This window comes from Coffea arabica, chromosome 11e (genome assembly GCF_036785885.1).
Source record: "Coffea arabica cultivar ET-39 chromosome 11e, Coffea Arabica ET-39 HiFi, whole genome shotgun sequence".
NCBI classification, from domain to species: domain Eukaryota; kingdom Viridiplantae; phylum Streptophyta; class Magnoliopsida; order Gentianales; family Rubiaceae; genus Coffea; species Coffea arabica.
This window is the reverse complement of record NC_092331.1, coordinates 42,218,442-42,362,620: the sequence shown is the minus strand read 5'-3', so window position 1 is coordinate 42,362,620 and position 144,179 is coordinate 42,218,442. Positions and strand designations below refer to the sequence as shown.

At 35.0% G+C, this 144,179-nt stretch overlaps 3 protein-coding genes, 3 long non-coding RNA genes and 1 other non-coding gene across 7 annotated transcripts; 3 read left to right on the top strand and 4 right to left on the bottom strand.

Annotated features, from left to right (window-relative positions):
• Positions 1–10,444: 10,444 nt before the first annotated feature.
• LOC113718809 (uncharacterized) lies at positions 10,445–12,163 on the bottom strand. Its single transcript, XM_027243725.2, has 2 exons — positions 11,665–12,163; positions 10,445–11,040 (listed from the first exon to the last, which is right to left on the bottom strand). Exons 1-2 carry the CDS (start codon positions 12,049–12,051, stop codon positions 10,486–10,488), a joined length of 942 nt encoding a protein of 313 aa, XP_027099526.1. The 5' UTR covers positions 12,052–12,163; the 3' UTR covers positions 10,445–10,485.
• An 18,187-nt stretch (positions 12,164–30,350) lies between these two features.
• Positions 30,351–32,803, bottom strand: LOC113718727 (uncharacterized). Its single transcript, XR_003454616.2, has 2 exons — positions 32,569–32,803; positions 30,351–31,213 (listed from the first exon to the last, which is right to left on the bottom strand). It is a non-coding gene; the product is annotated as an uncharacterized lncRNA (long non-coding RNA).
• Positions 32,804–71,259: 38,456 nt separating this feature from the next.
• On the top strand, positions 71,260–71,370 carry LOC113719745 (small nucleolar RNA R71). Its single transcript, XR_003455003.1, has one exon. It is a non-coding gene; the product is annotated as a small nucleolar RNA R71 (small nucleolar RNA).
• Positions 71,371–76,333: 4,963 nt separating this feature from the next.
• LOC113718267 (uncharacterized) lies at positions 76,334–78,235 on the top strand. Its single transcript, XM_027243182.1, has one exon. The coding sequence runs from the start codon at positions 76,334–76,336 to the stop codon at positions 78,233–78,235; it is 1,902 nt and encodes a 633-aa protein (XP_027098983.1).
• Positions 78,236–85,075: 6,840 nt separating this feature from the next.
• Positions 85,076–88,092, bottom strand: LOC140021447 (uncharacterized). Its single transcript, XR_011825184.1, has 3 exons — positions 87,882–88,092; positions 85,910–85,988; positions 85,076–85,205 (listed from the first exon to the last, which is right to left on the bottom strand). It is a non-coding gene; the product is annotated as an uncharacterized lncRNA (long non-coding RNA).
• Positions 88,093–90,302: 2,210 nt separating this feature from the next.
• On the bottom strand, positions 90,303–142,101 carry LOC113719095 (uncharacterized). Its single transcript, XM_027244125.2, has 14 exons — positions 142,006–142,101; positions 141,265–141,904; positions 136,789–137,515; positions 130,131–136,123; positions 127,435–128,939; positions 126,358–126,621; positions 123,369–123,589; positions 120,415–120,686; positions 113,741–116,780; positions 112,891–113,023; positions 102,066–102,580; positions 101,034–101,930; positions 99,356–99,535; positions 90,303–90,784 (listed from the first exon to the last, which is right to left on the bottom strand). The coding sequence occupies exons 2-14, from the start codon at positions 141,636–141,638 to the stop codon at positions 90,587–90,589; spliced, it is 14,319 nt and encodes a 4,772-aa protein (XP_027099926.1). The 5' UTR covers positions 141,639–141,904; positions 142,006–142,101; the 3' UTR covers positions 90,303–90,586.
• Positions 91,805–93,574, top strand: LOC140021086 (uncharacterized). Its single transcript, XR_011825061.1, has 2 exons — positions 91,805–92,981; positions 93,317–93,574. It is a non-coding gene; the product is annotated as an uncharacterized lncRNA (long non-coding RNA).
• Positions 142,102–144,179: the final 2,078 nt, after the last annotated feature.

The window sequence follows — 144,179 nt, the reverse complement described above, 5'->3', positions numbered from 1 at the left end:
TCCTTGTTTTAGGTTGAGGGAAAGGTGATAAACCAATACCATGGTTGATATGGTCATTTTAACACGTGTCATATGTTGATGTATATAGTACGAAAAGGTACAAAAACATGCAACACAAGGTTAATACGAGCAAATAGGGAAGAATAATGAACTTGAGGTGAAATATGCTATCTTTAAAGATTTTGTTGTCTACATCATATTTAATAGTTTGCTTCAGTATTATAATAATATATGTCTATGACATAGAAATGTTTGATAGCAAAATCAAGTTTTCTCACTAACAAATTATCAAATACAAAGTTGATTCAATTGCTATGAGATTAGTTTTTCTATAGAAAAAGGAGTTCCCACACTTGTCATTAATATCTAGTTTCTAGGATAAATGGCCAATTTTGTTCCTAAATTTTTTATTAGTGTCGATTTAGTTCCTAACTTTTATTTCTGACTAATTTGATACTTGAACTTATTTCACAGTTCCAATTAAGGACCTTCATGGTGGTACCACTACCTAAAATTGATCTGACTTCTAATTGACTAAATAATCAGGGGTATTATCACGAGACCATAATAAAATAAGTAAATCTTATAAAAAATCACCAAATAATACTTTTAAATGGTGTAAAAAATCACCAGGTAAAATTTTTTTAAAGTTTAATGTTGTGATTTTTTACACAATTTACTTGATTTAGTATAGCCCCATAAGTGATGTTCCTAAAATACCTTTGTTTAATTTGTCAATTAAGAGCCAAATTAGTTTTAGGTGGTGAAGCCGCCATGGAAGTTCTTAATTGGAACTGCAAAATAAGTTCACATATCAAATTGGTTAGGAATAAAAGTTAGGGACTAAATCAACACTAGTGAAAAGTTTAGGGATGAAATTGGCTATTTTCCCTAATTTCCACTAGAAAACACCTTTTAGTACTAAAATAACTATTGTTTGAATGTGACAAGGCACCAATAATTTCGAACCGTTAGTAAAGTCCGGCCCCAAGTCCACTTGAGCATAGAACTAGATCTGGAGTGCAATCAAGTTCATCATCAATAGACAACATATGATTCGGCATCAAATCCTTACTTGGTCCAAGCCCAATCTGAAATCGTTTGGTGTCAAGAAATAAGCACTTAGACTATCACAGAACTTGAAATTCAGCATCAATCCTATAAGAACCCAAGTTGGATCCATTACCAATGATTAGTCCAAATTTCAAAGTGTCACATTTCATTTTTTTCATTTAGAAACTCTGACTAACAATCCTACACTTATTTTGTAAATGAAATTAGCAAACTAACACCATGAATACTGTGTAAAAAAGGTATGTTTAGATTCAAACTTTCTTCTTGGTGTATATATATCACTAAAATCTAATGAAATTAGGGTAACTTATAGTTTTAAACCATGATTTACAAATTATATTAAATACATCATACATATAGTTTTATAAACATTGATCAATTCACAAAAAATTTTACAAATTTCCATGTGCTCTATATTAGTGCCATGCACATATACAAAAGCAAATCCAAGATTTTGTCTAGAAGAAGGTACCACTTCTACAATCATATTAGTGAAGTTAGTTTCTAACTTTATAATATAACTCATCATGAAACACTTTACATGTCATTAAGAGAGCATATATTTGGCATATATTCATCCTCTTAATATCATTATGCACTAGTGGTGCACTAGTGGGGTAGAATGGTATACATAAGTAGTAGTGCTAATAACCACTTATTAAAAACTTGTTAACCCTTAAAAGTTTTAATCTAGTGCTAGAGAAATGTAAGGTTCCATTGCTAGTAATTCTAGAGGAAGTCAATCCCACTCCCAATGAGGTCAAATTCACTATTTCCATTGATAACGGTTTAGCCAAAGGATCCACAAAGTTGTTGTATGTTCAACATATACAATAGTAATGATGTGTCTCTCAATATTTATCTAAGATACTTATGTTTTAAACTAATATATTTACATTTACTATTATATACCTTGTTTAAGGCTTTAGACATAGTGGTTTGTCTTTCATAATATAAAGAGATTAAAGGCAAAGGTTATGACCATAATTTCATATCGAGTAATAAATCTTTGAGCCACTCCACTCTGTTACAAGTAGTAGCCAAAGTTATAACTTCTATAGTAGAATGAGCAATTACCGTTTATTTCTTAGAAACCCATAATATTGCACCTCCTGAAGTAAATATCCACCTGATTGTAGAACCCGTGTCACTCACATTAGTAAACCAACTAGTATTAGAGAAATTTTCTAGTGCAGTTGGAAATTTATCATAAAAGAATCCTAAATTCTTAGTCCTTTTGAGATAAACAAGAAATCTCCCAATAGACTTCCAATTATTCACACCAGAATTCTTGATATATCTTGCAACAATCTATATATGAAATATCTAGTTTTGTGCAATGCATTTCATACATTAACCTCCCAATCAACACTTGCATACTCTAGTCATTCAAGTTTCTCAAGCAACTATATAGGTGGTTGCTTTAAACCATTTAATGACTTCACTAACTTGCTAATTTTCTTCTCATTTTCAAGCAAAACAAAACCTTTGGATTATTCCATAGGCACTTTCTCATCTAAATCACCATTTAAGAATGCTTTTTGCATTCATTTGATGTACAAAAAGAAATTCTACATTGAAACTAATGACAATGCACTCCTATGGATGTTTATTAACTAATGCACGCTATCAAAATTGTTTATTCCTTCCTTTTGTTTAAAAGTTATAGCAACTATTACACTTCAAAATTAAAATGGATCCATCGATGGCATATTTTCTTCTAACTGTCTACTTGCAACTAGTTAGTTATGAACCTTATAGGATATCAACTAAAACCAAGTAATGTAAGACAACTTTGAGTCTACTTTAAAATTTAATGCTTCTCTCTAAAACATAGCATCTTTTGATATCAGGCGCGGGGCCACCTTAGCTTGAGGGTAGGCAATTGCCCTCTCTCAAGTTCATTAATTACCCTTAGAGTTGGGTAATCCTTCACTTAAGTTTTAGTAGTTGCCCTTGAAATAAAGAAATGGGGGACAAACGTATAAAGCATAATCACTTACACAAGTAAAAAACTAATTCGCAATCATTAACTTGCTACTTTTTAGGAAATTAATGAAATCATTTTACTTATTTCTACGAGAAAATCAAGGAATAATTAAAAGAACAAAGGCAATGTCTTCACTATAGTCTGATCTTCTAATTCAAACGTTAACTCTAAATTACCAAGAATAGATAAAGTTATTGTAATTCAAACTCAAACCAAAGACTTCTTGGCTGAAACAAAAAAAGATTCAACGGAAGCATAGAATAGATCTTGAACAGAAGTTTGAGAAAAAAATCAACAAAAATTTATTTAATTAAGAAACTCTTTCACAATTCACCAATATAATGTAAACTAACTTAATCTTTTCATATTCATTATGAATATTATTCTTCTTAGTTTCATAATATTTTTATAATTTTAATTTTAGACCTTTCATTTTATTTGTTGATTTAAAAATGAAGAAACTGTACTTTAATTACATGTAATTTAGTATATACAATAAATTAAAAGATTAATCTTTCCTACACTGACAGTGTATATACTATTAACGTTGGATGAATAACAACTATACAAAATTTGAATTTGAATTTGAAATTTAACTTTTGTACACATGTCATGAATCAAACGGTGATAGTGTATATACTGTCAGTGTATATAAGATTTACTCTAAATTAAAATATACATATTTTTTATGATTACTTTGGTAGAATTTAATTTTCATAACAATTTATTCTTTTTAAAACCTGATTATTCATCGAGGAAAATTGTGAACCTTTTATGTATTAAAGTAAAAATAGTTTTATTTTGTTTTAGGTTTGGTTTTAATTTCACTTAGTGGCACCATTTTTGTTTGGTGCATACCTTTTTCTTCTTGGGTGCATAACATATGCCCTTCATCTAAATTGTAATTTATTTTTTTATTTAATTTAATTATCAATATATGTAAAAATATTTAACAAAGTACAAATTATGCACCCATGACCCAAGGTTCTTAGTTTTGCCACTGCTTGATGCTATAGTTTCACTAAATGTCTTGAGATCATCTTCTGGATTCAATGAGGTTTGTACTTATTTTGTAGAGACTGGTTATTGCTTCAACCAAGAAAACAATTACTTGTAAAAATATGAAATGAACATTAATTCTTAACCTGTTTGGTTTTGCTCAAGAAATGAGCATTTTGACCAAATTCCGACTTGGATTCCAGCATCGGATCCTACAAGCATCCAAGCCGGATCCACTGCCAATCATCAGTTCAAGTTTCAAAGTCACATTTTATTTTCCTTCGTTTACAAACTATAACCAAAATCGAACTGGTGTAAAATGTATCCCTGTATTGTGAGACATGTCAAGGAAGGGAAATAAGGTACAAGTAAACAAGAAGTTTCTCGTGCCAAGAAGTAAATAAGCTACACAATAGACATAGTGGTACAGTTTGAGTAATTACAAGTATATCCTTTAATTTTAACAAGAAGCTTTCATACCACCAAAAGGTTAGTTTCTTAGTATTATAATAATTGATCTCGAATTAACTTGAGGTATCCATCAAAGTTTCCAGGTCTAAGCATAAAAAACATTGCTAGAAAGAAAAAATATATATATGCTAAGGGTTTTGTACCTTAACATACTTGCCTTGTCTCTCTAATGTTCTCTCCAATTGATCCACACTGACTCACTTTTTATTTATTTAGTGTTTATCAGACAACGGAAAAAAGAAACGTGAAATTTAGTTTGGCAATATAGATAGTGTACACTAATCAACAAACTCCAAGTTTTCCTGTCCTGTTAACATTAGGTTGGAAGTCATAGACTAGTTGATAAAGTCCTAGTTAGCCTGTAGTGTGAATATTGGGGTGGAAGTTTAGTCTAGCTTTAAAAGTACAGTTTAGTAGATAATACTCTACTAATTGATAATTTAGATAATTATTTATGAGATACACTTTTTGTTATTTTCATTATTTTTTTGGGAAAAAAATCCGGGTAATTGTACCTTTTTTGCTTCTTTACACTATGTTTTTTTATTTTAGATATAAAGTTCACCATAATGGAGACTTTTGTCAAGGAGCAAGTATTAAAGTTGCCTTTGATTTATAGAAACCAATTGTCGAAATAATAGCACTAACTACAGCTTGGAAGAAAGATTGGAGGACGTTGAAATTTGTAGTTAGTAAATATAGTAAGCTCTGAGAGAATATAGCTAAATGCAGTGTGAAAATTCTGGGAACCAGGGAGAGCCGCAGGGGCTAACTGCAGCAGCCGCTTCCCAAGTTTTGACTAATCCCCTTTGAACCCCTAGAAATTTTGATAATTTTTATTTACATTTATTGTTTTGCCCCACTTGAACTTTAGAACAATTTCATTGCCCCGCCCTCTTCACTTGAGTTACCTCAGGAAATATAGTAGCTTCTCTAAATATTTTGATACGCTTATTAAATTGGTTGTCCTACACAATTTAGTTTCCCAGTAAATTCCTTTTTAACACATGTAATCTTCTTAGAATTTCATGTATTGTCTCTAAAAATATCTCATTTTTTATTAGCAAGGGAAGAGTGAATATGGAAAGTAGGGAAGGGGAAAGGGAATTTGAATTCAACACTTCTAATTTTGATGTCTCAACCTTAACCACTAGACAAAGTTTTATTAGCTTCCAAAATAGCTCATCATAAACATGTATTGCAATTAACACTTGTTACTAGCTAACAATCCCATTCGGTACTTTAAAATAAAACTTAGCGCTATATTTATATACATAGATTTTTTTTTCTTTTTTTTTTCTTGTGTAGGATGGTGAGAAAGAGAAGATAGATGCAAGGGTTATTATATAATTTTGACATACTAATGCATATTTTAATTTACTATTGGGTAGGTGAGTTCCTTATTATGTTTTCTAGACTTGATTTTAATGGTGTTTTGTGGAAACGATATTGGTAATAAAGAACTTGTTGTTAGAGAATGTTGGTTTCTAGTATTTTGCAAAAAATTGCAAGCAGATATCAAGTCTGATTATTAAGCCAAAGAAATGGAAAAAATTAACACAAAATTCATAATTTTAGAATTACACTTGTTAAAAAAATTTCTACCTTTATTATATCGCTCCCTTTATTAAAAATCCTAAGTCTGCATGTGTACTAGCAATGGGAAAAAATTGAGAGAGCGTTGTCAACACAAGAATGCATAAATTTTTGACGAAACAATTGGCACAATCTTACATACCATTTTCTGGTTTAAAACATCTCATGTCTAAATGGCAATGTCATTAGGATGATAAATTGAAAGTCATTTGCAGTTATACCGACAGCCCGTCTCGGCTAGTTAGTCTTCGTTCTCATTGACCAGCCCTTGGGCTGTGGACGAATATTCCAACCATGGCACCAATAAAAGTCGCACCAAAATAAATGCAACTTCTTATTACGTATACATTCATCTAATTTATGTGTTTTACTGTCATATATCATAAGGGATAATTTCAGAAGGTTTCTAGTAATTTCAGACAGCTTCCCTCATGTTTTAAAAATTACATATACCTCCCCTAAAACATAGGTTTGGATTTCACCTTAATGATGTAAGACCAAAAAAACATATTAATACCCAAAATTTCCCTCATTTAAATTTCCTTAATATGAATAATCATTAAAATTTTAAAAAAGTGAAGAATACACTTGTATACTACCAAAATTATGAGTTTTATTGTTTAACTAATGTCTTGATATTTTTCCATCCCTATGGTTTTCTACATCTACCCAAACTTTCAAACTCTTATGATTTCTTCTTCTCCCAAACAAACTCTTTGTCTTAGATGCCAAAATCTACTGTCGTAATTCTTGCCTTCACAATCTTACCTCTCTATAGGTTTCTTCCATATATGCCTACCAAGCCATTAGTCATAAAACTCACAATCCCTACCTTTTCCTCACCCAAACAGCCAAGCCCTTAGTTACCAGAATTCTTCTAACCTTTGCTCTCAACATTTGGGTTGATCATCCTAAATCAGTCCACGCTTTTTTCTCTAAATTGACACAATTTTATCGAGAACAAATTTAATTTCTATTAAGAGGAACCGGGTAAAATATCAACAAAGTGCAAGTTTGGGATAGTAGTTTTAGTACAGTCTATCAAATTATACTTTTTCGCAATCCACTAGCTTTTTGTGTTTAATAATATGAACAATTGGGTTGTTCAGTAATGATTGCTTCCATTACCATCAAAAGCAGTAGCATATTTGAGTGATAGAATAAAGGAGATATCTACCTTGATTAGTATATTTGAGTGATAGAATGTTACAATTTTAATGGCCACGACTGAAATAGTTTGGCCACAATATATGGCTTGGTCAAGAAGAATTGTTTTCCTTTTTTTTTATTTTCCTTTTTTCTGTTATCTTTTCCCTTTTTTAATCAATGGCTTATCTTTTGAAAAATTATGAAAGTTATTATGGTCATTGTCTATCATCAAGGGAGGTAAGTGTAATATTGAAAATTTTAAGGGAACTCAGTGAAATTGTCAGAAACCTCAAGGGAGGTTTCTGAAATTATCCCATATCATAATTAGCATTTATGCTTCTTTTGTAGATAGACCACCGTTAAAATGGTTATAAATCTTTAAGCTCCAAATGTCCCAAAACTAGAGGTGGCAATTTGTCCCAAGTCCCAATGAGTTACCCATGCCCATGGGGACTTTGGGCGAGATGGGTACTGGAATTTGATATTGGGTTTAAAATGGGACAAATCCCAATTGTACCCATTAATTGATGGAAAATTTTGGGAAATACTTGGGTACCCATTGGACTCAAATAGTAAGGGCTCCGTTTGGATTAGCTATTTTTGGGGGGTATTTTTGAAATATTTTATTGTAGCAGTGTATATGAAAAATTTTTACTATAAATTTTTTTTGGAATATTTGATATACTAATATGGATGGGATGTTTTTTGAGTTATTGTATATTACTGTAACATTGTATTTGAAAAACTTATTTTTTGAAAAAATAGCCAATCCAAACGGAGTCTTAGATTCAAAAATTATCTTTAACAATTTTTATAGTCATACTAGCGAATATAATCTAGTCGTCTTCCTAGTCATTATCCACAAGAATTTTCAGTATTTCAGTTAGTTTAGACCTGTCATCTTTGGACAATGATGAGAATAAATATTCAACACCGTACCTTGGCCATCTTGATATTTGTTGGAATATGGCTGTATATCTATCTTTTCCTTTATTTGTTAATCCAATTTTTTGTGGGAATCTTGAGTATAAAGCACTTGCATGTTTATTTAATAAAACTAAAAGAAATTTAATAAATCAAAAATATTAAAATTATATAAAAAATAAAAAATGAATTAAAGGAAAAAAAATATGTAGAAAATAGATTTGGGTATTGGGCGGGATCAATCTAAACTCATGCCAAAGTGATCCCGCCCAAGTTAGTCCCAAAACACATATGGGTAAGATTGGGCCTAAACCCATATAACTCGGTTCCATCTCAAACCCAAACAAATTCCGCCCATTTTGCCACCTCTACCCAAAACCATAGATATATGAGTTCTCACTTATCCATAGGACTAAACTAGAAAGTGATAACCAGAACAGATGCCGAAAGAATAAGAAAAAGAGTAGTTGATTCAGTCTTTTTCTTTTAATTAATCGCCGCAAGTGGTTAGCTAGGTAGCCAGGAAGCAGACAGCAGGACTGGACCTAGAAATTGAACCAGAAGATGGTTCTTCAATTTCTGGCTTTTTCAACAAATGCCTTCCCATATATCAACATCACGTGAAACCTCCAAATGGCAGTTATAAAGGATAAGCACCAGAACCAATCAAATAGAGCTAATGGATTTGGTGGAGCTAATATTATACTCCTTCTATCCCATTTTGATAATTTTATTTTTCTTTTTCATTTTTTACCTCAAATTATAGTCTACTTTTAAATTGAAAATATAGTTAATTTTTAATTTCTCTAAAATATCCTTATTTAACATACTTTCTTTATTTTCAGTGAGTATAATTACCTTATTTAATAATTATTTTTTATTCATGCTTGAATGGTGCAATCTTCAGTATTATTGCTGTAATTAATGTAAAGGTATAATGATTATTCATACTTCTAATATTAACATAAGGGTAATTTAGAAAAACATTAAGTTAGATTTATTCTTTTAATAAAGTTAACTAATTTTTTTAAACTATGTGAAAAAAAAACCAAGACAAAGTGGGACAAAGGAAGTACAACATTAACACAATTTTAATAAGAAAAAATGGAGTACAAATAAATGCTTAGTTTGGTTAAGGATAAAAAGAAAATTGTATAATAGATAATGAAATATTTGGACTGATTGGAATTCAAATACTGACGTGATTAATGGAACAAAAACGTGTTAAGAAATTATTTTGCCTTCCTATAGTTTTGTCCACGCGGAAAAGGTTGCCTTTTCAAATAGGGTGGGTGTAAGTGGTCCCAATGTCATATTTTTGAAAAAATGTAATGTAGAAAATTTTGATGTACATGACAAAATGTCATATTTTTTATGTACGTTTGAATTGCTATTTTTAGAAGTTTTTGTAGAAAAATACACTGTAGCGATTTGATATACATGAGGCAAAAGGATGACTAGAAAATGTGTTAACGGAAAATATAATTTTTTTTTTTTGCAGAAAATCACAATCCAAACAAGTAGAAAATTCTTGTAGAAAAATATTGTAATTCAAGAAATGGGTGATAATTTTGACAAAAGGATAAATTTCTTGTAGAAAAGTATTGTAATTCACGAGGTGGGTGACAATTATAAAACATTAATAGTTGATCTACTCTTCTTTTTTAATACGTCTAGGCACCAAATAAGAAAACCTTTCGAATATTCGCCCACCATCCTACTATACTTTGGGTTTAGGTTAACCCAATGATTCGCGAATATTAATTATTATTTTAAAATGTCTAATTCAAGTGAATACGGCCTCTTTTCGATAACCCATCTGGGACAGGCATGACAATTAGTCGATTTCATGTTAGATTGCCTTAACATAATTCATCTGTGCAAGCATAACATCTCTTTTTGGAGTCGTTATATAAGCTAACCTTTATATTTCTGAGTTTTAATTTCTTATTTCTTTTTTTTTCGTTTTTTTTTTTTTGGCCTTTCAGAGTTCTAGTTACTTTTGAATGGCTAAACAAATTAATAAACAAGTGGACAAATCAATAGAATGGATCAAGATATCTATTTCCTTTCACAAAATTTAGGAGATCTTCCTATAAAGTATACAAACAAATGTGCCACTTTTAGTTGGAAAACAGCATTACATAAATGAGCAACATCAATGCACCATTTTGCCAACCCTTAATCAACACCACACCCCCCCCCCCCCTAAAAAAAAACAAAAACCCAAGAAAAGAAAAGTTCAACTGAAATTTGTTCCAGACTAAAAAAATCCAACACCATTATGCATTATTCCTACGGTTTCTTTCCAGAAGTCCCTCTAAAACAACCTTCTTCTTATATTCTTCTGAGTTTATATCTAGATCAAAGGATTTTGAACCATTTCTTGTTGTAACTTTTGGTTCAACCTTTTGGGCTTTGATGAGAGGGAAGCAATATAACCATGCAGAAGTGAACAAAATTGCACATAACTTACCCCAAACTACCATAATTGTTAGGGTCACCAATATAATTGACATCCCAACAAACCGGTCAAATTTGCCACCTTGCTTGTCGTTTTCTCCTTGAGATTTGTCTTTCTTCACGAGAAAACTTTGCTCGCCACCGTTGCCCACCGCGGGTTTCTTCTGTATTGACGGTGGCGGCATAGAGGTTGAGTGCGAGATCACCGCCACGGCCCGCTGGCTAGCCGCTTGCTTGTCCTCCGGTGAACGATGACTTGAAGAGTGTTTTTTAGATGACCCTTTTTTATACGTTGTCTCCTCCACAATGGACTCCAAACGATTTAAGCTTTTGCTATTCTCGAGGATGATCTTTTGAGCATTTTCGTACTTTGACTGACAAAAAAAAAGAAAAGAAATGTTACATTAAAAATTCAATCATGATAGAAAGGTATTGTGTAGCTGTATATATTTGAATTTTGTATCGTATTGATTTTACAATTGTGAGCTATATTTGACCTTCTGTTAAAAGGCCAAGCAGTCAAACCAACATCCAGACTCCAAAAAGCTTGAACAACCACATGATTTGCCAAAATTTTTTTTAAAAAAATATTATTCAATTTGTATTATAAACACAATTTTCAATCATCTTTTTACTTCAAATACACTATATCACAAAACATGCTACAATATTATTTTAAATAAATTTTTTTCCAAATTATCTCCTATATCCAAACACATTATTTGCTAGTAAAACCAACATCTGGCCAATTTAAGAATTGAAATTAGTCCCTTCACCTATCATGGCATTAAAATATATCTCATCATTCAAGTTATCCACTAATTTGCTATTTCTGTTTTTTTCCTCAGAAGTTTTGAATAAAAAGTTAGAATGAGAATCTAACTCAATCTTGAGTAAAATAACGTCCCTTCTTTTTTGTAATTTGGATTGGGACTCTTAAGTAATTTTCTCAACATAATTGGAAATAATACATACTAATAACTGCACGTATATCATACCTTAGCAAATTTTTTCCCTTGGACAATCACATCACCAATCGGACCACCCGGAGCTTGACCAGCGACGGCGCCGTCTGCTGGAAGATTTGGAGGTTTAGCTAACACTTTCTTGATAGATTTGGCCATTAAAAAACCATCTTTTCTTTGATGGAGCTTTTCACTGGTGGCAGCATCAACTGGAACAGTTCTCTTAGGGGATTTCTTGGACCAAGAAAACCACGAAACTGTAGTTCTTGTAGTTGTAGTAGGACTAGTGCTGCTTTTCTTGCTCTTTTCTTTGACCTTATGGGGAGGAATAGATGATCCAAAACAGCCCAGGAAACAACTGCTGGTTCTTTTAGGCTGATGGTTTTCCTTTTTGCAGCTGCTATCTGGGATTTGAGCCATAGAAGAGGAAAACAAGAGTGGCCGGCATGTAAGAGGAAAGATATAGCTGCTGTTTTTTCCTGTTTGGTTTTGGAGTTGAAGTCATGGCTACTTTTCTATTGGGAGACCAGAGAATTCATTTATTCAAGTATATATAATGGAAGAAGCTTCTTCTCAATTTTTTGGCATTGGCTGAATTAAACACTTGAACTCCCTAGGTTTACATTTTTGTCTCACTTTACCCCCTATAATTTTATTTGTCAGGACTTAACCCCCCTTCTTTGAATTTGAATTTCTTTTTTTAGAGTAGAGAATGGGTGGAATTTAAGAATCAGAGAAGAGACAAAGCAAATCAGAATTCAGGACCTATAATTCTTGGAATTTCAACCTTTGCTACTAGACTAAGGAATTTGAAGTGTTATTAGATAAAAAAAAAATGCCACTATTATTATGCTTTTTTTTCTTATGCTCCTTTTTTCTTTCTTTTTCTTATACACTTTCATTGTCATTTCTTTTTCTCAAGTTTTCTTCTTTTCCTTGTTTCCTCTTTCTGTTTCCTTTTTCTTTTTCATAATTTTCCCCTTCTTCCTTCTTTTGCTTCTTGTTTCCTTATTACTATTTTCTTACGTGTTAGCTCTCCTTTCTGTACTTAGAGTGAAATCTTTTAGTTGTTTAGTCCCATTGCAATCTTTTTATTGTAATTTTTCCACTGTAAATATTGATTAATCATGAAATATAGCATATTACACATCAATAGTTGATCAATCAATCAATAATTTTGCATTTCACTAAATTGTTGATTATCAACTTAACTATAAAGTTATTAACCTATGTTATTATTCTTATCTACAGTCATTAAACATTTATCGTTTGAATACGTTTTATTTTTAATGAATGAAAAGAAAAGTGACAGCAAAAGAAAAGGATGAAGGTAAAAAAAGAAGAAATTAAGGGGAGCTTTTCTCTTTAGGGGTTTAAAAATGGTTAAAGTAATAATAAATGCAATTCAAACGGGCAAAGAAAGACAAGGGTATATAAACCTTGGGTGTAAACTGTAATTTTCCCTTTTTCATTGGAAGTTTCTTTTGTACGTCAAAATTTTCAATATTTCTAGCTTTTGTATTTTTGCTTTCCCTGTCTACAGAATAGAATTCTAATTGGAGGGATGACTTGGACCTCGTGGCCGAGTCGTTCTATTTACACGTTTTCACCTTCTACACGTTTTCACCAATCCCTACAATGTCTTGCTTGGCAATTCAATAAGCTACGTCACATCATTTACGTATACTATGTTCTTGGTCTATACAAATATTCAAAGAATTGCATCTTTCCATTGTCAATTATCCAGCAATATAACGGTCATCTTTAGGTATCCAAACCCATTAAACATCTACTTAGATAATCAACGAGTAACTTCATGAAATTCAGTAGAAGATCTCTAAATACTTAATATGTATGTATTGATACATAACATAATTTATTTAATAAAAAATCTACCACTTGACATTTTTACTAAAATCAATTCAAGGATTTCAAAATTTATTGGACGAAAACTGCTGTTTTGAATTTCAATGGCTGAAAGCTCAAAGTTTCTAACTCGACTTTCTAGTCTATTAGTTTAACATCAATAATTTTAAAGGCCCTCTAGGAAATTAAAATCTATAAATAAAAGTATTACATATTTGTCTAACACAATAATAGTGAGTCTTTTGAATGACACTCAAAACAAAAACTTGTGGTATTCTTTGGTTGGATGTCATTGGCTTGCCTATGGTATCCATTTCGATGCAGTTCAGTTTGATACACAGATTTCAATGCCGGACAGGTAACGGATTTAGGTAAACACATTTAAAAAATTCGGCTGGTTATTGAATTTGGTGTGCTGGTAATAAATACTCCTAAACCAAGGGAAGAAGCAAGAAAACGTTGACTTTTTTTTTTATTTTTAAGAAAAGGAAACAAAACTTTGAGCTCTTGTTACTAAAATGTTTCGTTAATTATAGTCTTCTTAGTATGTGGGTAATTAATCTCATTAAAATGTAGTTTTTCATATAGAGGGTAAGCAAATTATGCAGTAATACTTAATTCTTAATACAAAAATGAAATAGCATGAGAAATTACATTGTTTTCGAAATACTGCATTTTTTTCGAAGATAAAACTTGACACTAGACTTGTTGAGATCAAATTGAGGTTGCACCAAAAAAAAAAAAATGAAGAGCAACACATTACGCTTTATATTTACATGTTTTCTCCAATCAACTTTATGTTTCCAAAATATTAACACTCAGGGCTCTTTCAACCCCAGGTATAACAAACATACCATATAGTCAATAAAGAAATGTAGACAACAAAAATATAAAGGTATCACAAATTGGTTGGAATGGCTAGGCCAATAAGCTACGGCAAAGAGATTTCATCAACAATACTTGCTTGTCAAATGTAATCTTAAAATTCTGATCTGCGTTTTGGTGTCAATTCATACAATCAACAGGATTAAAGAGTTGAACTACGTAAATCACAATTTGCCAAAATTGTTTTCCAAGCAAGTTGATTGGTGACATGGTATCTGCGTATATGCCATTTTCTTTTGCAAAATCTAGATTTTTATCCTTCTGAAATATTCAAATGTGGATATCTAAGTATATATGCTGTTTTGATTTGTTCAATGTGCTTAGCTGAAATTGCAAATCTTTATTTATTTGTCATTACATTTGGCATTTATTTTAAAGATGCAAAAGGGAAAGTGTAGAAGTTGGACTCCATGAATTCTCAAGCTACGATTGTGACTCGCAATGCTTTCTAGCTCTGAAGGAGTTCACATTTTATATCATCATTAGGTCAGAAGTTCTACAATTGAAGAAACTAAAAGAACAGTCTTAAGACAATTTATTTGTATCCTTTATTTTTTATTTTGGATACTACTGAAAACAGAATTTTAGGTTAAATCAAAAAGAAAATTCTTATGATGGTGGTTTGGCATAAACACCAAATGAGGCACAAATAGGGAATTAGAGCTCCAGCGGACTAAAGACTTGGTATAAAATTATAATGAGGGAGACTAGGTCAATAGGTCTTGCCTCTTAAAAAAATGCTTCCTTTTCAGTATGCTATCGTTTCATTGGGGCTTTTTTTTTTCTCCTTTTGATAATAAAGAGTTGAATACTCCAAAAAAAAAAAGGAAGGTAAAGTGCTAAATTGTAGTTGTAAACTAGATTTTGTTAACTTATGCACAAAAAACATAACCAACACATCAAATTTTTTCTTTCTTTTGTTTTCCTTTCCCAGTCCAAACAGTAGATTCACCTTTTTTTTTTCTTTTTCTTGTGTACTTAATGAAAGCAAGATGTATGGAAATTACTTTCTTCAACTTTTTTTTCGTCAAACACGATAGATTATATACTATATCTACACTTATTCTATACTAGAGGGAGGAAGGACCCAAATGGGTCAAAGGGAACCCGACGAGAACTGAACCACTGTCGATTCAGACGAGTGCCTACGCACTCGCTGGCGGAACATTTTAGGAAATTTTGGATATTAAAATGTAGGCCAAGAGATTTAATTCCTTAACCTACATCCAAATAGAGTCTTAAGACTCTTTTGGTGGCCAACTACGTCTATTTCCTTTTTTTTTTTTAAACTAGAGTCCTTTCTTTTCTTTTCCTTTCCTATTGTTCCACATCGTTCAATCCAAATGGTTTTATACCCCGCAACCAAAAGTGGATGCAAAGACATCTCAATAAGTTTCTACCAAAGTACCAAAGTATTATCATAATATTAGGCATATATTTTACACTGTAGTCCCTTTCCTTCCTGCAATGTTTTGAAAACCGGACCGGACCGGCCGGTTCGACCGGTTGAACCGCGAACCGGTCATGGCACCGGTCCGGTTCAATGCCATAGTTGACTTTGACAGAAAATCGGTCAAGAACCGGTCGAACCATGAAACCCGCCATTGAACCGGTTTTCAACCTTCCTTTTTTTTTTTTTTTTTGGCAAAATGCAACTATCAAGATTTGAACTCAAAACCTTTGTAATAGAAGACCAATGTATTAACCGTTGCACCATCACATCTTATTAGTTTTTTTGATAACTTATTTATATAAAGCAAACACTCATATTTCTTTTTTCCATTTTTCTTACAAAATCTCATCCTCGCATGGCTCTTTCTTTTTAATTTTCAACTCTCTCTCTCTCTCTATCCTCTTTTCTTTTGTCACTCCCTTTTTAATCAAACCTCTTTATTTATAATTTATTGATGTTTTCTTCCATCTTTTAATTTTGTTTTTGTCCATTAAATTGAAAAAAGTTAAAAAAGAATTATTTTTTTAACCCAAATTATTTAATGCCACAACCACTCACTTTTATCTCATTTTTTATTTCTTATCAAGTTTACATTTCTATTTTCGATTTTCTTGACTTCCTTCGAACTCCAAACTTCCTTTTTTAAATTGCAATCTCTAAATCTCAAAACATAAATTAAAATTTAAGTTCACAATATCTAAATTCTCATAGACGTGAATTTTGTAATATTTCAAAATATTGTGATATTTTTGGGTTGGATTTAGATATAATTGAAATTGAGATGAAATTTATTTGTTTTAACTTATAATTTAAAAAATTTATTTTTAAAAATCAAAGTTATTAAAAAATAGTAAACTTTTCATCATATAAAGTATTAAATTAGTCCATTACATGTCTTATTTTGTACATATATATATTTATATAAATTATTTTTAAAAAAATTCATTGAACCGAGGTTGAACCGGTCCGACCGATTGAACCTCGACCCTTTCACTTCACCGGTTCAATTAACGGTCCGATTTTTAAAACATTGCCTTCCTGCCCTTACGTCGTCACAAAACCTGTTAGATTTTTCTTTCTTTTCCTTTCTTATCTAATTGAATTGGAAAGTCTAATAGAAGTACTCTTATGTTACTCAACTATCAAACATTAATTAGTGAGATGGAAAAAAATTGCTTTATCTTTCAAGGAAAGATGAAAAAAAAAAAATTTTGGAACCCGAGTTCCAAATTCTACAGACCAGTAAAATCAAAGTGGTTAAAAACTATTTTCCTTTTTTCTGTTTCTTTTTGGTTGTGGAACGACATGCAAGACCATTTATATTTCTAGAAATGATACTTTTAGTCACCATAAAAAAAATATCTGATTAAAAAGGAAATAAAAATAAAAGATCTTAAAGATTTTTAAATGTAAATTACTTGTTGCGGCATCAAAACTAATATTTAAATCGTTAACGTGAATAGCATTCGCATTGGGACGGTTAGATGCATCCATCAATTAGTGCTGTCTTGCCTCTTGCGGTCTTAATTTAATTGGGATCCATGGAAGGGTTCGGGCATTGCTTTGATTGGTCAAAATGAGAGCTGATCCCCACTGGCCTATCGTTTTTGGTCCCTCCTTTCAATATCCAGAACTATAATAAATTGGTTTCCAGGCAATTTGTGAAACACATTTACCAGAAAAGTCATTTTTTTGTTTTTTTGTTTTTGTTTTTGTTTTTTTTGGTGTATGAGGGCTCAGGCTTAATATCGACCACATATCTATTTAGGTTTGACCCTATTTTTCGATGAAAATAGGTAGGATTTCCATTAAATTGTAACACTTGGAATATTTAACGTTCAATTTGAGTTTTTGCATACAGTTTATACTGATTTTGAAATATGCTTATTGAAACTTTTGGGGTTCGAAATTTTTTTTTAATTTCATTTTGATTAGGTAAATAAGGCATCTTCATTTACTCCTTAATTGAGAGATCCTACATGTCACGCCCAAACCCGCCATGACTAGAGTTGTAAAACGCCACGAATTTGATAATACATTTTGATAACCATATAAACATGCCATAATTTTTGAATTTTACATAACAAACCATCCATACTAAATAAATTGTCATTGGAAGCATAAAGTAAACTTTGTTTATCAGGGCACATTCTCATCACTTATTACATTAAAATTAATTCGAAATTTCAATTTGACAATCTTCTAATTAACTAGTAGAATTTTCTACCACTAGATTTTGTGACGCCCCGAAAAGTATGAGTGTGAGAACCCGTAAATTCCCTAATAATTTTCCTAGGGTTTTTCCCCTTTAATTGCATGTTTTCTGCATTTTCTGGCTTAGGAAATTTATCCTGGTGAATTTTATGAGTAAATATAATTTTTAGATAATTTTTCTAGTATTGGATAGTTTTTGAAAAATTACGGATATATAACGGACGTGGGACCCACTAGTGCGAAAAGTTCGGAAAAATTCGGCCAATAAGGTTAAGTTTCGGATACTGGTTGAAATTTATCGGGTATTAAGAGATAAGTAGAGGTTGTGATGTGTTTGATGTGAGAGGAAAAAAGAAGGATAGGAATGCATTAATGAAGTGACATGTGTCACCTTAAGAGTGGTTGTAACTTATTTGACTTTTTGACCTTTCTTACCAATTGATTAAATATCTCAAAATTTACCAAAAATTCACTCTTTCTTTCACCTTTGTGGCCGGCCCTCTCTAGCCAAGAAGAAAGAAAAACTCTCCAAGATTCTTTCTTCCATTTTGCTTGAGTGTAACCATCCAACCATTTGATCTTGTTTCTACTCCATAAAACCTTTCCATTTGGTGCTAGTAAGTGGTTTGGTGAAGTGTTTTGGGAAGCTAAGGTGTCCAACAACTCTCCCTCTCTTGTTTACTAGGTGAGTGGTGATTGAACTTCCTCCTACACTTAATGAAGCTTAAGTTGTGCTTAGTGGTAGCTAAAGTGCTGAAATTTGTGGTTTATTTCTTGGTTTGAGATGAATTGGTGAAGTTTTCAATTTATTGATGAATTTTCTGGTTTAATATGAATGTGATGTTGTGGCTATCTTTGATGATGGGAATTGATGTTTAAGGACTCTAGTAGGTGTCTATGATAGATAATTGTAATCAATTTTGGGTTTGGAAGGAATTTGAGAAAGTTAGGGTTTTATATCCCCCAATTCTGTCCGGTTTTGTATCTTCTGGTTAGAGGCCGAATTGGCCTTGGCTTAAAACATGAAAGTTGTAGGTATTGATGTTTTAAAGGTTCCTGTAAAATTTCAGGGCAATTGGAGTAGTGTAGAATGAGATAAGCCGAATTTACTGTTGCTGTTCTGGGTTCATCAGGATGTAAGAACTGCGTCTGAAATTGGTTGTTTTGACTGGAATTTTTTTGGATTTGGTTGTTGAGGTTTTCTGATGAAATGTAGCTTGATGTCTTAGCTACCGTATGCCTTTGGAATTTCTGCATTTGGACCTGTATAGACTGAGTTGGACTAATTACAGCATAGTGTAATTTGTAAACCTGCAATTACGGTTCTGGTTTGGTATTTTGCATATTTGACCTAGTTGTGCTGGGAATTGGACTGAGTGACCTTCTACATTGTTGTAGCCCTGTTCCTTAGCTTCGAAACGGTGGGTCTTGTACCTTCATCCGACCATCGTAGTGCCTTTGGTACCATTACCGCAAAATGACGTCAAAACTGTTTTTCTGGTTTTGAGCTTAACTTTCATTTCCGGACTTTTCCCTAGCTTGACTTGTACTAGTACTACTTGGAGCTTGCTGAATGGCTATTGGATGAACTTGTTGTTGTGTGTGTACCTTTGGGTTGGAATGAGGAAATAATGAAGCCTTGACGGCTGGAAAAGTAAGCAAATTTAGTGGAAGTGCTGTCCGAACTTTGAAAGGACTTGATTGCATTGAGTTTGTGATCTAAGACTTGGATTTGAGCAAGACAATGATATATGATGGTTGGTTCCTGAGCCGTGGAGGTGAGTGACCCCAAACTATTTCCAAAGCTACTTATGAACTGTTTTCTTGCATTATTTACTCGATTGCATATTATTTACTCGATTGCATTAGTTCCTTGTTGGTTGTATTTTCTTGACTTCATGACTTGTATTATTATTTGATAACGTGTTAAGTGTTTTCAATGATTTCCAAAACGAGTTTTCAAAGCGAGTGTGTACTTTATCACACTCGGTCTAAATGATTGTGAAATTTTCAATGATTGAACGATTGAAATGTTATTTGCGCATGAATGTAAGCCTTTTGGCTGAACTGGTCACTGCCCCTTGTTACCGGTCGTCTCGAGCCAGAAGCGGACTCGGTCGGGCGACTAGGGACTTGGGTGAACGTTTCGGTATACTCGAGTATTACCTTGTAGGTTGGTGGAGGTTGGTGGAGCCTGGTCAATGTCCAGGAAAGGTTGAATGAACGAACGAACGAACGAGGGTTTTATTGATAAATGAAAAATGCATTTTCAAATGAATGAAGGAAAGGGGAATGACAGGAGAACGAACGAAGGAACGAATGAACGAACGAACGAACGAACGTATCCTTTTCATGTATGGTTTCTTGTAAATGTTGTAATTGTTTCTTGACTTATCGTTTGATTTATGACATCATTGAAATGAACTATTGTGAAACCGATTTGATTACTGATTTTACTGGTTACTCGCTGAGCTTTTAGCTCACCCCAAAACTATTTTTTTTCCCCTCCACAGGGCTCAAGGCGAAGGAAGGACTTATAGTACTTATTCACGTGACTGAATAGCTGATATCTTGTATAGTTTGGATTTGGAATCATTTGATGTATAGTTGGGAATCGTTTCCGCTTCGCTCGTGACATGTAATTATTGGAGAATTTGATGTAATATTTGAGGTTTATTCTTGTAATTCATTTGAGGATTGTGGTGAACGACTGAGTCCCGGCGAGAGCTGGGCAGGCGGCCCGCCGAACCCTCTGGTTCGCCTTAGGGGGAGGTGGGGCTGTCACAGATTTTATCATCACCCTACTCCTCGTTGGGACCATAAATCACTAACTCATACTAATTGAAATTTGCAAACTCAATTACTAAAAGAAAAAATATTATTTGTTCAAATAAAATAAATTAACCAAAAAATATTTCAAAATCTCGTCAACTCATTTAGTGGCAATAAACTGAAACATTTAGTCTTCAATCTTATTTGTTATTGTTAAATTAGAATGCACATAGCATAAAGCTTAAACATGTACAATTAAAGATAAAAGGCTTTCTTAAGTTTGAAAATTTTAATTTTGAAATTTACTTTATAAGCAAAATTTTGCATGATGCACATGAAACTTTAGTTTTATCAATATCTACTGAATACCCACTCCAAAAAAAAAAAAAAATCCAATATCTACTGAATACCCACTCCATATTCTATAAATGTAGGACCCCTATATTACCTTTCCAATAGATTTGAACATTCTTTTGCTTTACCTTTTCAACTAATATAACTTTTGGTTGGATAAAAAGTTTAAGGAAAATCTAGTCAAGGAAGAAATTAACTAACAGTTGAGGACTTAAAAAGCTAGAATACTTTTAGGGATAATTTCAGAAACCGCCCCTGAGATTTTCGATAATTTCACTCGATTTCCTTGAAATTTATGTAATTACAGAGACCTCTCTTAGTGGGATAAAAAGATAACAATGCCCTTTATTAATTGTCAACTCATTGAAAAACTCTATCAAATAAGAAACCTTTCTCATCTATTATCAACCAATAATTCAAACCATAATCTTTCCCATTTAACTGTCCATCATCTTCCTCCTACATCTATTTTCCTTTAAATTCATTTATTTATTATTATCAACCAAATATGTACTGTCATTACTAATAAAATCACCATACACACCAAACCACCAATACTTACATATTTTGGTATCTATTTCCAATTCTTGATTTTCCATTATCATTAAATAGTTTCCTTCCGCCCATTTTTGTTTCCAATTTTTTATAGGCATTAGCAAATTGAAATTGTCAAATGACAAATTGATTGCTAATTTTATTATCAAACTAGATGAGGAAGAAGATACTGTTATGGTTGTCATGAAAAAAAGTGTTCTTCGTATATATTTATAATTGCATTGTGTTTCTATTTTTGATTTACAATTATTAATGTTATTCTTATAGAGCGAATTTGATTAATTTTGAACTCTGTGCCAATGAAGTATATTGGATATTGTTATTAGTAGTGATGGTTTAGATTATCTTGTATTAAAAAGGTGACAACCTTAGAATTGATATTTAAGGATATTGATGAATATTGTTGTATATTAAATAAAATCTGATATTCATATGAAATTGTAGGTTAGCTTTTGGGTATCTGATGTAGCATTTATAGTTAATACAATGATTTGCATCAGAAATTTTTAGATAAAATAGGAACATTGGAACAAAGATAAGTATTTATTTAATGGTGATTTGGATGTTGATTGGTAAGTAATAGTGATAGCAAGTAAAGATAAATAAAATAGAGACTGTAATCATTTTTTTCTTTACATTTTTGTTGTAAACTATAACTCAAGGACATTATAGGAATTTTGGAAAAAAAGTATAGCCTTTTGGGTTTAAAGTGTTACTTAAATAGTGAAAATAGGGGAGGTAGGTGTAAGTTTTAGAACTTGAGAAGAGCTTTTTGTAATTGTCAAAAACCTCGGGGGAGGTATGTGAAATTAACCCATACTTTTTGGTTTAGTATTAACACTTCATGTGTTAGTTAGGAACATAATCTGGACATCAAATGTCAATAGGACTACGATCCATGCCTTGACACATTCCTTTCACGATGTTAGAAACGTGATAGAATGCCTGCCGATGTTTTTAAATTCGGAATGGATAGTGAACCGGATGACTTACCCAGTTTAACCGGTACCAGATAATTTGCGCTTCAAAATTTTATATTTTTCAATTTATAACTAGTGTTATTTATTTGTTTTTAATTAGGAATTCTGAAACTGCTCAAAATTTCTTAGACCTTATTGCTTGCAGGGAATGACAAAATTAAGTTTGGATTCAAAACACGAAAGAGGCTTACTTTTCCAAATAAGCAATTAACAAAGAATAAGATTATATTTGACAATGATCTTTCTTTTCTTTTCTTTTTTTGAAGAAAATATGTCAACTATCAGTTTGGGTAATTATACTAGGTATATTAAATATAGTAATTTTAAGAAATGCCCTAAATTTAATGGATATTTTTTGAGGGGGTCCAAAATATTATGCATGTTGTATTGAACATCAAAGTTGTACACTCCATGAAGACCTAGCCCTATGGATGAAAATATGGATAAATAGGGAACAAACTAAAGTAGGCTAGAGTTACATTGGATAAGTTTAAGATGCGTCATGCATCATTAGGGAGTAGATCTTGGATTATTCAAGTTGGTTGGAAACTGGAATGGGATAAGTTCTTTGTTACATCATATCCTGACAGTTTTTGCAGGACGAAAGGCTCTTTAATTGCATTTTTTTTTTTTTTTTTTTGCATTTCGATGACATAGCCGAATTTCAACATTTAAGATCGGTTGGATCATTCCAAGAGTGACAGAATTTAAGATAATTTGTAGCTTTGTGTTACACTCCATGTTGCACAATATATCAAAGCAAATCTTGTCCTTTTTAATTGATCGCTAATCTTTTAATATTAAAAAAAATGTCACTTTAGTACATAGTGTAACAGAAATATAACACCAAAACATGTAATAATATATCCAAAATCCTCGTTTGCTAAGTACATCGTGCATTAGTTAAACTAGGACATTAAATTTGGAATATCCCAAATTAACTTGTGACATCAATAGCTCTGCTATTTATTTAGCCTATTAACTTTCTTTAGACGTGTCAAAGTTCCATTTTTAGTAAACCCGTCACTCCTTTTGGGCAAGCACTCAGATAGTTATCCGATCATCCAAGTATGAGAATAGGGCCCCAAGCCCCTCTAAATCAATTTCAACCTTTCGCCCGGTCGCTAACCTATCTTTTGAGTCCCTTTCTCGACTGAGTTGGAGAGGTATGAAATGCTTTATTATTATGTTCCATGAATTCAACATCGGGGAGTGCTTGAACATCATTAGATGCCTCTGAATCTCTATGTTTGTATTCTCTTTCTGCACACCAACTATGAGATATCTTATACGGGATAATTTCAAAAACCTCCATTGAGATTTTTCATAATATCACTTGGCTCTTATGAAGTTTTTGAAATTTTACTTACCTCCCTTAAATTGACATTTCTTGTAACACTTTAGCCCCTTTAGAGTAAAAACAGGAAAGATAAAACTTTTATTTCAATACTACCCTTGTGTTATTTTACTTATGAAGTTTACAACAACAATAAACAATAAAATGAGGTTAAATTTTTATAAGGTGTAAATTTCTTGACTTGAACTATTTATTTTGTATTAAAAAAAAGCAAATTTTACACATTAAAAAGTTCACACGTACGAAGAGATTATTTTATTTTTCAGTATAACTTAAACTACATAATGTATTAAAATATAGGGAAATAGTTCAAAACATCCCTCATATTTTACAAAATAATTTTTTTGTCCCTCACTTTTAAAAGTGTAATTTTAGGTCCCTTACAAATTCACATTGGTCAAATTTGGTTCCTACCTAGATTTCCGACTAGTTTTTGACCGGAATTCACCACGTGCCTAGCATGTGATTATTTTTTAGGGGCAAAATTATTAAATCAAATTTTACATAATCCGATTTATAGTTCCTTACATTTCACAAAATGAATTATTTCATCTTTCACATTTCACAAATTAAATTTTTTCATCCCTCATATTTCACAAAATGAATTTTTTCATCCTCATTGACCATGTGTATGAATAGTTTTTTTTTTAAACTCATGTATATATATGTTTAAGTTCACCTGAACAGTACAAATAGCATGTAACATATCTTTATTTGATTTCACCTAAACAGACTATATGCGATTTAATAGATATATACAAGGGTTTAAAACTAACAATTTTGTTTTAAACCCATGTATATATCTATTTGATTTCACCATGTGAATCTATTCAATATTTGTGATCTTTTCTCTTTTAGTAATAATTCATTTATTGAATTGTATAATAAGATCATCTAATTAATGAGTTCTAGCTCGAATTCTATAGTCATACTAACAAATTACAGTTTAAATCTAAAGTTTCTATTCACCACCTTTAAGACCAATAGTTGAATTACTTGCCTTGTGATTGTCTTAAAATTTGAAAGTGCCAATCACTTGGTCTTTTTGTCATGCTTTTCCTTTGTTTATTTTTTGTCTAAATTTAATTTGATATAAACAGCAGGCAAAATCAAATAGAGAAATATTACATGTTATTCGTACTATTAAGGTGAAATTAAATAGATATATATATATATATATGGGTTAAAAAAAACTATTCATACACATAATCAATTAGGAATACAAAAATTCATTTTATAAAATGTGAGGGACGAAAAAAATTCATTTTGTGAAACGTGAGGGACTATAGATCAGATTATATAAAATTTGATTTAACAATTTTGCCCTTAAAAAATGATCACGTGCAAGTCACATAGTAGAATCTGACCAAACACTAGTCGGAAACCTAGGTAGAAACAAAATCTGATCAATGTAAATTTATAAGGGATGTAAAATTATATTTTTTAAAGTGAGGGATGGAAAAAGTTATTTTACAAATGTGAAGGGCGTTTTAATGAATTTTCCTTATAATATATTTCCTAAAAAAATTTCCTGACTTATAACTGCCCATGAAATTTTTTAAAGTGTTAATTACTCACCAAAATCCTTCTAAGCGATTGACTTTGATTAGATTTAATTTACCCACATTCTTTATTGTCCCACCACAATCTTAATATAGACAAATATGAACCATTATTAGATTTCAATTTTTTTTATCTACATACTTTGGTTCAAATTTTATTTTATTCTTTTTTTGGTTAAATAATTATTAAGAGAAGGATAATGTTGTCAATTTATGACCTTTGATACAAATATTTAGTCTTGTCAAGCTGAATAGCAGAGGTAATTGAAATTTTAAAAACTTGAGGGGACCTGAGTGATATTATAAGAAACCTTAGGGGAGGTTTCTGAAATTATCCCATCTTATATTGTCTCCCAAATTTTTAAAGACGAATGATATTAGTACTTGAAAAAAATGCTCCTATCACTCCACCCTTTTTCATTGCTTAATGAAATGACAAAAAAACCAACAAAAAATTTTAAGAGACAAAATTCCCCTCTACGTATTTACTAGTTACTTTCTCTACTTTATTTCTTGAATTTACTTAGTTTTTCTTACATTTAAATTAGTCTTTAATTGTTAACCAACTAATGATGGATGAAATTGCTAATAATGATGATGAATTGTTTAGTAGTCCTTGAGTCAAGAACGATTCATGTTGTTTACGAGTTTTGTATTACTTTGGGCTTATTCATTACTTTTTTAGCTGAATTTTTACAAGTTTAAATATTATTGGAGTTTATTCTCTTTTTTTTTAAAAAAAAACAATTAAGACTTCATAGTCAATAGTGTAGTGACTTTAATCAAAGTAATGCAAAATGATTATTAAACTATACCTTGAGAGTAATGTTGATATTCATAGAGAGTCTAAGATATGAGTTTTAATGTCATTTTGAACAATAATAAGAAAGAGTAGAATGATTGAAGTTTTTTTTTTGAAGTAATATCATTTGCCATCTATCTGCTTAATAATTAACGTTAAGCGAATTTTCAACAGCAAGCTTCTTCTACTCCCACCAACTGTACCTGCCGCCATTCCCCACTTCTGACTATTGTTAAACGATGGTTGACCACCTCCCCCTTAGTGTCAAATTATAGCAAAATTTCGCCTGCACCTCATCTTTCCATGTAGATTCGGAATATGTACTCATTTTCCTTTGTATTTGGCCAAATAAGGCTAGATATAAAGTCGAAGATGGCAATTCCACCAGAGTTAATCCTTTTAATCTTATAGTTAAAATTCTTTGAAGTAAGAGAGTTCAAATCAGTGATGAACTTGGCACGAATCCTTCAAATTTTTACAGCAAAATGATGTACTCTAATAGCCTTTTTCTAGCTATTTTGAAAGCCTAATTAGTTATATATCTATGAACTCCTTGTCTCATAGTATTTGCTTGGTCCAATTCATGTTGAACGAAATCCTATGGCGCTTTGCCGTAATGAGAATAATGCCCTAAAATTTTAATCCACTCATCATGCAAGTGACTAGTTCTATTGTGATTCCAAAAAATTAGAAATTAGAAATTTTAATTCCTCTGTCCCCTCCTCATTTCTTAAATCTCACCTCTTTCCTGTTAGGAAAAGAAAATATTTCCCAAAAAAGCAGCTAGTTCTGTTAGCTTTGGCTACCGAAACCAGATGGAACGGCCATAGTTATACAAGAGGCTTAACTATTGAAAAGCCAAAAATATCCAAACGTGAAAGTTTGCAACCAATTCAGATGTCGTCGACACCTTCAATATTGGTGTTAGCTATCATCATCATGTCGCTATTGTACTAGTTATCTAATCTACTTTAATTAAGAAAGTCCAAATTGCACTACAAAATATGTTTGGTTCACAATTTGGGTTACCTATTCCGAATCCAAATGTGAAGAACATTTGTTTAATGGATTTGGTAATTAGCTTATATTTTAATATCATTTATTGGACTTATCTTTTGGATAACAAATTTTTCCAAATAATATTTGACTTACATCATAAACACATTTTCCAACACACCTTTTTATATATTCAACCTCTTTATCTTACATCTATTATATTACAAAAAGTGCTACAGTTATTATTTCAAATAACACTCTATCCAAACACAAGAAGCAAGTTATAATGAAAGTATCACATCAAGATAACTTTTGATATGAAATCATTCGAATTTGTTTAAAAATTACGCAATATAAGTTCAAAATATGAAGAATATTTGTCTTATACTTTGTTTAACAAATATATTCATCCAAAACTTTTAACTTCATTTTTTTGGTTTTCGAAAATCTTGTTACATATCTAATATTTTTCAGGCCTTCAAGTTTAGTCAATAATTGCGTTAGTAAACTTAGGAAATCAGAAAAATAATTTTTTATATTTTGTAACTATGTTAAATCTAATGATTTTTCAGATCAGACATATCTGTGACATTTTCTATATATTTACTTCCATTAGTGCAGATTGCTTTGTCAAACAAATCGTGCTGGACAATTTTCAACTAATTTATTAATAACATTGACTTTTGTTTTATCAAAAAAAGCTAGGAAATCACAAAAATGATTTAGTATACTGTGTGGATAAATTTTAAAGTGGAGAACTATTGTAAATTCTATGATGAGTCTTCATATATACTCCATTAGCGTTAATTGCAAGTGGTAAACTACTGTTAGTTAATTCTACGTCGAATAAATTATCTAGGGTTGTACTAGAATTAGAAGCAACACGCAATCCATGCATTCTCAAGATTAATATAATATCACAGTATTAGTTCTTTATATACACATGTATCATAGTAAGGACAAAATTGTGGGACTAACAGGGAAAAGGATTTTGATCGTAATCAGTGACGATTCAATCCTTCTGTTTAGTTTAGAAGAATAAAATTTATCTAGTGGTAATTGTCATTATTAATTTATTAGGGATTAGTTTCAAATATCTCCAATAAGGTTTATGATAATTTCAGGTATTACCCTCACGTTTTAAATATTATGCTATCTCCGTTATTTTGAGGTTTTAATAACACATTTTGTCCATGTTAATTAAATAATATTAATTTCCACGGCGCAAGCTCAATTTGATTTCCAAATGTACGCTTGCCATGCTCGAAAGAATTTACAACCGCTCTTCGTATCCAACTGCCACTGTCTTTATTATCTTCGTATAGATTCTAATAATCAAAGGATTATTAAAATTCAATAATAATCCTCAATAGTAGCACAATTTGGCTAAGGTCTCCAATGAGTATTCGTCAAAAGGAGTCTTAGGTGTTAGAGTATAGTTAATTTGGGAAAGTATCACAATTTAGGAGAATGTAATAAATCTAAGTGTGCATATTTACATGGTAACTTAGGTATGATTTACAGATTTAGGTGTTTTAATGGATGCTCACCCATTAGAAAAATCTATAGTAATATAGTAATGTTGACATGTTGACGTACTCCAAACACAAATATTAAGATTTGAGTATGCCTTTAATGAGTCCCCCTAATTTTATACTTAGCCAAATCCACAACTAGTTAATATACTTATTCATAATGGTCATGAGGCCTTCTTTTATTCCAAAGGTATGAAACCAGAATTATTTTTCAAAAGATTCAGAAAATCTTTATTTGTAGTTCTGGATCAAACATTTTCAGATTAAAAATATTTCACAATCTAGGAATTTCTTTGCCATCCATGTTGAGACTTATAATATCCTACTCAATAATAAGGGCGTGAATGAATCTAACTAAGCCGAAAGTTTAGTGTTTAAATTTGTTTGATTATTTTAACGAATTTTAAATCATGTTCAAATTTGGTTTGTTTATTGATTGAGCCTAACTCAATGATCTTTTATCAAATTGAACTTAAATCAAGATTGAGTAGTTTGAAATTTTTATCTATAAATTTCAATTTTATACTAATCGAGCCAAATTTGAGCCGAATTTGAAAGTTTATTGAGCACAAAATGCTGTTCAATTGATTAGTTGATGAACCCAGTTTGGACAAGCTTTTACCGAAGAAAACATTTTACCTGGAAAACTATTTCCTTTCCATAATTTTCAGGTGTTTGGTTAGCCTATTAAAAATATTATCCAATTTCTCTTTTTGGTGTTTGTTGATATGTTGCAAATGTTTTTCTAATATGTTTCTCTTTACTAACCATTTTTACTTTTTATCTACTATACTATATACTCATTTCCATTAAGCGATCCGGAATTTAGCATTTTTAAAAAGTTTGCTTGGATTACATATTTGCTATCAAAAAGTTGCCCTTTATTTTTTCCTCGCCTTCTTCTTTTTATTCTTTTGTGTACTGTGTGTAAGCTTTTTTTTTTTTGGTCTATATACTTCTCATGCTAATTTGTCAACGGCCAAAATTCCTGTTTGACAACCAAAAGATGGTTATGAAAATAAAAAAAAAAAGTGGGTGGCAAAATCAATCACTAAGATACTAGTGCGTTTGATAAAAACTGAAGTATGAAAACTTAATAATTTAATAATTTAATAAATTCAAACTTTAGAGGTCATATCTCAGATTTTAGTTATCAGTGACAAATGAGTAGTTTATTACTTATTTTTTAGAGCAAGTTTTAGTTGGAAAATTCAATGTCACTTAATTAATTCATATATTCAATTTTTTATTATCAAATGCGTCTAAATATGTCAAGAACTAAATCCATTAAGTTTAAATGCTGAATTGAGTTATTAAACATAGTCTCATAAAAAGGCATTAATTTTGTCACTTGTCATAAAATCATAAAATTCATAAATACTCAGAAATGGCTAAACATTCAACTTCCAATGCATTAACGGTAAATTTAAGGGAACACCCAAAAAAAAAAAAGGAAAAGGTATTAGACAAGATATAGAGCCCCTTACAGAGCTAGTTCACTGGTCACACACTACAGGGTTTTGTTTTAACTAGTTAACAATTGAAGAAAGACCAAGTTGCCGAAAAGGAATGGCAAGGAAGCTTCTCTGGCAGCACATCTTCCCACAACAACAACAAAACATCTGATTGAACTAGGCGGTCATTTGGTCGTTCTTACACAATTTAAAGGCTTTAATGCATCTACTTAATCCTAATTAAAGGTTGTTTCGTCTACCATTGCACATGGAATTCGTGCAACCATCAGAAAACTGGAGCCACCCTTAATGTCATATCCTTCTCATTCTACAAATTGGCATCAACTTCTTGAACTTAATATAGAAGCATCCAAGACAAAGCACCAGTTGATCCAATGGCTGAATCATGAAAAGTACAACAAAGAACTTGGAAAGCATTAATAGCAAGGGAGCAGCAGCATAATCAACTCCTAAGGACAGCCAGGCCAATTAAGACCATTGCACAACACCATGAACCTCCCGAGGATGAACCAAAGTCGAATCCACTTTTGAGAATAAGCAACATGTTCAATGACCAAAGCCACCATAGAAATGGCTAGAAAGGCCTTTGCGAAACTTGTACAACCTCTCTTTGTGATTGTAATCTTCATTTGTTGCATCTGAATGGCTAATGCATTTTGACTAAAACTAACATTATCAACAAACCCATGGCTTCATGAAATACATCCCAGAGCTGTTTGTGCTTTGAGAAACAAATGCCATGTAAGCTGCTTAGAACCTGAAACTTTCTGCTGGTCCTGCAATAAAGATCAATTGGAATTCATTTCTACAAGGGCTAGCCCAAACCATTCAAAATATATACTAATGCATTTAAGTTATCAACCATAATCCACTAGTACTTTTCATGATGTACAAGTTCTTGGATTATATTATCAGCACTTATAGTTAAAAAAAAAAATCTGAATCAATTAAATCACTAATTTTCAAAGTTAGATTAATAATCAAGAAAGAAACATCTATAACAACAATAAAAAATACAAGTCTTACTCAGAATTTTATGGTAATAATAAAATGAAGAATGAATGAGGTGATCAAACACATTTAACTAAAATGAGCAGTTAAATGTCTTGCTCTTGCATGCCCCATTCAGTCAAACACCAAAAATTACACCCCAACAATTACGACTCTGGAAGCACGCATATACAAAATCAAATACTAACTAATGAACAGTCAATACCGAAAGACCATTGTATTACAGCAAGAACCATCACTATAAAATAGATATACCTTACAGATCCAACAGATTCGTAAGCTGAATAATTCAGCTTACGGAGCAAAATAGTCAAATAATTCTATTAGTTCCAAAAAATGAAGCACCCAACAACCTCCTAATGTATTGATGACTATGTACTGAAAACTTATATTTCAACATTGTCAAGATTAATGCAAGTGTAGAGCTCAACATAAGTGCTCCCACAACTTAAAGGTATACTTCAAGTTCCAAGCATAAATGTGCACACAGCAAATTGTCAAAGATTAATACGAGAAAACAAAGAATTAAACCACACAAAGGTCCACCAACCAAACGAAATACAAAGCTACTGTGTGAACCCTTTGTCCCTTTAAGCAATCAAAATATCTTATTCTTGGAAACATCATGAAGCATAGGTTGTTAGACTGCAGATCAGGTTACTAGTCTAACAATTACTCTATGAAACTGAACAGAAAAAGGGTGAAATATGAAGAATGGTCTGCACAAAATTATGGAGAGACAGCCCAATTCCATGGCAAGCCACCACTAAAATGGGAATTCGAGTGGATAGTCTGCAGAAATTCATGGAGAAATAGCACAATGCCAGTATAAGCCACCACTAGGATAGGAATTTCGCATAAAATCATTAAAATTCTAAAAATATCAACTTAGAACATGAGCTGAGAACTATGGTAATCCAAGCTCGGAGAAACCAAACCCGTCAAATTCCAATAAAATTGTAAAAAGAAAATTGGAAAAACTGCAAAGGTTTTTTGAATTCATCATCTAAAATTCTCAAAATCTCAATGTAAAAGGTTTTGAAATCATCATCTTAAATTGGCAAAATCTCAAAACTAGCTAGAGAAAATTGTTGGAGATTTTTGAAACAGAAAAGGAAACCTAATAAGTTACGTGTAATCTCGCCTTGCAGCGGTCCATTGCCGGCGCCATTGATGAAGACTGCTCTCACTTGAATCACAATCGCTCAGCCTCTCTTCTTCTCTCTCCTCTTGAGTCCCGGTGCCTCTGTTTTTTTGGAGCGACTCTGCCTCTTCTGTTTCAATTTGTTAATTAAAAGTGAGAGACACGTCCTTTCTAAATAAGCTAGTTTGGGAGTTTATAATAAAAAATAGAAAAAAAGAAGGAGAAAGGAGAAGTTAGCAAATAAAAGAAAGGATGGGAAAGGATCCAAATTTTTATTTAAATTGTTTGAGAGTTCTAAGAAAGAAAGAAGGTAAGTGGTTTTTTTTTTTTTTTTATTTGAAAGTTGAAGACAAATGAAAAAACAATTATACTCAAATAAGTTACTTTACAAATTTGTCCTTTTTATAAACAAATGTGAATTAAGTAAGTTGAGGGATACTTTTCAAAAAAAAAAAAGTAAGTTGAGGGATTTATCGAAAATTAAAATTTTTTGTATCACGATTTTAAGGGCAATATTATCATATTCAAAAATTCACTTAAAGCTCGTGTCTTCCATCCTTTTCCGCCAAACTTTGGGTGGAAAGTTTTCCAAAACATAGAGGGAGTGAAATTTTTTCAAAATTTTTCTTTTCCTTCTCATTTTTGCTTTTCAAACGATGGAAAAAGTTTATTATTCTTTCAAAACTTTTCTTTTCTATTTATTTTCTTCCTCCCAAACTAGGTAAAAAAGAAAATAACTTCAGCAGCACATAAAGGTAAGTTGTTTTCCTCCATTTTTAAGGAAAATATTTTATTACTAGAGAAGACAAAATTTTACCTTTTTTTTAAGTGACCAAGCATAGGAAAATCCAGAAAATGCATTTTGTAATATATTTTCGCTCAAAACAAACAAACCCTCAATTTGAGTATCAAGAAACTTGATTATTCCTTTAATCCACTCATCGAGTTTCAATTACCCTGGGTCCTTCCCAATTTGGTTTGAGTTTCCTAGAGCTACTTTCCCCACTAACTTCACTTCTTCTCAACATTAAATCCTTGAGTTGGAAATATTTTTCCTCTACATGTTTCTTATAATATTTGGCCATTTGTTGCTTATATTGAGCTTCCCTTATGGCCACATTTTCATTTGTTCCTCCAGCAAATCCAAAGATTGTTCTAATTTCAATTCTTTGTTGATCCTCTTTGTTAGGAAATTGGTTTAATTTCTTTTAGACAGGTTCCTTGTTTTGTATGGAAGTAACTAGTTTTCTAATTAGTTTTAATTACTTGAAGTAGTAGTCAAGAAATTTTCTATATTATTTAGGATTTAGAAGTTATTTTCTATTCTATATAAGTCCAGGAATTAGCATTGGTTTCCTATTGTTATTTGGTTGTTATTTGATTTTTTGGCCAAATAATATTCTCTATAAATAGATGTATTGGCATACTACACAAGAGACACACAAGAACACACAAGGGCAACATGTAACCTTATATATGGGGTGTAAGAGAGGGTTCTTGGAAGATGAGAGATGATATACAATGATTGGTTTTGAGTTGAAATGTATTCTTCTATAGGATTTTTTTTCCTCTCATAATAAAGAACATGTTTCTCTCTATAAACGTTGGTTCAATGGTGGAGTCGAACCATATTAAATATTGTATGTTATTTATCTTTCATATTTGTGACTTGTTAATCATTAAATTGTTATGTACTTGATGTCTCAATAATTGTTTGTTCTGCGCTTGGATCCTAACAAGTGGTATCAGAGTTTTAGGTTGCGACACTAGACTATTCATAGGCAAGTGGATCCTTGTCGGAATTGGACCAGTGAAAATTCTCTTCTTAGTAGTGGACTAAGTGTCAAAGAGTTTGGTTGGTGTTAGACTAAGGAGCCAAACTTGGTAGGGGTTCAAAATTCAGTTTGGATGTTGAAAAAAAAGTGAGCCTATGATTGGAAGAAAATGTGATCTTAAGTGTTAAGGTGGGTTTACATTGAATATTAAAGTGGGTTCGGAGAAAAACTTGTAAATTTGGATTTAATGTGAGTTATTCATGAAGGGAGAGATTTGTTAGGTTCAAGAGTAAAAGATTATTTACTATATTGTTTGGAGAGATGGAAAAAGAGTACTTAATATATAAGTAAGGGCTCGAGACCTAATAACTTATGTTTTTGGATCAGAATTGGATTTCTAACTTACATATTAGTCTCTTTAGTGGGCTCTCGAGGTGTTTCTCCCTAACAAGTGGTATCAGAGTTTATTTGCGAGACTGGACTGCTCACAGACACTTGAATCCCAACAAACTAGTATCAAAGTGGGGTTCATGGTTGGATCCTGGTTAACTACTGAGATCAAGTGGATAGGTGGCTGTTACCAATTAAACAATTTGATGGATGGTATTCTTGTTTCAAGAAATTGGTAAGAAACATTGAAGGCGAAGGATGAAAAGTTGAAAAACATGAAGATATTTGACGGTGAATATAGGCAGGTAATTCAAAGGTCAAGAAAAAAGGTGGAGTTCAATGTTAATTTTAGATGTAAATTGGTGAAGACTTTCTTAGAACTCCATTAGTTGATACTTCATCCCGGTGACTTTTAGATTTCAGTTATGTTCTTTAGGTGGTGTGACATATGTTCTAAAAACAAAGGAATCTAATTTTCAAATGCCAGAAAACTCTAATGGCAACGAGTTTTACATTGTAGATGGAGTTTTGAAAACCACTCATGACGAGACAGTCTTGAGGATGGAAAGAAGTATGGTGATTTAACCACTTGGTTGCCTCAATGGTTAGAAATAAAACTCACAGAAGGGGATCTCAAATTATAAGTGGTGGTGAAAAGAAATCCTACAAAGGGAGATGATGAATTAAGGCACTTTCTCGCGAGTCAACTGGAGGTTGGATTCAGAGTAACTACACATGTTCATTTACCGATTGAATCAATTTGGTATCAGAACTATATTGATTTGGATGTGTAGTTCGGTTACATATTATTTGGTAGTTGAAGACAAATGGTTGCTAAAAGAAATATTTGCCAAGGTGAAGATTTGTTAGAAAATTGGCTTAATTTCTTTTAAACAGGTTTCTTGTTTTGTGTGAAAGTAACTAGTTTTCTAATTAGTTTTAATTACTTGAAGTAGTAGCCAAGAATTTTCTATTTTGTTTAGAATTTAGAAATTATTTCCTATTCTGTATAACTCTAAAAATTAGCATTGGTTTCCTATTGTTATTTGGTTTTTGGTCAAATAATATTCTCTATAAATATGTGGGTTGACATACTATACAAGAGGCATACAAGTGCATACAAGGGTGACATGTAATCTTATACATAGGGTGTGAGAGAGGGTTTATGGGAGATGAGAGATGATATACAAGGATTGGCTTTGCGTTGAAATTGTATTCTTGTATAGGTTCTTTTTCCTCTCATAATAAAAACAGGTTTCTCTCCGTGGATGTAGACTCAATGGTGGAGTCGAACCACGTTAAATATTGTGTGTCGTTTATCTTTTATTTTTGTGGCTTGTTAATCATTAAATTGTTGTGTACTTGATATTTCAATAGCCATGTGTTCCTGCTTGGATCCTAACACCCTTGACAAGCTGATGTACCATCCTCGTACTTGATATTCCTATTTTAGAGAGAGGAATTACTATTTTATCCTATAAAGCAAACTAAACGGTGTATGACTATTATTAATTCTAGTTTTATGGTGTGATCTGTTGTTTAAAGGTGAATAAAAAAGGGTGTCAAGTACCACAAGATATTAGGTAGTTGTTTGATACATAAGATTTTGTTGAGTTTTGTTCGCCATCTCATAAGGACCGTTCAATTTGACACTTTTGTATGGGTTTCAATGCTTTAGCCAGTGGATGACCTACAAAATTTGTACAGAACCTTCATAAATTCCTAAAAAGCTTTTCCTCAAATTTTCTTCTATTATTAGGTATTAATCCCTAAGGGATCACATATTGGCATATACTGTTTTTCTAAAAGAATTTTGAATAATTTTTTTAGATATAGGTATTAGAGACTTTACTTTAATCAATGTAGTGAAATAACTTATCACCACTATTATGGAGTCAAATCCTCTATTTTGTGGTGGAAAGTATTAGATAAAAATAGCAACATAGTGTGCCTGGCACTTTGTTCTTATTTTATTTATTTATTTATTTTTCTAAGGTTCAAGGCAAGATTTAAACTTTAAAATAAGGAAGGGTAAAAAGAGAAGATTTGAGAATCAAATCATAAAGTTCGAAATTACCTAGATATGTTACAGCTTGTTGAGTTGGGTTTTGGGTACATACCTTGCTCCTCACTTTGGAAGAAGTTAGTTATTGGAGCGCTACGTTAGCCCATCATATTTGGATAATCAATACGTAGCTGACAAAAATATTTTTGAATGTTGGGCCGATTTTGAGTCAAATATGGGCCATGTTTGGTCCTTATCACAAAATTCTTTTGCGAACATGAAGCTAAAGTGCCTTTCCATTGAATGCAGGTTCTCATATGGATAAAAATTTGGTCTGCACCAATCACAAATACATGGACTTCGCATTTGACTAGTATAAACTTGTTGTTAAATATTCCATAAAACTTTAACTCATTAGATATCCAAGAGAATCAGAAAACTAAAACTATTTACGCTAAGTATTTCTTTATCTCCAACGGAAAATAAACATACTTTCTGACATTTTGTAGTGCTTTGAAAATTGAATGGAGCTGGATGGTTCGACCGATCAAATCGTGAATAGGCAGTGGCACTAGTCCAATTCATAGTAAATCTGAAAATTCAATTAAATCAATCAAACTTAATCAAGAACCGTTGAGTCGATCAAAATAGGACCTTTGAACTAGTTCATACCAAATTTCTTCTTCTTCTTTTTTTTTTAAATTTCAATTTCATCCAAGTTATTTAATATTAAAATAAATAAAAAGAAAATCTTTGAATCGAAGTTGAATCAGTTTGAAACGTGAACTGGAAGGTCATCCAACTCACTTACCAGTCCAAATTTAAAAACATTGATTTTTTGGTCATTTCTCCCAATCCACAAAATTGCGATAACATAACCATGAAACCAAGTCTGTTTGATATTTAAAGGTGTTTTTATTAAACTTAAATTATAGATGTATCTGTTTTAATTCCTTATTCCTCTCCCCCTTTCCTACCACCCCCATCCTATCTCCCCTTTAACATATTTTTCCCTTCTCTCCTTCTTCCCTCTTCTCTTCTCACTCTTTCCTCCATCCCTCTCTTTCCAACCCTGATTTGGTCAACAGATTGAGGCTAGGGGAGAGGGATTGGGGTAGGAGGAAGGCTGAAGAGGAAAGAGATGAGGGGCTAAGAATGAGAGAGGAGAGAAAGGAGAAGGGGGATTCGATGGCAGATACTGGGGAAGGAAGAGGGAGAATGGAACAATAGAGATTGGAGAGAGGGTTGAGGGAGGCATAGTTGTTGATGGGGTGTTTTGGATGTTATACATGTTTTTGTATATTTTTGTTGAGTGTTTTTAGGTATTTTTTTGAATGCATTCGAGAAAGTTACTTTAAATATATGTTTTGACTACTTTGCCAAAATAGGTCATTGAACTCTTTTCAAGACTAAATGGTGAAAGTAACAATGAGGGAAAATTGAGACAAAGAAACAATGGTAAAAATAAGTTTAAAATGACATTAACAAGATTATTTTTCTCATTTTTAATAAAAAGCAAAGGATGTTAATAGTCCCCAATCTATTCAAAATTCCTAAAGTTGGCAAAGAAAACTGTTCTTTTAGCCAAATCAGTTTATCAACTAACTAAAATATACATCTTTAGACAAACTAGTGCATTTTTATGCAAATTGGGTGATAAAAAAATGTATGCTTTTATTAGTTAAGCAACGAAAAAAATATGTTATTTCTAATTGAGTGACAATTTTGATTAAAGAAAACCTATAGTGAAACAAGAGATTTTAAATAATAAAATGATGAACATTGTCCCTATTTGTTTATTATGAAGAAAATGATTGGAATTTCAAGATGTGACATAACACTCTAACGTATTATGCTTGAACTTAAAAAAAGTAGCATGTTAGACTTCAATTAAAAATGTTAATTAAATCTAATAATGTTTTTTACTTAAAATATATACTTTCATTGATATAGAGAAAAAAATGTTACAAGCACTATAAGCTGTCCACAGAAAAAAAAAAAAACACTTAACTAGTCCTATACATCAATAGCTACTCACAACAAGTATATCTAATGTTTACAAAATATTTGCTATGAAAAGTTCAATTCTAAACTAATCTCCCAATTGAATTGTGTATTGGGGATCCTTCTCTAGCCAGCCACAATCCACATAAGTTTCATTTTAACGTTATTTACCAAAACATCATAAGCAATGCCTTCTCTTGAAAAACTCTACCATTCCTTTATCTCCAAACAAAGTAGTTTATAGCTACAAATGCCATCTTACACAAGCTATGAAGCAAGCTGTCTGGCTTATAATTCTACACTAACCATCTTAATTCCACATCACAATAAGAAAGGATAAGCTATATATAAACATATTACCCTGAAAATCAATACACCATGAATGGTTTCGTAAAACTCCTCACAATATATTGTTAGGAGAATAGGACAGATTACCATAGCCACTTGTATTGGTATCAGATGCCTATTGGACTCGGCGTATGGGATATCGATGAGAAGTTATTTCTAAGAGCAAAGAGGAAGAAAGAAGAATGGATTGTAGTAGCAATAGCAAGTTTAGCATTAGGGCACCCTTGTTGAGCTAGTCTTTTCTTTTGGCACCATCTTTTTGGAAGGTGCAAAGTGCTCTCCTTAAACCATCTATAAAGGGTAAAAGGAGTAAAAGTTAATATTTAGGAACAAGGCTAGCACAAGTTCATCTCTAAGACCCAATATTCAACATAGATGTTATATGTTATGCCAAGGTTTCTTGCATAACCCTTTACCAACTATCAGAATTATTTTGAATGACTTCACCAGCTACAACTTTTTCAGGGTTGCCATTTATTGAACCATTAGAATTTAATTTTCACCAACTTTCTTGTGGTGGTTCCCAACAAATGAGTTTCTAGGCTTTAGTAGGAAGGTATGTCTTTAGCTCTGAGTTAAGAAAAAAGAACTCATCTGCAAGATTGAGAGTTGCTTTATGGGCCAAGGGATGTGATTTTTCAAATGAAGAAGGTTTTATTCCTAAAATTTCAAAGACTTTAGCAAGTAAAAAGGAAAAGAATATTTCAAAGAATAGAAAGAATAGAAGAAGAGTCAACCAAGGAACACCCAATTTTTAGCCAATTCTTAAGGGATTGATTAGGTGAGATTGGTATATTCAAATAATTCTAACAAATTTTGAACAATATGGTAGCTTCTAAAACATGCTTAACATCTTCTAATACATGAGAGCAAATTTGGCAACTAAAGTCGTGAGAAACCTTTCTTCCAAAGAGCACAGATTTAGTAGGTAACCTCTCAAGGAAAGTAACTGTAGAAGATGCATTTAAGGACCAAATTCATTTAATGCTAAGAAAGCCTCCAAGATTTTGAGGATCAGTAACTTCCTGATCTACACTTGCAAGCTTATAGGTAGATTTAGAATCAAAAGTACCATTACTAGAATGTGCTCATTTGGGTATATCATGCATTGGCACAATATTTTGCCTAGGGATAACCAAAATAGCTTAGCTAATGCAATTAGGGAAATTAAAGAAAATTTTATCAAATTGCCAAGTTCTTTGTGACCCAAATAAATTCTTGACTAATGAGTCAGAGGTTATAATGACCCTTCATTAAGGGATCTTAAGGATATGTTGGAGAACCACTTGTCATGCCATATTCTAGTCGATTCTCCATCCCTGATTTGTTACATAGTCTCTTTATTAATAAGGTCCAAACCTTTTCTTAAACCAAATTGATTTGCAGACCTTTTGCTGGCTTTTAATTCAAGCTTGCGAGAGAGAATTGTTTTATCCTTAACCATATGTATTTTTTGGATAGGACTTGAATCCAAGGCTTGTGCTAGTCAACAGTAAGTTGCCAGCAAAGGTTAATAAGGGATATTTGGTTAAATCATTTGTCTAAGCCTTAACCCACCTTAATCTCTGGAGTTGGTGACGAAATTCTAGTTAACAAGCTGTAATTTTCTTTTTTTATTTAAGGATCTACCATGGAAATTTCTCTATTCATTGTCTATTGCTTTACATAATTTCTTAGATAAAGTAGCACAGAGAGTAATAGACAGGAATAGAGGTGGTAGTGTGTTGGATAATTACTTTGTATCTAGGCAGGGACAATATATTTGCTTTCCATCCTATAAGCTTATTCTAAACTTTCTCCAAAATGAGTTTGAATTTCATATAGGGGCTTGTAGAGAAGGGAAAACCTAAGTAAAAGTCCAAACTTTTAGTTTCAAAGATATTTAGAAAGGAGGAAATAGAGGATCTTGTGGGGTGGGAAGTGTTTGGAGAATAAAAAATTTTAATTTTTCTTGACTAATTTTAAGACTGGATCTACAGCCAAATGAGTCTAGAATCTCTTTAACAGAGGTTATAGAGAAGCTGTCAATTCTACAAAGTAAAATGATATCATTAGCAAAAGGACAATCAGACAGAAGAGGCACTTATGACCAAAAGAGAGGTTTCCAGTCTTTATTATGGACAAATTCAATAATTATTTGAGATAAGAATTCGATGCATAAAGGGAAATATAAGGAGAAATGGGATCTTCTTGTCTTATTCTGCTTGAAGGGTAAATCCAATCCGAGGAGGATCCACTAATAAGGATGGCTATTCTGGAGGAGAATATACATTAAAATATAAGCTTTATGAAAGGCTAATAAAATTCCACTCCAATTTGTTGTAGGCCTTTTCAATGTCTAGTTTAATAGCACAAAGGCCATTATTGTCCGACTTTTTTCTAACTATATGCATAACTTTCGAAACTAGAATGACATTATCTGTACCAGTCTAGGAATGAAGCTTGATTGAAAAGGGGAGATAGGATCAGCCATCAAATGTCTAAACCTATTGACTAAGACTTTGAAGAGAATTTTATAAATGGATTTTGACAAGACAATAGGTCTAAAACTTTTATGGTCACAGGTTATCCACCTTTGGATCAAACAGACAAAGGTATTGTTGACTCTAGGAGGGAAGGGTTTTAACCTAAAGGAGCTTGAAACACAATTCAAAACAAAATCAGTGGTATAGTCCCAAAATATTTGAAAAATGATAGGGTGGTAGCCATCACGTCCTAGGAATTTGTAAAGTTTGAAGTTAAAAGTTGTTTTCTTAACTTCCTAGAGGGTTGGTTTTATAGTTAGAATATCTAGAGTATATTGAAGATTACCTTGACAAGACAGTGAAAAATCTCTAGAACATACAAAAGTAACTTTAGAGGTAAGCACCTTGTTCAAGAAGGAAGAGATACATTGATCAATGCCCTAATTACCCATGACCTAATTTCAAACTTCATTCCTCAAACCAAGGATTTTATTACTTCTTCTGCAAAGTGTAGTGGTCTTAAGGAATTTTAAGTTGAGAACATCCCAAATCAGATAGTCCATATGTATCTTTAAACTTCATAATTCATGTTCATTCCTAAAAATAAGCTCTTGATTAGCCTAAAGTTTTTCTTCTAAAATAGGAGAAGAACTAGATAACCTGACCTGCAGAGATCTCTGGATCCCTAAGAGTCTTTTCAAGATTGTTCTTTTCTCGACAAAATCTTTTTGAAGTTCAGTTTACTCCAAAATTGAATGGTCTCTAAAAGGGAAGTAATAGATTAAAGATGGGAGTAGGAGGCCTATAACAAGTTTGTTGAATAACAATAGAAAAAGATTGGTGCTCAATCCAAATCTTTTCTAGCTAGATTGGTCTGGAGTTTTTTTGGGAGAAAGAAAGGCAAGATTTAGATGAGATAGTGGTTAGAGTAGGTTTTAGGTAAGTAGGTAAAAGCAAGATCAGGAAATATATTATGCCACTCAAGGTTTTCAAAAGTATGATCCAACTTTTCATAGATAAGCCCTACCCTTCTACACTTTTTAACCTATGCAAATCTAGGTCCCTTAACTACAACAGTTGATACAGTTTTGAAATAAAGCAGCCCTATTAGAACAAATTTAATTTTTCAAATTTATTAGACAAGTTTAGCATTTTATCAAAATATCCTATGTAAAGTCATAGGAGCAAATTTATATCAATCAAATTTATAAGCGTATCCCATAATTTCTTTCTCTCCTCTAGATGAGAACTAGCATAGATGGTGCTAAATAAGAAAGGAGAGAAGTTTGGTAGTATCTTGACAAATACATGAATAACCTAGAAAGTTTCTGAGATCGGTTCAATATTACTTTAGCCTTGTTCCACAATATCCAAATACCTCCTCTAAAGGAAACAATATTAACAATTTTGAACTTAGCAAAGTGTGAACTCTAATAAATCTAAGTAACGCGACTTTCACTAAATTTTGTCTCAATCAGAATGAGAATTCCTAATTTGTGCATGTTGATATAAGTTAGAATATGGTTTCAGAATCTAGAGTTTTTGGCCCCCCAAACATTTTGTAGCATGAGCTTTATTAGGTCAGGGTTAGGAGTTCTTGTTGAAGGCTAGTTGAGCCTCTAGTCTCTCTATTTGGGGGGTAAAGCATTCCAATTTTTGAATATCTCTACTTTCAATCTCTGATTGACCTTAAGTTAAAGGTCTGTTAAGAAGTCTAACACTCTTAAGAGTGAGTCCACTCTACAAGTTAGGAACATACGAGCTCCTATGATTTCTCTTATGAGGATAAGAACCACTATTGAGTTTTGTTTTCTAAGAGCACTAGAGATAGATAATTGCTCTAGAATTAACTCTATGCTTGGTTGGAGCAATCATTCTTATCTTTGGTTTGAGGCCATGTGTCTTAGGACATGATTTTGGGGAATTAGGCTCAGATGGTATCAATGGTTTGGAGCTATCACTGGAGCAATTATCATACGGGATTGTGCAATAAGGGCATCTAGTGGTCTGCTTGATTTCCAAGTAGATCGAGTAAGGTCGAAGTCCATTGGGATGGCTACACCAATACTGCTTCCCAACAGATGCATTTTTCCCAAGATGTCACTTTCTTATTGCCTTTTGATGTCCTTCCATGTCACGTATGGTTGCAAGGCCAAGAGCGGGTTGAGGATGTGGTGGGTGTCCACATGTTTCCAAGCTGGGAGATCTTTGAGAATGAAGATTGGAGGTTGTTTGTTGTTGAGAAATTGGTTTTTGATATTATTGGTAGCAAGGTAGGGTTCTTCTCACCTGTTTACAATCATAATGGTGGTGATGGTGAGTGCAATTATTGAATATGGACTCTGCACTTAGAGCCCTCCTATGTAAGAAGTTTCTAGGGTGACTAATTTTTTGAAAAATGATAAGTGCCAATAAGGGATAGAGGAGAGATTATGTGACAACCCCATCTCTCCCTAGGGCATACCCCAGAGGGTAGCTAACTGCCTGTCTGATTCTCGCCAGAACTCACTACAAACCCTAATCAATAACACTAAAGTCCTTCAATATAACATTTATATGCCACAAATCATCCAAATATTCAAATTCAAGGACAAGCCAAAAGAAAAGAGTTTAAAAGACTAGTTCCATAATATAGTATGTCAGCCAAATACAAGATCCAAATTTCCTATTACAAATTAGTGTTGTCATCATCTCTCTCATCCCCACAACCTGTTAAAGAAAGCAAATAATGGGATGAGCTAAAAGCCCAATGAGGTCCCAGAAAAATATTCAAACAATCTATCAGGTATTGTAAAATTTACATGATGGTATGATCACATATTTCATGAAGCAAGCAATATCCAAATAAATCATTTAACAATGTACAGTCAATAACATATTCATGTAAAAGGATACAGTCTGCTCTTGTGAGTTAGTTCAGTAGAAACAGTATGTTTTTGCGAGCCAATTCAGTAGTAGTTTGTCCAGGATTTGTTGATACTCCATCAACCTTAGAATACAGTAATAATATCCTGTAGATCACCGCTTAACTCTATTCTCCATCCACTGATCATCCTCCTATCAGGCCCGAACGCCAAATATATAACAAGAGGGGTAATACTCGAGTATACCAAATCCAGTACAAGTTCAATAAACAGTACCCATGGCTCGTCAATCTACTCGAGCAAGTGCTCGCTAGCTCGATTCGATCAACTAGCCAAAGAGGTTTGGATTTTGGAGCCCCAGTAATAGTATAGCTGATGTGGTAAAAGTACACAATGGACTGTCAAGTCAGTCACTCAGTGGAATCGTTGGGGTAAAGCACACGAGTATCCAACGTTCAAATATTGCATTTCACTTGTTCAGATCACTTGTAAACAGAATAGAAATCCTTTCTTTACCCAAGGCTGTCCAGCCTAGCTGACCTCACTAAGATGGGTCTCGGATAAAAATTCTAGTGAAGGGTCCAATTCAACTGATGCAATCAAGTATGTATGAGACCTATATTCATGCACATTCAAGTTCACATTCAAGATCATGGAATTCAAGTTCACAGAGATCGAGCGCGATAAAGTATACACTCGCTTGTGCACTAACAATTCAAGATATCTAGCAATTTCGGTCAACAAGTCACATGAAGCATTAATCAAGTAAATCACATGGTCCTAACATGCAGTTGGAACACACCACTATATCATGATCTTTTCACTTTAAATCCTGGTTCTTTCTCTTGAACACTCTCAAATCTTGTGATCATTTAGTACATCAAGAGTCCATCAACGCGAAGCAAATATAAATGAAAAAATTTGAGTTTTGAAGTTTCACTTAGAAGACACATCAATTTACAGATTTTACCCTAATATAGCTTCTAAAATTGCAAATTTTTCTTGCTCAAATCAAGGGAAAAAATCATGTGCATGCTAAAACAATGTTTCAAGAATAATATGGAGCACAAATACATCGATTATAGTCAAAAATTTTGAAGAAAAAAGGACAAGACTCTTGAGGTTCAAAACTGAAAATTTCGAGTAATAAAATGGTTTGGAGAAAAATCGTTTTTCTCCACTTAATCCTCTTTGTTTTGGCTCAAAACCAACATACATGTGAAGATCAAAGTATTAAGTATCTTGAGCAAAAGTATATCACAATCACCCTAAACTTACAACTCAAACTTTCCCCCTCTCTCTCTCAGCCAACCAAAGAAGAATTGGCAGCAACTTGTTCCCAAGTTTCACTATTTAAACCTCCAACTTTCAACCCTATTTTCATGGTAAATACACTATTGATCAAAGCTAACATGTCATGAGGTGTATAGCATATATTCTTGGTAAAGGAATCCATCAAAATTGCACATAAATAAACTCTAAACTAGACTATATATTTTATGCACCAAAGTTGGAAATTTACAATATAACTTGAGAAAACATGAAATCCTCCAAAAAAAAGTCTTTCCTTTAGTTTCTATAATATCATACATCAACTAAACTCAAAGATAAGATAAGAAAGATAGGTTTCCTAATACGGTTTACCTTTTTACCTCTAAAACCTAGTATGAAAAGCAAATCACGAAAGTTGTAAAGCTTCCTTCCCCCAAAAACTCCTCCAAGAGTTTCCTTCCGAACTTGCCTCAAATATTTATGGAGTGGATTAGGATTTTTCTCTGGTTTTTTCATTAATTAGACAAGAAATCAAAGTTAAAAATTTATGTTTTTCTCTCAGTTTTCGCTCCCTATTTTTAGCCAAGACAAGAAGAAAGAAGAAGAAATAATGATGAAAGAAAAGCTTGGTTGGATAAGTATTGATTTTGGTCAAAATCAAGGTTGGTTAGATGAGTGACAAATGGCAAGCATCTAACTCAAGTCTATCTAATTGTTTCTAATGCACCCAAATATCTATTTCTTCTTCAATTAATTCTTAACACCTCTTGGCACATAATCCCTTTTGCACAAAACTCCTTCTTGTCCACCAAATTTATTGCACTCACCTCACTAGTTGGTCACATTAGCATAATGCACCATGAAACTCGACATACTACAAGTTGAAGCAACATGATACAAAAATCATTACTCAACCATTAAATCAACCAAGACAAATGGTTAAAATAAAAGATATGAAAATAAATTTTTGGGTCCTCACAGGTTAAAGGTTAGAGAGAGTATCTAATTTGATGAGAAGGTTCTGATTTGAATTGCTAAGGTTTGCAATAACATCACTCTTTGATATTGAAGACTCATGAGTCTTTGAAATTATAGAAAGGGGCGAAGTTGAATTTGTAGACACCATTTCCATATTGCAAAAAAGTTTAGAAGAGTTAGGTGGTAATGAAATACATGAGGCGACATGAAAAGGGAAATTGGGATTAGACTATAGTTTTGTTTACTCAAAAGTCAATATATATTCTAGAGTCAAGGTTGAAAGGCGATCTAAAGAAGAAGTATTAGGCCTAGAGAGTTAGTTGTAATTTTTTGAACTTTGGTTAAGTTTTGGGTTTTTGTGATGGAGCCCAAGAAGATTTGGCTCATTTGAAATTTGTATTGGTTAAGATTTTCCGATCTCTCGGTGGTACCACTCCATTTTTCTTTCCAAACTAGCCAATATCCATGGCTCATAAGTAGAATTTTTCAAAGATCAATAGACTTCTCAGGTTTTTCTACCTGTAGATTTTGCTTACATTTTTTCACATCGTGACCTATAAATCCACAAAGAAACCGAAGCACAAACCTTAATACTGCAAAGATTGTTTAAATCTTCCCAACTGGATAAATGGAATCAAAGGTTTATCTAAATCGAGCTTTACACAGACATGCAAAGCACCATCTTTCTAGATTTTTTTCACCTCCCCCTTTCTAACTTAGCTATTCTAGCATCAATTTTTAGTAAATTTTCCAAAATATATCTCACCTTAGAGAGGATCTATGCAACATAATATTCCATTGGGAGACAAGAGTCTTACCCAAATAACAGTAGTATTACTAATGGTGTCTAAGGTATTGAAGTTGGGAGTCTATCTTCTAATAGCAATAAAGTATTTATTGATGAATCATAGGCCTTTTGACAGAACTTTTTGATAACCCAAGAGCTCCTTGAACTTCACTATGTAGTAATCTCAACCAATGTCCTAAATGAGAGACATCCAATTGGTTTCAAAATAACACGGAGCTACTAGTTGACATATTTAAAATCTAAGGTCGTACCTAAAGGTTTGATAATGAGAGAGAGGTTCCAAAAGTTACAACTATAGGATTTATCAACTCTTGAGAAAATGCTTGAGAGAGGATTAAAGATATCTCCTTCGTTCTCGGAATCATCAGGATAAGGTTTATCCTGGTTGGATTGGGAATTAAGAAGGCAATTTTCAAATGAAGAGAAAATTGTTTGTTGAGTAGGTATTGAAGGTGCATCTAGGTTTTTGTGGGGCTAATCTGAATTTGAAGCAATGGGAAGGGTACAATAGGGTTATGAGTAGGATGATGGGGAAGAGGAAGGAGAAAGAAAAGCAGAGAAGAAGGAGTGAGAGATAGGATCGGCTGCTACATAGAAGGTGGGGTAGGAGATGGATGCGATGGCAAACTAGAAAGAAGATTCATCTTATCAAGAGTATGTGCCTCTTACATTATGTGTTGCATCATCCACATAACTAATAAATAACAAAACTCTATTTTGGAGAGTTTATCCTTGGTAGCCAATCTATTTTGACAAGTTAGCCAAACTATAAAAGCAAATCTTGGTGCATAATTTTTAAGCCATACCAATAGTATCCTCAGTGTGCTCACTTAACACTTCAACTACATATTTGATTGTAAAGTATCCAGAAGAGTGAGCAGTCCAACAAAAGATAATGTGCCGAAGGTGATGAGGTTTTTTACTTCTTTCCAAATTTTAAAAACATAAATATTGCAAGTATATAGATCATTATTGAATATAGGCTATATTAGGTGTCGATCCCACAGGAAAGATTGTTAAATACTAGTGGTTTTCGAACTCCTCTATTACTTAGACAACCACAATTAAAAGCAAGTAGATCTATACTATGAATATATAATAAAAGGAAGTAAAAACAACAATCAAAAGGCTCCTAGGGATGCAAAATTCCTAATTATTCTTACAAGTGATTTTACCAGTTAATTGAGTATGTTTATCTTGACTAAATTATGACGTAATTTCCTTATATGCGTGATACCCTTTCTGTCAGTGTACCAACCATATCTATAACTACTCTACACCTACTAACGTGATATGAATTTAGCTATAAATTTATTCAACTCTATGAATTATATGAAAAAAACTACTAATGCCACAAAGATGCAACCCTATATTAATGAGTGCACAATCTAGGTTTAGTACTTTTTTGAACTAATATTGAATCCCCATCTTCATGGATGAATCAATACCTTGATATAATCACAACTAATAGCTAGTTAATCATGATTGTTATAGCAAATGTTCTAAATAACTTGCTCAAAGTATCAAATAACCAAGCAAATATCACATAACAATCATAAAAAGTTCATCTAATCCAAGGCATAAACTTTAACAAAATATAAAGAAATAGAAAGCACACAACAATCTTGTATTGCAACTAATCAGTGAAGTACAAATACAAGAAATCAAAAGAGTTGAGAGAAGAAACTCTTGTCACTTGTGAGCGTTCGATCTCTTCTTCTTCAATCTTCAATCTTTATCCAAGTTTAGATGCATACAGAGATTGTATAAGAACTACCTAACCTATAATAATGTAAAGAACTAAAGATTTCTAATTGAAAGACTACATGTTTTGGAGTTGTTTCTAGCCTCCAAAGTTCTTTCTCTTGGCTATTATGTCCTTCAATGTTCAAATCATCCCGTATTTATAGACAAGGTTTGAGGTGGTCAAAACACGATAGCCCTAGTGTATAGTAAACCATAAATTTTCAACAATCAATTTGACCAACATCATAGCCAGCCCTATAACCGGCAGTGTTTGTGACACCTCCACTTCTTCCAAGGACAAACCCAAGGGTATCCACAGAACGCCCGCTCAACTCTCGTCAGGACTCGATACAAATCAAATTTAAACTTAAAGGTATACAACCAATAATAAAAGTCAAAATAAGGAGAAGTCTCTCCCTTAAATAAACTTTCAAATCTTACATCACAAGTTCTCAAAATCAAATCAATCCTCCCAAAATACAACCACTATGAGTTGATGAGTCAATTACATCCCAAAATTTTACTGAAAACTAAACAAGTCAGCTCTCCCCAAAATTCTTTCCATTCCGAACTCCTGTTAAGGAAGAACAAACTAATGGGATGAGCTGACGCTCAGTGAGGCCAAGAAAACATGCAAGCACATAGTTAAGTAACAATGATATTTGTACAAGAAATAAAACAAGGAAGTTCAAGTAACACATAAATAACATTAACACACTTAATAAGTTTACATGAGCTCTCAGGAGCTAGATTCCACTCACTTCGCCAAGACTCGATCAAATACCTCCACGGGATGACATTCCGTCAAAATCGGGTAGGTATTAAGTCCGTAGAACTCCACTTACTCTACAATTCTCGTTCACCGTTACACCTCCTGTCCCGAGCTCGCACTTCTTTTATAAAAGGCACTACTCCACGAGTATGTCAAGCGAGATCTCTTAATAGATCAATTTTTTGATTATCTCATGGTCCACCGAGCTTCTCGACCAAGCCCATGCTGGCTCGAGTCGCAAGGTCGGCCAAATGAGATTTGGGTATCCCCCAATTTCCATTCTAAATCGATGAGGTTCACTTCAATTGACAAATACAATTATAAGCCGATGAGATTCACTCCAATCGGCATATTCAACCATAACTATAAATTCAACTATGAGCAATTCAATTATATAATCAATTAAAAGAAAACGAATGCGATAAAGTACACACTCGACTCGACGATTGCAAATCACTTAATCAATAAGAAGCAATTCACATAATTGGCAACTATTCATGCACTTGACACTCATCAATTCAAAATAAGTGAATAAGTGCAAATAAGATATTTAGTAGTTGGCTCCAAGATTCTCTTCAAGATCCTCTTGAGCACCTGAAAAAATAACAATTAACTATCACTCACAAATACTTACAAACCCCTTGCCAAACAAAGAAGAATGTACACTTGCGTAATACTAAGACAATGTCTTAAAAGAGCTTTAATATCTCGAAAATCGAAATTCAAAAGCGAACATTTAAAGTCACAAGAGAAACTTGCATCCTCCATGAAAATGAGTTTAAAATGGATGATCGATATTGAAAGACAACGAAAAGTTCTCAAAAACTCATTTCCCAAAAAATCATGAATTTTCAGCTTGCGCGATAAACTTGGTAAAATCAGATCTTGAGTTTCGTATGTCCAAAAATGGAAAATTTATACCGTTGGAAACTAGATCCAAAGTACTAAAAGTTCACAGAAGACACCTTTTCAAGATTCCAAACAGAAAGCATTCATTTTTCAGTTCAAAGTTGCTGATTCAAGAAGGCAAGACATAACCAATCTTGGTTTTCGGCGATGTTTGGAAATTCGGCAAAATTCACAGAAAGTGAATCAACCTTTGAAATTTGTAACACAATAAGAGTCCCAATTAAAGTTTCAAACACAATAAGCAGAGCTAAATTTGTAGTTTTAAACAACAAGATATAACAATTTAAAGTCGGTTGATTTTCACGACTTGAACAGTGAATTTTCAGATTTGAAGAGCAATCTTTGGGGCATCATTTGGATATCGAAATGGTATTGAAATTACACCAAATTTGGTACACTTAAACCTTAATTTATGGACTACTTCTCTATAAAAATTTAGGCAAAAACTTGCACGGAAAGGTAGTTAACGAAACGACCAAAGTTGGTGAAATCTTTCAAAGTGAATCTGCCATTCTATTTCTTTTTCTTTTCCAAAAGTTTTGTCCAACGAAATCAGCTCCAATTCACTCCATTTTTGAAACCAAGGTTCCAGAACCATTTAATAAGAAATTGATGGTTAAATGACACTAAAATTTTCAAAATATAACATCCCAAAACAGATTTGACCAATCGGTCAGCAAGGAAGGGAAAATCTTCCAATTTCCAGCTTTGTCGTGTTTTGAAAATCAAACCATATCTAGCTCTATACAACTCCAAATTAAGAATGGTTTACGGTGTTGAAAACTAGGTTCAAAATGCTACAATTTATCAGAAGACTTTGTTTTGAAAATCTTTTCACAAGTGGGACAAAATTGAGCCACAAGATGCAGCTTTCCAGTTTCATTCGAACACATAGGCAAAGCAGAACAGCCGAATTTGTTGATTCGCTACGGATCACTCAAAATGAACTAGAAGTGGATTTTTATACCATTGGAAAGCTCTAAATGTCTAATTTTGAATGCCACTAACTGTAACGCCCCACTTCTCCCTAAGGCGCGCCAAAGGGTATCCGCGGAACGCCTGCCTAGCTCTCGCCAGGACTCAAGCAATAAACGTTCAAGCTTAAAGCGATACTAGATACCACAATCAAATTAGTACAAATACATATAGTGCGGAAGCGTTCATGCTTAACAATATCCATCCATTATCCAACCCGCACGTTGGGCGTTCATAATACAACTTAAATTCCAAAATATACATCACATATATCCGAATGATACATTAAACTTCCAAAAGTATAATCATAAAGAGGTCAAGCCAAAATACACTTGAAACCCTAAAACAAAATATATCCAAAAGGAGATTTCTCCGCGTTAACTCCATTTCCAGTCCTGTTAAGGAAAACAAATCTACAGGGTGAGCAAAACGCTTGTGAGGCCAAGGACACACATGCAAGCACGTAGTTCAAGTAACAATCCCAATTACAAGCTAAGCAATAATATGTTTCAATAATTAACAATTTACCGGAAAGTAAACGGAAACAATTCAAGGATATAGGAGCTCTCAGGAGCTATATTCCACTTGCACGATCAATAACCTCCACGAATTGACACTCCGTCAATCGGGTAGGTTTTGTCCGTAGAACTCCACTTAACCTGTCCCCTTTCACCTTACATACCCCTGTATCGGGTCCGCCTGTCATTTGTTTGTGGCGATACTACTCGAGTATGCCAAGCAAGACCTCTCATTAGGTCAAGCTTATATATCTCATGGCTCGCCAAGGTTCCCGATCAAGCCCATGCCGGCTCGAGTCCAAGGTCGGCTAATGAGATGTGGGCGTCCCCATGTGCAATTGTGTGTCGACGAGATTCACTCCAACGACGTATGCAGCCATAGCATACCATATCATGTATCAAGCATTGATACGTACAAGCAATCGATGTATCCAAGCAATTGATATATTCAAGCAATTTGAGCATGAGTTAAATCATTTCGAATGAGAACGAGTGCGATAAAGTACACACTCGACTCCATTTCCCAAAATCTCAAGTATCAATAACAAGTAATCACGTATCGAATTCACAGGAGTTCAAGTAACACACACTTGACACTCACCAAGTAAAACGAGAAGAAAAGGGCACTCGAAGTTTAAGCGTCCACCGTGGGATCCTTTTGTGGGTCCTCGTGTGTGCCTGAGCAAATAATAGTGAAGCATCACTCATATATCCCAATTGTCAAGGAAGATTGTACACTAGTACAATCTAAGGAAATTTCATGAAATCGAACCTCAATTACTCGTAAATCGAGGTTCAATTAGAGTTTCTTAAAGTACAAGAGCGATCGAGTTTTCATTTTGGAAAATCAGGTATAACATGTTCAAGTAATATCGAAGGAATAAGGAGTGCTTGAAAACTCCCTTCCTTTGGAATTCGGAAAATTTTCAGTTTTGATACGATATTTTGAAAAATCGTATCTCACATTCTACATGTCAAAAATTGGAAAACTTGATACCGTTGGAAACCACATTGAAAGTACTAAAAGTTCTTAGAAGACACTTTTCCATGAATCTAAGTGGAAGATATTCAAAAATGGGCTTAAAGTTGCTGTTCCAGAACACTCAGAATTGAGCCGGGGTTGATTTTTTGCTAACTTTGGAAATTCAGAAAAATTCACACGTTGCGATCTAGTCTCTGCAATTTGTAACTCAATTAGAGTTACAAGTAAGGTTTATAACAGAAAAAGCGGATCAAGGATCTGAGTTTCGAGCACCGAGATACGGTAGCTCGAAGTTTGGGAAGAATTCAAAACTGGTGAACAAATTTCCAGATTTGAGCTTCCAACTTTGGGACTTTAGTTAGGTATCGAAATGGACTTGGATTGGTACAAAATTCGGTAGTATAATACTCCTATATAAAGAGTATCCCTCTATCAAATTTCATGGAAAAATACCTTCGGGAAGGTAGTCAATCAAATACCCAAAGTTTCGAAAATACTAAGACAAAACTGCCTTGAACATTTTGTTTTCCATTTCAAACATTTGGTCAAGGAAAAATTCCTCAAACATGGCTTATTAGTGTAGGTAAAGCCTAAGGAATATTCATGGTACATTTGATAAGTGTTTAGCACCAAAATATTCAGTTAGCAAGTCTATACCAAGTCTTGCATCAAATCTGTCCAAAAGTCAGGGTTTTCAAGAGCAGGGCAGGTTCCGTATTTTGATTACAAATCACTCAAATTAACTCAGAATTGGGCATGGTTTATGGAGTTGGAAAACACATTCATAGAGCTATAATTTCACAGAAGAAATCATTTTTAAATTCGGTACACAACTAGCTCGAATTCGAGCCACAAGTTGCGACCTCAGCATTTCGTTCCAGTAAAACAGAGAAACAGAACAGCCGACTTTAAATGGTTGGTTCGGCTCACATACATGGAACCAGAATGTGCATTTTATACCGTCGGAAAGGTTGGAATGTCTAGTTTCAAATGCCACTAATGGCACTCAATTTTGATGTCGGAGTACAAAATTATGGCCAAAACACGAAAGCTGGTCAGAGCATTACGGGAACAGTTCCAGATTTACTAGCTTTGTGAAATCAATTCATTTGACCCACCAAACCTCAATATTTTTCAATGAAATTTTATACACCATCTATACAACATATAAACATCATATATAAGTCATTACAACCCCAAAATTCAAAATTCCGCAGAAATAACTACGTTCAAAGCAGGGGCAGAATTGGAACTTTTCCTCTCATGCATTTCTTGAAGTTTATACTACTAATACACCATTAATCTACCATTTTGAGCACTAAACCAACATTAAATTCATCATCAATCATCACATCAGCCATCAAGACAAAGGGTGGGAGTTCATAGAGCCCACCTTCCAAATTTACAACAGTAACAACCACCCATATGAATATCCAAGCTTAAAGGTGTTAAACAACCTCTATAAACCAAGTTTGGAGTGTTGGATCATTACCTACTTTGGTTTGATGTTCAAGCAGAATTTCGGCCCCCCCTTACTCCAGCAAAACCGTGATTTTCAGCTCCCCTTTGCAGCTCAAATGATCCTTAAGTGTTAAGCCACGTGTGGTTTAAGTTGGGTGTGAATTGGATGAAAATTTGTGTAAGATTTGGAGATGGAATTTGCAAAACTTGGAGTTTTTTTGTTGCAGCTGATGTTTCGGCCAAATGAGAAAGAAAGTAGCATGTGATATGCTGAAATAAAGCTTCTAAAGTAAGCTTAAATGTGTGGCCACAATTCGCCGAAAGTCAACTCTCTACACGCGCACATTTTGGGCTCGATTCCTTTCGAGTTTATTTCACTAGTGCACTAAACCTCTAATGCACTTATATTCATATAAATATTTTTCACTCATAATTGTCCCAAAATAATAGTCTAAAGTTCCTCAATTAATCGCGCGCGTGAAAACGCGTATTTCTAATTTAGGCGCGATAAAGTGATACCTTCGAGAAATTCTTATAACGATCGTACCACTAGTTATCATTTGAGTACTTAAACCTAAATTTACCTATTTTAAGACCATTGTACATGTCTCAAATTTTCCGGGCTTAATGCACTCCCAATTGGTTAAATTTTTCAAACGCGTTTTCACTTTTTCACTAAACAAGCTTCTAATAAAATAATTTTTGAAACGAGACACTTTAAAAATATAACGAAGCTATAATACCATGTACTTAGGTCTAATAAGGCTAGAAAATATTATTCGTGGCAAAAATCCAAATAAATAATTAATTAAGCCAAAATTAGGGATTTAAAAATAATAGATTTTCGAGTCCTCACACTAACGGCATTCAATTTCAACTTTTGTACAAAAAGTTATGTTCAGACAAAGACCTATTGTTCAGGTACCCTGCTATACGTTTTCCAGATTTGAAACTTTTCCAAAACTCAAGTTTTGTACAACCATTCGATACAATTTTTGAAAGGCACTTTGTACACACATTATACAACATATATCCATCAATTTCACAGCCAACCAAGTATCAAAATTCTGAAATAAAGACAGAACAACATGGATAGAATTTTCGGCCAACTTGCCTTCACAACTTTCTTTCAATTTCTCTCCACTTTCTAACCATAATCAAGCTATATATCACATAAAAAATCATAATCAAACAATCAAGTCTCAAGTCAGCTACCTAGAGGTCTCATCAAGATAACTAACCTATGATTTAAAGTGAAATAAATGGTTCCTCAAGTCCGCTAGCCTAATACGCGGTTAGGGTTTCAAACCTATGGAGATTAACCTTTAAACTTCTTATAATTTGAAAGGTAAGAGAGGTGGAGTGATTAACCTTTAACCCTTGAAGAAAACCAGATTTTTTACCGAAAATTTCTCCAAGAAATTCCACAAGATTGATTCTTGCTCCTAGCTAGAGTGGTACTCCAAGTTGTGAGTGATTTGGTAGAAGATTTGTGAGTAAAATGGAAGCTAGGAGATGAAGTTCTTCATTCCCTTTTCTTTTCTTGTGTTGGCCGAGAATGGAGAGAGAGAAATGAGAGAGTTGTGTGTTGTGGCTTGTCTTGAAAGATTGGAGGGAAAAGTAGGCATTAACCTTGCCAAAAGTCAACTTTGAATAGTTGTCGGAATAGGGTTTCGTACCACCAATTTCTCTCGGGTTTGATACACTCATGCACTAATCCTTCAAGGTATTTCCTTTAACATTGTAATTACTCATTTTTACTAGTCTAGTATTAATTTTTTAAATCTCCACTTAGTCGTTTCGACACGAAATACGCGAACTTTTGACTTGCGCGCGATCAATCGAAATTTAAGGGCAATTCATGCAACTAAAATATAATTACCTAACTCTAAGGCAAATAATTATAAAAATGACTATTTTAAAAATAAAACATGAGTTCTCACATCCTCTCCTCCTTAAAAGAATTTCGTCCACGAAATTCATATCTTGATCTGGAAATAGGTTTGAGTACTTCTTTCGAATCTCCTCCTCTACTTCTTAAGTTGTTTCTTCTACTCCGTGATTTCTCCAAGGGACTTTCACCAAAGGGATTCGTTTATTTCTTAGTTCTTTCACCTTACGATCTAGAAGCTTCACTGGTCTCTCCTCATAAGTCAGTGCCTCATCAATCTCAATATTTTCCGGTTGCAGCACATGAGACGGATCTGGATGATATTTTTTGAGTATAGATACGTGGAAAACGTTATGAATCCGACATAAACTTGATGACAGTTCCAACTTATAGGCCACATTTCCCACACGTTACAGTATCTTATAAGGCCCTACAAATCTAGGTTGCAACTTCTTTGCTTTTCCTGCCATCAGACTTGCTTTTAGAGGAGTGATCTTAAAGAAAACTTGATTTCCAACCGAAAACTCCAAATCTTTCTTTCGATTGTCTGCATAACTCTTTTGACGACTCTGTGTGGTTTGAATCCTCTGGCGTATTAACTTCACCTTTTCTCGTGCCTCTTCAATCCAAGGCAATGCAGTTGGGTCTAAAATCTTTTGTTCACCTACTTCATCCCAACAAATCGGAGATCTATACTTCCGGCCATAAAGTGCTTCATACGGAGCCATTTGAATGGATGAATGGAAACTATTATTATAAGCAAATTCCACCAATGTCAAGTACTTACTCCAACTCTCTCCAAAATCCAAAATACAAGTTCTCAACACGTCCTCAAGATCTGAATTATCCTCTCAGACTGTCCATCAGTTTAGGGATGATAAGTAGTACTAAAACTCAATTTGGTTCCTAGCATTTCTTGCATCTTCTGCCAGAACCGAGAAACAAACCAAGAGTCTCGGTCAGATACAACACTTATAGGTATCCCATGTAATCTTATAATCTCATCCAAATACAGCTTAGCTAACTTCTCCAGTGAGTACTTCATACTAATCGGTAGAAAATAAGCAGATTTGGTTAACCTGTCAACTATTATCCAAACAGTATCGTGACCTCTTTGCGTCCTTGACAATCCAAATACAAAATCCATAGTGATACCTCTTTGTGTCCTTGACAATCCAGATACAAAATTCATAATGATATTTTTCCATTTCCACTCGGGTATCTCTAAAGGTTGCAATAAGCCAAATGGTTTCTGATGCTCGGCTTTAACCTACTGACAAATCAAACAAGTTTGGACAAACCGAGCAATTTCCTTTTTTATGTTCTCCCACCAGTACAAACTCTTCAAGTTTTGGTACATTTTATTCCCTCTAGGATGTACCGTGTACTTAGATCGGTGTGTTTCTTCCAAAATTTTCTTCTTAAGCCCTTCGTCATTTGGCACTACTATACGATTCCGAAATCTTAGTACACCATTTGTTCCCAAGTTAAAATCCGACTCTCTCCATTACTAACTTTCTCCAACCACTTTTGTACTTCCACGTCCTTCTCCTAAGTTTCCTTGATACGTTCCAACAGAATGGATTTCACGATAATATTCCCAATGATCACTTTTCTTAGTTTGAAATGAGGATTCCAAACATTAACCTCTTTCAACAAGTGCAATTCTTTAATCATCAATCCTGCCACTTGTACTTAACGACTTAAAACATTGGCCACTACATTGGCCTTTCCTGGGTGATAATTGATCGTACAATCATAATTCTTTAAAAATTTTACCAATCTATGTTGTCTCAAATTCAACTCTTTTTGAAAAAATAAATACTTAAAACTCTTGTGGTTGGTAAAAACCTCAAACGTCACTCCATAAAAGTAATGTCTTCACTTCTTCAATGCAAACACTACTGCCGCTTACTCCAAATCATGAGTTGGGTAATTTTTCACGTGAGGTTTTAATTTCCTAGAAGCATATGTAATCACCTTATCATTTTGCATCAATACATATCCCAAACCTTCTTTTGAAACATCCGTATAGACCACAAAGCTATCCTTTCCATTCGGTAAAACTAATACATGTGCCCTTGTCAAACGTCTTTTTAATTCCTGAAAACTCTCTTCACACTTAGAGTTCCAAATAAACTTTTCACTTTTCTTAGTCAATTCAGTCATAGGTCCCGCAATCTTAGAAAAATCTTTGATAAATCTCCGATAATACCCTGCTAATCCTATGAAATTTTGAATTTCAGTAGGATTTTCTGGTTGCTTCCATTTAGAAACTATTTCAACTTTGGCTGGATCCACTTTAATTCCGTCCTTGAAAATTATATGACCTAAGAAAGTTACTCCTCTCAACCAAAATTCACATTTGCTAAACTTAGCGTACAACTGATGTTCCCTCAATGTTTTCAAAACAACTCTCAAATGTTTCTCATGATCCTCCAGAGTTTTAGAATACACGAATATATCGTTAATAAATACCACTACAAATTGATCCAAATAAGGCTTAAAGATTCGGTGCATTAAATCCATAAAAGCTGCAGGTGCATTAGTCAATTCAAATGGCATTACTGCAAACTCAAAGTGTCCGTACCTCGAGTTAAAAGCAATCTTAGGTATATTTTTTTCCAAAATTCTCAATTAATAATAACCTTACTTGAGATCCAACTTTGAAAATACTACCGCCCCTTGTAATTGGTCAAATAACTCATCAATGTGGGGTAAAGGGTACTTATTCTTGATGGTAACGTCATTCAAGTCTCGGTAGTCTATGCATAAGTTTAAACTCCCATCTTTCTTTTTGACAAACAACACCGGAGCTCCCCACGGTGAATCACTTTCTTTTATAAAGTTTCGCTCTAGAAGGTCCTGTAATTGCAATTTCAGTTTTTTCAATTTAGTCGGAGCCATTCTATAAGATGTTTTAGAGATAGGTGCTACTCCCGGAGTCACATCAATCTTAAAAGCTATCTCTCTTTCTAGAGGTAAAGACTCTAGTTCTTCAGAAAAAATATCTGAATACTCCTTTACTACGGGCATATCTTCCAACTTCACTTTATCACTAGGAGTATTTATCAGAAAAGTCAAATATTCTTGAGTTCCCTTACTCAATATTTTTTAAACTCAAATCTCTGAAATAAGAGCAGATGAGACTGGTCTTCCCCTTACATCTAATTTTAGGGTTGCCTCTCCTAGAATACACAGCTCTACCGTTTTCATCTTACAATTCAACTGAGTATGGTAACGAGCTAACCAGTCCATTCTTAGGATGACATCATATTCCTTAATAGCTAAACTCATCAAATCGGCCAGTAATTTCCATTCTCCAACCCATATTTCACAATCCCTATATACCAAGTTAGCAACTAAACTTTGATCCCCAATAGGCGTTTTAACATCCAAGTCATAAGGTAACTTAATTGGCGTCACATCTATCCCAATCATAAAGTTAGGATTCACAAAAGAGTGTGTCGCACCAGAATCAATTAAAACCTTAGCTAAACGATGAAAAATAGGGATCGTACCTTCAACCACCTCAGTAGAGTCAGGGATCTATTGATAGTCCAAATCATAAACCCTAGCCGGCACCTTTGGTCGACTCCCTCTAGCATTAGTCAGCTTAGAGGTTGACTTTTCTGGCCTTTAAGTGCTACCTCCTACCTTCGGCACACTGAACAACTTGAGAGTTGGTGCTCAGCACTACCACAGTATAAGCACTTTCCCGACTTTCTCCAACAATCATTCTCCGAATGGTTGGACTTGCCACAATAACCACAACTAACTTGAGGAGTCACGGCCTGTCTACTAGGAGGTGTCCCTTTCACTTGACCTTGCCCATTACGGCCTCCCGTTGGTAAAGCCCCTCTTGGTACTCCAGTAGTCCTTACTCCTCCCGTTCCTCTTTCTATCTTAGGAGGTGAGGCACTTTTACTTGCTTGTCCAGAAGAGTAACTAGGAGTATTCCTTTTCTTAGCATGAAAATCCCTAACTTGCAGCCTTGCACTTTTGACTCTCTGTGCTTTTTCTAAAGCTTCAGTAAATGTAGAGATTTGGGTTGCCGCTAACCCCTCCTGAATCCCTACGTTAAGTCCTTGTACAAAACGTTGTATCCTTTTTTGCTCATTAGTCACCAATTCCGGAGCATATTTAGAAAGGTTAGTAAATCTCCCTCGTATTCCGCCACACTAAAAGCTCCTTGCCTCAACTTTATAAATTCGTCTTCCCTTTTCTCTTGAATTAAGGGCGGAAGAAATTTCTCATTAAACTCTCTTGTGAAGTTTTTCCAGGTCCAATGGGTCTGCGCTCTTTCCCATTTTCCCCTTATCACGTCCCACCAAACACGTGCTACACCCTCAAATTGAAAGGCAGTAAAGTTCACTTGTCTCTCTTCAGTATAGTCTAGGGCGGCAAATATGTTGGTTATTCTTTACAACCAATTCTTCACTAATTCAGGATCAGGCCCTCCAATAAACTTATGTGGGGCAAATTTCAAAAATCTCTCCAAATCCCTATCTTTCCCTCTATCCTGAGCCCCAGATTGGTTATTAGGTTCTAGACCTTCTCGCTCTGCTAATCGCTCTAAAATATCCGTTATGCGGTTGATGGCAGTAGCCACTTGGGCACTCTCTACATTTTCTTGTCCTTGGGTCGGCCCAGTTGCCGATCCTTGATCATCTCCTTGAAGTTGGGGTTGCCTAACCCTACGCTCCCGACCTCTACCGCTTTTTCGTCCATTCATGATCCTAGTTATGTCTAAATACAAGAAATAAAATAATTACGCGAGAAAATACTTAAAATAAAAGCCAACATGAAAAACATTGGAAATAACAGTAACTAGCATATATTAACACTTTAAGGTTCGTACAATTAGCAAGTCATGGGGCATTTACAAAAATATAGGACACAGGTGCCGCAAAAGTATATTTAGTCATGCACGACAAAAGTAGATTCAAGTGCTTCAAAAGTAGGCCACACAATTAAGCAAAATACAATGGCCTTTGAACTAGCACCACCCCAGCTAATCCTAGCTACAAAAGTCAAAAGATTCATCACTCCAAACTTAATCCTCAGCAGGACCGTCAGGCAGAATCTCCTCCTCTGGGTCCTTTTCCAGATCCTCCTCGAAAGGCTCCTTCTCAGGGGTGCCCTCAGGAATCGGGCTCTGAACAGCGTCCATCACCTCCTCTATCAGCATAGTGGAGTCAGCTAGAATCCCAACGGCCCAATTTCGGACCTCCTCGACTACCGTAACGAGTCGAACCCTAGTCCTCTGAAGGTCATCACGAGCGTCCTCAACCCTAACCAGCTCGTCTACCACTGTCCCCTCTAATTCCATAATCTTAGCACCCTGAGCATCCACTATAGTGTCCAACTCCTCGATCTCCTGGAGTAAGGATCTGTTAGTATTTACCAACTGCCATCGCTCATCGTCAATGGACAATACGAGGTCATTAGGATAAGCATGCGTCGGCCTACAGGGACAATAGGAAAATTTAGAGGAAGGCGAGAATCGAACGCGAGCTCTTCCACCAAGTGCTCGATAGTAGATAGGCCTGAGAGGCTCCACGCGACTATTAGTATGCCCATTACCATTGGCAACATGCCCTCCATTACCGTTCTCCATCTCTACAAAACAACCACAAATTATAGGTTAGAACTTAAAGTCACTAATTCGCTCAAACATCATTTAAAGTATAAATAAATTATCTCGTTCCTATTCTTAAGGGTAAAGTCTCTAATACATCTCCCAAATAGATCTTTAACCTAGCGCTCTGATTTTCATCCCTATGAGCAGTCACTTAACTTTTAAACTAGTCCATAGTCCGGCATCCTAAACTTTTAGCCTAAGATACATTACAGAGATCAGAAGCCTAAGCTCTGATACCAATTATGACGCCCCCGCTTCTCCCAAGAGCGAACCCAAGGGTATCCGCGGAACGCCTGTCCATCTCTCGCCAGGACTCGATACAAGTCAAATTTAAATTTAAAGGTACACAACCAATAATAAAAGTCAAAATAAGGAGAAGTATCTCCCTTAAATAAACTTTCAAGTCTTACATCACAAATTCTCAAAATCAAATCAATCCTCCCAAAATATAACCACTATGAGTCGACGAGTCAATTACATTCCAAAATTTTACTCAAACGTAAACAAGTCGGCTCTCCCCAAAATTCTTTCCATTCCGAGCTTCTGTTAAGGAAAACAAACTAATGGGATGAGGTGACGCTCAGTGAGGCCAAGAAAAAATGCAAACATATAGTTCAAGTAACAATGGCATTTGTACGAGAAATAAAACAAGGAAGTTCAAGTAACTCATAAATAACATTAACACACTTAATAAGGATACAGGAGCTCTCAGAAGCTAGATTCCACTTGCTTCGCCAAGGCTCGATCAAATAGCTCCACGGGATGACACTCCGTCAAAACCAGGTAGGTATTAAGTTTGTAGAACTCCACTTACTCTACAATTCCCGTTCACCGTTACACCCCCTGTCCCGAGCTCGCACTTCTTTTATAAAAGACACTACTCCACGAGTATGTCAAGTGAGATCTCTTAATAGATCAATTTTTTGATTATCTCATGGTCCACCGAGCTTCTCGACCAAGCCCATGCTGGCTCGAGTCGCAAGGTCGGCCAATTGAGATTTGGGTATCCCCCAATTTCCATTCTAAATCGATGAGGTTCACTCCAATCGACAAATACAATTATAAGTCGATGAGATTCACTCCAATCGGCATATTCAACCATAACTATAAATTCAACTATGAGCAATTCAATTATATAATCAATTAAAAGAAAATGAATGCGATAAAGTACACACTCGACTCGACGATTGCAAATCACTTAATCAATAAGAAGCAATTCACATAATTGGCAACTATTCATGCACTTGACACTCATCAATTCAAAATAAGTGAATAAGTGCAAATAAGATCTTTAGTGGTCGGCTCCGAGATTCTCTTCAAAATCCTCTTGAGCGCCTGAAGAAATAACAATTAACTATTACTCACAAATACTTACAAACCCCTTGCCAAACAAGGAAGAATGTACACCTGCGTAATACTAAGACAATGTCTTAAAAGAGCTTTAATATTTCGAAAATTGAAATTCAAAAGTGAGGATTTAAAGTCACAAGAGAAACTTGCATCCTTCATGAAAATGAGTTTAAAACGGATGATCGATATTGAAAGACAATGAAAAGTTCTCAAAAACTCATTTCCCAAGAAATCATGAATTTTCAGCTTTGCGCGATAAACTTGGTAAAATCAGATCTTGTGTTTCGTATGTCTAAAAAATGGAAAACTTTATACCGTTGGAAACTAGATCCAAAGTGCTAAAAGTTCCCAGAGAACTTTTTCAAGATTCCAAACAGAAAGCATTCATTTTTTAGTTCAAAATTGCTGATTCAAGAAGGCAAGACATAACCAGTCTTGGTTTTCGGCAATGTTTGGAAATTCGGCAAAATTCGCAGAAAGTGAATCAACCTTTGAAATTTGTAACACAATAAGAGTCCCAATTAAAGTTTCAAACACAACAAGCAGAACTAAATTTGGAGTTTTGAGCAACAAGATATAACAGTTTAAAGTCGTTTGATTTTCACGACTTGAACAGTGAATTTCCATATTTGAAGAGCAATCTTTGGAGCATCATTTGGATCTCAAAATGGTATTGAAATTACACCAAATTTGGTACACTTAAACCTCCATATATTGACTACCACTCTATCAAAATTTAGGCAAAAACTTGCACGGAAAGGCAGTTAACGAAACGACCAAAGTTGGTGAAATCTTTCAAAGTGAATCTGCCATTCTATTTCTTTTTCTTTTCCAAAAGTTTTGTCCAACTAAGTCAGCTCCAATTCGCTCCATTTTTGAAACCAAGGTTCCAGAAAAATTTAATAAGCAATTGATGGTTAAATGACGCTAAAATTTTTGAAATATAACATCCCAAAACAGATTTGACCATTCGGTCAGCAAGGAAGGGAAAATCTTCTAATTTCCAGCTTTGTCGCGTTTTCGAAATCAAACCATATCTAGCTCTATACAACTCCAAATTGAGGCTGGTTTATGCCATTGGAAACTAGGTTCAAAATTCTACAATTTATCAGAAGACTTCATTTTGAAAATCTTTTCACAAGTGGGACAAAATTGAGCCACAAGATGCAGCTTTCCAGTTTCATTCGAACACATAGGCAAAGCAGAACAGCCGACTTTGCTGATTTGCTACGGATCACTCAAAAAAAACTAGCAGGGGATTTTTATATGTAAAGCTCTGAATGTCTAGTTTTGAATGCCGCTAACGGCACTCAATTTCAACTTTTGCACAAAAAGTTATGTTTGGACAAAAACTTACTGTCCAGGTACCCTGCTATACGTTTTCCAGATTTGAAACTTTTCCAAAACTCAAGTTTTGTGCAACCATTCGATACAATTTTTGAAAGGCACTTTGTATACACAATATACAACATATATCCATCAATTTCATAGCCAACCAAGCATCAAAATTCCGAAATAAAGACAGAACAACATGGACAGAATTTTCGGCCAGCTTGCCTTCACAACTTTATTTCGATTTCTCTCCACTTTCTAACCATAATCAAGCTATATATCACATAAACAATCATAATCAAACAATCAAGCCTCAAGTCAGCTACCTAGAGGTCTTATCAAGACAGCTAGCCTATGATTTAAAGTGAAATAAATGGTTCCTCAAGTCCGCTAGCCTAATACGCAGTTAGGGTTTCAAATCCATGAAGATTAACTCTTAAATTTTTTATAATTTGAAAGGTAAGAGAGGTGGAGTGATTACCCTTTAAACCTTGAAAAAAACCAGATTTTCCACCGAAATTTTCTCCAAGAAATTCCATAAGATTGCTTCTTGCTCCTAATTAGAGTGGTACTCCAAGTTGTGAGTGATTTGGTGGAAAATTTGTGAGTGAAATGGAAGCTAGGAGATGAAGTTCTTTCTTCCCTTTTCTTTTCTTGTGTTGGCCAAGAATGGACAGAGAGAAATGAGAGAGTTGTGTGTTGTGGCTTGTCTTGGAAGATTCGAGGGAAAAGTAGGCATTAAACTTGCCAAAAGTCAACTTTAAATAGTTGTCGGAATAGGGTTTCGTACCACCAATTTCTCTCATGTTTGATACACTCATGCACTAATCCTCCAAGGTATTTTTTTAACACTATAATTATTCACTCTTACTAGTCTAGTATTAATTTCTCAAATCTCCATTTAGTCGTTCCAATGCGAAATACGCGAACTTTCGACTCGCGTGCGATAAAGCGAAATTTAAGGGCAATTCATGCAACTAAAATATAGTTAACTAACTCTAAGGCAAATAATTATAAAAATGACTATTTTAAGAATAAAACATGAGTCCTCACAGTGTTCAATTTTTAGCCAATGATGTTAAAAAACTAACCAATGCTAGTTTGTTCAAGTCCTCCAATGCACATCAAGAATCATACAATTTGAAATTTTGTAGGCTGATAAATGACCAAAATAACTTCAACTAGTCAAAACTCTATTTCAGATTTTGGCAGTAGAAATGAAGTTCTGTATCTCAGCTCTTTGACCATAAAATCATATGCATTGGATTTCGATGTCTTATTAGAAATGTAAATCTTAATTTTAGCTTTAAAATGATTCAAAAATCATCTTAATCCAAGTTTTGTAACTCAAATTATAGCCAAAATACCAAGATGTGTTATGGCCGCCAATCCTTTTGACTCTTGAAATTGATTGTATTTCATCTTGTGATCATTTTGTACTTTATATTCACTTGAAATCAACTCTAAATCATCAAGAATCATTCAAACATCTTCTTTTTTTTAATCCAATTGATGATTGAGCCATCAAAACCTAAAAAAAAAAATGACATTTTAATAACTTAACTCCATAGAAATACAATTTTTTCTCACTTTAACTATAAAATGTAAAATTCAATTGAAACCCTAGTTATTTGATTAAAAAATTCAACTAAAACCCTAGTTATTTGATTCAATCTTGAGTAAAAACACACCAAAACAAATATAATTAGCGACACAAAATAAGCACTTGTCAAAAGATACAGGCTTAAATTAAGAAGACAAGCCATTTACAATTTTCAGAACTATCTCAACTCTCCTCCTACCCTCAAGCCACTACCAATCACCATCTTTGACAATAGAAGCCACTTTAGCTTGACTTGTACTACCCATCCTAATAGTGTACTTAGAAAAATTCAATAACAATCGCCCAAGGGGTGCCAAAGGCCTCAATTGTAATAATTTCCTTCAAAACCTAGAATATGAACATGGTATAGGAACAAATATAAAATTTTGATTCTTCAATTTCACAATATGCACCCAAATCAATCAACGTGAGTCATTTACTACTATAAATAGACCAATTATGATTCATGAATAAAGCCTTGTTCCATACCTGCAATATGATGAGATTTAAATCCTCTTTCTTGTAAGATTTACTCAAAGAGGAGGGTTTAAACCTAATTATTACTCAATTTTAATAGATTAATCCTCAAAAATTAGATGGAGCCAATATATAACTTTGAAAAGTCAAGTTCACTTTGAAAAAGTAGTGAAAGAATCTTGAACAGTGAACTGCATTAAAACCAAGGAAATTTGGAGTTAAATTGAAATTTTTGAAGCAACTAAGTTACTTAAAAGTAATTGTAGTCCTTTTTTGACTTGAAAAAAAATGGATATCTAAAACCATTATAATTATACCAATGAAGATCAATAGACTACCAATTCAACTTTCAATAAAGAAAAGATTAAATACTAAATTAAACCATTAAAACACTAAAAACCAATAGAGTTTAGAAATTAAACAATATTACCTAATTAACCTCATAACATTCTGTTGGGAACAACTTCCACACAATTTCAATTTAACACTTCATTCTTAACATTGAAAAGTAAATCTGCTCACTAAACTAATTATACTATTAAAGTTAATTTACATTTAAATTGTGTTGAGGACAACGCACAACATTCTATTGAGGACAACTTCCACACTTCAATTAAACACTTCATTCTCAATATCGAAAAGTAAATCTACTCACTAAACTAATTACACTATTAAAGTTAATTTACATTTAAATTCCAAATCATTATCCAAAGCAAATTCTCACTCCACAATAATAAGTTTGAACCATTCCTAATTTGGTTTTCAATAAAGAAATAGTTAATTTAGATACAACTCATTTTAATCCAATTATTACTTCTTCTAAATCAATTTACAAAAGTTAATTGACAAAACCACAATAACTATACCTACATAAAACTACAAAAATTCCTACTCAATAAATATACATAAATAAAATCACTAAAATTACTATGCACACATGAATGAAACGACATTAGTTCTAACTAGATGCACTAATTTTAATTAACATAATTGCAAGAATAAAAAATTAAAACATAAAAGCTTGCAGCAAGTGTTAGTAACATATGGACTTGCTATAAAGTGATCAAGAACTCTCGATGAGTAACATTATATCTATAGTTTCAACATCATTAATGGCAATCTTCAATTGTGTTACTATTGAGTTATCAAAAATCTTCACTTCAACAGCTTGTTGATACAACTATTCAACGCAACCTACAATCCCGACACAAGGTCGTTGATTGAAGGGCACAAAACAAACAAGTTTCATTACTTTTCCTCTCTCTTTCATATACTCCTTCCGTCCCATTGATAGTATCATACTTTCCTTTTTTATCCGTCCCAAAATAATTGTCACTTACTAAAATTGGCAATGGAAACTTTCACACATTTCCGCTCCATACCCTTCCATGTGACAGCCTTTTCTTATCCTTTAATGGGCTCAATCTGACACATTTCTGCTCACTTACCAAGTACCAACACTGCACTCAATAGTTCGTGACTCTCACGTGGAATGCAAGTAGCAATTGTGCATGACACTTTCCTCTAAAGTAGTGTGGAGACATTTAAATCTTTTGGGTCCCACATGTCTTATCACAACTTGTGCCCCTTTTATCATTCTGAATATATTGAAAGTCAAGGCATTGCCAGAACTTAAACGCAAATCATTTAAAAGCCCTACACTGTTGATAATAATTGCAATTCCCGAAACGCGACACACTTTCTGGGACGGAGGGAGTATATGTTTATTGATGGTTAAATTATTTTGGAAACAAAACCAAAAAAAAAAATCTTCGTTTCTCTCTTTTCTTTCAACTCTTTTCTAGGTTCTTTTGTTGCATGTCTTGGTTGTTCTAGTGGCAGGATAAGAACAACAAAAAAATAGTTAGAAGAAAAAGTGAGAAGAAAGCTCTTTGTAAGGAAAGGTACACTTTGCTTAGCATTAAACTAGCTCGCCGACAAGCAAAATTGAAAAGGAGTACAAACTTATTATTCTTAATAATAAGAGGAGATCAACTAGGCCTTTTTTGAGTTTGGAACTCCTTTTCCCTCACAACTATCTTTGGTTCTGCCTTGAATTTGGATTCTATCTTTTATCAGTTGGGCCTTCTTTTAGTCAAGTTCAATTACATCAAGTCCTCATACAGAGTCACATACTTACTTGAGCAGTGCATGAGGCTGAGGCCCCTTATTTGTATGGTTAGTTTAATGATAACATTCTCACTTTTATTACCACTTCCGGTACTGGCAAATATCGAGCACAATTTCAGAGAGCGTAAAAAAGAACTGTTGTTTTTGGTCATATTCTGATGTAGAAATTCTGTCCCTTGCCTTTCTTTCTCTTGCCCTAACGTAATTCAGGGTTCCTCGTGGAAACCTTTGCGGTTAATAATCAAATAAGTAATCCAATCTCCATTTGAAGCATAACTGCACACTCACTCGATCTTTGCCGAGAGATAGGTGGATTTGGTGGAACTGGTTAACTTTGACATGTCAACATAGCTCTAGCCCTAACGGTCAAGTTAATTTCATCCCTAAAGAAGGGGTAGAGCTATCAGCAGGTGTAGTACTTCCGAGCCACTCAAGAGTTTGACTGACCACTTTATAGTCCATTCATTAGGGTTGGGGGTCTTGCTGGACACTTTGGTAGGGAAAAAACCTTAACTCTTGTTCCGAAAACTCTAGGATAGTTATTTAAACTGTGTCAAAGATGCACCAAACTAGGGGAACCTTTCTATCTAAAAGAAAGGGCTTCAAGGAGTCAAAGCTAAGACAGAACTTTTGAGTACTATGGAGAGGGAATCCTGTAATAAGAAAGGAGATAGAGTCAAGGGTGTAATAGATAGCATTGCCTATATGTGAATCAGTTTTTGAGGTTGATGAAAGGGTGAAACTACTTTCAATCGGTCCTAAGCCATATTGGATGAGCAAAATATGCGGAAGATGTGGGGGCTTGCCTCCTCATTTCCTTTTAACTCTTGACGGCCCTCATGCAATGCATAATGGGCGGGCCTCCTATGGATTCCTCCAGCCATCTTCTTTTCTATCTTGTACTAAGGCACACTGTCAAACTCCTGATAGTCCAATATCATAGATCAAGGGTAGTTGAAGAATAAACCTCGAGTCATATTCAATTTTTCAATCCATCATATTCCTAATAACTTATCCAATTACTTTGCTGATACAAAATCTGATCCCTTGCGCTTTAGAGAAAGATTCTATCCTAGAGAGCTCATCCCTTTCCTTTTCCAAAAAATTGAGATGGTAAAAGTAGATTCTCCTTTGAAGGGATTTGTAATTCCAAAAGAAGCTCCCTAAAAATAAAAATAAAAAAGTACATAGCAAGGAAATACATACTGGGGATTATTTGTTCAATGATGATGATCTTTTGGGATATAGGAACACTTAAAATGGCAAGTACTGAGATTATTTATAGTTACCAAGATTAAGTTAATTAGGAGATAAAGATTAATCCAGTTGGGTTGTAACATATTAGGGGTTGTTTTTATATTTATAATAGTATTTATCTACTTTGTCACCACAAGCAAGATCAGTTATGCTGGACGACAATGATTTTGAGGTTTTAGACACAGATATAATTTTATAACTAACTTAAATCTTCAAAAGCTTCTTAGTTCAACCCATGCTGATTCATTTTATTTTGAGTTAAAATATAGCATATACACACTACACAACAAATTTTCTAACCTTAGTTTTAGAAGTTTACTAACCTTACTTTCTCACTTACAAGAGCACAGTTCATATGTTAGTACAAAGAGTATTCAAGTATCCTGTAGAGAAACAAAATTAATGACAAGATGTTTTAAAACTAATCAATTATATATATAATACGATGAAGAAAGAGATTACTAAGTTACTTAAATAAACAAATCAAACAAGAAGCAAGAATTCACAAAGTATCAAAGATAGACAAACCTAGAGTTTTAATTTCCTCTCTCTAAAGCCCATTGAAAGTTGTTTGCCACAATTTCCTCCTATAGGTCATGTGCCTCCTCAACAAATTTTCCCATAAGTGTTTTACATGTAGTTGCATCAATTATAATTCTCATAGAATAGGTTAGACTGTTACATAATGTTTGAATAGTCAACCGCTCTAGAAGGTCATGATGAGGACACTTCCTTCGCAAGCCCTTGTTCCATTCCTCTGCTTTATTCAGTAATTCACCTTCTAATTGGCAAAAAAAACCTAGTTATTTCATTTCTTAACTTTGCAATTTTACTTGGTAAAATATAATTCGTAAAAAAAAGTTTTAGATAAATCATGATATGTAAAAAAGTGTTGGAAGGATGTGAGAAGAGCCATACTTAGTCTACTCTCACAAGAGACACTACAAGAAATATGCTTTTCAGTGACAAAAATTTATGTGACAACAAAAATCTTGTCACAGATAACCTAATTCAGTGACGACATTAGGTGTCATCACAGATGAGTACATCACAAGCATAATCAGTGACAACATTGGAAGTTGTCATTCTCAACTCGTCACGAAATAGTTGGCGCGCATCTCATTTGATGCCGCGGGAAATGAATTTATGACAACTCAAGTAAAGTCGTCACAAACACTCTCTCTACAGTGACAACATAACTTGTTGTCATTGAAAGTCTACCCGATTCCAATTTTGTGACAACTTTTTGCATCACTGTATACTACAGTATTTTCATCAAGTTTCACTAATTCTACAATGACACCCTAATTTTATTTTTTAGCCCCCAATTCTTTTATATTAGCAAAAGCACAGAAGATATGACACCCTAATATTATAATTTAGCCCCTATTCATTACGTATTAGCAAAATGCAAATGATATAATAACAAACTATTTTTAGATATTTGTAATTTTTGCTAAGTTGACATAATAGACATGTCTGAGCATAAAAATTTTTTCACGAATTGTTTATTATTACTTATAACAACCCCCAAAAATCAATAACTGAAATAATTTGAAAAAGTGTAATTGAATATAATTTGTAATCTAATGTTAGCACTGTGAAAGATTAGTATAACGTGTAATACATCATAAGTAATAATTATTTTCATATGGAATGGGTATATATGAAATTAAAATTATTCAGTAAAATATCTGTCGTGCAATAAGATTGAGAGTTGTAACACATTTAACAGAATATTTGATTACATGTTTCTTTTAATTTATTATAAAAACTAAGTAAGAGACAAAGAGTAGGATAGCATGAGTAAGAAGTGCTATACTGTATATAAGCAATTCTATAGTATTTTCATCAAATTTCACTAATTCTACTATGGCACCCTAATTTTATTATTTAGCCCCCAATTCTTTTATATGAGCAAAAGCACAGAAGATATGACACCCTAATTTTATAATTTAGCCCCTATTCATTACGTATTAGCAAAATGCAAATGATATAATAACAAACTATTTTTAGATATTTGTAATTTTTGCTAAGTTGACATAATAGACATGTCTGAGCATAAATTTTTTTCATGAATTGTTTATTATTACTTATAACAACCCCCAAAAATCAATAACTGAAATAATTTGAAAAAGTGTAATTGAATATAATTTGTAGTCTAATGTTAGCACTGTGAAAGATTAGTATAACGTGTAATACATCATAAGTAATAATTATTTTCATATGGAATGGGTATATACGAAATTAAAATTATTCAGTAAAATATCTGTCGTGCAATAAGATTGAGAGTTGTAACACATTTAACAGAATATTTGATTACATGTTTCTTTTAATTTATTATAAAAACTAAGTAAGAGACAAAGAGTAGGATAGCATGAGTAAGAAGTGCTATACTGTATATAAGCAATTCTATAGTATTTTCATCAAATTTCACTAATTCTACTATGGCACCCTAATTTTATTATTTAGCCCCCAATTCTTTTATATGAGTAAAAGCACAGAAGATATGACACCCTAATTTTATAATTTAGCCCCTATTCATTACGTATTAGCAAAATGCAAATGATATAATAACAAACTATTTTTAGATATTTGTATTGACATAATAGACATGTCTGAGCATAAATTTTTTTCATGAACTGTTTATTATTACTTATAACAACCCCCAAAAATCAATAACTGAAATAATTTGAAAAAGTGTAATTGAATATAATTTGTAGTCTAATGTTAGCACTGTGAAAGATTAGTATAACGTGTAATACATCATAAGTAATAATTATTTTCATATGGAATGGGTATATACGAAATTAAAATTATTCAGTAAAATATCTGTCGTGCAATAAGATTGAGAGTTGTAACACATTTAACAGAATATTTGATTACATGTTTCTTTTAATTTATTATAAAAACTAAGTAAGAGACAAAGAGTAGGATAGCATGAGTAAGAAGTGCTATACTGTATATAAGCAATTCTATAGTATTTTCATCAAATTTCACTAATTCTACTATGGCACCCTAATTTTATTATTTATCCCCCAATTCTTTTATATGAGCAAAAGCACAGAAGATATGACACCCTAATTTTATAATTTAGCCCCTATTCATTACGTATTAGCAAAATGCAAATGATATAATAACAAACTATTTTTAGATATTTGTAATTTTTGCTAAGTTGACATAATAGACATGTCTGAGCATAAATTTTTTTCATGAATTGTTTATTATTACTTATAACAACCCCCAAAAATCAATAACTGAAATAATTTGAAAAAGTGTAATTGAATATAATTTGTAGTCTAATGTTAGCACTGTGAAAGATTAGTATAACGTGTAATACATCATAAGTAATAATTATTTTCATATGGAATGGGTATATACGAAATTAAAATTATTCAGTAAAATATCTGTCGTGCAATAAGATTGAGAGTTGTAACACATTTAACAGAATATTTGATTACATGTTTCTTTTAATTTATTATAAAAACTAAGTAATAGACAAAGAGTATGATAAGCATGAGTAAGAAGTGCTATACTGTATATAAGCAATTATATGCATGTTAAATTTTTGAAACATATTTTATTGTGTAAGTTTTATTGTAAGGTAATTTCATAAATAATTTGTATATTGAGTTATCCAAACCCAAAAAGATGTATATAGACACAAACAAGCACACATATATATACATGCACAAAAAAGAAACCAATATCAAATAATTTATTTGATATTTATAGATGAGATTAAGGAAAAAAAAAAGAGATTAAGTATGAAAAAAGAAACCTGAAAAAAAAAATTTTACCAGGGAAAAAAAAAAAGAAAAAAGATGTATGAAGCTAAAGGCGTGAATCCTGCAATCTCAAAGACGTGTTTAGATGCCAAAAAAAAAGAGCGCCAGTCTGAAATCTGAAAGAGGCGCGAGGCGGGTGGCTAAAATCTCTACAAAACGACGTCGTTTTGGTTGTTCACACACAAACAAAAGTCTGGCCGCTTCTCTCTTCCAACACTTAGACAAATTTCATTCTCAGTCTTTCCTTCCTATGGTGAACTAACCCTTCCTTCCCGTAGATTCGAAATGCCGCTCGCCACCGTTAGCCGCTGAAGTCCGCCGCAATCCACCAGCTCAGGTGAAGGAAAATAGAGGAGGGCTTTGGCAGTAGAACAAAACAGAGGGAAAAGAACAAAACAAGAAAAAAAAAAGAACAAAATAGAGGAGAAAAAAAGGGCGGCGCACAAGTGAGCAAGAAAAGCTAAGGGGGAAGCCTGAGAAAGGGCGGCTAGGTTTTAGAGGAGAAAAAGAGAAACAGAAGAGCAGAGAAGCAGCTAGGGTGCTTGGAAGGGAGGCCTTGAGCGTGAAAAGAAAAAAAACAGAGTGAAGGAAGAGTGGCGGCTGACGGGAAGATCAGGAGAGAAAGACGCGGCAACGGACAGAGGAGGAAGAACCAGGTCACCACCAGTCCGCGTCCGCTCTGCTGCTGTCTGCCATCGCCAACACCTCGCCGTCGCCACCGCTCAAGTAAGAGCACTATAAGTCGCCCCTTTTTCTTTGAATTTCAGTTCCTTCCCAAGTCCTCTAAGCATGTCTGCCATGGCTTCGTTTATTGCAATTGCCCCGTTGATTGTTCAAATTTTAGCATGCGCATGTTATATCATGATTGAATTTGAAATCCCTTGTACTTCTGATGATTTTGGGGCCAACCGTGGCTTCATTTGAGCAAAGAATTGCTGGAATTTTTCATGTTCGTTTACTGTTTGTTGAAATGCCCAAGTGGTCTAACAGCAGGCCGTAACAGGGCATTCGTTCAATGCTCATTGCTGCATTTTATCTTTCCCTATCCCTGTCTCAAGTTTTGGTTGATGAACTTGTAAATCTGATTAGCATATCAGGACTGCCTCTGAATTTCATAGCTTTCTTTCTAATAACTACACATTGTGAGAATTTTTTTTCCCCCGAAGGGTATGACATGCTCTGCCCTACAAAATGGGAGAAAGTATCAACTTTAAGGCCACTTTTGAAGCGAACATATATATAGTTGTAATAATTTCAAGCCGGTTGCTTGTAGTTTAACATGATCACGGTATAGATTTTTGGCAACCCAAACGCCAGATTTAAAGTCGAACCACTCCACAGGCGGTTTGGGCCGGCCACAAAAGGATTATTTTAAAGTTGGGCAGTCGTAGTGAAGGGTGCATACACTTTTCAGCCAACTCATTAGTTCTGCTGCTCAATCAGTCAACCTCCAAAGACTGGCTAACTTCATTTTAAACTGTAGATAGGGTAGGTCAGTTTAAGGGTAAAAAAAAAAAAAAACTGAATTTAGATACTTATAATACTACTGTACTCTAACATGGCCAGATTGCTGAGTTCATTACCAATTACTTCACAGTCACTACTGAGTTCGAACAGGTGCCAAAACTAGAATGTCGTCCCAGGGCATTCGTTCAATGCTCATTGCTGCATTTTATCTTTCCCTATCCCTGTCTCAAGTTTACGCATTTGAGTCTGGTTGATGAACTTGTAAATCTGATTAGCATATCAGGACTGCAGGCTGAGTTTCGTGATGTTTCTGCTTCTTGGTTTTGTCTCATTGCCTGGTTTGATATTCAATCTGATAGGGAATCCGCAATTGAAAATGAAAATTGCAGCTAGTGTTGTCGAAACCTTCAGTTTGCCGAAATCTTCTTCCATTTCTTTTGCATGAAAGTCTCATAAAAAACTTGTATTCTCTTTAGTTTGATATTAGAAAAGTATTTTGTACTAAAGGCTGATGTGTGTATATCTAGGACATGGATAAAACTTGGATGAAGATTAGCAATAGGAAGGACAAGGCTTATGAACTCGGAGTCAAAAATTTCCTCAAGTTTGCATATTCTCAAAAAGTTGAAAATCAGAAAATCCCATGCCCATGTACACAATGCAATAATTTTTGTAACCAAACTAAAACAGTTGTGGAGGATCACTTATTGACTCAAGGCATTCGTAAAAGCTACACAAGATGGATACACCATGGGGAACAATTTCGACACCAAAATTGTGGGGATAGTACTAAAAATGGGGATGGAGAGGAGGATAGTGATACTGAAGATTTAAATGACATGTTGCACGACATTGGGACAGCACAATGGGGGGACAATTGGGCTGGTAGGGAAGAATCAACGGATGATAGTCTAAATGCGAATCATAGTGACACAAATAACTTTCTTAAATTGTTAGAAGATGCAAAAAAGGAGCTGTATCCAGGGAATCATTTTTACTCAAAGCTATCCTTTGTAGTCACTTTGCTCCATTTGAAAACAATGAGCGGGTGGACCATAAAGTCCTTCAATGCATTGCTGGAAATTTTTAGCCATGCACTACCTCCTGAAGCCACAGTTCCCAAGTCTTTTGCTGATGCTAAGAAGCTCATTCGAGACTTAGGTTTTAAATCTGAAAAAATCCATGCTTGTGTCAATGATTGTGTTCTCTTCCGCAAGGAAAATGAAAATTTTGACACTTGTCCAAATCTAAATTGTAAAGAACCTCGCTACAAGATGGCAGGTTCAAGAGTTCCACGCAAAGTTTTGCGTTACTTTCCTTTGAAGCCTAGGCTGCAACGATTATATACCCACAAAGAAATAGCTTCAGATATGAGATGGCATAAAGAAAAGTGTGTGCATGATGATAACATCATGCGGCATCCAGCAGACAGTGAAGCATGGAAAGACTTTGATAGGTTGCATCCGGACTTCGCCGTTGATCCTAGAAATGTGAGGTTAGGTCTTGCAACTGATGGTTTCAATCCTTTTGGGACCATGAGTAGTGCTTATAGCATCTGGCCTATTTATCTAGTGCCATACAATCTGCCCCCTTGGAAGTGTATGAGAGATCCTTTCTTTTTCCTATCAATGCTAATTCCTGGGCCTAAATCCCCGGGAAATGAGATTGATGTTTACATGGAGCCTCTAATAGATGAACTGAATGAAATGTGGCTTGGTGTTGAAACATATGATGCATATAGTGGCAAGAAATTTGACCTCCGGGCACCTTTACTATGGACTATAAATGATTTTCCAGCTTATGCAATGCTGTCCGGATGGAGTACGAAAGGGTATCAAGCATGTCCTATTTGCATGGTTGAGACAACTTGCGTACATTTACCACATCGAAAAAAGTTGTGTTACACAGGTCATCGCCGCTTCTTACCCATTGACCATTCTTGGCGGCGAGAAAAAAAACCTTTCGATGGCAATGTGGACTTTAGGAATCCTGTTGCACCTTTATCTGGAAATGAAATTTTGGATCAGGTACAAAATATGGAGGTAAATTTTGGGAAGACCAAGGCGCAATCCAATGCAAAGAAACGCAAGCGTTCTGAGAGTGGTTTGAACTGGACAAAGAAAAGTTGTTTCTTTGAGTTACCATATTGGGCAGACCTCCTTCTTAGGCATAATTTGGATTTAATGCATGTGTCAAAAAATGTCTCAGAGGCTGTCATTGCCACAATTATGGATATTGAAAACAAAACCAAAGACCACTGGTTGTGTCGTCAAGATTTGAAGGATTTGGGTTTGAAAAAAGAGCTACATTTGATTCCAAATGGCGACTCTTATATCATGCCACATGCCTGTTACAGCCTAACCAAGGAGGAGAAAAAGCGAAAATCGTTTGTGACGACTTACAACAGTCGTCACATGGACCCCCTTTTGTGACATAGAACTAGTGACAGCTCTGTGACAGTAGTAAAAGTCGTCACTGACTTTTTTTGTGACAACTTCTGAATTTTTAGTGACGACTTTCGCCTGTCACAGAAACGCAATTTTCTTGTAGTGAGAAAGAAAAATGACATAACTTGATGGCATATTTGCTTAGCTCATTAAACTTGATTGTTTCACGTATCTCCAAGAAATTTGCAAGATGAGCATTGGGATCCTCCATTGAATTTTCACCGAATTGAACTTACTGCACCATCTGAATCAATAAAAGTTGAATTTAAAGTTGTCCGTATGCACAGTAGGACGCATGATGTTTGTTTGTGCCTAGTAACACTTGGCAAAGCAACATTGCATAGACCCATTGGATTGAGTGGACTAGGTGGATTTGTATCGTCCACCATTTTTAGTCCTTCCTTTTAACTCTCATTTTCTTTCTTTGGACTTGTTTCCTTCAAATCCAATTTGATTCTCCTATGTGATCATACAAACTTCATGATTTCTAAATTAAAAGCCAAAATACCACATGAAGAAAAGTGCATAAACTAAATGAAATAAGCAATAAAAAACATACTCGCACCACAACAAAGGAAAAGAAACCAAACAACAAAAAAAATGTCTAAACTAATAAAACAATTCTTATTGTTGATATTAATTAAGAATTTTCTTAGCAATAGCGCCAAAAACTTGTTGAGAAATTTTACTATTTGGGTTTGCCTAGTTGGAATCGAGAGAGAATGTGAGGCAATAAGATCAGGCATCAATGAAGTTTAGGATCTCTAGAGGGCATGAAAGGATCCTTACTTTCTGACCTACAATAGTACAACTCCTATGCTAGTACAGAGAGTATTTAAGTAATGATCCCATAGAAATGAAATTAACAACCTGAATGTTTCAAATTTTCTCAATTATTTAGATAACAACATGAAACGAGAAATTCCTAAACTACTAAATGAGACAAATCAAACAAGAAGCAAAAAAATTCACAAGGCATTAAAGATAGACAAATCTTAGGGTTTTGATTTCCTTTATTGTTTTAACCATAATCTTATCTTGGTCAATTAATCAATTTTTTATGCAAAACTATGGTAAAATCTCCTAACTTTATGAAATGCACTTTCGCTAGTGAATCACACATACCAATAATCAGATTTAGTATACATTTGTAATCTAAACCTAATTGAAGATTCATTAAGATCAAGAGATTATGTAATTATTCTCTATGTACTTCTCTACTTTCGTGAGTTGTTACTTAGGATTTATATCTTCACAAACTAGTATTAACTAATACCATCTATTAATTAAGACCTAAGTTTCGCCACTATTAAGTGTACTTTAATTGCTAAGAATAAAACAAAGACATGAAATACCATGCAGAATCACCAATCAACCAAGCTAAATTAAGAACTAAGGATCACTAGATTTCATTCAACTCTAGGGAAAAGGTATGTAGCTACTTATAATTATAGTAAATAATGCAATAAATAAATAATAATGCATGAATATCAAGTTTACGGCCAAAATGACTCTCCTTCCAAATCATATATCCAAAGTAACCTAATTTTAAAATTTATTACAATTATGATCCTTTTTTTGCCACATAGGTTGCACATGTGCCAGGATAGAGATATAGACACACTCTATTTCTCTTTTTCATCTAATATCTTCCCTGATTCTCTCTTTGAATCTTCCCACATTTTTTTTCATTTCATTAACTGTTCCTTGTCATATGTAATTTTGAGAAGTCAATAGTTATATTAACAGCATCCAAAACTTCATTATCATCCTCGATATTATTTTGGTGGATGAAAATATTCTTTTTGAATTGATAATCTCAAGGTAAATGAAGATTATTCTTGTCTTTTGTATTGTTCAATTTTTGGAATATTGCTATGGCCTTCAAAAAATTTTGAATACTAATTGTATAACAAATGATTTCTCATACCATATGTTTGATAAAATGTCTAGGAGAAAAACTACATAACAACATAAATAGATATGATAGCCTTGAAGTTTTTGTAATTTTTTCTTGTTATTGCTTACAATTTTCATTGCAATTTTTGTATTTTTCAAATTTATTTTTTGAAAAAATATATACAATAGGTTTGATACATTTCAAAAAAAAAAATGCAGAGACCAATAATAGCAAGATCAATAATGGTAGAATTTATTTCAAATAATTATAAAGCAATTATCAAAGTTATGCAATTTTCTTGTACCTCTATAATAAAAAAATTAAAATTTTTAGTCCATGTTGGAAACTATAGATTAGATTAAAGCTTTCCTTTCTTGTTATTCTACATGGTAATCAGGATAATTGGGTGAAAACATCATTATGGGAATAAAATTTGAAAATGAATCACATTGGGAATATTTTTTAGAAATAGTGTTATTTTGGCAAAAAAACTCCATGAATATCATTAATATTATGAAAGTAGGAAGAAGGGTAGAAGGCCTTAGCCAAGATTGATGAAGATCCCCTTTCTTACTCATTGCAATAATCCAAGTAAAATTGAAAAATAATAAATGTAGAAGTGTTTTATGATAAAACCAACTTTTAAAATACTCCTAAATATGCTAATCGGCTCAAATTTGTTCATGCAAGTCCCTTTTATAGATAGAAAGAATTGAAAACTGATTGGGAATTGGAAGTCCAATCAGGATAGGATTTGGATAGTTCAACCCTCAATTTGAGGCGAACATATCTCTATCAAGGATATCAAATTAGCTTTGGGACAAAAAAGAAAATTTGCATTCAATTCAATTGGCTTTCCAATGGATTTTTTTTATAGAAAGGCATAAAGTTTTATTAAGATGGAATAAGGTCCGCTTGAAGTGCGGACAATACAAAAGATGGAGGTGAAAGTTTCCACAAATAGTCATCCATGACAGTACAAGCATTCCTAGCAAAGCTATGAGCTGCACCATTCAAAGAACGTGGTATCCATATGGCTTCCCACTTGGTGAAATTTTATAGAAGTTGCAAGACATCATCAATCAATATGCCACATGTTGAATCATCAGAGTCATATTGCTGAAGCACTTTTGTAATCTTTAGATTGTCACCCTCAAGAGCAACGTGACTATAGCCTAATTCAACCAACAATTTAGTTGCAAATATCGCCACATAAGTTTCGATCACATCCAAGGCTAAAATACCAGGAATCTTCTTAGACAATCCAGCTGTGAAATCGGTTGTGCCATCACGCACCACCACCCCAATACTTGAGAAGCCTTCTGATGGAAAAATGGCCCCGTCAAAATTTGCTTTGACAAAATCCATTTAAGCTTTCCAATGGATTAAGAATTAGATTATTTAGACGTCTATGTAGAGTTATGCTCAAAATATCACCCAGCAGTTAGAATACAATTTTGAAAGTTTTTCAAAAACACAGTACAAGGAAATCATTTCAGTAATTCAGACTTATAGAGAGCAAAAGGATAGAACTTGACTTGAACATTTAATAAGAATTGTAGAACTTGGTCATAACTTTAAATCACATTAAGAATCATCTTAATCTGACCTCTGTAGCCCTTGGTCCTGGTTTTGAATCACATTAAGAGTCATCTTAGTCTAACCTATGTAGTTTAGGTTATAGCCAACATATAAAAAAATGTCAAACCAGTGTCTAAATTGCATTTGAAAACTAACTTTTTAAACTTCTTTAAAGTAGTTTCAAGTTGATTTCCTTCTTGCACCAAGCTTCCTAAATTTCTTTCGGCATGCGAAAACATTCCTTTAACACCTCTTTAAACACATTCTCACACTATTCCAAAACCTATCGAAACAAACATAAAATATCATTTAATACTATTATTTTTGCATTTTAACCTCAAACCATGCTTAAAACACAAAACTTTAAGAAAAAACCCTAAAATGAACAACTTTCACACACATTCACTTGATAAATGGAATAAAACACATATGCAACACAAAATATGACACTTATCAATTGTTATCTAATGGGGAATCACACTTTCTCTTTGCCAAATTTTGAATATGATATTTGGGTCATAAAAATTACTAATTTCATTTTTAGATGTGTGATGTATTTGTTTAATATTAAAATTAATATGGTGAAATGTTTACTAATATGATATTTGGGCTTTAAAATTTACTAATTTCATTTTCAGATGTGCGATATCTTTGTTTAATATTAAAATTAATATGTTTAAATGTTTATTTGCTAAAAAATACCTAATATGTTGTTTATGATATTTTCTATAGTTTTCATTCACTCTATTAATAGAAATTAGATTAATCTTAGTTGGGTTGCACATGGCAAGGATCTTTAGACCATTTTGTCACAAGAAAATGCAAATATTGTTAAATGACAATGATTAGTGTGGTTTTCGATAGAAAGAAATGGAAAGTATAGAGATTGTTTTAGCTTTGATAACTTTCTTGTTCCCAATTTTGAGGTTTAGATTAATCCAGTTGGGTTGAATAAGTGTTGTGCCTTCTTCAACAACTACAAAAAGATGTTATAATTTTCCAAAAAAAGTAATGCTTTTAAATTTGGGTTATAAATTTCTAACAAATAGTTTATGAAACCAATGCTTTCTTTATTTAGATGAAGTACTCGACTTTTTGTCATCTTCGATGTTTTCAACCTTGCTTTCTGAACTTTACTTTCAAAAACTTTTCAACAGCTATTTAAGTAAATTCTCTATTATGTCTAAATATCAGTACTTGGGCGCTATGCTTATGATGTAGACTCCATCATACATATAATGATCTCATTGTGAATCGGTTCAATGATGTTACTTTGACTCTCATGCATAAATTTTAGCTATAGTTGGGAAATGGTCTAAAGCTGGTGCCTCCTCAAACTAGAGTCTTTGCAGATGTTAGTGGCAATTGTATCATATGGTTTTAATGCTAGTACAACAAATATAGACGTTAGAACAACAAACATATACACAACATAACAACATGTAACAATTTTTGTGGACATAAATTTTAATGAAATAGAAGATTTATTGTGCTTTTACTTGTCATTTTTCTAGTGTCTATATTTATTATTATAGTGTTTATATTTGCTGTTAGTGTTTACTTCTATAGTGTACCATGCAATTGCCACTATTAATTCTAAATGCCCTTGATCTTGCACATGCACATGTTGAGTTATTAGAATTATGACAAAATCAACCAGTTTGACATGGTGATATGACGGCATTTAGAATCAGTGCCTTCACATACATACATGAATAGTTGCTTAAGAAATGTAACTAGTCATGTAACTACATGGTGATGTGACGGCGTAACTTTTGACGTAGATGATATATTTAGTTCCTTTCTTTCCATTTAAATTTGTTGTAGAAAGTGAAGAAGATACTAAATTAAGACTAGAAGTCTCCAACTAGTGATTGGAGCCAATGGGTTTGTTTGGATATATGGTTTTATTTGTTATATTTGGTTTTAAAATAAGTTATCTTGGAATGGTATTTGGATGTGACGTGGACACATAATCTATAATTAGTATTATGAGTTAAATTTCGAACTATTATTCATCTCCTAAAGGCCCACCAACTTTTTCAAATTCCTTACCACTTCCGCTAACAAATGCAGAGGTAACCGTTGGTGTGTTATGAGGATGAAAAGCAAAAAAAGTTACCAGTCCCTTTATTGCTTTCTTTAATATGATTTTTTTATCCTTCTTTTTTGTGATGACCTGCAATGTTTGGATCACCATTTCGGAAAGATTAGCTATTGGCCTGGGTAAATTATTGATGGGAAAGGAATTTGATCTATTTATTAGCATGCAATTGGCTACTCATCAAACTGTTGTTGTTGTTCTATGCTATTTGAATAAAGTGGCCAAGACTAATAAATGATGAAACCATAGAAATGGTGGTGGTTTATTGGTAGCAGCTATTAGCCACAAGAAAATGCATTTGCTTATGGGGACACTATTCATGAATTATCCAACAGGTGCTTGCCTTCAATAATTTCTAAAAGGCTGCAATACATGAATACTTCAAAAAGACAATATAACATGCAGAAACTATTCATCAATAGTTTCTCGATTTGCTTCAATTAAGCTTACTTGTCGGTTTGTTGTTTGAGGGTTCGATCTTGCATCTATAAATGAATGTAACAACTGATAGGATGAAAATTATTCGATTGTGATGTATTTGCTAGTTTTATTGAAATTAAAAATGCATGGAATAGAAAAAAAAATTATAGTTGTACTTTGCATGGAGTTGATGTTATTGTTATTTTTACTACGCTTTTAGAAACTAGCCGAAGGGCTAGTGAAATGACTTGTCTAGTTGATGTGTGCTTATAAGACGTGTTGACATTTATAGGTCCCATGTGATGTATGTTTGCTCCAATAAGTTGTTTTATATTGTGTTAGCATTCCAAACAAGCTTTGAGAATTTTGTTGCAAGTTTATCTTCTCAAGATAAGTTAACCGACTTAATTGGGGTAAAAAATTATTGGTTAATTTTTTTTTCCAAAATAAAACCAATCCAAACGCACCTAGTGTTTTTTGATAGAGTGAATGGCAAAAAATATAACTCAACTATTTAAGATTGACCTACCATCCCACCAAGATTTAAAGTTTTTGATGGTGACCAACAGCCTAATGTACCACTATATATGGTTTCCTCTAAATCCACATGGATTCGTAGTTCACCTATCTGGTCCGATAGTAATTCATGTGACGCCCCCACTTCTCCCTAGGGCGAATCCAAGCGTATCGGCGAGACGCCTGCCTAGCTCTCGCCAGGACTCGCTACGAGACGAATTCAACTTATGGATAATCAATTAATACTAAAAGTCAAAAATATAAAGAATGTCGCTTCCTTAAGAAACACTCGAATCTTACATCACAAGTTACCAAAAGTACATCATCATTCCCCAAAATATACAACCTCCAAAAGTCATCTAACCAATTACATTCAAAATTCTAATTAAAAGACCATCAAGTCAGCTTCTCCATAATTCTTTCCATTTTGGCCCCTGTTAAGGAAAACAAAACTAATGGAATGAGCTAACGCTCAGTGAGGCCAAGAAAAGCATGCAAACACATAGTTCAAGTAGCAATAGCACTTATACGAGAAATAAAGCTATAACGTTCAAGTAATTCACAATTTAAAGTAAAACACACTCAATAAGGATACGGGAGCTCTCAGGAGCTAGATTCCACTTGCTTTGCCGAGTCTCGATCATATACCTCCACGTGATGACACTCCGTCAATCGGGTAGGTATATTTAGTCCGTAGAACACTTACTTCGCCAATCCCATTCACTGTTACACCCCCTGTTCCGGACCCGCTCATCATTTAGAAAGGCGATACTACTCGAGTATGCCAAGCGAGATCTCTCAAATAGATCAAGCTTTACGAATTTTCTCGTGGTTCACCAAGCTTCTCGACCAAGCCAATGCCGGTTCGAGTCACAAGGTTAGCCTATGAGTTTGGGCGTCCCCCGAATACGAATATAAGTCGACGAGACAACGCTCCAATCGACGATCACAAATACGATTCACAACCACATCACTTCACACAAGTCGAATATCAATTCACATAGCGAAATTCGATCATAATTTCACTTAAAAGAGAACGAGTGCGATAAAGTACACACTCGTCTCGGCAATTCTAATTCACATGATTAACAAGAAGCAATTCACGTATTCCACAATATATCATGCACTTGACACTCACCAAGTCAAAAAGTGAATAAGTGAGCAAATAAGCTTTTAGGCGTCTGCTCCAAGATTCTCTTGAAAATCCTCTTGAGCGCCTGAAGAAATAATAATTGACTATCACTCACAAATACTTACAAACCCCTTGCCAACAAGGAAGAATGTACACTTGTGCAATACTAAGACAATGTCATGAAAGAGAACTTTAAATCTCTCAAAAATCGAGATTCAAAAGTGAGGGTTTAAAGTCCTAAGAGAGACTTGCCTCTTCCATGAAATCGAGTTTTAAATGGTCTATCGATATCGAGAGAGAGTGACAAGTTCTCAAAAACTCATTTCTTAAGAATTCGGAAAATTTTTGTTTTGCGCGACAATGTTTGAAAAATCAGATTTTGAGTTTAGCATTTCCAAAAATGGAAAAATTTATACCGTCGGAAACTAGGTTCGAAGTACTAAAAGTTCCTAGAAAACACTTTTTCATGGTTACAAATAGAAAGCATTCATTTTTCAGCTCAAAGTTTCAGTTCCAAGAAGACAGGTTTGAACCAGTCTTGGTTTTTCAGCAATCTTTGGAAATTCGGTAAAATTCACAAAAAGTGAATCAGCCCTTGAAATTCATAACACAATAAGAGTTCCAAACAAGGTTTCAAACACGATAAATGGAACTAAATTCGGAGTTTTGAGCATCAAGATATAACAGTTCAAAGTCAGCTGAATCTTGCAAACTGATCGGTAAATTTCCAGATTTGAAGAGCAATCTTTGGGGCATCATTCGGATATCGAAATGATATTGAAATTACACCAAATTTGGTACACTTAAACTTCCATATATGGACTACTTCTCTACCAAAATTTAGGCAAAAACTTACACGGGAAGGCAGTTAACAAAACGACCAAAGTTTGTGAAATTTTCAAAGCAAATCTGCCAACACACTCTTTCTTTCTTTCCAAAGGTTTTGTCCAATGAAATCAACCTCAATTCACTTCATTTTTGAAACCAAGGTTCTAGAACATTTAATAAGTAATTGACAAGCAATTGACATGAAAATTTTTGAGGTATAACATCCCAAAACAGATTTGACCACTCAGCCAACAAGAAAGGGAAAAATTTCCAGTTTCCAGCTTTGTCACGTTTTTGAAATCAAGCCATATCTAACTCCATACAAACTCAAATTGCGAATGGTTGGTGGCGTTGGAAACTAGGTTCCAAAGGCTACAATTTATCAGAAGACGTCGTTTTGAAAATCTGATACGAACCCGATTCTCCAAGGACCACTTGAGAAGAAATCGAATGTTCTCATCAAAATCTTTTCATAAGTGGGACAAAATCAAGCCACAAAACGCAGCTTCCAGTTTCATTTTTATAAACAGTCAAAACAGAATAGCCAACTTTGCTAACTCACTGCAGTTCACTCAAAATGAACCAGCAGGAGATTTTTATACTGTTGGAAAGCTATGAATGTCTAGTTTTGAATGCCACAAACGGCACTCAATTTCGACTTTTGTACAAAAAGTTATGTTCGGATAAAGGAGCACTGTCCGAGTATTCTGCTATGCGATTTTTCAGATTTGAATCTTGCCAAAACTCAAGTTTTAGGCAACCAAATGAAACTATTTTTGAAAGGCACTTTGTACGCACAATATACAACATATATCCATCAATTTCACAGTCATCCATGCATCAAAATTTCAAAATAACCACTAAACAACATGGACAGAATTTTCAGCCAGCACACTAACCAAAATTTCCAACTTTCTCTCCATTTTCTAACTGTAATCCTTTCATTCATCACACAAACAACATTAACCAAGCAACATATCCTCAAGGTAGCTACCTACAAGCCTCCTCAAGACTGCTAGCCTAGAGATTAAAGCAAAGTAAATGGTTTTCTCAAGTCCTCTAACCTATTATCTTGCTTAGGGTTGTAAACCCATGCAAACTAGCCTTCAATCTTGAAGAAATTGGAAAGATTAAAGGAGATGAAGGTTACCTCCTAAACCCTTGATGAAACCAGATTTTTCCGCCAACAATTCTTCAAGAAAAACCACACGATTTCTCCTTGCTCCAAGATGAAGTGTTACTCCAAGTAGTTTGCGATTTGGTGGAAGTTTTGTGGGTGAAATGAAGCTAGAACAATGGAGTTTCTTCCTCCTTCCTCCTTGGGTGTGTTCGGTCGAGCAAGGTGAGAGAGAGAGAAGGGTTTTGTGTGTTTAGCTTATGAGGGAAGATTGATGGAAAGTTACTTTAAGTTAGGAGCAAAAGTCAACTTTGAATAGTTGTAGCGCGCGGGTTTCATACCACCGTTTTCTCTCGGGTTTGCTGCACTAGTGCACTAATCCTCCAATATAATTCCTTTAACATTGTAATTACTCACTCTTACTAGTCTAATATAAATTTCTCAAATCTCCACTTAGTCGTTTCGACGCGAAATATGCGAACTTTCGACTCGCGCGCGATAAAGCGAAATTTAAAAGAAATTCATGCAACTAAAATATAAGTAACTAATACTAGGGTAAATAATTATAAAATGACTATTTAAAAAAAATAAAACATGAGTCCTCACAATTCAGTCCCCATCGATTTCTCTAGATCTCATTGGACCTCCCCCCCTAGTGTAGGGTAGAGTAGGAGTAGGAGTAGAAGTAGACTTAGGCTAGATGTTGTCATCTGATGAAAAAAACAAACTATTTAAGATTGACCGTTTGATCACCAAACTCTCTCTTGTCGAAAAAGTCACCATACTCGCAAAAGTGTACTCCTTTTGGTCATTCCATTGAATTCTTGTGTTAAGATACTTGGAAGTGCAATCACACGTGTAATATGCTTAGGTTTTCAAAGACAAAAATGTCTCACAATCTTTCACACGCATTGAGAAAAAGACTGAGGACCTTCTCAGTTTTCAAACTTTACGAATTCTCTCTAAATTATGATTGTAACTGTTGATAGTGCTTTGGAATTTTGATCCATATTTGAAAAGAATTAGCAAAGTTTGAAAACTAAAAATGTCCTTGATCTTTTTTAAGTATGTGCTAAAGTTTGTGTAATATTTTTGCTTTTAAAAGTCTAAGTGTAATGTATTTCTGACTATCTTAATACTGAAATTCAACAAAATGACCATAAAAGATACTCCCTCCGTCCCAAAATTTGGGACGTTTTTCAGGAGTTGCACTTTTTATGCACAGTAAAATGGTGGACTGCACTTTTTATATTCTTCCAATTTTACCCATTGTCTGACATACGGAAATAGCCAGCTAAAAGCAAAAGGTCACAGGAATGGTGAAAGTGTGGATGTGTTGTGGTGGGCCATACGCAATTGTTTATTATTAATTGATAGAATCTTGTCATTAATACTAAGGGTATAAAAGAAAAGTAGTAGTGAAAGTTGTTTGACTTTTGCCCAGAGTCTTATTTTGGGACAACAAAAAAGTGGAAACATAACATTAGCAATAGGACGGAGGGAGTGCATTTTTTCTAGCTCATTGACCTTTTTGGCAAAAAAAAGGCTTAGTAAGGCTTAGTGACTAAATGGTGTAATCTTAAATAGTTGAGTGACTTTTTTTGGCCGTATGCTCATTTTGATACATTTAAAAGTTGGACAAGTGATAAAGCAATTTGAGACAAGTTAGTGTAAGAATGACAGCAGGTCAAATATTCTCCAAAATCCCTCTTACTAAATCCAAACCCATATATTTAAATCTTTTACCAAGTTCAATCAGATAACTCTACGGATTTTATCTCTAATTACCAACCTGCTTATTTCGGTTTTGGAATACCCATCAAGCACCCTCTACAAATCTAATTTAAATAGTTCAAAAGAAGGAAATTAACTTTTATCAAATTAAAATCAATTCATATCATGTTGAGTCTAACACTACTTGGAATTTTAAACTTGGTTAGAGTTCTAGGAAAATTCAACTTTTGTGAAGGGAAAATTTAACAGTCTTTCAAAAAAAATATTCAAACAACTATCCCTCAATTTCCAACAAGGAGTTGGTACATAAAAATGACAAATAACAATCTACAAGACAAACGTGTACCACCATATTTGTTACTACGAACTAATTCCTGTTCATTTCTTGGATTCCAGAAGGTCTACTATATAAAAATGCTCCACTAATACGGCGTTCACAAAACAATAATAATAAAATAAATAAATAACAAGAAGAAGAAAAGTTTAACGGTCACTTTAAACTGTAATTCCAATTTGCCTACCTACAACCAAACCCTATACTCTGGACTTGAAAGTCAACACTGAGCAGGACTTACAAAACTCCAGCAGCGAGTTAGATTGATTTGTATGATTGCAAGACCACCGTATTAGGGTACGCGACCCCCTTTTCGTGTACAAGACCATATTGAAGCTTTCCAATCAATAGGAAATCATTTTAACTGAATAATTGAAGGAAGTTCCTTTGACCAAAATAGTTTACTATTATGTCCTATATAACTGGTGAACTTACAAGAAATCAATCTATGTTTAGATGAATATTTGCTATACAAGCCAATATGAGAAATAGCTGTACAAACTATGTACAGAATGTCTGAAACCAATATACTACAATTTTACAAATGCTATAGGTTAAGGAAAGGAACCAAATGACGATCATGAGCACACCGAAAGAAGCAGGTACCAAAATGGTAAAGAATTAAATTTTCCTCTCACTGCGAAAACTCGAAATCTTGTGCTTGGTGTTTTCAAGGCCGGAAGATTCTGATCGTTTTCGAGACCTGGAGGCGACAGAAAGGACACCTTCTAACAGCAGAAGAGCATCTTCGACATAACACATGGCCGCATGGAACTATTGTCACATCTACTTCATTGCTCAAGCATACCCGGCACAACCATGCTGCTTTAGCTATATCAGCTTCTTTGGCAGCCATGTCACATTTTTCCTGTATAATTAGACAAATAAAAGTGGCCAGTCACAAATAAAAAAACTCAAAGTCACGAAATAACATTTCCTTTTCATTCAATTTCATGCCATAAATTGACAAAGACAAGATATTTCATCCTACTTGCCCTCGTCTGGAGCTTATTCAAATCGAAGCGCATCAGTATATGCAAGTATTATTATACAAACTAGATTAAGAGTACCAATGCTTTACATGTTAAACACACCAAGAAAGCAGTGAGAGCATGTTAACAACCAGAGAGGGAGAAAAATAAAGGTGGAACAAAACCAGCAAGATGTGATGAAATCTTCCACTCCTCAAATTGTAATCCTTCACCTGTATGCATTTTCATCTGTCACAGCTATTGTAAGCAAGACAAAATATCTGAAGACGTCTTCCTTTCTCAAAATATAACCCATCTTTAAAGAGTCCTTTTTTTGGGGTGGGGTGGAGAACAACATAAGTCCTTTTTGTTCCTTGTTAATAGAACTGTAAATATAGCAAGGGACAATCATATCCCGTTCTTTGTTCAACAGCGAATAATGTTACTAGAAGGGTGCACTAGAACCTATGAAAAATTGTTCTAAAACAAGCCACATTTGGATATAAGCCACAAGGCAGTGGCAGATCAAGGCCCCGGCAGATGCAATTTGTTGATATTTATTAGTAGTCTGGAAATACAAAGTATCCATTTGCAATAATTGCAGGAATAACATCTAAGAATAACATCACTTTAATTAGAAAAATCAAATTGTAATTCTTCTCTTGTATGCATTTTCATCTGTCACAAATATTTTTTAATTTTTTTAAGGCATCTGTCACAACTGTCGAAGATATTATCTCCTATGATTATGGGAGATATTATCTCCCATGATTATGAGATTTTATTGCTTATGATCAATCAAGTTTGAATAGAAGATAGGATATGAGTTGATTATGTAATCCCTAAAATCATGGTTCTATTACCTTAAGTTGTGGCAGAACTATAATAGGGTTGTCCTATAAATGCCTACCTTGTAAGCATATTTGGTGTGTGGGAAAATAAAGAAAAGCAGAGTTTTTTATTTATTTCCTTTTCTTTTTAAAAAACTTTCATGGTATCAGAGCTCCGGCTGTGTACTAATTTCTGCCATGAACTACCGAGCAGCCATGACTGGATCTACTGCTCACACAAGAGAAGACTCATCCTCGTCTTCAGTAGTTATCCAAACTATAGATTACTCTGCTTCAAATTCTCCTTCCCTACAAATAACCGTTCATAAATTAAATGGTTCCAATTATCTGGAATGGGCTCAATCCGTAAAACTGGCTATTGATGGCAGAGGTAAACTCGGCCACCTTACTGGAGAAATTCAACAACCAGCTGCTGAAGATCCCAATTTGAAGAGATGGCATTCAGAGAACTCTCTAGTTATCGCTTGGTTGATAAACTCTATGGAACCAGCGATAAGAAAGCCAAACTTATTTCTGCCCACAGCCAAAGATGTGTGGGACGCTGTCCGGGATATGTATTCCGATATAGAGAATTCGTCTCAAATTTTCCATCTCAAGACGAAATTGTGAAAATCAAGACAAGAAGATAGAGATGTTACAACCTATTACAATCAGATGGTAACTTTATGGCAGGAATTGGATCTTTGTTATGAGGATGAATGGGACTGCCGTGCAGACAGTGTTCGATACAAGAAATGGGAGGAGAATGACTGAGTCTATGTCTTCCTGGCTGGACTAAATCAAGAACTTGATGAGGTGCAAGGTCGTATTTTGGGCAGGAAGCCTCTTCCCTCCATTCATGAAGTATTTTCTGAGGTCAGAAGAGAAGAATCAAGGCGTAAGGTGATGCTAAAGTCCAAGGCAGAGTGTGAAGTTAAGACTTCAGCATTGGTTTCTAAGGGAACAGATTTGGACGGAGATAAATGAAGGAAGCCTTGGTGTGAACACTGTAAAAAGTCGTGGCACACAAAGGACACGTGCTGGAAATTACATGGGAAACCATCGAATTTCAAGAAGAAAAATGGAGGTGATAGCAAGGTGTTGCAGACTGTGAATGAGGATTCTCAAAAGCAACAAACTGACTCTGAGATACCGGCCTTCACAAAGGAACAATTAAACCAACTGTACAAACTCTTTAAGTCTCCACAATTTTCAGTCACTGAACCAAAAAGCTTCACTCCTTTCTGTTCTTTTGCTAAAAATGGTAATCTTTTTACTGTTGCTCTTTCATGTAAAACATCAAATGCATCTTGTCCACGGATTGTATGGGTTATTGATTCTGGGGCCACTGACCATATGACCAGTTAGTCACAGTTATTTTCTACCTACAGTCCATGTGCAGCCAATAAAAGAGTCAAGGTTGCTGACAGATCATTATCCGTCATAGCTGGCATAGATTCCGTTGTCATCTGTCCTACTCTAACACTTCATAGAGTTCTTCATTTTCCAAATTTATCATGCAATTTGCTGTCCATAAGTAAATTAACTAGGGATCTCAAGTGTCGGATTAATTTTTTCCCCTCTTTTTGTGAGTTTCAGGAACTGACCACAGGGAGGATGATTGGATGTGCTAGAGAAAATGGGGGACTTTACTTCCTTGAAGATGGATCAAATTTGTCAACACCAATCAAAAACACATGTTACGGGTCTGTCTCTATTACTAGTAATAAAGAGATTATGTTATGGCACTTTAGACTAGGACATCCTAGTTTTTATTACATGAAATATTTATTGCCAGATTTGTTTAAGAATAAAGATTCATCTTCCTTTCAATGTGAAATCTGCGAATTGGCTAAACATCATCGGTCTACATTTTCTATACATCCTTATCAACCATCAAAACCATTTTTTCTATTACATACTGATGTTTGGGGTCCCTCTAGAATTTCAACTCCGTCTGGAAAACAATGGTTTGTTACATTCATCGATGATCACACAAGAGTTTGTTGGGTGTATTTGTTAAGAGAGAAATCAGAGGTTGCAAGTGTGTTTCAAAATTTCTACAGCATGGTTTTGAGCCAATTTCAAGAAAAAATCAAAATTGTTCGGAGTGACAATGGAAAAGAATATTTCAATAAAATTTTGGGAAGTTTTTTTTCTTGAAAAAGGAATTGTGCATCAAATCTCCTGCAATGATACCCCCACAACAGAATGGGGTAGCTGAAAAAAAAAAAAATCTTTTAGAAGTGGCAAGGACATTACTTTTTTCAAGAAATGTTCCTAAATATCTATGGGGCGAAGCAATTTTAACTGCTACATATCTCATAAACAGAATGCCCACAAGAATCTTGAATTTCCAAACTCTGAATTTTTTCAAAACACTTTATCCTATTTCTCGATTAACATATGAAGTCTCATTAAAGGTGTTTGGGTGCATAGCCTTTGGTCACAATCATGAACAAGGTCGAAGTAAGTTAGACCCTCGAGCAAAAAAATGCATTTTTGTTGGATATGCACCCACGCAAAAGGGGTATAAATACTTTGATCCCATTTCGAAAAAAATGTTTGTAACCATGGATATAACATTTTTTGAAGATAAACCTTTTTTTGGAGATCCTCTTTGGGGGGGACTCGGCATGTAGAAGAACTTGTAGAAGATGATGATGTTTTTTGTATTGAAAATCAAATTCCTGATCAAAATTTTGTTGATAGGAGAATCGATTTTTCTGATTTTTTAGAAGAATCTACAGCACAATTTCCTCAACAAGAACCTTTTCAAGATAATAATCCAGAAAAATCAAACGATACTCTTCAATTTGCCCGTCAAAAGGATTTTGAAAAACTTGAAAAAATTGATCAGGGATTAGAAGAGGATCTCTTGTCTTTAGTGCTAATAACAGAGTCGAATTCTCTTAGTGAAAGAGATGGGAATGTAACTGAAAAAAACCTGAAAACCTATGTCAGGAAAAATCATCGAGGAAAAGATAAAGCTCCCCCTTCTCTTCACAACAAGGAATCCGAACCTAGGGCAGAATTTGATGTATTTGAGTCCTCAGATAAAGTTTCCTCTGATTCAAAGATTGCTGATTTGGGTCTTCCTATTGCACTTCGAAAAGGAGTGCGTTCTTGTACCAAAAACACCCCATGACTAACTATGTCTCTTATGAAAAGTTATCCCCTGCTTTCTTGACATTTACTTGACAAATTTCTTCTATGGAAATTCCAAAGAATGCACAGGAAGCATTACAAGTTCCAGAGTGGAGAAAGGCTATTGAAGAGGAGATGTATGCTTTTGAGAAGAATCAAACATGGGAAGTAACAAACCTGCCACAAGGGAAAAAGACAGTAGGGTGTAAATGGGTCTTTACCATCAAGTATAATTCCGATGGGACATTGGAACGGTACAAAGCTCGATTGGTGGCTAAAGGGTTTACTCAAACCTACGGGATCGATTATCTTGAAACTTTTGCTCCACGGGCAAAATTAAACACTATTAGGGTGCTTCTCTCAATAGCAGTAAACCTTGATTGGCCACTCCAACAACTTGATGTCAAGAATGCATTTTTAAATGGAGATCTGAAGGAAGAGGTGTACATGGATTCTCCCCCTGGATTTGAAGGAAAGTTTCAGTCTAGAGTTTGCAAGCTAAAAAAATCGTTATATGGTCTCAAACAATCTCCTAGGGCCTGGTTTGACAAATTTACTAGGTCGGTAAAAGATCAAGACTATACCCAAACTCAGAGTGATCACACCATATTTGTTAAACACTCCAAGGACGGGAGGATAGCAGTACTCATTGTGTACGTGGATGATATCATTCTCACAGGAGATGACTTAATTGAGATGGAGTGGTTGAAGAAAAGTCATGCTTCTAGCTTTGAAATCAAAGATTTGGGAACACTACCATATTTCTTAGGGATGGAGGTAGCTTGGTCCAAGAAAGGCATAGTTGGGTCCCAACGCAAGTATGTTTTGGATCTTTTAAAGGAAACAGGGATGAGTGGATGTCGACCTGCAGACACTCCTATGGATCCGAATCACAAGTTAACAGATATAAAAGATGGAACACCAGTTGATACTGCTCGATACCAAAAGTTAGTAGGCAAGCTAATTTACTTGGCTCACAATCATCTTGATATAGCCTTTTCAGTGAGTGTTGCGAGCCAGTTTATGCATTCTGCATATGAAGAGCACCTTGATGCTGTATATCGAATTCCGAGGTACTTAAAAAGTACTCCAGGAAAGGGATTGTTCTTTAAAAGGAAAGATCGAAAGACCATTGAAGCTTATACAGATGCTGATTGGGCATGATCAGTCATTGATAGAAGATCAACCTTGGGGTATTGTACCTTTGTATGGGGCAATTTGGTTACTTGGAGAAGTAAGAAACAAAGTGTTGTAGCTTGTAGTAGTGCAGAGGCAGAGTACCGAGCTATGGCTCATGGTGTGTGTGAGATGTAATGGCTGAAGAGAGTTTTAGAGGAGCTGAAAAGACCTATTGAACTTCCAATGAGGCTCTATTGTGATAACCAGGCGGCAATTAGCATAGCTCACAATCCTGTACAACATGATAGAACCAAACATATTGAGATTGACCGCCGCTTCATAAAAGAGAAACTTGAAGGAGGAATTATCTGCATGCCATTCGTGCCATCAGCTCAGCAGATAGCTGACATTCTCACCAAAGGACTCTTTAGACCAAATTTTGAACTTCCTACAAGCAAGTTGGGCATGATAAATATATATGCACCAACTTGAGGGGGGGTGTCGAAGATATTATCTCCTATGATTATGAGAGATATTAAATCCCATGATTATCTCTCATGATTATAGGAGATATTATCTCCCATGATTATCTCCCATGATTATGAGATATTATCTCCCATGATTATGGGATTTTATTGCTTATGATCAATCAAGTTTGAATAGAAAATAGGATATGAGTTGATTATGTAATCCCTAAAATCATGGTTCTATTACCTTAAGTTGTGGCAGAACTATAATAGGGTTGTCCTATAAATGCCTACCTTGTAAGCATATTTGGTGTGTGGGAAAATAAAGAAAAGCAGAGTTTTTTATTTATTTCCTTTTCTTTTTAAAAAACTTTCAACAACTATTGCAAGCAAGACAACAAAAATCTGAAGACGTCTTCCTTTCCCGAAATTATAACACATCTTAGCATTCTTTCTTTTTTTGACCCTAGAGGTGGGCACTGTGGGGAGGGGAATATAAGCCTTTTTTGTTGCTTGTTAATAGGTCTGTCAATATAGAAAGGGACAATCATAACCGCTGTTTGTTCAACAACAAATAAAGTTACTAGAAGGGTGCACTACAGCCTATGACAAATTGTGCTAAAACAAGGTACATTTGGATATAAGACACAAAGCAGTGGCAGCTCAATGCCTTTGATGCATGCAATTTGTGATATTGGATAGTAGATTGGATATGCAAGGTACCCAGTTGAAATAATTGCAAGGAATAGCATCTAAGAATAACATCTATTTAACTACAAAATTCAGAGTTTAGCATAAGCAGAAGAAAAAAAAAGTTTTTTTTTTAATTGTCCATTACTCTATAAAAAGATTAGAAGTCCTTGCTTATACCCATTGTGGTCAACTGGATGAATCTTATCTATCTAGGGCGACAATTTTTGTTATACTACATTCAGTCACATGCTTTCTAACAAGATTCGATGCTTTCTCAGTCATTTTTTCTTTCTTCTCCCATAAGCACTGAGGAAGCTTCCAAATTCAGCATTCAGAAAGGCCTAAAATACGGGGTCCTTGATGGATTTAGTCGAATACACTAGATTTCCCAAACTTTGGCAATGGGGATGCGAGGAAATTTGGCTGAATGCAGGATAAAGAGTAGGCACTGCTGAGTCATAGACCATAGCTATTAGCATCCTTTGAAATTCCCTAAAATTTATTGTAAATAGTCCAAACACAAAAGACTTCTACATATCCTAGAAATCAAATACTATGGAGAAAATTAATATATCTTAAAACTATTGAAGTCCATTCTTAGTGGATTTCAGAGAATCATTCAGGTAAACTTGGTCAAAAACATATAGACGTTCCACAAATAATTAAACAAGGAAAGAAAACTCCCAACTACTACAGCAAATAATTAATTACAACAATTCCTTTTGGCCATAATAACTTTTTGACAACTAGCAAATTTAAGAAAATACTCAAAACACAAATAATAATGGGTCACTAGAGATACATCAGAGAGATTCTACTTTAGTATTAAGTTAACATTCAAGATTCAATAATTAATTTTTTTCCCACAAAGAAGTTTTACTAGTAGAGAGGACAAAATTAGGAAGGAAATCCTGAAAGAAAATATGTCTAAAACCACCAAGTAACAAGAAGTCAATTCCCTGCACATATGCCAGTAAAACATTCAGAAAATCACAACTTAGCAATGTTGAAAGGACAAAAGACAATATGGGAAACTCATACATGTAATACATAGTTATAATTCTGTTTTATTTTTGAATGAATTACTGCTAAAAGAAAAAGTAACCAAGTATCTAAAAACCACCACCAGAGTTCGATATGGATGATCTTTCATGCGCATGGTGGAAGAAAAGCTATGTCTCTACGCTAAACCATCTGACAAATCATAACATATAAATGAAACCCTTCCCTTTGCCTTGGTCCAAGAGGGAGTTAGACTTAAGGAGAGTCATTTCAAATTAGATTTGTACATTTCATGTGTTCTTTTTATCAAGATTGACAATGAACTGTACAGATCCCCAAGGCACCACCTCCACTGACGATGCACATAGACATAACACTCATACTTGCACATCCATGTACAATGTAACACATCACAGACAAAGCACCCTGCCGACGGAACAGAATGTGGTGGTCACACACACACTCATGAGATGGAAGCAATTAAATGTAGAAGAAGGTGGCTGGTGATTTGAGGAGATTTGGGGATGGGGTACGGGCTTTTGCCCCCGGGTGGGGGGCGGGAGAAGGTAGTATAAAGTTGCTGCTGGTTGCTAGAAGAGAAGGTCAACTGAAGGAAGGAAGATTAGCAAAAGATTTGAGTTTGCTGATCTTATTGACCAGGTAAGGAATTGATGGTGGTACTCATAGAAATACTCAAACAGAGGAGATATTGGGCCAACCGATGGTTGAGAATGGGCAAGGGCATGGTTGGGCTGCAATTTAAGTCCTCATTTTTATTTGGATTATCTATTTAACCTAATTAGAAGTGGAGTTAATTACAAAATGTCATTTAATTTTGATAAATAATCATATATTTTAAGGGGCTTAGATGTAATTAATCCTTCAATAGACTGCACAAGACAATAGGAGAAGCATAATCCTTAAATTGATAACATCACAATATGTTCCCCATCCTACACAATCATAGGACACATAGCCCATTAAAGAATCTTAGAAATAAGTGATAACACATGAGATATTAGAGCCACCTTGAAGCAACTCTTCACCTTTCAAGAACCAGCCTATGAAACCCAAAATAAAGATGCAAAGATGAAGATTATTCTGTTACATACTGCTCTAGTTATGGTTTGAGTATTATGCTGGGACAGAGGGGAAAGGAAAGGGAAGGCTGATTTTTTGAGTTGTTTGATTAAAGTCTCAAGATACCAACCTGCTCAAGCAAAAGTGCTGCCTGCGATTCCTTTAATTGCTCTTGCAGTGTCATTGTCATCTGCAGTAGTGATTGCTTCTCCACATCCATATTAATTCCAGCTGCAGATAGCATCTCATGAACAGCCTGGACAACTTCTGCAGCTGAGACTCGGCCATGCTGGAGATCTTGAACTGGTTGCTGTTGCACACGGCAGAAGCATTTATCAACTTGTATGGTCAAGGTAAAAGAGTTAATAGTAGATGATCAGGGGGGAAAAATCAATAAGCATATGATCCAATTGATAGACCATGACTAAACGATTATAAAAGTCCAAACAACTGCTGATGCAGCCACCCCAGTCACATTAAACAATTTCAACATCAGACATTGAAAATATGACTCTCCCAAACACTAAATACAGGAGATCACTACATAACCTCTTGGGACAGAAAGAAAGAAAGAGAGAGAGAAATGGTTAAATGTATCAAGAGCACTCATAATTTACAATCAAACTTTGCAAATACAATTATATGCAGAAATTGTTGTTACACAGAATATAGGTATGATTCTTGAAAGCATGTGGAATGGTCTTTTTTTCTCCCATGCTTTCTACTCAAAATTTTTTAAGCGGCAACGAAGATAACAGTAGAAAAAATCTGTAAATGCGGTCATCTGTCTTTTCTTTGGTCCTTTTAAGTTCATTTACAAATATTGTTATACATATTCGATCCCGTGTGTTTTCACAAGGTTTGGCATGACCAGCAAATAACTTGATCAATTGAAGCTCAGTTAGCCATAAATGAAGTATGGAGTCTATATTAGCTCTAATCCATAACAATGTCCATATCTTAGATAACTGAGGGTATGGCAGATTTCTATTCACAACCAGGGTGTGACTTTAACAGATCGTCTAAATTTCATTTTGAGTGCCTTCACTCTCCAATGTTGTGTTCTACAACAAATTTCAATTCACACCAATTACATTAGTGTTGTAGTTCTACAAAAACTTAAAATTATCCAATAAAAGTTAAAACAACTTAATATATCTTTTCTTTAACTCCTAAGGCAGTGACAGAATTTTCCAAGACCAAAATAGAAATCTCACCATGTTAGCGTTGAAAAAAAAAAATTCACTGGGCCTTGAAACCAATAAAAATGCTTATATTAGACCATATCAAGTGACCAAGAATTATATCTACTGTTCGTTAGTAAGAAGTGGACTTGTATACAGTGTCCAGCAGCATCTTGCCATGAAAAAAATTTGGCCCCAGTGGCTTCATGCCTATAAATTGATGGAACTTCAATTTAATTCAGTACAAGAAGATGGGATTAATACTGTAGAAAAGAACTAGAACAGGGATAGCAAAACCTGTGGTTAGTACTTCACCTTCTCTTAGTAAATTTTAGATTTAGTAAGGTGAATTGTTTGGCATTGATCTGAAACCATGCTTTAGTCTAGCCACAAGAAATGACATAAGCAGAAGGTTTGGTGAATAAATGAACAGTGCCTATGATTCATTTTAAAATTTACTATGCTTACCTCTTTATACTCCTTGATGCAAAGAGGCATATTTAAGTGCAATTCATAAATTAGATTAGCTATGTTGATCCACTACTATCATCCTCTTTAGCTTTAGTGGGCTGCTCTATCATATCAAGGAACACAAATGTAATTTGCAAACAAGAAGGCTCATACCCCATGAGATCTCGTAATGGCTCTGCTAGATCCAACAATGCCACTCTCAATTTCAGTGTGGTGATCGTCCAGATTAGTTACTGAAGAAGCATCGCTGCTGACTGAAACACTTCTGAATGAGAAAACGTGTGAAGAAAGAAGAAGTTCAGTTATCCCTGGAGATGTTTCCACCTTAAGTCTGTAAAGTGCTTGACCTGCTGAAGGTTTTACATCCTCAGCAACCCTGCCATACTTTAATTTTTCTCGATTTTGAGATCTCCATACCACTACTTCGCCCCTATAGAAAGGCCTTAACGGGAGAAGTTGCACTTGAAGTGCATCTTGGGGCAGTATATCATTCCCCATCAACTCATCTGTTCCATTTCCTTGCTCAGCCACTTTTTTTTGAGAGCAAAGTTTCAAGGCTGTGGCTAGTATCATCTCAGAGCCCTCAGGACACAGAAACAGAGATCCAATAGGCAGTGAAATTGAGGAGTCTAGAACCCGGCTAACAACAATTCCAATGACATCAACAACAGAGACATAATCTGGTGGTTCGGCAACTAAGACACTAGTTTCAAACTTGTCAACAAAATAAAGGGCCCGATGCAGTGATCTTTCCTGCCACTCTGGAACCATTGATTCCTCACTAACATGAGTAATATCTAAGCGCTTTGGAAGGAGCAAAAACTGAGTGTACAAGCATTTAACAAACTTCAAATTTTCTGCAACCATTTTAAGGGACCTCTGTACATTCTGAAGAACGGGGTTGAAAGCAGGAACTTCACTTGCAATGCTACCAACGATGGTCCACAAGGCAGCTTGAAATGATTTACTCAATAACCTGTGTTTTACTTCTTCTAGTTGCAGTGATTGAATACACTGCAAAGTCTGTAGATCTTCCCTGGTATCTAGTTCCTAAAACGAGATGAAAGAATACACCATTAGAGAGAAAAAGCTTTTTCTCAGCACATATTTGAACTACAGACACTAGAGTAAACATGCAAACTTAAAGTAACTCAACAATAGGTGAATTCAAAAAAATTGTTATACCTCAACAACCACATCTGAAAGCTTTTTAATGGCCAAGGCCATACATATTCCTTCAGGGAGGTCACTGTGAACAAATCGCAGCCTGGAAACATCAATGTATTTGAGAAAATGGGAACTATGAGAATCAACATAAACACATGACTTTGCATGAACAAGTCTGCAGCCATCATCAGGCACAATAGCCTCAGATCCCCAGTTACACGCTTCTGATGAGACTGCCTCATCACAAACAAAATACAAAATTTCCATCACAGCACGGAATTCATTTGGATTCAGTCGTTGATAACCACAAGCCTTTTGAAGATTTATAAGAAGATCCCTTGCAGCAGCAATAGAGAATGTGTCCTGAAGTCCCAAGTCCTTCAATATCTTTACAAATGGAAGATATAGTGCAGGAAGTTCAAATGCAAATGGGGAAAGATTAATCGTCAGTCGTGCAAAAAGGGCACCAGCTGTCACTAAACGTGTGCCATTTGCCGCTGGAATGAATGCTACTTTCCGTAATTCTGAAATGTCTGACCAAAAAAAAATGAAGATTAAAAGAAGTACTTGATATAGTTAAGGTCGTCATCAACATAAAGTTACTGTCCAAGCTCCAGTTCTTCTCAGACCCTAGAACTCCTACATCTTTTGTAAAGCCATAAGAAGCACACAAAGACATCACCAAAATTATGTACAAAGCCTAAACCAAAGCCTATCACCAGACCTATAGTGTGCTATTTAATCTCAACCGAGTCTAAAATTTGATACAGATATGAGAAAGGATATGGTTACAAGGAAAAGATAAGACCTGCCATTTTTTGTTAAGACATATCCACAACTTTACTAGACGCTCCTACTGAAAATTTCACCAGGTTTTAGCCCCAATAGACTTCTTATACTTTTCCAAAAGGTGATGCAGACATTAACTAACTATGCTCGATTCCTTGTCTTCATAGCATTCATTTTTCCAGTTAAAAATATTCTCATTAATATAATTTTTTGAGGTCTCTAAAATGGTCATGCTTAAAAAGGGTTTTAGAGTCAATTAGTGGGTGCTGCAATCAAGCAACCTAATCACACTTGTGATTAATTTATTTGATTCTGTTTAACCCCAGCCCAAAAATTTTTTTTCTTTTCTTACTTCTTGCTTGCTTATCTTTTTCTTCTGCTAGCTGGAAGAAAGAGATGTCCTTCACTTTCCCAACAGAAGATACTATCTAGTTTTATCAAATTAGTCTTCCTGAATGTCCTATTGGTTACGCATATTGAGTTTATGCAGGATTTGAAAGCAAAATTCATCTACAACAATAATGTAGCTTTGACCAGAGTAATGCTGAGTTCAGAGTTCTAGGACAGAAAGGAAAACTCGAGGAAACTTTAAATTATTGTTGAAAATCTAGAATATCTTTTCTGTACAGCAATAAATTCTATGTATATCCCATGATTTCTGCTCTATTTTAGGATAAAATAATTTACTCCTAATGTATTTTAGGATAGAATAAATTAGCTCCTAATTTTTAGATTACAGATTTCATGAAATTGACAAAAGTCAAATTCCATTTGTATAAATGTTGTACAAAGCCTAGAACAAAAGAGATAACAGAACAATTCAGTTTTCATTTTGTTCATGGTATCAAAGCTTTTGCTCTTGGGACCTCTTTTTGTCAGCCTTCATTGCTGATTTTTTCATTAGGCCTTCATTGCCAATTTTTCTTTGAAACCTCCAACATGTTTGAAACTGAAACATCAGAAATCAACTCCAATACCAAATCAGAAGAGCCCTCAAATATTCCGCAAACAGGAGATTTGCAGAGTATCCAGGCAGCCTACAGGCTCAACGGAAAAAACTATTTGAAGTGGTCACAATTTGTTCAAACATTTCTCAAAGGATAGGGCAAAATCAGCCACTTGCTTGGAACTGTACCGAAAAAGGGAGATCCTAAATTCGCTGCTTGGGATGAAGAGGATTCTATGGTCATGTCATGGCTGTGGAACTCCATGTTACCTGAAATAAGCGATACTTGCATGTTCCTACCAACAGCTAAAGATATATAAACTACTATTCGACAGACCTATTCAAAGGCAGGAGATGCTGCCCTAATCTATGAGATCAAAACAAACATCTCAGCCACTAAACAAGGCAACCTTTCTGTTACTCAATATGCCAATCTTCTGCAAAATCTATGGCACGAACTGGACCAATATCGGTGTGTTCAGATGTTGTGTAGTGAAGATATAGCCACCTTGAAAAACTTTATCGAAAAGGATAGAGTTTATGACTTCCTTGTAGGTCTGAATGTGGAATTTGATCAGGTCAGAGTCCAGATATTGGGGAAGGAAAGATTATCATCTCTGAATGAAACAATATCATTGATCCGAGCTGAAGAGAATAGGCGAGAAGTCATGTTGGAGCCTAAAACATTAGAAGGCTCGGCAATGATTTCTACAAAGTCAAACAATAAGCAAAGATAGGTAATGGGCGTACAGAGTCAAATAAAGACACAATTTGGTGCACATACTGCAAAAAACCGCGCCATACGCGAGATGATTGCTTCAAACTCCATGGGAAGGAACAAGTCCTTAGTCGAAAAGGAGGATTCAAAGGAGGAAAACCTCACTTAACTGATGGAGAATCCAACCAGGTTGGTATAGGAGAATTCAAGAAAGAAGAAATTGAAAAGCTAAGAAACCTTCTAAATTCCCTTGAAAAGTCCTCTAGTACGTGTTCATTGGCTCAATCAGGTAAGTACCTTAACTCTTATGCTTTAAGTGCCTCAAACATGTCTTCTCTAGGCTCTTGGGTCATCGACTCAGGAGCTACTAACCATATGACTCACAGCCCAATCAAATTTATAACATACAACCCATGTCCTGGAAATAGGAAAATTACTGTTGCGGATGGATCTCCTATAACTATTGCAGGCCAAGGGACAGTAAATCTATCAAATTCGTTGTCCCTAAATAATGTGTTGCATGTCCCAAAATTGTCCTCTAATCTCATATCCATCCATCAAATTACCAAAGATCTGAACTGTAAAGTAACTCTCTATTCTACTCATTGTGTTTTTCAGGATTTGGTTACGGGGAGGACGATTGGACTTGCTAAGGCGAATGATGGGCTTTATTACCTTGAGGAAAAGAGTGGCAACAAGAAGAACAATAATCAGTTATCCCTCACCTGCTCCTCAAATAATAAATCCGAAATTTGGCTTCATCATTTCCGTCTCAATCATCCATCTTTTATTTTACTTCAAAGCATGTTTCCTTCACTTTTTAAGAATGAAGATGTTAGTAGTTTTCATTGTGATACATGTGAAATTGCTAAACATCATAGACTATCATTTCCATTGAGTAATACAAGATCTACTAGACCTTTCTCTTTGTTACATACTGATATTTGGGGGCCTTGTAGAGTTTCTAGTATTTCTGGAGCAAAATGGTTTGTCACATTCATTGATGATTGTACTAGAACTACTTGGTTATTTCTTATGAAAGAAAAATCAGAAGTAAGTAGTATTTTTCCAATGTTTCATAAAATGGCTTGTACACAATTTGGAGGTTTGATTAAAAGAGTAAGATCTAACAATGCAAGAGACTATTTTAATCAAATTCTCTCATCTTTTTTCCAAAAAGAGGGTATAATACATGAGTCATCTTGTGTAGACACACCCCAACCAAATGGGATTGCTGAATGGAAAAATAGACATTTACTCAATGTGACTCGAGCAATTTTGTTTCAACATAAAGTTCCAAAAACCATTTGGGGGGAGACTGTTTTAACTCCTGCACATTTGATAAATAGAGTACCTAGCAAAGTGCTAAATAATCAGAGTCCCATTGCTGCTCTTTCTGTTTTTTTACCCTGATTTTAATGTCTCTTGCACATTGTCACCAAAAGTGTTTGGTTGTGTTGCTTTTGTACATGTTCATGCACACCAAAGAGGGAAACTTGATCCAAGAGCTTTAAAATGTATTTTTGTGGGATACTTAAACATAAAGAAAGGATACAAGTGTTATCATCCACCTTCAAAAAATTTTTTTACCTCCATGGATGTCACATTGGTTGAAAACCTTACTCTCAAAGTAACAATCCTTGTCTCCAGGGGGAGAGTTCTTGGGAAGATAAGGAATTTCTCCTTAATCTTCAAAGTCCTACACTAAACTTGAAGTCTTTCAAACCTGACCATACACCGAATTCCAAAGGAGAACATGCTAGCAGTGAACCTGAACCTAAATTTGAAGTTGAACATGCCAGTAAAGAAATTGAACCTGATCTTGGAGCTGAAAAAAAAATTGATTTAACTCCAACTACACCACTCAAGGTCTACTCAAGAAAGAAAGTTCATATTTCTGAACCTGTGCAAATCCAAGAATCTAAACCACAATCAGGTACTGAAAATTCTGTTCCTTCGTTCAATCTGACTCTGCTTCTTGTGAATTTAATGATTTAGACCTGCCTATTGCTGTTTGAAAAGGAACACGAGAATGCACTAAGCATCCAATCTCAAATTTCGTGTCTTTCCATAGACACTCTCCACAACATAAAACTTTTCTTACCACCAACTCCATTTCAATCCCACAAACACTACAAGAGGCACTTAGAAATAAGAACTGGCTACAAGCTATGAAAGAGGAGATGAATGCCCTAGAGAGAAATAAAACTTGGGAAATTGTAAACTTGCCTAAAGGAAAGAAAACAGTGGGGTGTAAATAGGTGTTTACTTTGAAATATAGAGCTGATGGTTCATTAGAAAGGCATAAAGCTCGGTTGGTCGCAAAAGGATATACACAGACATATGGGATAGATTACCAAGAGACCTTTACACCCGTTGCAAAAATGAATACTGTGTGTGTTCTTTTGTCTTTAGCCGCTAACTTTGGCTGGTGTTTACAGCAATTTGATGTTAAGAATGCATTCTTACATGAGGATTTAGAAGAAGAGGTGTACATGGAACCTCCACCGGGTTTCAATGAAATGTTTTTTGAAAAGAAAGTGTGCAGGTTAAAGAAAGCTTTATATGGATGAAAACAATCGCCAAGGGCTTGGTTCGGAAGATTTACTAAAGTGATGCTAGCAATGCAATACAAACAAAGTCAATGAGATCATACCTTGTTCATAAAACATTCAAAAGGAGGTGTTACAGCTCTACTTGTCTATGTAGATGACATCATCATCACCGGAAATGATCCAATTGAAAGAGAAACACTCAAAAAGTGCTTAGCAAAGGAGTTTGAAATTAAAGAACTACGGAACCTGAAGTATTTTTTAGGCATTGAGGTGGCATACTCAAGTAAAGACATCTTTGTTTCCCAACAAAAGTATGTCTTAGACTTGCTTAAAGAAACAGGCAATCTTGGATGCAAGGCAGCAAGCACACCCATTGAGCCTAACTTGAGATTGAATGAAGAGAAAGATGATAGCACTGTAGATAAGGGAAGATATCAGCGGTTGGTTGGGAAACTGATATAGTTGTCCCATACAAGGCCGGACATAGCATTTGCCGCAAGTGTAGTAAGCCAATTTATGCATGATCCAAGAGAGAAACACTTGCAGGCTGTCAACAGAATTATATCCTACCTCAAAGGGACACCGGGTAGAGGAATTTTGTTCAAGAAAAATGAAGGATTGCTCATAGAGGCATATATTGATGCTGATTATGGAGGCATATACTGATGCTGATTATGCAGGTTCTGGTGTAGATCGTAGGTCAACTTCAGGATATTGTACATTTCTTGGTGGGAACCTAGTGACATGGAGGAGTAAGAAGCAATCGATTGTTGCAAGATCAAGTGCTGAAGCAGAGTTTAGAGCTATGGCTCGTGGAGTTTGTGAATTGCTATGGCTCAAAATAATACTTGATGACCTTAAAATCAAGTGGGAAGGACCTATGAAACTCTATTGCAACAAATGTCTGCCATCAACATTGCACACAATCCAGTGCAACATAATCGCACAAAGCACATCGAAGTAGATAGACATTCTATTAAAGAAAAGCTGGACAGCGACATGATTTGCACTCCATATGTAGCATCAAATAATCAATTGGCAGATGTCTTAATTAAGGGAATGCCAACTTCCAACTTAGAAGACATTACATGCAAGATGGGAATGGAAAATATCTGTTCACCATCTTGAGGGAGTGTGTTAAAAATCTAGAAAATCTTTTCTTTACAGCTATAAATTCTATATATATCCCATGATTTCTGCTCTATTTTAGGATAGAATAATTTACTCCTAATGTATTTTAGGATAGAATAAATTAGCTCCTAATTTTTAGGAGATTACAGATATCATGGAATTGACAAAAGTCAAATTCCATTTGTATAAATGTTGTACAGAGCCTAGAACAAAAGAGATAACAGAACAATTTATTTTTCTTTTTGTTCAATTATAAAAGAAAGTAAAGAAGAGAAAATTTGCAACTTCATTATGTGTTTGGGAGTTTTGAGAAAAAAGAGAAAAGATTATTAGTAGGTCTCTTTACAATTTTGCCCTTCAAATTTCAATATCTAGATGTTCGATAGTGGATCAAATACGACATTGTAACGCATTTTGTTAAGGAAACTCTAACTTTCTCCCTATTTCTTCTCACTTTTGAGAGGAAATGATAGGAAAGATGTAAGCCTGCCAAAAAGCTTTCTCAATCTCTCTCTTTCATTCCTCTTTCTCCTACTTAAACTCCCAAACAAATCTCTATTTCTTTTCTTGTTTCCGATTCTTTCTGTCCAAATAAAATGTGATGCCTGAAGAACAAAGCCAACCCAACAGCAAGAGGCTAACTGCAAAATCTAATGATAGCTAGCACTTTCTTGATCACTTATTACTCTTCAGTCACTTATAATTATAAGGCAAAACTTTTAGTACACTGCACTAGTGAAAACTTTAAGTATACCCCATTTTTCTGAGGAAGATGGGCTTTCCTTTTCTTGATTGTTTATTTTCTTATAGATTTACCAATGACCACATTGAATCGAGTTTTTCAGCACATGGGTCCCAGAAGACTACTATTATATCTGAGGAAGATTATGTTAAATTCCTACAGTACCAAGCTACAAATCACGCATCTCTTCCCTCTGCTTCTTTAGCACAAAAAGGTAATGACTCATGGATTATTGACTCCGGAGCTACTGATCATATGTCAGGTACCTCTAAAATTTTTTCTAATTTTCAAGAGTCTACTCCCTTTTCTCATGTTACTTTAGCTGATGGATCTACCACTAAAGTTAAAGGACTAGGCACTGTAGAAATTAATCAATCACTTCCGCTGTCTTCTGTTCTTTACGTACCCAATTTGCCCTTTAATCTAATGTCTGTTAGTAAGCTCACTAAATTTCTACAGTGTACAGTTACTTTCTCTCCTGATTCTGTTGTCATTCAGGATTTGAAGACAAAGAGGACGATTGGTGGAGGGCATGAGCATAATGGTCTTTACTTTCTCAACTTCAATGGTCCGATAGCATGTCCTGCTACTGTTTCTCCTCTTGAAATTCACTGTCGTTTAGGTCATCCATCTTTACAAAATTTGAAAAAGTTGGTTCCTACTTTGAGTCAATTATCTTCGTTAAAATGTGAGTCTTGTCAGTTAGGAAAGCATCATCGTGTTTCTTTTGCTCCTAGAGTCAATAAAGGGGTTTCTGAACCGTTTTTTGTTAGTTCATTCTGATGTTTGGGGTCCTAGTCGAGTCACTTCAAAGTTAGGTTTTAAATATTTTGTAATCTTTGTTGATGATTTTTCAAGAGTTACCTGGCTTTATTTAATGAAAGATCGTTCAGAACTATATTCCATTTTTTGTGCATTTGTTGCAGAAATAAAGAATCAATTTGGTGTGCCGGTACGTATACTTCGCAGTGATAATGCGAAAGAATATTTTTTCACTCCTTTTAATACCTTTATGAGTAAGTCTGGTATTATTCATCAATCCTCTTGTCCTCACACTCCACAACAGAATGGAGTTGCTGAAAGAAAAATTGGACATTTAATCGAAATTGCTCGAACACTGTTGTTGCACATGAATGTGCCCAAACAATTTTGGAGTGATGCAGTTCTAACTGCATGTTATTTAATTAATCGCATGCCATCTAATATTCTTGGAGGTCAATTACCTCACTCCATTCTTTTTCCTCATGAACTTGTGTTTAAATTACCTCCTCGTATTTTTGGATGTGTGTGCTTTGTTCATCAGCTTACTCCCGGGGTGGATAAATTAGATTCTCGTGCTATTAAGTGTATTTTCTAAGGATACGCACGAGCGCAAAAAGAGTATAGATGTTACAGTCCAGTTTTAAATCGATTTTTTACTTGTGCTGATGTTACTTTCTTTGAATCTACTCCATATTTTATCAAACACAGTATGCCTTGTGAGTTAGACCAGTGTCCCTCTTTTTCTTCTCCTGTTTTACCAGTCCCTTCCCCTTTATTATCTGAGTTATCTAGTCCACCAGATTCCATAGCTCGATTATCTCGTCCTCGTCTTCAAGTTTACTCTCGTCGTTCCATGGTTGAGAAAGTTCCTGATATGCCACGCACTTCACCAATTAACTCTCAAACTTCAAATTCAGGTATGACGCCCTCCTCTGAGTTAGATCTTCTTATTGCTTTACGCAAAGGCAAGAGACATTGTACTTCCCATCCTATTTCTAATTTTGTGTCTTATTCTCGTCTCTCTATGTCATATTCTTCTTTTGTTGCTTCCCTTGATTCTATCTGCATTCCTAAGTCTATTACCTATGCTCTTAATCATCCTGGTTGGAGATTAGCTATGCAAGAAAAGATGTCTGCTTTGGAACAAAATAGTACTTGGGATCTTGTCCCTCGTCCTTCAGGTAAGCCTGTTGTTGGTTGTAAATGGGTGTACACTATAAAGGTGCAGCCTAATGGTTCTATTGATAGATTGAAGGCTCGTCTGGTAGCTCGAGAATTTACTCAGGTGTATGTAGTAGACTACTTAGAAACATTTTCTCCTGTTGCAAAGATTACCTCGGTTCGCCTTCTTATCTCTTTGGCAGCAACTTACAATTGGCCATTGCATCAGTTGGATGTGAAAAATGCATTTCTGCATGGAGATTTGGAAGAAAAGGTCTATATGGAACAACTTCCTGGATTTGTTGTTCAGGGGGAGAATTCGCAGTTGGTTTGTCGTTTGAAAAAATCCTTATATGGATTGAAACAGTCTCCAAGCGCTTGGTTTGGCCGGTTTAGTAGTGTGGTCATGGAGTTCGGTCTGACGAGATGTGGAGTAGATCACTCTGTATTTTATGGGCATTCTAATGCTGGTAAAATTTTATTAGTTGTTTATGTGGATGATATTGTGATTACAGGTGATGATGTTGTGGGGATCCAGAAACTTAAATCCAATCTGCAGGCAAACTTTCAAACAAAGGATTTAGGTCATTTACAGTATTTTCTGGGTATTGAGGTAGCTCGGTCTAAATATGGGATTTATTTATGTCAAAGGAAATATGTACTCGATATGTTGAGTGAAGTTGGGATGTTAAGTTGCCGACCTGTGGATACTCCTATGGATCCCAATGTGAAATTAGCAAGAGATCAAGGAGCATTACTTGATGATCCTAAGCAATATCGAAAACTTGTGGGTAAGTTAAATTATCTCACTGTAACGAGACCTGACATTTCGTTTGCAGTGAGTGTTGTGAGTCAATTTCTTGATACCCCTCGTACTAGTCATTGGGATGCTGTTATACGGATTCTCAGGTATCTTAAGGGTGCTCCTGGAAAAGGGTTGCTGTATCAAAATCATGGACACACTGATATTGAAGGATATAGTGATGCAGATTGGGCCGGTTCTGCCTCAGATCGAAGATCGACCACAGGATATTGTGTGTTTGTTGGTGGTAATTTAGTGTCGTGGAAGAGTAAAAAGCAAACAGTTGTCTCCAGATCAAGTGCAGAATCTGAATACCGTGCTATGGCTTACACTGTGTGTGAGTTGATAATCAGGCGGCTGTCCATATTGCGTCTAATCCAGTGTTTCATGAAAGGACAAAACATATTGAAATTGATTGTCATTTCATTCGAGAGAAATTACTTGATGGAGTCATCAAGACATCTCATGTACCGTCTGCAGATCAATTGGCTGATTTGTTTACCAAGAGTTTAGGGGGCTCTAGGGTGAAATACCTTTGTAACAAGTTGGGTGCTTATGATATATATGCTCCAACTTGAGGGGGAGTGTTAGGAGAATATTAGTATTCTTGTAGATAATATATTAGTAAGGGTATTCTTGTAAATAGTTGGTTTGGTTTGTACTCCTATAAATACTAGTTGGTCACTCATAATACGGTGACTAGATGTTTTCCTCCCAAGATACCTGTTGATATAGATAAAAAAAAAAAAAAAAAAAGGGTTGGTCATATGACCCAATTAGCATGTGCAGAAGCTGTGAGGAGTCCAGGACTGAGACTCCTGATCACTAGGGATCAAAATGTAAAGTCGTCCTCTTCTTCTTGTTCTTTCCTTTAATATTTTCCTGAGGTCTTTAGTGCTGAGCAAAGAGGTTTTGACTGCTTTGCACATGCTTTAGATGAATAAACCTTCTACAATGCAAGGCAGTCATTAGAGACAGACGTAAAGTATTCCAATATTGGAACGTGAAAACGACTATAAAAGGGACTCAGAAATCACACATAAAATGAAAAAGAGAGAGAAGCTAGAAAACCTAATTAAGCATATTGATCAAAGATTGCTTGATGATATATAAAAACTAGAAAAGGAAATAAAAAATGATAGAGAGCCCTCTATCCAATATCATGAACTGTTTTCTTAAGCACCATAATACAAAAGGTATAAGCTTGGTTCAGGCTAAAAAAAGTAATAGGTAATACCTGAAGAAGATAGAGAATCCCAGGCATTTTCCAAATATTTCAAAACCTCAAATGAAGCTTCATCAATAGTCTTCGAACCAGGTGCAGCTGACCAATGAGCAAGTGTGTCTTCACCATTATTTTTCCCAATGGCCTGAAGCAGAAGTCAAAAAGAACCAACATATCCCATAAAGTAATGAAAGATATCATGAGACTAAGGTAACAGCAGCAATTTGAATTCACATCAACTTATCCATTCAAATAAACGAAGTTTAAATGGATTTGGATGACTAAAATCTTAATATCATTAAAAGGATAACCATATAAACCGAGTAAAGCTGGTAGATTTAAATAAATTATCATGCCAATCGTGTAAACATAATTACCAAAATAAGTATGAAACTGGACCAATAAAGAGAGGAAAGGAGGAAAAGTATTTCTTGTCAATTAAGAGTCCATTTGAGGTTGACAAGTTGGGCAAGGTCAGGAATAGGACCAGCAAGTGAGTTGTTATTGAGACACAGGACCCAAAGCTGGTACAGGTGAATTAAAGTATGCCCTTGTCTGGATTTAATTCCTGACTATTTCTTTTGCATATCTTTCTGAGAGTCACTGTGTATGTGCTAAAGATGAGTGGCAAATATGCATCTGTATCACTGAATGAGTCTGGGTGAGTGTATGGCCGGGGGAGGACAAATAGCTTAAGGACTTGGGAGAACAAATGGATAAATGGATGGATTACAAAATCCTACTAATTTAGATCCATTTATTTAGTAGATTAATTGGTTTGGAATAATCTTATCCACTGTTAAGTAAATATTTCTGTTTATCCATTTTACCATATGTAGTAACAAGCACATGGCAACATTACCTGAAGGTGCCTCAATACTGTCTGGAAAGATGGAGGACTCCTCAAATGGAGTGCAGCCCAGGAATAGTCAGGTGGAACAACACTCTGCCTAGAAAGTATGGGAGCACAGCTCCAAGCAAGTGGCCAATCTTTCATCACAATAGCTTTACTATATGAACAGAGCACTCTTTTGCCGCTTGTCTTTCCACCTATGATTGGAAATCCCTTTTCAGCAGGAATACAAGTAATATTACCTAGGAGATTACAGAAATTGTTGCTATAAAGGACTGCAAAGTTTGAGAATACAGCTTTGGCTAGACTTTCAGCCATTAACCAAATTTCAAAAGAGACTTCATTTTGGCCATTCGAAATATCTGTCTCAAGGTCATCCAAATCTCCCGTAATTTTCATGCATTCACCTCCAAGAAACTCCACCCTTTTTGCACATTCAAGAATTATCTCAGCTTCAGTTGAAGTTCTAAGTCCCACTTTCCTCAAAATGCGAAGCCATCCATCTGAAATAAATCTTTCCCCTGGAAATTTGCCTCTGACCCCAGAAAAAATAGATGTCAGTAAAACATCACCAGGATCAAAAAGATCTTTGGGCTTAGACAGGTGCACTGAAAGTTCGTCTGCCGTCTTAACAAAATTAGCCTCCTTAAGAGCTTCGATGATAGAAGGATCTTGTTGGAGATCTTGCCAATTCATATAAAGGTATATTAAAATATCCTCCTGTTCAGACTCTGATTTTCGTTCAAACCCTGGCAATCCAAATTTTACAAAAATCTGTCGATCATGCAGCTCGGGCACTCCAAGAGCTCGCAATAAAGCACCCCCACTGGAATCTGTGGTGTGAAATAAACATCGTTCATCATGCGGCTTTAGGAATGTAATTGAAGGAATCATACAAAAATCTTGGGTTACCAATCTAGCATACGTTCCAGCAGCAGTTTTATATATAGGTAGCTCACGTAATACTTCAAGCTCTTCTCTTCCATAATCTGATCCATTATCAGAGAACTCAGAAGCAAATAAGCTGAAAAGCTCATCACGGTCTGAAGCCAGAAAGGAAGTAATTTCCGGAAAATAGCCAGCTTGTTTAGCTACAAGAAGTTTGGATGCAATAACCTTACCCAATGATTGGTCAGGTCCAGGTAAACAGTCGGATGGAGCAGCACAATCCATGAAAGTAGCATCAAATACAGGAATATTGCACTGGTTCAGCAATGATGATAACCAAGGATACTTTTTCTCAAAATGTTCAAAAGCTAAAGTATAGGGATTAGCCAGGTCTGTATCAAGCGATAACCCTGATGTCCTACTTTCAGTTAAGCTCATCTCATCACTAACATCAACAGAATTAGAACCAGCTACTAGGGGTGGAATGAAGACAATACGACGCTCTCTTACACGACAAAGAACTGGTCGACCAAGAAAAGCAGGAATAAGAGGCCAGTCAGAGAAAAGAGGAAGGTCTTCCAGTGAACCACTAAAAGTTTTCCAGAACAGTCTAATCCATTCAGGAGAAGGGCCCCAATCTGTACCAGAGCTTGCAATGTTTTCCCATGAAAACCAGGGTGCCATGTTTGAGCCGGTTACATGATTGACCCAGTTTTCATGAAAAAGATATCGCATGTTACTTGCTAGTAGGGAAAATGAGAAACTCTGCAGCTTTAAAACTGATTGAAGAGTGTAATTGGAGAAAATATTCAACAAAATTGTTCTCTCTAGTACATTTGCATGGATAAATTTGGCTGCCAATGAACTCATTAATAGTTGTTGCTCCTTGTTTCCCACCCAAACTTCAGTAACTCCTATTCTAATTAAATTGTTTGTTGCAGTTGGACAGGGCAAGCCTCTGAGTTCAGCAGCTACAGATCGATACTTGTATTCCCCATCATCAGGAACACGAAATATTCTACCACCGGTAAAATTGTTCCTTTCAGATAAGGGGCCACCTGTCCTACCAATATCTTCAACCACTCCACGGCCAAAATCAAACAATGCCTTTCCAAGACTAGTCATCATCTCAAGAGCATCTCCTGAACTGCTTGCGCTTGAATTAGATGTTTTATAAAGACTGCGCATATTTCGGTTGGATGAAGAAAAAGATCTGCTATCTTCGCCTTCAGTGGTAGCAGAAGCAGAACTGATGCTATTGATGCCTGCAAATGAACTCTGATCACAAGATTCAGATGAATCTAAAAGCTGGATATCAGATAAGCAATAGTCAAGGACATCAATGATAGTATTAACCGAGCGCAACAGAGTGGATGTCGAGGAAGCACGAAGAAGCTCTCTCACCATTTTAGGCCTGATCTCTCGCACTGTGATACCCACTGCCTGTATTTCTGTCACCAATTCCCATGGAACTGAAAAGACTGGATAATGTTCTTTTACAAATGCGCAAACAGTTGCTGGTACCAAGCTACCACCCACACCAGATCCAGGTTGTGAAAGAAACATTCCTTCTTCAGCCTTGACAAGATTCCCAGAGTAAAGCTGCCACACAGGAAGATCAATCAGGCGTACATAAAATGGCTTTATTACTTGCTCAATCAAACATTCCCAATCTGCTTTGGGAAATTCTGCAGAAGCTGAATCACTTTCAACAATGGCTGTGTTCACATTTGATCTAGGCCAGAATGAATAGATTTGATCCCCATAGGCATTCAAAGTGCGACCAACTGCCAGGGCCAAACTTGAACCAAGAATAGAAGTGGAAGGTTCTCTTCTTATCTTCTGCATTTCTAGGACCAACTTGACATAAGAATCACGAACACATGACATGAGCTCCCTGTTCCAAGCTTCAATAAGTCGACTTCCAGCATCAGTGTGAGTCAACTCAAAAGCTTTAGTGTCTTGGTATTTGAATAGGTAGCGGCCCTGATTGTGACGCACCAAAAAATATCCAAGAATTGAAACAGGTATATTTATGAGAGTGGACAGAGGAAGTGGGGACATAATACAATTCAAAGAACAAGTCAGAGCAGGATGGCCATTTCGAGAGATGTGTGCTGCAACTCCACCAACAGGTGTCAAGTTGTATGCCATATACCGCCTGCAAGAAATGACCAGCAATTATTCACGGCAGTTTTCAAATGACGCTGAAACAGTATAAAATAACACAGCGAATAAGCATTAGAGTGCAAATAAATTGGGCAAGAGAGCAAGGATTCGCTTCCCACTCAAATAATCGGACAAAAATAAGGGAAAGAGAGAAAAAGTAGGGACAAGCATAGTTGTCAGTCAAACAAAGTGCAACATAGCATGAAGGTCTTCATGGGGCTATAGCCCTAGACCATAGCATTGAGCTCAATACTAAACCAAGGCACACTTAATAAAAATAAAAACCTGAATTTGTCCCATATATACTCAATCTTTCCCACAAACCTTGTGACACTTGCCTGAATAACATTGTCACTTGCCTAAAATGTCAAATTTTTGTTCACTAACTTTCCAATCTTACCCCCACCAAAAATTCCAAAATTCAAATTTCACCTCCACTTTTCATTTTCTGCAAACACAATAACAATCTAAAGAGCAAAAATGTAAAGCGGAACAGATTCTCTAAAATCCTGAACTCTATGCCACCCACCAAGCTGACAACTTTAGTGAGATGGACAAAGTATTCAGCAATAAAAGCACTATATTCTTGTAATCTAAGAATGTACCAATTAGCGTACAATTTTCTTAAACATAAAAGAGAAGACAAATTTACCCCCACAACCACAAGATAGATATAAAATCATTCTAAGGTTAGGAACTGACATGTATCCAGCATCCATAAGTAGTACTAGTCATCTTATTTATCTCTAATCTCCATATTCATCATCATTGAACTTCTAACACTCAACAGCTTCCTTTTAACTCTCCTCCTCATCATCATCATGTATTCAAATTCTTATTCATCAATGAGGCCAACAGTTATATTTCAGGGAGGACAAGGAGAAAAGTACAAATTCTTATCATGTATACATATTCTTATTCATCAATGAGGCCAACAGTTATATTTCAGGGAGGACAAGGAGAAAAGTACAAATTATTGCAGATGTAGCCCTTCTTTTTGTTTATAACTGACAATTTTGGGGTAGCTTTATTGGCTGCAAATAAGTGCGCGTGTATGATCACTAACCAGCAAAATTCCAGTGCATTGTGCTATGTGCTAGCTGATGCTAAGTAAATGTTAGTAGCCTAAACTTTAATACAGTGCTAAACTTCATCAGCAGCTATAGCAACATAAGAAATTACAATGCCCAGTTAAGCGGCCAAGATATTTGGTCTGTCGAGGGTAGTGGTCTTCATAAAATTCAAACAATTTGCCTATCAAAATGAATTTAGATTAAAACTTTATGCTTGTTCTTATTCATAAGCAACAAAGTCTGATATATAATACTGAGCAAGTTCAACTTTCCATGCAAGGTATGACTGTAGAACATTATTAGATTTAGTTCAAAGATAAGAAAGAAGAAACTTTTGAAGCACAAAATTAACTGGGCAAATATTGGAATGCATGTCGGATCATCCAAGCATGGTTTAACAATTTCTTTTGAAGTTGAGGTAAGGCAAACACTTACACTTCCATGTGGCTCTACTAGTAATAAAACACATTTGTGAAAGACATTCCAAAAAAAAAATTCCATGGAGCACCAAGAACATAGAAAGCAACTATTTAGGGAGCTAAAAACATGATTTAGATCATTGCTCTCAATTTTGAGATTCCTCAACATACAACAACAATTAATTATAAAACAAAGTGCTGAAACTCATGCAACTGGCAACCTGGCTAAAAGAAAAATAAAAAGGGAATAACTCCATTGACATGCACATTTATTTTTGTTAGCTTATACCCAAGTTCATACATATGGTGAGAAATCTGGACCTATTTTTATCAGCATCAATCAATTAAGTAAAGTAGGAGCCTAGGAAAATAGAAAGAAGTAAAGTAGCAGTCCGTACATGTAATTCCCTAGTATGCATTGACACATGATTACCTAGTCACAAGCACCACGTAAATCCAGTTGGAGATTTTGTTGGATTCATAAAATGCTTAGTGCATATACTTGTTCTTCTTTATCTTTTTTAAAAGGGCAGGAATCCACCCATTCAATCGCTCCAACATTTCATGGTAGTTTTACTTATGATAAAACAAACAAAAATAAAAATAAAAGAAGAAAAAAATTGGCATCAAAAGAGGGGAATGTAAGTAACAATATGTAGTTTTTTTTTCTATTTCTAATAATTTTTCTTTTGTAGTGTAGTTCTAGCCAATTCACCAGCAATACAACGCTGTAACGGATACTCCCAAGGAATGGTGGTGTAACTCAAATTGCAAAAAGGCATACAACTTGGGGATGCTACACAAAAAGAAGGGTGAAATACACAAAAACCCTTGTGGTTTGCACAAAAGTCTGGCCACCACCTATCATATGAAAATACCCAGAAGAACCCCTTGTGGTTTCGAATAATGTGGAAAATAGACGAAAACCATCAGAAATAACGTAGTTCAACATCCCCCCCTCTCTCACACGGGTGTGCCTTAAGTGCGAGTACTACTGATACAGGTTTTTTATTATTTAAAATTTAAACTTTCTTCCAAAAATACCCTTATCCTAATAAATTATTAATAAATATGAAATCCCTATTTTGTCTCCCTTGTGTTTTACCAGAGTGATACCAAGTTACCCAAACTACTCTCTCTTCCTTTTCTTCTTCCTTGTTCATTACTCCAACACTGGAGTACCTTTCTTTTTCTTTTTCCATTATGTTTTTGATGGGTTACTAGAGAACAGTAAGCGTCATGGTCATTGATAATCAAAGCAAAACACAAAGACAACAGGAGCTTTGGAATTTTTTTTTCCTTTTTCTTTCTAAATGCTACCTGACGTGTGTCACCACCCATAATTGAGTAGAACCTGTGCATGCCTTTTTTCTCTTATTTTTATCTTTCCTTCTTATCACCTTGTGATCTATCCACCACACATGGGCCACCATGAACCAACAAAATTGGAAAGTATATCTGGAGTGCAATGGCTAAATTGTGGCATAGGGTGGCTAGATGTTAGAGTTTAGAGACCAGATTGTGACATTGGTTGGCTATATAGGGATAGCATGGTTAGATCTTGCCTACATCTGGCTGCAGATTTACAAGTAAAACGGCATCACCACCACTTTTGATATCTTATCTGGTTGCTGGCGACATTGGATCCGATGGCCTTATTCTGATTTCTTCCCCCCTATGACTCCAAATGTCCCAACCACTACTAGTAGCGTATGTTCTATTCTATGTTTCCTATGCAAATTTTTTACGTGGAGTTTATTTAGCAGGACACAATCTAATTATGAATTCAGTTACTCCTTCTCCACCATAAAGTCGAGGATAAAGGATAAAAAATGGGGAAGCAAAGGGCAAAACAGAAATAACAAAAAATAAAGAGGACAGAATATACATGTAATCAATTCTGATTTAAACAAAAAGTTACCAAATGAGGATAACATTGGAATTTCAGATGATTCTGTCAATATAACAGTTTCCATCCATTTTCCACATTCGAAAAAACCATAAGAGGGTCTTCTGGGTATTTTTGAATGATGAGAGGATGGCTCGACTTTTGCAAACCACAAGGGGTTTTTTGTATTTTACCCTAAAAAGAATTAGATTCAAGTTGTCTAATCCAATTGAAATTTTGACATACCTATCAAGTGCCATGTTTCTTGTTTGCCCAGAACCAAGACTAAGCACAACGAGCCAACGATCAACAGCTATAGTTCCTTTGATGCACAAATTCAAATCGATGACTTCAACCTTAGTTGCTGAATTTGAGCTACCAAATAAACTTGAAAATTGAAACTTTTTCCACTTTTTCTCTGAGAAAGGATTTCTGACAATGGCACAGGACGGATCAATGCTGACTGAGTAGTCCTCAAATAATTCCAAGCTTCCTTCTTCCCAAGTTGACAATGAAACCTGACAAAACCTATTTAAATTCCTCATAATATATGCAATGAAAAGGCAAACTGAAAGCCTTCCAGGTAAAGCTAAGAGTATTAGACTTGGCAAGCCCAAATGCTAGAAGTTCAGTAAATGCTCCACAGATTTTATAACATGAACTAGAATGGTTCTGGCTGTGCAAGGCACAGCCAATGCCCAATCTATTGTGTAACAAATATTGAAAAATTCCTTGCCACTATTTATTTTTAAACTTGGGCACAATTGTATCTAATTCTTATTCTAAATTAGAAATAAATTACCCATTTGAAAAGGTTCAAAATTCTCATCAGACTAAATAATCATTCCTCTAAATGCAATAGCACAACCAATTCCCAACCTATTGTGTAGAAAATATAATTCAGAGCACCTAAATTGTAAGTAGTGACAATTCTTATGTTGATGTATATAATGTAATAAGGTGTTTACCATAGCTCACGCCCACCTATTAAAATTGAAGAAATGTTGATCCTAACAATATTAGCTATGAACATTATTTTTTATTTTTATTAATTGAAATACCAACCTAAATACTGTTATTATTTGCTGTTCTTTTTTCTTTTTAAGTTTAAAAATTTTTTAAAAGCATTTTTAGGCTAGAGGATTAAAGTTTTAGTTGAAAAGAAATCCGATATTAGAGATTCTTGTAGAAAATTTTATTAAGTTCAGTGATTTTGTGGTATAATTGAAAAACTTTTGTGGATTGCTTGCTTCATTGGTCATCAGGTTGTAAACATAGCATGCCAAATACGTTCACTTGCAAGATGTGGAAAATATTAAGTGCGTAATCATATTTAAAAATGGGGCTAAATTTGTATTAAAAGTTTAGAAGAACACATTCAGCTACACTGAAACTAATAAAATAGGAAAAAAATGAATTTTGACAATCAAAACCAAGACTAAATAGTCCAAGAAAGGGGGAGCAATGAAAAAGAAAGGAGGATTATTTGACCCAACATGCAAAAAATAACCCTTAATAGTTACCTACTGTTTTGAGAAGATGTTATATCTAGTAGGGCAAAATTGCCATGAAATGGTAAAAGACATACAAGCCCCTTAACAGTAGTTAACTGCTTAGTCCAGAAATTAAAATTTGGAGGGCATTGTTGGCAAAAGACAGCTGCTACAGTACACCCCAGCTCCTTCCTTTCGTTTGTTGAGAGGAAAAAGAAATAGACGGTAAAGAAATAGGAATGAAGCAGAAAAATGGTAGGCTAAAAGTCAAAAGAAGCGGAAAGTGATACTGTAGAGGAAGAAGGGAAAGACGGAAGAACAGGAGGAAAGGTGCAGGTGAAAAACCAAAATTCAGCCCAAATAGTGAGCTACTATTCTGAAAGCCTGTTATGTCTAGAAGGACAAACACGTAATTTTAAGTAAAAGGACAAAAATGCCCTACAATAGTTTTACACTGTTTAGACCAAGATACACTTTATGAGGTTATTGCTGGAAAACAAAAAACACAGTAGCTGCTCTTCTCCCATGTTTTGCAACATGGATCAACGTGGGAGAAGAAGCCTTAGGTTTTTATATATATGTAAGAAAAGATCAGGTGGTAGAAAAATCATTTGGCATACAATCCTAAAATCCAGAAGAAAGGATATAAAGATCTCACTCTGAAGTTCAACTCCAAAAATGAAATTCACACCAGGGAAAACTTAAGTAAACATCTAAAAAAGATTGAAAAGTTTATTCCCTCTTCTCTCACATATGCCAATGTGTTGGCTCTTGGTTGGCCAGATTTTAGATCTAAATGTTGTCATGTAAGGAGGACCAGAAATGTCCGATTTGGCAAATTGGTTCAAGATGTAAAAGAGGTGTGGATAGAAGAGTTTGCTCGTTGTATCCAAACCTGATGTTTTTGGTCATATTAGCACAACTAATCGTCCAGATCCCCTACAAAAAGCATATTGCTACTTCAATGCTGCTAACAGAAACCTTGAGAAAATCATATAAAAAATTACTGGCCCTCTAAAGAAAAATATTACTACCACAGAAATTAATATCACAGTTTGTGACCATCAACTAATTTGTTTCAGATGACTTTCCACCTTGTCAATTAACAGTAAGATAGGGGTATGATCCACACCAAGTCATAATTTTTCACCTTTTGAATGGACAATAGGTTGTTAACAGTCTTTTGGTCCTCCAACCAGCTGGTAGGGTAGCGTTGGGGTGAGTGAAAAGAAGTTTGCAACAACAAAACAAAATGACAAAGGAAGAAGAAATCAGTTGAACTGCATGACAGATGCCCATGAAATTCATTTTACAAAGTAATATTTAGTAGATCATATTATATTTGTGATGTTTTGTCTTTTCATGGTGATGCTTTCAGTATACTATGAAGAGACTATAAGAACTCAGAAAATGGAAGAGGTAAACACCGTGTAATTTCCCTTGCTTCTTATGCTCCCTAGTTCGAACAAGTCTGAAAGGCAGTAATTATAAATTAAAGCCAAAACACGAAGATCAAAACCTTTTATGAATCCAATGCAACCAGCAAATTTTTTCTTATTTGAATACTTGGCCTCAACTTCTATCACTATGCTACAAAACTTTTCCCACTCAGACAACTAAAAGCCTAAGAAAAGAAATATACTGTTCCACATGAAAATCAAAAGCTGGGAAATAGTATCTTAACCTGAAACATTGATATCTACAAACCTGCATTATGGAGTTTAAAAACAGGATAGTCCTCGAGCAATGCTCCACAAATTTGTTGAATAACAGTGATATCTTCCTCGAAGCACATTCAGTTCCCTCTTCCATATATTCTGATGAAAGAGGCAGGCGTATGATTGTTGAATTAGTTACCGACCATGACATACTTTGGCCAAACAGCAAAGCACTAAATTGATCATGAAATCTCTCTGTCAAATTGGTGCCTGGAACCAAATATAAATTTAGCAGACTTGGCACAGATAGAAAACATGAATATCTGTTCCCATCATGTAAAAGAAGTGGGTACAAGAAAAAGAATAAGATGTCCATGGGAAAGTAAGATGATGGTAAGTGGAAATAAAATATATATATATAACAAAAATTAAAGAAAAATTTCATGATTGTTATTCAGTTTATTCAAAATAATGCTTTTTTCCTTATGCAGATTTTTCAATTTGCTGTTGCAATACTTCCAACCTGCTTCATTAGAAACTTGGCATTGTTAACCCACAATATTCAGAAATATTCATCATCAAGGTTTGGCCCCAATAACACATCGATATCCCTATATGTTAATCATAAAAATACAATACAGTGTCAAAGATCCTATAGGTCAATTAAAACTACCATCCAACCCTTGCTGCTGTAAACCAAGAGGGGCAAGTTAATTTGACAGCTGCAGCATTACCCCTTTAAGGAAGTGTAGATGCTTATATAAGCAATCTTGATCAAGCATTTTATTTTACCAAAATAGTAAGGTCTGCACTGGCTTGCATAAGCAATCTCAATGAAGCATTTTACTTTACCCCAATACTAAGGTATGCTATCTTACACCACAGAATTCTCCACTTACTGACAGCCTCTAAAGATGATGACGCTTGCCAAACATAAGGGCAGAAGCCCAAAACAGAGGATCTATCCATCAGACCTCAACCTTATCCATTAGGATGCACACAGAAATCCCCACTCTCATTCATTCACTCTGATTGTAGACCATTTGACTAATTTGAAGGAGTTCAGAAAACAATTTTAATCACACACATCCCAAACAACCCTCCACACTCCAAAAGAGCCTCTTTTTGCCTCTGCATCTGTTGGACTCTCTCTCTCTCTCTCTCTCTCTCTCTCTTAATGCTCAACAGCTTAAAAATAGCCTGGTAAAAATTAGATCTACAGCTTTCTTAAATCTCGACAGCCAACTTGCCAGCTTTACATACAACTAATTTGTATTCTCCTTGTATTCTTTTATCACAACTTACAAGATAACATTTTCTTTATAACTCTAAAAAAAGTTTTTAATTGTGACAAAACATTTGGACTTAATACACTTTACATTTAGGTTGCTAGATTTCTGCTGGATAATTGGCAGCATAAGGATCTGCTCTTACTAAAAGTCGTATAATGTAATAAAGAGTTCTTGCTTTCACTACTTCCATATAGTGCTTTACAAACTTTTTCCACCGCAGCTAAGCCAAATATTAACTAAAAGCTTGAAAAGACAACCAAATTAAAGAGAAACAATGAACGATGAAAAGTGTACATTATGCTTGTGGAAAAAATTCATAACAACATTTCATGATAGGGGTTGAAAGAATAGATAATCATTACTATTATGCTGATTTCATATGTCACTATCTTGTCTTAACATTTGATATAATAGTTGGTAATTTCCTGCAATACTATACCACAAATGCAGGCATCAATTAGGTCCTATGAAGAGAGGTTTGGTTGGAAAACTCCAATATTAGGTTGAAATGAGATAAAGGCTTAACTACAAATGAATCACTTTGCACCACTTTAATAATGGACACTCTAAAAGGCCCAACAAGCACAAGTATTCGGGTTTAAACTTCCTTTTACTTCCTTTTCCAGAAATGATATAACAGATTTCATTGTGTTTCAGTCAGATAAACGTATTAAGGAGATAATACGAGGCATATGTACTTGAATAAAATTATTGAGTTTAATCAAAGAAATTTGTTTTTCTTTGTCTAAATTAAGATTGAACGTTGGTATACAATTCAACTCATTAATTAGCTGTGTGACACGCTGCTGATTAAAAATAGGGAATGTATATGAAAGAAATCTAACAGAGAAATGTGATTTTCATATGCTTTATTGCAGTATTCATCAAGTCCATGTCATAGTTGAAATTTGTTTAAATGGGTCTAGATGTCCTGGTCTAGATCTCCATCATTGAAGCACCCCCATTCAGAGATGCCTTCTGAAAAAGGACTATCTGCAATGTGTGCACAAGCAAGTGTTTTAGCTTCCTTTATTTTACTACATTTCTATTTTCCTACATTCCTTCATATGCAACACACTCTCAATCTAAAAAAGAAGTAAAACAATTTTCAATCTAACAAATATATTTTAGTTCAAAAATACAAATAGCACAGATATGAGAGTGTGTTGCTGATTATAGGCAAAGAGATGGAAACCCCAATGCATTCTATATTTTTTATTTTTTTACCTTGATTTTTTCAATCTAACAAATATATTTTAGTTCAAAAATACAAATAGCATAGATATGAGAGTGTGTTGCTGATTATAGGCAAAGAGATGGAAACCCCAATGCATTCTATATCCTTTATTTTTTTACCTTGCAAATCAAGGAATTCAAGTAATTAGAAAGTGTAACTCAAATATTTACACAAGAAACTATACTTCACAGAACCAACACATCCTTTAACATCTGAAAAGGTGGGTGCATTAACAAGGAACACCAAAACCTAAAGAAACACCATTAAGCATTTCAGATAATCCAACATAAGCATATATTTAGTTAATCAGCATTTGGTCGTACCTATCATCCTTAAATAATGTCATCTAGGCATCAATAACTAATGATAAGAAATCCACTTCAATAGACTTCCTTATCGACATCAATGCTGCAGAGACTGGGAATTCAAAACTTCCTATGATTACAAATAGTACCATGACCAACCAGGCACATACATTATCAAGAAGAAAAGATGTGGAAGCTGATCACCTTTAAGAGAGAAAGCTTTTGCAGCAGGAGCACGATTTGAAGGAATCGCAAAAGCTAAACCTCGAGGATCAAGCATGTACAAGCAGCCATCAGAAACAACTGATGGGAGATCACTTATTGCAAAGCAGCTAAGCAATCCTAAGCCATAATTCAGTGTATCACCACGCAGATTCCATGGCGGAAGAAACTGGAGGCTAGCCACTTCATCTCTGCTTAAGCTGGCCCCTTCCAGAATGGCTAGCAGAGCAGGACCTTGAAATTCACCTGCAAATAACAGTCCAACGAGCAAGTTTGAAGCAGCAGGAAACCTGATGCAGTAAAGCTACTCAATGAACCTAAGTGAAAAATGCCTAAAGAAAAAAATTCCCTCTTCCTGATGAACCTATATCCTACCCCATCCACTAGACAACTGCAGGTAATACTCCTGGGTACAGGACCCATGCAGCTTGCTTTCTCCATAAAAACACTCTTGCTCCACCTTCACATTAGGAGACCTAACAGCTTATGAAGTACATTCAATCTAAACTTCTAAAACTCTATTTCATGCTAAATTAACTTCACTCCATCAACCTACTTATTTAATGTGAAGAAATTCAAAATTTCTTTGATTTCACAGCCAGAACCTATAAACATCACAAGAAAGGAAATGGACACAAATTAGTGAAAGATGTACAGGTGGTTTGACATGCATATAGCTTTCCAGCTATTTGTCAACATTAGTTGGTCCATTATTTCCAAAAATGGGTGAAAGATGTACTACCAAAGCACTGAGTAGTTAACTCTTGTTCAAATGGTAGATGACATAATTTGAAGACGAAAAAGAAAAAAAGAATATGATTTGTAGCAATACGATGAAAGGTATCTTTTCCATGGGGAGTATGAGATCTATAACCACTCTGATTAAAACTTCATGGAATTATAAGCCAAAAGATTTTTATAGCTCTCCAGGTCTATCCTAGTTTAACCAAGAACATAATCAACCTGAAAGACTTAATTCCATCTTTCACAATCCTGATCATTACATATCTATTCCAACATATATATATATATATATTTTTTAAAAAGATAGTTTATTACCTAAATTGTGCTGCAACAGGGATAGACGTGGATGTTCCCTCTTGTCAAAAATTAGGTGAAGCTTTTTCGCTTTGCAGCAATCTGCCATCTCAAGGAGGTCAAACAGAAGGAAATCTTTACTTCCATACAACTCTAGAAGCTCACATATTCTAGAATAATCCATGCATGGCAAATCTTTTGTCATGTCGTCGCCAACTAAAGAAATGCAACGAAGTGATTGAATGCCCAATCTGCTACACAATTCATGGCTGATACATGGATGTACAAGATGTTTCCCACCAAGACTGGTATTCTCCATCCATGGAGCATCATTGTAAACAAGCTCTCCAGCACTTACAAGAACCCCAAAAGAATCTGGAATGAATAAATCAGTAGACGCCTCACATTGAAGAGTATCCAAATAACAGTCTGCAATAGCTTCGAGTACACATTGGACGAATCTCAGTTGATCAGTTGAAAGAGGAAAACCTTTCACGTCATTTTTTAAGCCTTCTATAACAAGAAAATAGTCAGAAACATCAAAACTAAGTCTGACACCTAATGCCAAAAGCAAATCCCTAAACTCAGATAACTCAGTTGGTACAACATACAAGTATGGACTATATTTCACAGGGGAATCAAACGCAAGTGAAGTAGATGAAACAAAATCATCTCCAATCCACACCCAGCAAATTCCATCTAATGACGACTTGAGACAACTTAGCTCATCAGTCCCAACATACTCTTGCAATTGAGAATAAATTGCCATTACATGTTTCTGCAGTTCTGCATCAAAATTAAGTTCAACATTTGAATGCAACTTGAGCAGAGAAAAAGACTTTGACAGCCCAACTAATTGGGCAGACAGAGTTGCTACATCCAAGCTATCCATCCAACCAAGTCTATCTTGTAGGTAAACAGAACATTCACCATCAAGGATAAACATCTTAGATGAAGACAGCCACATCTGGGATTTTGGTCTCACAGCAGTTGGAGTTGCTATTTTTTCCTCAGCTGCTAACCATGGAAGTCCTCGTACAGGAGGCTTATCAAGCACAGGACACCAACTTATGGACTTCAATTCAGACCAAAACTTTTCCCTAGGCATGTCTTCATTCAAGTTACTGAGAGGCATATTGATGTCCATAGAATCTCCAACAAGATTGTCAGAATCATCTGGCAAAGATTTCTCTCCCTCACCACCAATGTAACTGATATCCTGACTTTCCATATGCATTTCACATTCCCCAAAAGTGCCTTCCTCTTCTGCAGATGAGAGCTTCTGTGCCACAGTATCTAAGCAACGCAAAAGCCTCCTAGCACATACAGTTGTTTCTTTGTCTCCTGAACTGTGCAACATGGAAATAGACGTGGCACAGTCGAGCATACCTGTAAAGCTTAAAGTTTGCCTGAGTCCAAGTTTTATCAGAATCTCCAATGTTTCAGGGTGGGAAAACTGGTCCGATGGGAAGAAAGCACCTCTATGCAGCAATACTTTTAGATATGGAACACGAGGATCATAAAGCCTGCAAAATGTAATATATCCAAACATCAGAACATATTTGCACATTCACATGCATGAAAATTTTATCTTTTGAGACTGAGGGTCTGCTTGGATTGAAGGGTTTTCGGAAAAATTGTTTGGGAATAATACTCTAGCACTTTTTAGGATGTGATGTATGTGAGATAAAAAAGGTAGTTGGAAAACATGTTTATGATGCAACGAAAAATTTTTAGGGAAAAAATCTCAATCCAAATAGACCCAGACTTTTTTAATAAAGTATTCACTACTGATGATGCTTAAATTATTAAACAGGTCAACTAAACAGTCCTATTTGTCAGAAATGACAAAGCCAATTCATGAAAAAGGGTTGCTCACAAGTCACGACTTACACTCCACACCTCCACCCACTTAATCAGATAGGTAACAATGATTTCACAGCATATTCAAGCAATAACCTAGTTTAAATCACAAAAAATATTGCCAGGTGGGTGAGTGCACCCAACAAAAATGGTTCTCATGCAAATAGAAAGAAACAGAACTCTTCCTAATTCATGCTATCACTGGATACCTTCTTCAATCTCTTTAAGTTGCTGCAATAGATTTAAAAAAGATGCATGTGTTGGGTGAAAAAAAAGTCAGACTTACATCACCATATCTTTATGCTTCATCAGAAACCCAAAAATGCAGAAATGAAATCATATAGCACCAATATGCTTTTGCACCCCCAAATTTCAAAACATTTAAGTCATTAAATCCCATTATTTTATTCTATTTTTCGTTTTCATTTTATTTATTAATTTACTTTTTTTTTGTGGAAGGTCCCAGTATTTTTAGTGGCCTCCTGGACATTTTGAAAGTTTTCATTTCCCCAATCTGGCAGCAACAGTGATCATATGAGTGAGCCATGCTATCCTCACACCAAGTCCCAAAGGAAACAAAAAGCCAAACAGTATATGCAGAATATTAGCAGACTTCTAAGTTTACCCCAAAAACCTTCCTAAGACAGGCTTCATTCTGTCTTTCTTAGCCTAGTTCAGCAGGAGCAAACATGGGTCACTACAGAAATGCTTCTTCCATGGGCCCGTAACTTCATGAAGAGCAACATCTTCCAAGTTAAAGGGAGAAATGGGCAACACCAACGATAACCAGTGTGTGTACATACTGAAATATAAATTTGAATTCCTCAACAACAAAGCAATAAATAGACATCCACCTGAATGGCTCCTTCCAAGATCCATCATATGCTAGAACAAATGCTATCTTTGAAAGAGCTTCTTGGAAGGACTTGTCATCTACAAGCATATATCCTATATCATGTAAAATGGCTGGAAGATATCCATCACGGGAAAATTCTGGCATGTGATGGAATACATATTCCTTGTAGAAATCTACTTTTGAAGGCTCTGTGACCTCCAGATACTTTTTCAAAATAATTTTTTCTTTATCTGAATCCATTCTCACAAAACCTTCACCCAAAAGATCCTCATGAACACCATCTGGTTTAAGCCATTTGAAAGATTTGTTCAGGGATATAAGCTTTCTAGTCTTGTATGACTCAAACATAGGAATGTCCTTAATGATATTTATATGAGTGCTATCCAACACATCTTCACAGAACCACTTAGACTGAAGAACGTAACTCCTGAGTTCATGCAGTTCCCCCTCTGATGCACCATTAAACAGTGCCTCAACATTAGATGGATCACCAGCAACTGCTACGAAAGCACTTAAGATGCCTACTGCAGTTGGAGGCTGCACATAATCATTCAGCTCTCTATGTTCTATCAGGAGGTCACGCCTCAATATCAAGCAACCTACTCTGAGCAGCAAAGTGCACATGTTCTCACTCCACCCACCATCTTTGATTACACTAGAATTCTTAACAAGCTGCAAGAGATGATTATTTTCAACTGGCAAGATGGGCCACTTATAAAACAAAGAGAGGTCATCACAAAATGACTTCAGATAGTTCCATAGATGGCCCATCCATTGCAGGCTAGGATGACCTTCAGATCCAGGAATCCAAATCACCTGTCTAGCATGCTGCCAATCTGCAGGAAGTAATCTCAGAAATAGTTTCTCAAGCAACGGGCATGTCAAAAAAGAAATATTAAAATCCTCACTCTCAGCTATATCACAGAACTTCTTATGGAGGAAATCAGGAATGTTGCAGTCAACAAGTTGATGAGGCACTGAATCCTTCAGAAGGTCATACCCAGCACCTTGTGCAAAGAAAATTCGTTCACTTAGTCCCCTCTTCTCTAATTTTGTAAATGACCCATCAGAAAGAGGTATTAGTGGTAGACCATAGAAATCATCAGATTGAATGGGGGATTTAAGATCCAGCAAGCAGTATTCAAGGGCCAAGGTCATTGCACTTCTATCCCTGAATTCACGTTTCCTCCGAATTAACAATCTCCGCAGTAATTGGGGTGTAAGAAAATGCAAAGATGAGGAGATCTCCATAAATTTCTCGACGAGTACCTTAGGCATCATTACCACAGGTAATCCAGCATCTGACAAGACATCCACAAGTTCACTTGCTTTCTCAAAAGAATAATCAGGAAAAATAGCTTGCTTTGTTGTGATCCATTGCCCCCCTCTGGCCCTGGCCCTTGTATATAATACACGAAGTTCAAATTCTGAAATAAAGTCATAAAGCCGCCGGACCAGTAGTCCCCAAGGTTCAACTCCTACCGCTGTTGGCCAAAATGAAAAATACAAATCACAAGGGCCAATTTCTTGTGCAACTATTTCAAGTAACCGACCATAAGCTGGGGCCGCCACATCTTCAAGGAGATGCATGTTCCAATCAGACCGTTTCTTTCCACCCCCTGCCATGTCATTTCCAAACCATATGTCCCTTCTATTTGAAGACAATTCAAAATATGCATTGACATGCACAGGAAGACCAGTATTTATTGGAAGTGGCAAGAAACAGAAGGCACGACCATCAAAAATTTTTCTGTCCTGTGTTGTACTTATTGGTACCTGAATTAAGTCAGGAGTAATGTGAAAAATCTCACCAGGATCTATGGCATTTTCACTCAACTCTCTCTCAATGTTTACACTTTTCAAATGAGAAGCAACACAAGCCCAGGGAACATACTTATGAAACTTCATATCAGAGGTTGAAGAGTTATTATTTCCATGAATACTAGCCAAGCATTCACAAGTTAGCCACAAATGTGACTTTCGAGAAGATGTGCTCTGTTCTGAAATGACAATCTTCTGATACTTCCATGGCAACTCAGCTCCTATGGACTTGCTCAATTTGTCAAGGAACTGACCTCTATCAAATAAGTTTTGCTGATTTCCATACATAACATTAAAAATTTGACTGCTTTCAGCGTCAGACTCACTCACATGATGCTTGCGAACACAATGCAGTAATTGCATTTCAGTACCAGACCCTTCTCTGACAAAAATGGATATTGTCTTCACATTGCGTAGAAAAACCAAAGTCTCAGAAACAACTTCTGAGAAAGAAGAAAAGAGCGACAATACATCATTTGGCGTGTAGTCTTCTTTCTTTATTTGGCTTCTGGAAGCCATGGTAGCACTCCTCAGAGGAAAGCGGAACAGAGTGCCGGGAAATGATTGCTTCAAATCACAACCAAAATGTAGAAATGGAGAAAATTGATCAGGAAATTGTTCCAAAACCCTTCTACCAACAAACTTAATCCGCAGCCCAGGGTGCGAAGGAGAAATTCCAGGTAAATTACAGGCATGAGGATCAAACATGACAATATTTTCCCCTGAAACAAAAGATGGAACATCTGTAAAGTGATAAACACAATTAAATCCAAGTCCAAACCTTCCAATTGCAAATGGCTTCTCCAGCTTACTCTCTTGACCAATACGTGAAATTGCATACAAATCTTGAGGACTGAAAACAGAGTCATTGAAACAATACAAAGCAGGGCCCTGCCAATCAGCCATTTCAGGAGAAAGAACAGATGAAGTTGCATATTGAGTTTTATCCAACAAAAAAGTCACTTGGGAAGCTCTTGCATCTTCTGCATTCTGAACCAGCTCAAACAAAATACCAGGCCCATCAGCATACATTTCCAGTATATGTCTAAGCCTGGTTGTTAGCGCTTCATGCTGCCCGAATGCTTCAGCAGCACCAGACAAACTCAAATTCATAGAGTCAGCACTCTCTGCAAGCACCATTCTCCGAAGAGAGCGCACACCAAGCCTCTCTGCTACATCATTAGATATGCTCCTATGCACAAACTTTTGAACAATTTGTTTTACATGTAAAGACATATTTGTTGTGTTACCCATAGATCTCTCAGAATCCTCTGAGTCCAGTAACCATGGAGCATCATTATAGACCAAATCTGCAGCATTAAAAAGTCTGCATGACATATCCGGAAGATAGATCTTAATATGATCATCATAAGACTGACTATCAGCCAGATGTTGCGCTATGAGAATGGCAGCCCTTATCTCCTGGGGATCAAGAGGGGAGGACTCCTTCCTAGTGGCCATCCTAAACAAAATATGAGCATAATCACTGGGGTTCAAGAATTCTCGAATGCCAAGCTCCAAAAATAGGTCCCTGAAAACAGCCAAGTCACAAGGAATTATTCGTATATAAGGAGCCAAATGAAGAGGACCATCAAGCACAACCTCATCCAAGGTCGCAAAGCCATCTCCAACCCAAACCCATCGGCTACCTTCTAGAATAGCCTTTACAATGTCCATTTCCTCTGAACCAATCATGCCACTTAATATTGAGGATATTCTAGGCATTGCCAAGGCCAATTCCTGCCGAAGCACCAGATCAGTAACAAGTTCATTATTTTTCCCAAGCTCAAGCAATTGTGCAGCAATTACACTTCCCCCAGGTGGAGAAGACCAACCAAGATATTGTGATAATGCTGAGGAAGAGCACTCTCCATCCAATATCCGCATGCTAGCAGAAACAAGCCACAAATCTGAGTAAAGCCTTACAAGCTTAGGAGGGGCAACCATAGATGAGACAGCAGGCCATGGTAAAGACTGATATGGAGAAGAGACAAGAACTGGGCACCAGCAAATCATTCGGAGATCATTCCAGAATTTTTCAAAGTCAGATGTGGCATGACGATGTTTAAATGCACTTGTAGCTCTTGACAAAATTCTATTTACGGTTCGTTGGTCATTCTTGGTCGACTCAGGTAACCATTTCATGGCATGCACTTCTAGATATGAAAGAAGCACTTTACCTTTTGAATGAGCACTTTGTGGACTGCTATGCATTGACCGTTCAATTTGCCTAGCACTTCGTAATATCGTCTCAGTAGAAATAGTTGTCTTAAGACCCAAACTTTGCAGCATATCTAAAACATCTGATTCCTGAAAAACACCACATGGAAAGCTCTCAGAGTCATCCAATAAAGCATATAACTCTTCATTCCTGGGATCATACAACACGGATGGACTTCGCAAAGAACCACTAGATGTAGGAAGGAATTCCAAATTGCTAAGATGTTCCCTAAAAGATGCATCTTCTACACCCAATTGAGGCAGCTGTTTGAGAATTGAAAGCATAATGCTGTCACGCACATCAGTTTCCAACTCCCTTACCCTGTTTAGCACGTGTTGGCTATAAAACTGTGCCTTGCTCATTCTTTGAATACCATGATATCTATTCAGCACCTCCTCTTCGGTACTTGACAAACTAGAGACAAATTCATTAGAAAGGAGGTTCTCAGGACAATCCAAAGGGGGCAAGTACTTTTGAGGATTCAGCAGGTTTGAATACTGAAGATTTTCAGTGGATCCTTGACCATGCATACTGTATATAGGCAACCTCTTGCAATCCAAAATGTCAGAATCATCCATAAAGTTACCAATGTACCATTTTGGATCCAGAAGAAAATGGCGTAGTTCATCTCTCTCTTCTGCTGTCAAACACTGGAGGAATACTTGTTCAATGCTGTGACTTGAAGTAAACACATCAAATATAGACTTCAAAACACCAACTCCATCAGCATCATACATATAGTGAAATAAATCAGGATGATCAATGCCATAATTGCTGTTTAGTATCTTACATCCTATCTTAACGAGGAGATTTTGCATCTTCTCAGACAATTTGTCTACACACAATAATTTTATCTCCCTACATGGTCGATACAAATGCCCAGAAAGTGATGGCAAGATTGGCCACTCACCAAATAAGGACAACTTTTCACATTGATCCTTAAGATAGCGCCACAACAGCACAAACCATGATGTAGCTGGATGATTGGAGTTTGTACTTGGATCCCAATGGACTTCCATTTGATATTTCCATCCAGCAGGCACAAATTTACAAAATAATAAAAGAAACTCATTCAGATTGAATACTTTTATATTTGCTCCAGAAACCCTTGCAATAGCTAACAATCTGCTCAATATGTTGGGAGGGATATTCTTATCAATCAATCTTTCTGAGATTTGTTGAAGCAGCAAATGTTCCAAGTCATTGCAAATAAAGTAAGAGATACCCTTTGAAGCTTCGGACAATGATCCAAAGTCACCATTTGCCAAAGGAAGCAGAGGCAAGTTTAGTGCATGTTTACCAACATCATCATCAACCAGGTCCTCAAGGCAATACTCCAACAACATAAGGTTAGAGGATCTGTCGATTACACTTGTAGAACTTCTACCTCTAAGAAAGTTGCGTACTGAATCAGGAGTAACCACTCTATGCTGTACGCCAGAAGCAGAATTTAAGAACATATTGAATAGGCTATTTGGCAACTGAACCACAGGCATTCCTAGCTGTACAAGAGCCTCGCTGATTTGCTTACTTTTACTTGAAAATTCCACATCATGAAGAAAAGCTCCAGCTGGTGAAATCCATGTCCCTCCTTGAACCTCTGAGTACATCACAGGAGAGTCACTGATACTTCTATAAATGCACTCAACTAAAATATTCCATGGCTCTTGGAAAGAACCAGTTGGCCACAATGAGTAATACGAGTTTGTTGGCCCAAGTAAGTGCCGCACACCAAGCAATAAATAAGAAAAAGTAGGAGCTATAACATCCTCTAAGAGAAGCCTATTCCAGACCGAACGTATTCTCCCAGACCTGTCCATGTCAGCTCCATACCAAATCCCACGACGATTAGACGACACCTCAAAGTATCCATTAATTTGCACATTTAATCCAGTTTTGACAGGTAAAGGGAGGAAACAGAATGCCTGGCCCACTTTAGAAACATTATCCTGAGAGATACAAAGTCAAAAGAACATCAAAAATCATGAGAGCAACAGAAAAATGTCTCTTTTTTCTCCTTTGGGGGCGGAAGGGTTACAGGAAATGGGGAAAGAGAAATAAAAATTAACCACTGTCGAGATTGCAAGTCACAGATGCAGAAAGGCATTCCTCCTTCACACTGGATGCACACATAGTATCCGCATAAGCATACCTAACTACATAGTATAACTTATGTGTCAAATAGATCAGCTACCAGTATAGCCTGTCTTTGATCAAAAATTATGATGCTTTAATGCAAGAACCAATGCATGATTCCATTAGTATAAGTACTACATCAAACTTGATTCAGTAATTTGCACTTTATACACAGTCGAGATATTCCAAGAGGCAGGCAAGTGTTCACAAAATAGTAAAACTTGAGAAATTAACAAGATATGTTTCTATATATCATATGAAAAGAAGAAAAAAGGCATTGACATTAAAGTGAAAGCTCATCTGATTAAAAAACTCTAAATTCATTCACATTTCCTTCTCTTTATTTATAAGGAAATACTCAAAGCATGGGATACGGCAGAGGTAGGGCACATTCTCAGGATGAGCACTTATCAAAACCAGAAAAGGAATGGTAATTCAAGGAAGCAAGGACAATCTAAGCATAAGAACAAGAAGTTACATTAGATGAATCATCTGAAACACATGCAGCAACAGATGCCCAAGGCAACAGGTGAATGTCAAAATCCTTTGCTGCAGTTGCAGCAAAAGAACCTATCCTACTGGATGTTGATGCCATTGTTTGCACTATATGGTAAGTGTCAGTTCTCTTGTCAGAATGATTCCCCTGCATTGCCTCACTTAAGAACTCCAGTGAAAATGCATCCATTTGAGAGTCGTGGGAGTCTGTTGGATTTGACAGTCTCAGTAGTGCCTGGCGGTGCCAAATTATATCTTTTGTCACTGAGTTGACGGAGCAAGAATATATCTTCCTAGGCTCAGGCATGTCATCATCCCAAACACACATTTCTATTGACAGTATACTTTTAAGAAAAAGTAGTGAGAAGACTCCTTCCTCATATAGTTGATCAAACATCAAACTGATGTCATCTTCACTGTATGATTGCTTGGAGAGCTTACTATTGGCTGCCTGATCAGCATTTCTCAAAGGGAAACGAAAAAAAGTTCCATGGAAAGGGTTTTTCATATCGCAACCATAACCACAATATGGAGAAAACTGGTCTTTGTACATGAAGATGGCTGAAGAACTAACAAACTCAATTCTCTTTCCAGGATTTGCAGCGGAGATATTTGGGAGGTAAACTCCTTGAGGATCAAATATTACCACATATTTGCCACTTATAAAAGAGGGCAAGTCAGTGAGATGGTACACCGAATTGAAGCCAACCCTGGAAGAGAAAGCATCATCTGTGAGTCAAACACCCATAGGTGCTACAAGAAAACTCTTCCATATCAGAAGAAAACCACTAAAATCTCAGGTAGCTGCAAACACAAAATAGAACAACTCTGATGCTTTTCAGGGCTGCAATATAAGTTGATAAAAAACAATGACAAAACTGAAATCAAAAATTGCCAAACATTTGGAATTGAACAAAAAAATGGGGAACAAATATGTTGACTTCCAAAATCAATGAATTTTTCACATTATAATCATATTATGAAGCAGCAGCAAAATAGGCACAAACCATAAACTCTAGGAGAAAAAATACATGAAATTTACAAAAAATTTATATTCAGGTCAGAAATGCAGGATGGCAAGATCTTAAAGCAAAATTGCTGTTGAAAGCAAATGGGTACATTTGCCAAAATTTGGTGTATTGAATCATTTCGTTAACAAAATGTATCCTATATTACAAGCGAACACTTTCAGAACTACAAAACCTTTGAAAGAGGTGGGGACTGGGGACCAGTTGTTTGAGAAATTTCAAATACAATGGAGTCATTCCCCAACGACACTGTTCACAGGCACAAAAACAATTAGACGGGTCCACATCCACCAAATCAAACTAGGCATTTGCTACACTTATGAAAGAAAAATCTATTGAATAGTTGAAACAAAGTAAAATAAATTGTAAGACGTAATGATCTACTTTAGGTCTCCTCCCAAAAAAAAATCCACTTTTAAAGGTTCACAATAGTTTAAGATGGAACCTAGTCATCAAACTCAAAACCAATTAGCAACAACTGGCCCAAAATTTTATTTACTTGAATGGAATCCTTCCAAAAAACCAATGCAGGCTTTAGTCCCTTGACACCCACCTGACACACGATATGGAATTGACAAGAACACATTAATTAGGAAAAGGCTTCGTGTGCCTATGAAACTAAAGCAAGCAAGCAAAAAAGTGAGCCATATATGGACCTTGAATGGGAGTTGATGAGTTAAATAACCAAAGTTCAAATTTGATACCATGTAAGATCTATAGATCAACAAGCTGATTTTCTTGTAACAGACTGGGAGGTTCACAAGTAAAATGCATTTGTTACAACTTAGGAGCTTATAATAAATACAATCCAACTTGAGGAGAAGTATTATGGGGAGAAGTTACAGGACAATAATAAATGGTAACTAAACTTCAAATTTCCATTTTTTTTATGAACATCTAAGAAAAGTTCCATTTTTTATTAAAAAATAAGAAATAGTTAAAAATTTTCCAAACATTTTAGGGCCATTTATGGTCAGGAGAGAACAGAAATAAGTCCTGCATATTCTCCTGAAAAATATTAGGGCATAATATGTGGATATATACATCTAATATATTGTAAGGCGTAGACAAGAAAATGGGCATTCAATACTTCCAAACCCAATAGGTTTCAGAATTTAATAACATTTGAAACTTATCTTGTAAGGTTTTTAGGGCTATACGGCATTATTGTATTTTCACCAAGTGCTAAAATATTGTGTGACTATCATTTTCATGCATATCTCAAGGTATTACATTGCCGTCTCTAACCTGGAAGATACTAAGACAGGGAAAAGGTTTTAGAACATGCACTAGAATATGATGCAAAGTACATTTCAATCAATACGCTTATAGAAGAAACATCTTATCTGCATATTGTAATATCTCATTTATCATGGCTAAATTAAGTATTTCATTGACCAAAAAGCTAATCGCCTATGACATACCATGCCATACTTGCAGCATTGTAATGTCCTTTACTATTTGAAGTTTAAAACTATAATGTCTCAAATAAACACTTACGCTATAAAGTAGTTCTTGGCAGGGATTTAGTAAAGTCCCAAAGTCCCAGCTTAAGTCAAAACATTGACACGACTAATGTTTGACCAGATTATCTTGACACATAGCCCATTCCACCTACCAGGTCATATCCTGTAAAATTGGGTGCTTCAGGATTGTGTAAAGTGCCCGAGTACCATGAGGTTTAATTATCCAGTTCAGTCAAAATTTAGGAGTTAGTCAGATTTGGCTGCCTAAACTAATTTTGCAAGATCAAGCCCAATTCCGTTTCTAAATCTTTCAACTTTTAGCTTTCTTAGTTGTTAGGTTTGCTTAGGTATAAATATTCATCCAGCAATTAAATTTCTTAACCTGTAACTCTGTTTCTTATATACCAATCAGTTGGAATAAATATATGAAAAGGATGGCATGAAAGAATTTATGTTGAGCTGAGATTTGAATGTGCTGGGCTTTCTTTGAAATCATTCGAAGGAAATTCAGACAAGATTTCTCAAGGTCATGCTTTCCATTCTTCTCTTCCTGTTCCTTCTAGCTTTCACTTTTTAAAGTTCTAATTCTGCACTTTCCTGTTACTGATCCTCGAAACTTCTACCACTAAGAATTATACTGGCACCTATATCAACTTTCAATTCTTGAACTACACCCTGTTAGTTCTTCAAACATAGCCAACAGCATGTCAGAGCATCCTTGATCCAAGCTATATAACAAATTCACAAGCCAAAAAGGAAGGAATAGATCAAAGGATTAAACATACTTTTTTACTGTACAATAAAGAAGATCACATTGAAAAGAGAATACTTCAATGGATAACTATATTAATTTGGGCACAGATCTCTTTACTGATCTTCAGAGGGCTGATAGATAGAGGTTGGAAGCCTAAACTTTATCCCAGACAGTTCATCACAATTCAATAAAACAGTCAAAATTACTATAGGAGTTGTGCTAAGTGCAGATGATCAGCAGTCAGGATAGGATAGCATAACAGCTTTATATACTTTCTCTAATCTGCTCTAACTAGAATTATCAAGTCTAAAGCTTGATCTTTTCCAACATGGAATGATTTATGCAAAGAAACGAGTGTTAGACAAACTAGAAGAGCATTTTATCCTTCAAAATGGAGGATAAATTACATTAAACTTCATCTCAACTCAAAAATTCAACCAATAAACTCAATTTGGTAATGTACAGGGTAAATTACGTTGAATTTCATGCAATTAGGTCCAAGATTGAATTTGCCCCTAAAATATTTAAATCAGAACTTTGTCAATATTACTAAATCCTTGAACCTTACTGCTTTTTAACACACCCAAACTTTAATATCATGAGGACAAATGTCCTCTCATTTTCCTAAAGGTATTTCTTCCCCTTGTTATCTGTTTTTTAAGAACATTAGTTCTTCAGGGCACCAGTTCCAATGATGATTGCTGTTGCACATTTGTGGTTAATCTTTTGTTTATCTGATGGTTTACAGAAAATTTCATGCCCTAAAAAAAGAAAAGAAAAGAAACAAGTGAGTTGAGTATTGTGATTTCATTGAGAAGAGCTACTGGTAAGAGTAGTGGCAAGTAGCACAAGTAGTGGGAGTAGAGGATTGTGTAGTCTTAGGTTTCTTGGGAGCACATTGGTTGAGAAGAATAAAAAGAAGGAAACAAGGAGCAAAAAGAAAAGAAAAATGTGCATTAAATCAATGAAGGTAAATTCATTCACAAACTTAAAAAATGTAGATAAACATGGCCGGAAAGAGAGATCTATGCCATACAGGGCCGTTCGGATGACTAAAGAGAGCACCGCCTGCTGTAAACTTTTTTACTTTTTTCATCAAAAAAAGTGCTGTAAAATAAAAGTCTTAAAAATGGGCAAAATGAAACATTGACACTAAGAACGAAATATAGCTACTAAGAACTACAAGAAAAATGTAGAACCATAGAAATTACCCAAAGCGACCAGTTTTCCAAGCCTGTCCATGTTTAGAACTCCCCCCAATCCTGGAAATACTAACAAAATCATCCTCGGAGAAAACGGCGTCGTTGTAAGCAAGCAATGCAGGGCCCTGCCACTGCGCAAGCTTATCCGAGAGCAAGGATTGGGTGCCGTGCGAACGGCGATCGAGGCACAAAGAGACCTTAGTAGCTCCGGCATCGTCGGCGTTCTGTATAAGTTCCTTCAACACCGTCGTTCCCTCCGGGTAATTCAACAAAACCTCGCGAATTCTGCGGGTCAGATCCACCTTCTGCCCGAAGTCTTCCAGAAGAAGATTATCAGCTGGAGACGACGATGATGACGTTGACTCTACAGGAGAATTCTTCATTTCTGGTAGATAAGATAATTTGGAGATTCTTCTTCTTCTTTCCGTGTAGTATTCTCATTCAGTAGATGACCAAGTAATCATTCTATGGAATACAAAGAAATGTTGAAACGAAATTTTGTACAAGGGAATGACCATATATACACGTACTAGAGAATTGACTGTTTGTAGAGGCCGCAGGCAACCATACATGGTACCCAAGCAAACACAGATGCCAACTGGCTCAACGCAACTTGGAGGAAGAACGGTTTGTCACAAAAGATTGTTATCTGCGTAGGAGTTGTATTGATAAGCAATATGTATAAACCTCTTTTGATAAGCAATATGTATAAACCTCTTTAAACAACCTATGATCAGTCCAAAAGCATACCCTGATTCATGGTGGTAACTGAAACCGAACCTACTCAACCTTTTTATTACAAAAAAAACAGAAATTATGCTGGAGCTCTGCTCTTGTTCTTCATTTCTAATATGTACTTTATATTTGTGTGTACCTGTGCATAATCATTTATATTATGAACTAATGTTATATACATTATTGAGTGTGTTTGGATAGGCGAATAATGACCAAAATTTATTTGTTTACATCACAAATACAATTTCCAACACACCTTTTTATCTTCCTAATTACTTTTTTATCTCACATACATCACATCATAAAAAGTGTTACAGAAATTATTCCAAATAATATTTCAAATAATCTCCTATCCAAACACAATTGTTAGTGCAAAAAATATGACACATGGACAAAAGTAAATTTAAAATTTGGACAGTGATAATGTGACGTACATTAAACCTACTTGTGTAAAAAAATCTTTACTAATCCCTTATATAATATATATGTGTTATCAATAAAAGTTATTATAGCAAAACATCTACCATCTGTTTGGTTCCACTATGTAATGGCAATGACAATCATTATGGAAGACTCCTCAATGATAATAGATTTATAAAAATTCCTTTTGTAAAAGCTTGTACTTGGTATTGGTGGTGGGATGGGAATCAACTTTTTTTATTTTTTTTCCTCTTTTTCGCTTTTTTCCCCTTTCCTTGCATCTCATCTCTCCTGTTTCTTCTTCATCCATCTTTCATCTATACTCACTAATACAGTAAAGCTAATAACCAGTCTTCAGCCCCTAAAGGCCAACCGCTATTACGGCAGCTATTACGGCAGTAAAATAGAGCACCAAATTTTCTTCTTGGGTTTCTAAATTTGGATTTTGTTCATAACAATCAAATTTTTATCAAAATCCCTAACTCGACCATAAGCCACGATGAATTCGTCAACTTTTGTGTAAAAGAAACTCAAAACACCATAATCGAAATACCCCAATCTCAATGTGCCAAGAACCATAATGCCCCATGAATCAAGATTGAGGTGGAGATTAAAGATGAGAAAGCTTGGGGAAGAAAAGGAGATGAAGTAGAATGGGAGAAAGAGACAGACGGGAGGAGGTGGTAGAAGGAAAGAGTTTCAAGGAATAAAGGAGGAATGTGGTGGTAAGAGTTGGGTGGGGATGGAGGAGGAGATAGCAGTGGAAGGAGGTGGAAAAGTAGTGTGACTCTTCTTTGATTTTTCTAAGTTGAATTTGGTTTTGTTTTTCAACTTCTTCTAGAAGGTGGGTAATGGAGGTGATGGTACCAAATTTATGAGGGAATGGCTTTTGGGGTTTGAATGACCCAAAAGCAGATAACGAAGAATCCCTTAATGTACCAAACACATAACCAAAAGGAATCACTACCCTTATATTCCATTGAGGAGTGCAAAACCTCCCAGCCAAACGGGTGGTTAGAATTAGAATTGCTAAAATGTAGAAAAAAAGTCTAATGAAAACATTATAAACCTAAAGCACAATAAAATATACATGCCTAATCCATGAAGTATCAACTATCACAAACACATTATAGGCAATGAAAAGGGGCATTGCTTTTTAACAAAAAGGTCCTAATCATATTGCTTTGTATCTTAAAATATCCATAGAAAATGCCAGCATTTGAAGGATGTGACTGGATCTAACTAAACATTTAAACATCAACATACCGCTACTATCTCAAATACAAAAACTAAAATGCCATGAGTACTTTTTTGTCTGCTCCTTTTCAATTGAATATAAGTACAACAAATGAATTGTGAGATTGTGGAATAAAAAGAAGTAGTTTGCCGACTCAAAGATCGTGGTCAACAATAAAGATGTTCCAATTCTAGTGAAATGTTCTCTGAAACATATTATGTTACTGGGTTAATTCACCGGAGTTGCCTCACACCTCTTCCCCTTAGTGCCTTAATGCCTCTTCTTCATGGTTGAATGGCTGGATGGGTACTTTGATTCTTTTGGTTGGGTTACTAAAACTTCCACTCTCTCTTTTGCAAAAGTCCAAGGTTGGCTATTTAGAAGTGGATAAAAAAAATTTTGAATGAAGAAAATTTTTATTTTCCTTGAATAGTTTTCAGAATGCTAGTTTCTACCATTGTGTCCAATAGGTCTGGCACAATAGTATTTATAGATGGGAAGTCCAGATATGAATCTTTGGACTTAAGAAATA

Bases quoted from the DNA above. Each gene is read 5' to 3' on its own strand.
- LOC113718809 (XM_027243725.2), bottom strand. From the start codon at position 12,051: ATGGCTCAAATCCCAGATAGCAGCTGCAAAAAGGAAAACCATCAGCCT. The intron at 11,041-11,664 runs GTATGATATACG...TTTTTTTGTCAG, and splicing joins AAGGGAAAAAATTTGCTAAG to TCAAAGTACGAAAATGCTCA.
- LOC113718267 (XM_027243182.1), top strand. From the start codon at position 76,334: ATGGATAAAACTTGGATGAAGATTAGCAATAGGAAGGACAAGGCTTAT.
- LOC113719095 (XM_027244125.2), bottom strand. From the start codon at position 141,638: ATGAAGAATTCTCCTGTAGAGTCAACGTCATCATCGTCGTCTCCAGCT. The intron at 102,581-112,890 runs GTATTACCTATT...TTTTTTGGTCAG, and splicing joins GGATTCTCTATCTTCTTCAG to ACATTTCAGAATTACGGAAA. The intron at 90,785-99,355 runs GTTGGTATCTTG...CTAATTATACAG, and splicing joins CAGCACTTTTGCTTGAGCAG to GAAAAATGTGACATGGCTGC.